This window comes from Gordionus sp. m RMFG-2023, chromosome 5, assembly GCF_954871325.1.
Source record: "Gordionus sp. m RMFG-2023 chromosome 5, tfGorSpeb1-WG-v2, whole genome shotgun sequence".
NCBI classification, from domain to species: Eukaryota; Metazoa; Nematomorpha; class Gordioida; order Chordodea; family Parachordodidae; genus Gordionus; species Gordionus sp. m RMFG-2023.
The window spans coordinates 16,494,706-16,632,455 of NC_088779.1; the positions used below are offsets into that span (position 1 = coordinate 16,494,706).

At 26.5% G+C, this 137,750-nt stretch overlaps 1 protein-coding gene across 1 annotated transcript; it reads left to right on the forward strand.

Annotated features, from left to right (window-relative positions):
• Positions 1-2,259: 2,259 nt before the first annotated feature.
• Positions 2,260-104,357, forward strand: LOC135930211 (reticulocyte-binding protein 2-like). The gene is made up of 31 exons (XM_065466992.1): positions 2,260-2,924; positions 3,312-3,527; positions 8,130-8,243; positions 8,763-8,813; positions 8,858-8,891; positions 8,943-9,022; positions 21,917-21,985; positions 22,032-22,133; positions 32,196-32,265; positions 37,404-37,507; positions 45,007-45,234; positions 45,277-45,333; positions 45,375-45,462; positions 45,631-45,728; positions 47,027-47,221; positions 47,261-47,294; positions 47,336-47,493; positions 54,742-54,834; positions 54,930-55,005; positions 55,048-55,160; positions 55,209-55,327; positions 59,417-59,547; positions 65,975-66,069; positions 74,859-75,023; positions 92,348-92,381; positions 92,422-92,501; positions 99,602-99,670; positions 99,724-99,816; positions 99,856-99,931; positions 99,969-100,081; positions 104,110-104,357. The coding sequence occupies exons 1-31, from the start codon at positions 2,262-2,264 to the stop codon at positions 104,251-104,253; spliced, it is 3,762 nt and encodes a 1,253-aa protein (XP_065323064.1). The 5' UTR covers positions 2,260-2,261; the 3' UTR covers positions 104,254-104,357.
• Positions 104,358-137,750: the final 33,393 nt, after the last annotated feature.

Genomic DNA, 137,750 nt, shown 5'->3' on the forward strand with positions numbered 1-137,750 from the left:
ATGCTCCTAATTTTTCTTGGTCAATATTAGCTCTCAGCTTATTTTAATAATTTTCAATTTACTAAATCTTTTCTCGCAATTAACCTGCGTAAATGACAAAGTTAAAATGTATTCATATGCCAATAAATTAGTGTCACTTGTATGCATATTGCATCTTTTAAAAATTTCATACACGCATCTTAAACACTCACTTATTATCACACTCTGAGTTATTATCATATTGTAATATTCCTTCATTTGACTCCTCACTTGTTCATACGATCATTGTCCGTTTCATTTAATTCTGCTACATATCTTTGAATACAGTGGCAAATGAACATTATTCGTTACGTAATTTAACACGCAATATATATATATCTTTACTATTTATTTCATCAAGATAGGAATCCTGAAATCCCTACTTCCTAACCTCATAGGATTTTCCATACACTTTAAGAAAAAATTAAAAATTATTCTATCTGCTGAATATCCTCAGCAATATAAGATTTGCAATCTAAATTTTAAATAGTTAAACATTTTAAAAGGGGATATATCATTAAATTATTTTTCTGGCATCCCCTTCCTTTAGAGCCTGGCATAATTTCCTTTTAAAAATTAAAAATACGTATTTTTAATTTTTAAGAGGAAATTAAAAATTATTCTATCTGCTGAATATCCTCAGATGTCTAGGATGCAAATATTGCACATTTAAAATAAGCTCTCAATTCGCAGAAAGCCAATCCGACAAGCTGTTCATAATTTGATCAATTATAGGACGAGATACTCCGAACCTATAAAGATCAATCTATTCTTGAGGACGTTTATCTTGGCATTTGTCACTATATATTCTCTTCACTCGTTCTATTCGATTTTTTGGAAATTCTATACCCTGATACTCTCCTGGAGCTTTATATTAAAGTGTTTCATTAAAATTAGAAGCCATTTTATTGCTTTATTTTGCGATGTAATAATCGATGATACAGAAGACTTAATATCTTCTATCATTTTCCATGCAGACAAAGTACCTAATTTTTAGTTAGAAGATATGACAATGGCCAATTATTTCAAAAATTTCCAAATATATTATAGCTGTACTTATAGTCTTAAATTTACATAAATTATCAAGTTTTTGTATCAAATGATTCATTATCTATAATAAATTGAAGTGCATTTATCTTTATTGGGAGCAAGCTCTCTTTACCATATATCCTCTAAGGGCTTTTTCACGTGCCCATACCTTATCTAACCTATTTTTTGTAGCTTTCTCAACTTATTTTGGCCAGATGAATTATTCTGCTTCACCCAAGCATCCACCTTTAATCTGATTCACCGACCTGGATTTTATTTGATTTCAATAAATTAAGAACAAGAAATGTTGGCTATATTATTTCTACAATAAATCAATGTATAAAAATGTAATATAATGAATTAATAAAACTTAGCTTTCACTCTACTCAAACGGAAGCGTTTTTACTTCATTTGAAAAAACAAAGAAAAGAACGTGGTAATGATGTGTAGCGTCAAGCGACGTTATTGATATATTATGCATTAAAATATAGTAAACGACATGACAATTGTAAAGGAATGTGATATTCAAATCATAGGGATATCATTAAAAATAAATAAATGATAAGAGAAAATAATAAATAACTTATTTGGGACGCAACCTCCGTTTCCTCCTTCCCTTCATCAATTAATTAAAACCCACTTACTAGCAGGGAAATAAAAAAATTAATAAATATTCAAAATTCATTAATTATATATTTCAGCCAATAGCCATAATAACTAACGGCAATTTTTTCCAATCTACATATTTTTTTTTAAAAATTTTATCACGGAAAATTTTTAATATAACAAACGAAAATAGCGAATCCATATTTCTTAAACAAAAATTTCAACTTTTTTAAACATATTTATACCTTTTTTAGGTACATATTCATTATTAAATTAAGCTCTTTAGAGCCTTCGATACTTATAATATATATATATATTTATTTTTATTTAATAATTTTATATATTTTTATATACTGTTTTAATATTTTAGTGTTTTATCATTTTAATATGTGTTTTATCATTTTAAAAATAAAATATTACATATTTAAACTACACTCATTATTGTATTACTTTATAATTTTAATGCAATTCGTAAACGTAGAATGAATGTAATAAACAAGTAAAAATATATCGATTTTCAGAAATCCTAAAAATTTTAAATAAAAAACTTATGACATTTTTTATAAAGATATATTTTGTGATATTTCAAAAGAAAGCAAATAAAGATAATGTATAGCGGTAAATACATATCTTACGATAATAAATGGTTAAGTCCTTTAAAATTAATTGAATCTAAACAAATATATGCAGTTTTACCTTCATCTCAATCAGCAACTTATCAGGCCCATATAAATAAACCAAAAAATGATAAAACAACAGAAGGTAAAATCACTGAATCAGATGACTTCACTACCGAGGAAGAGTTATCAAACCAAAAATCGTATCGGAAAACCAATAATATGCAGAAATTACTTAGAGAAAACGGAAAAACTTTGAATAATAATCCAATTAATGATATCGAGCTACCAATGAATTTTGAATTATCAATTAATGCATCCCATTTTAAGGAAGGTGTAAAAAGTGAGCCTAATTTAAATTCATCGAGTCATTATGATAATTCGGAGGAATCATTAAATTCATATTCAACAAGTGATAATAAATTCAATTACAAAAAAAAAAGCAAAGATACCCAAACAAGTAAGAAAGAAATTATAGGACCATCCAAGAGAAAAATACTAATATCAAATAAAACATCTGATGAGATATTTGAATTACCAGATGAATATTATGATTTTATTTACAGAGATGGGCAGTATAATGAACATATAAAAGCCCCCAAAGATAAAAGACATAAATTAAATAGAAACCTTAATGACACCAATGAAAATAAGGTTAACATTTTCCTCTTAATATTCATATAGTCTTATTTTTTGAAAGTAACTAATATTTATGTCACCCGATTTGCTTACATTATCGCACGCATAGGAAATATAAATTGTTTTATTAGAATCTGTTTAAGCTATATCAAAATTTTCTATTTATTATAAAATACGATATGAAAATAAATAATAAATAGAAAATATTTCCCACAACCTGATTTTTAAAAACTTTTCATAATTCAGGTAAAAAGGGAAATATAAAACATTAATATTTTTGAGCTATGAGACGGTCCTATATAGGAGGGTGGGACTGGTGGTCCAGACTACTACAATATAGGGTATTATATAGTAGATTTTTTTTATTTTATAAAATGTAAAAAACGAATGTTATATAATTAGGAAGATATGCTGTACAAAATCAAAAAAGATGGGAATGCGAATTTTAAAAATGAGCAGGAGAAAATATTGGTATTATTGAATAAAATGCAACTTGATTCTTTCGATAAAACAATGGCCTTAGAGATTTTGGGAGAAAGATTTTTACACACTATTGCGAAAGCACATTATAATGACAGGCAAAATATTAAGCATATTTTCATGAAAAATTTCAATATCGTAAGTAAAATTTAAATATATTATTTATTTTTAAAATTTAAATTTCTATCACATTATCAATTTTAAAAAAAAGACTATTAAAAAGTAATGTAATATAAGACAATAAAAAATTAGGTATGATGAATATAAATATATCAAAGAAACTTATACAAGACCTCTGATGAGATATATTTTCGGCTGCGGCTTGTTTGCATTTTTTTAAAGGCGGCCGGTGGCGCACCGGTGCATCGATGAATAAAACAAACTCTAATCTTTTACAAAAGTTAGGATAAAAATAATTGTCTTTCTTTTCGTTGATAAAATAAACAAAATACAAAAGGAAAAGTATAAAATTACAAAGCATGGAAATTTAAAGAAAACAATTTATAAAAAATACAATAAATAATAAATATACAAATATACAAATTGAATCATAAATTTTTATCAGAATATATATAATTGTAATAATAAAAATTTATAAAGTATCTGGAGATATTGAAGAGATTTAATTCAATATCAAACCAGCAACAGGGAAAATAGTTCTCTTGGGGCTGTAGCTGAAACTGAAAGTATTTTAATAGCATTGATAGATTGGATAATTCTAGCTCTTTGCGTTTCACGTCAGTTTAAACTTGGGCTTGCTATCTAAAACAAATGGCACGTTTGTTGTTTTTTAGAGATAATCTCATTATTTATCTTGTTTCTCAGATTCTCTTAGACACACATTATAGAAATAAGAATCTTCCTTTTTTATTTTCTTTTTATTATTATTATAAAATATAAGCTAGCCAAAAACTTGCATAACATACTTAATTCTTGCTATTTATGGTATTAATTTTAGAGCGAATTAACCTATGTTTTTATTTATTATAAATATTTTTATACAAGTTTTGTGTTCTATTTATAAATAAAAACCAAGACACCTCCTATAAAAAAATTGAGGGCCTGTTTTTTAATATTATTTTACTAAGCCAGCCTTCGATTGTGGGAGAGGATATCCCTCTTCCCACCAGTTGAGTTTGGGAAAATGTCAGGGACTGAGGCAGCTTAAATTGGGTCTTAGTGTTAAAGTATATATATGATAGGAATTAATATATATTTTCTTTGGTTTTAGAGATTTTCAAATCCCTGCCGGATCATTTAGAAATTACAGCCCGCTGGTCAAGCAAATAATTTAACGGGACGTGCCGGATCATTCTACAATTATACATAAAAATAAGCTTGGCTGGATAATCCAAAAATAAAATATTGTTCTCGCAAATTTCTTATATTTTTTAAATTTTAACGGGCTAACACGGGCAATAGATTTTTGATATATTTTTTTGAATTTCAAGCTAATACAGTGATTTTAATTAATTCTGTTCGAGAATAAATCAATATGTTTATTCCTTTATATTTTAAGAGCACTATAACTAAAATACTAAACCTATAAATTAAATAATAAATCCTTAAAAATTAAAATTTATATATCTGTACACAATACAGATATCAAAACACAATTTTTTATAAAAATGTTGTTATATAAATAGCTATTAAGTAGAAGGAGGAAGATCGGGGTACTTTGAATATAGGGAAGCAATGATTCACTTCAATTATAATTAGGCGAAAAATAAATGTAGGTGTTACTACCCGATCAACCGACATTTTATATATTATGTAATAAACATTCCTCGTCATTATCTCATTTTATATAATCACCTCTTGCAGCCTCACCACTTATATTCCCTGTAGAATTTTAGCCCTTAAATTATTTTAAATAAGGCTTACTGGAAACCTAGACTAAATGAAGTCAAACTTTCACATATTCAAAATCTTTTAGATTTCAATTTATGATATGATAAATGTAAATCTTTATTTAAAGCATTAACAAATTTTTTGCATTAAAATCTGTGAGGCGATAAAATGTTAAACCTAAACTTCATTCTCTGCAGGAAAATTTTTATTCCATCATTCATATCTCACTTTCCTGAATATTACTAATTCTTGAAATTTTGTTGATTTTATAACCATTATTAATTATGATATATTTTGCTTAGATTCACAAGAATGAATCTAACAATGATTTCTTTAGGCCATTTTATCTATGTTAAAGATTTTGAACTTAAATAATCCTGGTATGATTAGCTTGTATTTAGAAAATGTACTTAGTTATGCGGCGATCATCCTATCTAATGTCAGAGTGGAATGATTATATTGATTCTTTATCTTCTAGTATTGAATCTTTACTACCGAAATTTGCTTCCTAGAGCTTCTAATTGGTTTCAACATTTCCTTTATAGGTTTTTGTAAGTAGTAGTTTCTCAATGCATAAGCCACCTACCGGCGATTCCTTTCGAAAATTTTTAATAACATTTTATAAGACCTTTAGGTTAATTTATTTAGTCCATCAATTCCCAGACATGCTACTAAATTTGTAACTTAAAGTTAAAATCTCCCTTGAATCAATACTCAACCTCAAATTCTCGCCCAGTTGCTGGATGCAAGCCGCTCTTCCAATCAAATTTAAGGGCATAGGCTTCCGATCCCCTGCCTCACTGAGTATATCAGCTTTTCTCTCATCATACACCAAAAGTCAAACAATTACTAAATTTTTACCACCAGTACAGATCCCCAACTGGGGTTGGCACTAGACCTATGAAGTCGAACGCTCTAAATAATCCCTTTCCTTTATTCCAGACAACAAGTTTGGGACATACGAAAAACTTCGGATAGAAATAGGTCTTCGTTTAGGCTGTGATATCGTCAGACCCTCATCTTGTAAACAGCTCCCTATCGACAGCCTAGGTCATTACCCTCTTCACTACCGTTTCTCTAAAGGCCACCATCCACACCACCATAGAACTCCTAATATTCCATCATCTTTGGAACCTGTAGGTCATCTCGGGGTCAATATAGGCCTGAGGGAATGACTCTTATCCCATGGAGCAAAGGAATCCAGCTAGCCTGGGATTATACATGCGTTGATCGCTTTGCACCATCCTATTGCTCTAATTCCTTAGTTGGAATGGAAATTAGAAAGATCAATAAATACATTACCATTCCCATGATTGTTTCTTACTTTATAGGTCGCATAGTATATCAATCCATGGTGCCATAACCTAGATGCACCTCCCCTTTAGAAATTTAAGATTAATATAGATATTTACATCATCCATGATTGACTAAAAAATTTGAAAAAAATATTTTAATTTTTACAGAAGGAAATTGATTAAACATGCTAAAAGTAATAAAAATATATTTATAAAATTTATTGTTTAGATTTATTAATAAAACTTATTATTAAATAAATTTTAGAAGATTATAAACATTATTTTTATTCTGACAATTTTTCCGAATCATAAAATATAATTCTGAATGATATTTGTAAAGTTAGTGAGCTAAGTCATAGCTTGTTATAGGATGATTAGCCCCATTAATAATTGCATTTTTTTATTATGCAAATATTTTCAATGAATATTTTTCTAAAATATTAATTCTTAAGTAAAATTTAATAATATAAACTTTAAAGCATCTGGTATTAAAACCATATAAAAATAAATTTAATTGTATATTTAGACCCTTATTTAGTTGGTGTGTCACCTAATGTTATCCAAGGTGCCCAGAGTACGACAAGATTGAGCAAAATAATTTATCTAAACTATAAAATATATTAACTATTTTAAATAGCCTATACTTTGAGGATTTAAGATGTTTTATTTATTCAGACTAATTCAATATTATTAAATTATTTAGGTTTGAATTAAAAGTTTACCAACTTACTCTGATCTTCCCTATAAGATTTAATTGACTGGAAAAATTTAGTGCAGATTAGATTTAAACATTAAAAATATAATGGCTGGATTCGTATAAAAAAATCATAAAATTTTTAGGGTTTGAGTCGGGCTTGGAAATGAGTAATTATTGGAAACGGATCTTATGAACAAAAAAATATGAATAACGGACTTGGCAACTTGTGCAAAAAAAGTCATAAAGGGTTGAAATAGGCTGGACCTTGCAGATCTCTGATAAACATATTCATAATATCAAATATTGCAGAAACCATTGAAATATTAAAATAACTTTCTTTTAATTTATTCTTTTATCCAGTTAATCAGTACCATTCTGGATATTTTGGTCTATCTCTCATACTTCTATTCACAATAAAATTTTCAAAATTTGGAGTTTTGAATCTTGGAGTAACAATAATTTCTCTTGAATTTTGTCCATAATATATTCTTTAAATTTTTATTGGATTTCATTACAAATCTAATTTTAAACATATTTAAATTATTTTTTTTAAACATAATTTATAATGAATAACATATATTGTAACTTATTTATAATAATAATGATAATAAAATATATTTACTTTGTGCCAGGATTTCAGAGACAGGATGGTCACAGCCAATAGAGCTCGGCGGGTCTATTTATCTATTTTAAAAAAATTAATATTAATAATGGTAAAATTAATAATATTTATTCAAATAAAATAAGTTTATTAAAAAGAAATTCCATGAAACCCTAGTGTAATACTGTACTATATATTTTTTTAAATATACTTTTATAAAAACAAATATTGATGATATTTAGTAGTTATTTCTTAAACTATATAGTAATTTTTGTGATTATTAAAAATACTTTTAGAATATAATTTCAGAACTGAAATCAAAATTTTCCGATGATTATTCTCCAGTAATAGACATGTTACTTGAATCTCGTGAGAAATTCGTTACTGATATATTAGCAATAGCTATGAGTGTAATGACATTTAAAATAATATTTGAAAATATATATTACAAGTCCGCAAATAATAGATGGATCTCATTTTTAAGAAAAATTTTGTATTGGGCTTGGGTGAATAATATAAAAAGGGGGGGGGGGCTTAAGCAAAGGGTTGTTAACTTGGAAAATAATAGAGGCCGCCAGATTTTATTCCAATATCACACTTCTTATTTTTTACAAATCAGGAAATACTTGCTACTTAATTTAAATATAAATTGATTCCCGGTTTTAATTTAATAACTTCTAGAGTTGAATTTACATTTTTCTATATTTTATTATTCTAAACCAAGCCAAATATATATTTTTAAGTATTATTTGGACAATTCAAAAAAGGGTTATATATTTACCCGCTAATTTATTAGTAATTATTTCATTCCAAGTTCAATAAATAAGCCGGTTGGATTCAAAAAAGTCATATTACTTGCAGATTTCTAATATGTATTTACTTTTGTTAAATATTGTGAACATATGTTATATTATGCTTGATTATTTCAGAAAAACGATAGCGTCCAAATGATTGAAATTTATGCTTTTCATAATAAAGAGGTATATACATATATCAATTTTTTCCCAATAAAGTTAATAAATAGGTTTTAAAAGATGTCGAATTATTTTGGAAACAAAGTATATTTTTATTTATATAAATGATATAAAAAAAAATCTAATTTTATTTAGAATATAAATCAGATTTATTTGAAGCCATAAACAAAAAATTGCCCGATAAACTTTGCAGTTTACTCGAAATATTATATAAAGTATAAATATATGGTGAATTCCATATCAAAATCAACCAAGGATTCAACTCGACCCCCTCAGAAATTTTTTAATTTTGTATATTGGTAATATATGTCATAACTAAGAAAAAATAGAATTTTTACTTCATAACACCGCTTACTAACTAAGATATAGAGGTTGAAAAAACGGAAAAATAGAACATTTTTACAAAATGCACTTCATTAATTTTCAATATCTCAAGAATTAGAGCAATAATTAAAATTTTATTATATAGCCTAATAATGGTTCGTTAATATGACATATAAATAAATGTGATAAAAATCCGATTACTACCCAAAATCGGAAGTATAAAACCAGATTTTATCATCTTATTAAAATTTAATGAATACCTAAGTAATTTTTTTCAAAAATATTTTAAAAATATTCCGAATCCCCAAAAATAAAATAATATAATTACTTTTTCTTCTCTTTTTTTGCGCCTGGCACCATATAATTAAAAGTCCAAAATAAGGGATTTAAAATTAAAAAGTATATTTATAAAAAATCCTAATTATTGCAACAATTATTCAATGCAATATGGCATTTCGTTGAACATTTAAGCAGGGACCCGAACCGCTATTTATAACGGTTCAGTTTGGTTAAGGTTCAATATGTAAAAAATTATGGTGTTTTGGTTACGGTTCTTGAGAAAAAATGTATAAAGATTCGGTTCGGTTCAGCTAATTATAAAGGTTTATAAAGTTCATTCGGTTAGAAATTTTTTTTTTATTGAAGCAACATCATCTTCTAATTTATTTTTATTATAAGCATCTATGAATTATATATAAAAAAATATATATAAGATTCAAAATAACTCACTTTTAAATATATTATTTGAACTTATAAGTAATATATTTTCAAGTATATAAATAGATTACTTTTTGTTCGTTGTGACGATAACACAAATTTTAGCCCTGAAAAAGCCCTTCTACAGAAACTTGTGTTGCGGGAACAGCCAGTACTATAAGAGCACGTTTATATATTTCTGGTTATTCAAATTATTTCCATTTCTAAAATATAAAAACTGAACCGGTTTAAGGGTTTTTTATAAAGGTTCTTTTTACTACTTCAAAAAAAATTATATCGGTTCGGTTATGGTTATGGTTCAGATATTTATAACAAAAATAAATTTTTTTAAAAAAAAATATTTAAGGGGATTCGGAATCTTTTTTTTAAAAAACAAATTATATTTTTTTGCTGCCTGGCACCAAAAATTTTATTTTTAGAGATATTTAATATGTATTACTTTTATGCTTTGTATCATTAAATACTCGAAAAAACGGTTTTAATATAAATTAAATGTAAAAAATAAATATTATTTTTAAATTAATAATTTAGACAAATTAGAGGAAAAGAAAGTGAAAAGAGGTGCGGTCCTAATTTTTTTATTCACGGCCCGCCCGCTCACAGTGGCAATAAAAATATTCGCGCCCATTCACGCTTACCACTAAAAAATTTTCGATCCGATCCGACCCACCCGCTCAAGAAGGGCAATATTTTGATTCACGTCTGAAATTCACTGTGTTTTTAAATTTTTCAAAACTTTAATGCTATAATTTTTTACACTTTTTTGAATTTATTCTATTTATTTCTTTAATTCCATAATCCATAATAACAAAGAATAAATACATATTATAAATCCAAATTTTTCCTTAGAAAAAGAAGAGTGTTTATTTTTTTATTTCAATTGTGTACGCCTTTCCTCTAATAGGCGATTGACTACAGAAAATTACCTTTCACTAGAAGCCGAATTTGCCAGGCCTGACAAAATTTTACTCTCTAATTTTCTCAAAAATGAAAATAAATTTTCCTGCTTCCAAAACTTCAAAATATTGCCATTGTTATTTTTATTTTTTAAAATTTTATTTTGATAATATTGATAATGGTATAATTTTTTTAAAAAATCATAAAACACTAAAATAAGCAACTATATAAAAATATGTAAAAATATATAAAATTACTAAATAAAAATATATATTAATAGTATCGAAGGCTCTAAAAAGAGCTTATTTTAATAATGAAAATGGACCTAAAAAACCAGTATAATTGTGTTTAAATATTTCCAATTGAAGTTTTTGTTTAAGAAATAAGGATTCGCGATTTTCGTTTGTTATGCTAAAAAATTTTCGTGAAAGTTTTAAAAAAAATATATGTAGACTGTGAAAAATTGAAGTTAGTTGAAATGACTATTGGCGAAATATAAAGTTATTTAATTTTGAATATTTATTAATTTTTTTATTTTCCCCACAAGTAAGAGGGTTTTGTATTAATTGATGAAGGAAAGGATGATACGCAGGTTGCATCCCAAATAAGGGATTTCCTATCTGACTAGGGGGTCTGGTCGGTCCCATTTGTTTTATGGGATGAATCTTTTTAATTCACACAGCTTTCATCAGTAGATGTTGATGCTTCATCATAATCATCTAAAAATATGTTTCATTTGCTACCAATAATATTGGGAATAGTATTTCTAATATTTTAAAAAACTCCTTCTTTTATTTCTTATTTAAATGATCGTGGGCTTCAAAACATAATTTATTCTCAAATAATAGGTCAATAACTTTATATTAGGTGAACACGTATTATTACCTCTCCATAGGACATATAGAACTAATATTTGTCCTTAAAATTTAGAAGGAAAAGTATTTAAAATTGAACAAAATAAAATATGGGTAGGAACATGTGCTGGAAGAATTTCAACACCCTTTATATTGCTTCTAGTTTATAAGTTCCCAACAAAAATATATCTATCATAGGTAATTTAAGCTATTTTTATAGTAACCACATATATTCTGCTAAAATTAATTCATGTATATAAAATATATTAACTTTTTATTTCAACTGCTAAAAATATTTAGGAGCTTCACGATACGTCACAAACTATGAAAAAATCTTAAATGTTCAACAAAATGCCATATTGCATTGCATAATTGTTGATAATTTTTTTTATAAATATATATTCATATAATATAAATTTATAAAAATAAAAGTGTCTTCTTAACCTTATCCCTTTTCATTCATTAATGGAGACCTGGGTCTTGTCGAGCCCTAAAAAGCAAACCTTATTAAAATTAAAAGTACTTTATCATTTTTAATAAAGTATATCTCATTCTGTTCATCTCTATTAGTTTTATAGTAGTTTCAAATTTCAAAAATATATATCTAATACTTTTTACAAAATGTTTATTTTTCTGGAATTTTTTTTGGGAACGAGTGCACCCTACCCTGGGACCAGTGAATAAATAATGATGATTAGATAGGGCGCGGGCCGGGAAATTACACGTGACCCATCGTATAACGGTGGGTCACGGCGTGAGTGTGAATAAATTTTAAATTATTAGGCCTGATTGGGCGTGACGTGCCTTCCCTAAATTTTTCCCGGGCGTGAATCTCGGAAATTTTAATTTTTTTTATAAATATAAATTTGCAATTTATAATTAAAATACATATTTTCTAATTTAATTTAGTTCTTTTTTAAAAAAGAAAAATTTTTGAAAATAAAATATTTTCCGGCATTTTCTAAACAACATCTGGTGTCACGCTCCTAGTTCTATTTTCTTTTTATGTTTAGGTGTTTTGTTGCGAGATTTTTTACTTAAATTAAAATTTATTCTCAAGCACTTTAGGCTTAATTCTAGATCCTAATTTCAAAAGCCTTAAGTTTTTAATAGACGAAGAAATAAAAGATATTTACAAAACAATTTTAAAAATGTGAATGATAAATTAGATGATATGCATAAGTCAATGATAACTGTCATTTATAACTTTCCTAATTCATCCTACATTCATAAAAAACCATATATAATAAATGAAACATATTTTTAGATGATTCTGATGAAGCAGTGGCGTAGGCATGGGGGGGACCCCCCCCCCCCTTCCCATGAAAAATTAAAAAAAATTTTTTTTATTTTTTTAATTTATTTTTTTAATTTATTTTTTAAAATTTTTTAATTTTAATTTAAAAATTCTTAATAAACGCTTGATTATGTTTTAAATTTATTATAAATAATAATAGATATACACATTTGATTGTTTTTATATTTATTGGTTTGCAGCTATTTCACACCACCCAAAAAAAGGAAGTTATTTATTTAACGTATCATAATATTGACTTAAAAAATCAAAAAAAAACTAAAGATTTTGTCCGACCAGATTCATCGAAAGACAAGAGTTGGTGAAACTCTTTATTGAAATATTTGATGTTGTCTTTGCAGCACTAGAATTTTATTTATCAAGCAAGGAAAAAGATTCAGCAGATGCCGAAAATCTTTTGCAGGCTATTATTAAGCCACAGTTTTTAATTTCAATTCAATATGTTTATTTTTTATTTAATTATACATATGATTTTAGCAAAATGCTACAAAAAATTGATTTGGATTTAAGGGAGATTATGAATTGAGCAAAGGATATTGTTGAAATATCAACAAATATCAGAGAGAATGTGGATGAAAAATTTCATGAAATATATGAAAAAGTAAAGGAGATTGCTAATATGTTTGGAATTGAAATTTTTAAACCTAGAGTAGTCTCTAGACAATCCAATCGATCAAATATTGATGCATCTACGATTGAGGATTTTTATAAAATAAACATTTTTATTCCCCTTATCGATAAATTTTTATTTCAATTAAAAGAAAGATTTATTAGTCATAATTATATTTTAAAAAGCTTTTATTTTCTTTTTCCGGTTGAGTCTAAACTGTTGATTACACTTGAAACACGAGAGGATATTAAAAAATCTCAGAGTTTTATGCTGATGATTTATTAGGTTCATATGATAAGTTACTTTGTGATGTCAAATTTTGGTAAATCTTGACAGAATAGGGTATTCTTTGAGACCAAAAAATGCTCTGTAGGCCCTTTCCATGTGTATTTACATTTTAGATTCCCTGCCTAATATCAAAACATTATTAATTTTAGCTACCTTGCCAATTAGTACCTGCATTAAAGAAAGATCTTTTTCAACTTTAAAAAGGTTAAAAACCTATTTAAGAAACACAACCGGTGAAAAACGTTTAAATGGATTAGCCCTATTGAATATTAACAAGGAGATTATTTTAGATAAAAATTTGATTCCAGATGAATTAGCAAAATCTCTGAGAAAAGTAGATCTCTCTTTTTAAATTCAAATCAAAAAATATCAATAAGATTTTATTAGTTTTAATATATAATCAACTTTTTTTTGTAAAAAAAGTATTATTTATAAGATAATATCATCATATTTTTTTAAATACCATTATTTGCATAAGGATTACACATATTTTATATAATTGTAAAAAATCACTTTTTTTAAAATAGAGTCTTTATACATTATAATTTTTAATATTAAAATCTGTATTATATAAAATATCAACATTTTGAAAATATTTTAATTAATAAAAATATATATATGATTAAATAAAGGAATGTAAAATATATAATAAAATAGCCTAAAATTTTGTTATATGAAAATATAAAACAATTTTAACAAATCCAAAAATATAAGCAATTAAGTGTTCAAAAAAATAGGAGGTTTGGGGAGCTTCGCCCCCCCCAAAAAATTTTTAAACCCCCCCCCCCCCCATAATAAAATCCTGGCTACGCCATTGTGATGAAGCATCAACATCTAACGATGAAAGCTGTGAGAATTTAAAAGATTCATCCTATAAAACAAATGGGACCAGGGGGTGCTGGTTAAGCCATCGGGTCTGAGCCTCAGACCAAACCCGACGGCTTAATCTGCACCCGTCCAATGAGAAATCCCTTATTTGGGATGCAATCTGCGTATCATCATTTTCTTCATCAATTAATACAAACCCTCTTATTTGTGGGGAAAATAAAAAAATTAATAAATATTCAAAATTAAATAACTTTATATTTCGCCAATAGTCATTTCAACTAACGGCAATTTTTCACAGTCTACATATATTTTTTAAAAAACTTTCACGAAAAATTTTAGCATAACAAACGAAAATCGCGAATCCTTATTTCTTAAACAAAAACTTCAATGGGAAATTTTTAAACACAATTATACTTGTTTTTTAGGTACATTTTAATTATTAAATTAAGCTCTTTTTAGAGCCTTCGATACTATTAATATATATTTTTATTTAGTAATTTTATATATTTTTACATATTTTTATATAGTTGTTTATTTTAGTGTTTTATCATTTTTTTTAAAAAATTATACCAATATCAATATTATCAAAATAAAATTTTAAAAAATAAAACAAATAACAATGGCAATATTTTGAAGTTTTGGAAGCAGGAAAATTTATTTTCATTTTTGAGAAAATTAGAGAGTAAAATTTTGTCAGCCCTGGCAAATTCGGCTTCTAGTGAAAGGTTATTTTCTGTAGTCAATCGCTTATTAAAGGAAAGGCTCACACAATTGAAATAAAAAAATAGACATTCTTCTTTTTCTAAGTAAAAATTTGGATTTATAATATGTATTTATTTTTTATTATTATGGATTATGAATTAAAGAAATAAATAGAATAAATTCAAAAAAGTGTATTATAGCATTAAAGTTTTGAAAAATGTAAAAACACCATGAATTTTTGTGAATCAAAATATTGCCTTTCATGAGCGGGCGGATCGGATCGAAAATTTTTTAGTGGTAAGTGTGAATGGGCGTGAATGTTTTTATTGCCACCGTGAGCGGGCGGGCCGTGAATAAAAAATTAGACCTGCACCTCTTTTCGCTTTCTTTTCCTCTAATTTGTCTAAATTATTAATTTAAAAATAATATTTATTTTTTTACATTGAATTTATATTAAAACCATTTTTTCTAGTATTTAATGATTTAAAGCATAAAAGTAATACATATTAAATATCTCAAAATAAAATTTCTTGTGCTAGCCAGGAGGAAAAAAAAATATAATTTAATTGTTTTAAAAAAAGATTCCGAATCCCCTTTAATATTTCTTTTAAAAAATTTGACTTTTGTTATAATGAACCATAACCATAACCGAACCGATATAATTTTTTTTTGAAGGAGTAAAAAGAACCTTTATAAAAAACCCTTAAACCGGTTCAGTTTTTATATTTTAGAAATGATAATAATTTGAATATCCAGAATTATATTAACGTACTCTTATAGTAATGGCTGTTCTACACAAGTTTCTGTAGAAGGGCTTTTTCGGGGCTAAAATTTGTGTAATCGTCACAACGAACAAAAAGGAATCTATTTATATACTTGAAAATATATTACTTATAAGTTCAAATAATATATTTAAAAATGAGTTATTTTGAATCTTATATATATTTTTTTATATATAATTCATAGATGCTTATAATAAAAATAAATTAGAAGATGATGTTGCTTCAATAAAAAAAAAATTTCTAACCGTAATGAACATACACCTTTATAATTAGCTAAACCGAACCTTTATAAATTTCTTCTCAAGAACCGTAAACAAAACATAACCATTATATTTATTTACATACTGAACCGTAACCAAACTGAACCGTTATAAATAACGGTTCGGGTCCCTGCTTAAATGTTCAACGAAATGCCATATTGCATTGAATAATTGTTGCAATAATTCGGATTTTTTATAAATATAGTTTTTAATATTTTTTAAAACAAAAATGTCTTAACCTCATCCCTTTTCATTCATTATATGCCTTAATTTTATATTATTTATTTTTTTTAAATTCTCTTTTTAAATCCCTTATTTAGGTCTTTTAATTATATGGTGCCAGCTGCAAAAAAGAATAAAAAATAATTATATTATTTATTTTTTTTCCATGGGGACTCGGAATTATTTTTTCATGGGGATTCGGAATATTTTTTAAATATTTTTAAAAAAAATATTTAAAAAAAAGATCCCTAATCCACGTTGGGATTCCGAATCCCACATGATTCCACCCAATACGACATTTATATTAAATCACGCGAAGAATTTGAATAAATTAACTTCATTTTATTTTCTTATCGGGGAATAAATGAATAAAAATTTTGTGTTCTAGAAATTTGTTTTGCTTTCAAAAACCTGTTTTCTGGATAATTTGCTTACAGATGTATAATTTATCTCTCTGATATTATTTCTTGCATTGTTATATAAATCTATTGTTGTCAATTTATGATCATATAATGTTGCTAACTTACCCGACCTGCTAACCATTTAGTAACGCTCCCGAAACTGTCCTAGAGTATTTCATTGCAAATAATTGCACTTTGTCTCTATCTCAAAATCATTTTCATGATTGTAGAGGTTATAAAGCTTTTTTATTTTTATGTTGGGTAATTGCCCTATAAAAAAATAATAAATTAAGTTAAATTTTGTTTGAAATAAATAAAATGCAGATGCGTTGTGAAACAATCTGATATAACAACAAAATTTTCTTGTTTAATTAAGTCGTCTTAACAGTAATTAATTTTAATGACTTTATTATTGGTCCAATGGAATCCTTTTGCATGGCCCTGCACTAGAAGTATGCAATATGTAAGCTTTTAGCCAAAAAGCCTGACCACTTGTGGTTTTAAAATTTATTTTACCCGCCTGCCCCCCCCTCCCTTATTTATCTATAAATATAGTTTATCGCCCCCCCCCCCTGCCGCCCTCCTAATGTTTTAAAATTATCTTAATGACTGGTTAGTCTCTTTATTTATTTAATTAAATGTATTTTTAATTAAACACTTATGGGAAACTAAGGTTAGTCAAACTGACTTTTACAAATTTTGCTTTAGCTCCTGGTTTTTTTAATAATATAAAAAATAATTTATGATTAGATATCTAAAACTATACTCTATAAAAGTGCCTAAAATTTTAAGAATATAATCATTTTTAAAAAATCCTATTTTTTGCAAAAGTGGAAATTTTGTCCAACAAGCCTCAATAGCGAAGAGATTATGATTTCCTTAGCTTAAATTATAAATAACGATCATACAGTCATGAATTAAGTTTTCAAAATTTTAAATTTTTTTTCATTATTAACTATAATTGAAGTGTATGGTTTAGCAAACCCCGTTAGCTCTAAATTGACAAATCTATTTTTTTTAAAAAAATAAAATTCGTCATGTAAAAATCTTTTGATAATTTCATAAAAATTTTATTTCTTAAATAAAATTTTTAATAATTAATTATTTCAAACGATTTTTTGTCTACAGATAAATAAAAACTATATTAGAAAATTTTAAACTGTGTATTTAATTTTAAAAATTTTAGAAAACCCGAAAACTCACATCAAATTTAAGCGTGTGGACAGACGGGCGAAAAATCCGCCCAACAGACCTCTACCCTGCATTAAATAGCATGATTTTCTTAAGGCTTAATAAAAATAAGAATTCCCCAACATATAAATTGGATTTTAATGAGTTTTAAAATAAGAATTTTTGTGAACCTATAAGAATGAGAAGATAAATTATTTAATCTTTCTAAGCAATCTACAAATTACTTGGCGGATTTTGTCAGAGTTTCAAAAAATGATATATAATCTCTGAATTCTCATCAAATTACAAAATTTTATTCAAAAAAATTAATTTATTATTGAATTATGAAATTAATTTGGACACATAATGTATAAATGAGATAGAATCATTTATTTTTTTTAAAAAAAATTTTCATTTGTACCCTTAAGTCTTTCTTTTCTTTTTTATGCTAAAATAAAAAATTCAAAATTAATTTGACAAGTGATTTCAAGAGTAAGTTTAAACAAAGAGTTAAATAAAACACATTTCCTCCCCACAGCACCTCATATTTTATAAATAACAAAGTAGGCCTTTCATTTAGACATAATTTTTTTTTAATAAAAATTATTACGTAAGTATTCATTAAATTTAAATATGATTATATTTATGTTATATTTGAACAATTTAGACATATAAAGGGTCATAACTCCTAGACCCACGTTCATCCCAGTCAAGGGCTTTGGGTTTGTACAAATATATAGCAGTCTGTTAGAAATTTATTTTTTAAAAATACCTTTTTTTCATAGCCATTTTTGGTTTTATACTTCCAGTTTTAGGTATTAATCAGGTTTCTATCACATGTATTTATATGTCATATTAAAATCACAGTATTGTGATGATTTTATGAAACATGTTGAAGATTAAATTAAAACCCGTCCAGATGAAAGTATTTTGTTTGCAAAAATTAAAAAAACACATTTGCAATTTATTATAAAAAATTAAACTTATAAAAGATTTTAAACATTCTTTTTTATCTTTATTTTTTTTTGTAAACTTAAACTTATTTATGATGAGTAATTTCAAGTGTGTAATAACATTTAATATATGTTTATTATATATAATTTTTTAGATTTTTCCTCACAGGACAGCTTTATTTGACATAATAAATAATTCTTTACTCAATCAAAAAAACGGTTCTACAATAAATTATGATACCTCTTCTCAACCACAAAAGAAATATGGCAATTGGAGTCAGGAAAAAATTGCCATCGCGAGAAAATGACTCAGTAAACCTAAACATAAACAGGCGACCATAAAAACAATGGCGCAAGACCTCAATTTATCCATTTTCTCGGTATACCGATTCAAAGGTATTACCTTCCCCGAATATTACGATGACTTCTTGATCGATTACATAATCAATCAAGAGGGAGTAACAAAAAGAATGATTCCAAATTGAAATCTAACGTAATAATGGATTGACGATAAAAAATATAGTTGAAAATTTACCCACTGATCTCAAAATGAGTGATTCGGGAATATCCAAATACATTAAATCTATGGATGGCATTGGAATTGGAAGATAACCCGATGGTCGGAATTCCCCTATTGCATAAAAATGATCAACGTGCCATTTTAAAATATATTCTATTTAGATGAAACAGGCTTCAATCCCACGTCATTCCACATGGATGAGCATCTCTGGATAAGAGTGCCTCCGTCAAATCCCCCCCCCCCTCCCTCAAAGGGGAAATGCATATCGGTTTTGTGTACCATAGGAATTAATGGTCTCAAAAAATACACGATTATAAATGGGGTAATTACTAGTGATGTTAAGGTAACTAGTTACAAGTAATTTTGGCTAAAAAATAACTGTAACTAGTTATATTTTTAAAATTGTAACTAGTAACTGTAACTAGTTATAATTTTTGAAATGTAATTGCCAAAAGTAACTAGTTACTTTTAAAGATATATTCAAATAATTAATTTTATTTTTAATATGTTTTGTGATAAATTAATTTTAAATTTATTAATTTAAAAATTTTGTGAAAATGTCTGATTGTTGTAATTTCCCGTTCAAATTTACCTTAATACCTCAAAGTGAATCCCAGACGAATGAATCATGCTCAAAACCAACATCACTTGATGTAGTTGGATTTTTTGACCTAAAGCGCCAAAATATTCTGGATAATGCACTTATAGAAAACTTTATCAAATCTAATAACAACACTTTTTCTTTATATAACGATTTTCCAAAGTTAAAATTACTCTTTATTAAATATAATATTGTTTCTAACATCAAGTGCTCTCGTAGAGCGCTTGTTCAGTCTAGGGAAGCTCATTTTTGGAGATAAACGAGTACGTCTCCTAGATAATAACTTTGAAATTAATTTGTTGTTAAAAGCAAATAAACATTTATTAGATTCTAATTTTTATGAAAAATAAATGTTTTTTTTTCAATGCAAATATATATTTTTATATTCGATGTAAATATTCAATTTTGCGATATTTTTTTATATAAATAAATTGTATATTATTTTAAATAACTGTTTATACTTTGTTTATCCTAATTTTTTTTATATTAAATAAATGCATTCAATAAATAAATAATGCGCATATGAATGATGTATAAAGTAAGTAACTAATTACTTTTAAAAATAACTGTAACTAATAACTAGTTACTTTTGTAAAAATGTAACTAGTAACTGTAACTAATTATGTTTTTGCCAATGTAACTAGTAACTGTAACTAGTTATGTTTCAAAAGTAACTTTTAACATCACTAGTAATTACAGCAAAAAAATTTAAAACATAGATATATTTTTTCGTTATATTATATGCAATACAAATAGAAAAATAATTATATTTTGATCTTATATAAATAAAATAAATTATACAATAAATAAAGATTTCACAACTCATTTTTGAAACTATAATATAAGGTAAATTTAATAGAAAATAAAATAATAATTTAAAAAATTGCCAACCGAAAAAAAAATCGTGTATTTTTTAACTCATTCAAAAAGTATTCCAGTTTATTGATAAAAATTAATTTTATAAAACCTTGGTCGTAAAAACAAATTTTAAAGAAAAAAAGAGGATTAATATCAAATGTGTTTTTTAAAATTATTTTTGCAAATAAAATACTTTTATCTGGATGGGTTTTAATTTAATCGTCAACATGCTTTATAATACCATCACAATACTGTATTAAGCTATATATAATAAAATTTAAACTCTTGAGATATTTGAAAATTAATAAAGTGCATTTTGTCAAATATGTACCATTTTTCCGCAATTTAAACCCCCATATCTTAGTGAGTAAGTAGTGTAATGAGGTAAAAATTTCATATTTTTCTTAGTTATAGCATAATCAATATACAATATTAAAAAAATTCTGAGGGGGTCGGATTGAAATTGAACATTTTTTGGTTGATTTGATATAAAATTTGCAATATATATAAATCGAAAATAATTTGAATTAAAAATTACTCAATCTTTTACCACTCCTTTCACTCAACATTAGTTTCACAACAAAAACTATTCACTTATTAAATTTATTAGATTTGAATTGGTTTACAATTATATAATATATTAAAATAAGGCGCCAACCAATAATGTAAATTTAGAAAATAGAAAATATTTACTTATCAAAATAAATTAACCAAATAATTTTGATAAAATCAGAATATATTTAAGATTTAAAATAAAATAAGCGTTGAATATTTCTAATTTTTTAAACTTATTTATTTATGATCTAGAAAGATATGGTAAATGAAAAACCTTATAAAAATCTTGAACTCATACGAGAGGCGTCGAAATTTAAAGAGGTACACTTTCTATATTTATTAATTTATCAACTAAATATTTATGAAGATATTAGAAAACCAATCTGAAGATACGGAAAAATACATTTATAAAACACTCCAAAAACATTCGTTATCTTATTTGACGTTGATTTTGGGGAAAATTTATAAAGTAAAATTATAGAATTTCTTATAATAATTTTCTATATTTTTTTTAATGTTTTTAAAAATATTCTTCTTCTTCTTCTTCTTCTTCTTCTTCTTCTTCTTCTTCTTCTTTCTTTCTTTCTTTCTTTCTTTCTTTCTTTCTTTCTTTATTACATGTTATTATAAATGCAGTTTGCCCAACGCTTAAATATTGTAGCCAATAAATCAGGTAGTAAATTAAGAAAACATGGCAATATTTATTTTACGTTTTCAATTAAATTCCTCATATTGGTAATTTAATTAAAATTAAATTTAGGGAAGTCTCCTTTTATCTCTCATATTTATCTCTAATCTGAAAGTATTTTTCCTTAGGGAAATTCATTCCTAAAGACTCAAAAAAACTTCCAACTATTATATTTAAAGGAGTGTATAACTAGCACATTTTAAGCCTAGCTCTATCATAATTATTATTAATTTAGTTATAAAATTTTAAATGATCTTCAACAAATAAAAAAAACATAAGTCACATTATAATAAAATCGTACAATTTAGTCCCAATGGGGATTCGGAATATTTCTTTTTAGAAAAAAAAATATTTATTCTAAACTATTATGCTTATACCTAGTCATAGCTCAACCAAATTAATCACGAATTTTTAATCCAATTTAACTCGTTTGTCAAAACATACCAAACTGATATGTAATTTTACGTTTGATTAAATAACTGCATGTTTATATTATACAAATATATGATCAGAAAAATGTAATTTTAACTATAATTAAGAAAAAATATGCCCTTTATTGTTTAATAATTTTATCCTTTTTGTTTATCTTTACTATTTTCTTTTTTAGAATTTTTTTTAAAAATTCTTTATCCTTTTGTTCTCTATATTCTATTTTTATATTTATCGCCTTTATTAATTTTGTCTTAGAAACAAAAAAAATTATTAATAATTCAAATAAAATCCTTGTTAGTTTTAATATTTTTTAAAATATAGTTAAAATTCGAACCTTGAACATTTATAAAATATTGGATAATACTAATTCACAGCTAATTTCAATATTATAAGGAGTGTATTTTATTTATCAGTTGACTGATAAAATTCTTATACTGCAAGCGAGGGGATAGTTTTTAAAATATTCTAATTATTTTATAATTTTTTAGGGCTAGCGATTAAAAAAAATTGACAATTTACTATTAATCGAAAATGGCATCATGTGATTCTCCTTAACTTCTTTTGCAAATAAAAAGGCTAGGAAGATAAATATACTATTTTTATTCTTAATAATTTATAATTAGTTATTGATTACACGGCACTTGCACTATATTTATTTTTTATGCGTTACTCATATTTATGATTAAAATTCAAAAAATTTTGCAATATAATATTTTTATTTTTTATCAGAATGCGAAAAAACAATTAAAATTCTTGTAATTTAAAACGAAAATTATTTGCCGAATTAGTTTGGCATATTTGAACAAGTGAATTAAATTGGATAAAAATTCATAATTAATTTGAGCGGTACTAGGTATAAATATAATAGTTTAGAATAAATATATTTAAAAATATATCTCGAATCTCCATAATAGTAATTCAAACAATATGAGGTTCGAAATTTTTTTTAGAAAAAAAAAAAAATAATGGGGATAAAAATGTTATCTGTAAAATTATATGAATTTTGAAATCGTCTACTTGTATAATTTCTATATAAATATATTTTATCGTATTAAAATTACTTATCAAATTAATATGTTTGGACAAATGAATTAATTTGGATAACAATTTTGTAACTTGTTTTGAGTTAGGACTAGTTAAGATTAAACATTTTATATTATTAATAAAAATATTCCTAATTTCCATAGGTGATAATTCGGGATAAATAAAATTTATTTTTAAAAATTATTTTGTTTCCCATCACCATCAATATATAAAAAATATAAAATATAAAAAGGGTAAGAAAAAATGTTTAAAGAAATGGTTAAAAAATGCCTAATAAAAAAAATTTGATACAAAAAAATTGAGGGGAGGCTTTAAGTAATAAGCAAATAGGTAAATCCTTATATCTAGAATTCCAATAAAATTTCTAGTTCATATAATATTAGATTTTTGAAATATTTTTTAAAATAATATATATTTGGAATCCATATTAAATTACAGTCTAATCTATATCGATATATAAAATTATGTTTTCTAAATATTAATTAAATGCAAGAAATTAAATGGTTAACAATTTATTAATCTCTCAATAAGTAAAAACGTAAATATATACAATCATAATAAATATTTTATCGATTCCTCCAATATATTTTAGATATGTGTGGTGAATTAATTTGTACTACCTTTTTGTTCTTTATCCATGATAAGGCCTATATTAGACAAAATCAGTGGAAAAACTCATAATGTAGGTCAGTGGCCGGCGAAAGTTCTAAAAATCTAATAGATAAGAAATAAAAAGTGAATTAAATAAATTTAAAAAATTGATAAAATATTACTTGCAGATATCGTAACGCAAGTTTTGTTAACATTTCCTTAAGTAAAATAACTTTCGAATTATCAATTTTATTTCTTTCACATAGCTTTAATAAATCAATTTATTTAATATAATAAAAATATTTGATCATCCTTTATTGCTAGGTATATATTTTCACTTTTATATGTGCTGAATTTGTACAAAATTTAATGCTGAATTTACATTTAGTTTTCTTTTGAGGTCAATAAGGTCCATGTTGTATTTTCTTTATTTTTATCTGTAAATCAAAGTTCTACAAAATATATTCATATAAGCATATCTTTTTTATTTAAAAAAATATTATCCTTAATTATCCACAAAAATGAAAATAAAAATGTTCTTAACAAAAAATATTAATTGTGGCCGGGCTGTATTTTTTTTAAAAATTTATACAACATGAATTATTATATTCGTCGATTAGATATGGTTATAATGATTATATATAGTTATGATTAATATAATGTTTGTGAAAGTTAACACTTGCTAACACTCATAGTATCTATTACATAAAATTTTAGTTTTCCTGCCATGGAATAAATATGCAAAGGATTAAATACATTATTATATAATATATGTTATATTTTTTATTAATTAAAATATCAGTTTTATTTTTTTTATAAATACCAGAGTTGTTAAAGTATCTAGATACAAGTATCTAGATACAAGTATCTAGATACTGTATCTAGATATAAAAATGTAGTATCTGTATCTGTACCAAGATAGATTTTTTAGAAATGTATCTGTATCTGTATCTAGATATTTTTTTAGAGGTATCTGTATCTGTTTTTAGATACTTTTTAAGATACATTTTATATACCCCTTTTTTTATTATAAATAAAAATATTTGACTGTAAAATTTATTTTATTTCATATGAGCTTATGAAATAAATAAATAATATATATATATTATATATTAATATTTATTAATACTATAATAAAGAATTATATATACATAAAATATTAAAACTTATATATAAAAAATATATATAAATATTCATTAATTTAAATATTATGTCCGAGTTTATCAATAAACCATACAAATTTTAATATTACAATATGGAAATGGTAAATTTTATTTTATAACTAAATTTTTAAGTTTATATATTTGTTTAGATCTATTTCGATGAAGAAGAGGAAGCAACAAGTTCTATTGCTTTACCATGGCCAAATTGAGCATATTTTAAAATAATATCTCAAAACAAAGAAAACAATTAATTCTCTGATGGTAAAAGGTTTGCCGTGTCTACCTAAAAATACAAAAATATCCGTCAGTATGACTTCAACGTGCAATATCGTGAAGCACATAAGGGTATAGATATTATATATTTAAAATTCTAATTAAAATTTTAAGAGAAAATATCCAACCTTGTTAACAAAAATAAAATACTAAAGAAAATATTGGCAAGGCTCATCCTCCAATAATATTTTTGCTAAAAGACCTTTGACTTTAACTCAAGGCACTTTAGATGATTTAATTATTGCTTTTATTATAGATGGCATGCAGCCATTATAAAAGAAAACAATTGATACAAAGATTAGCTGGTGAATTATCAAAGTCATCAACTGACTGCAAGCAAATAACCTGCCAAAAAAAACAAATAATTTAATTTCAGATTTTTTTCAGTACCCTACAGCAGATATAATTTCTAATAATGATTTAAATTTTGATAATCAACAAATTTTAAATAACTTTTTCAAAAATAAATGTAGAGATTTTAGCATTTTTAAAGAACTGATATAAAATTGTTATTTATTAAATATAACACTACAATTCCTTCAAGCGCCCCTGTGGAAAGACTATTTAGTGTTGCTAAAAATGTCTTCACAGATAAACGAGGATGCCTAAATGATCAAAATTTTGAAAATATTTTATTACTGAAATCTAATAATTATTTAATCATATATTTTCATATATTATATTAAAATTATAATTTTAGTTATATTCTGATAAATGTTATATCGCGTCAATAAATTTTTAGTTCATTTCATGAATTTTCACAATATAATATTAATTTAGGTTTATGCAAACCTATAAGAGCATAAAAAATGTATCTGTTGATAACTTTTTAGACGCTGTATCTGTATCTGTATCTAGATAACTTTTGAGACTATGTATCTGTATCTGTATCTAGATCCATTTAAAAAGTATCTTTTAACAACTCTGATAAATACAATTAATATAGTATATCTCAAAATATTATTTAAACAAATTTTTTATAGTATCAATTTGTAATATACTAAATATCTATTTAGAATAAAAAAAATAAAATATGTTATATATAATGTTAATAAACGGCTCGTTTTGAGCCGATTTTTAAAAACGGTTAACTCAGTTTTTTATCCAGAAAAATATTATGCAAGCCTGAAAATTTTGCTCATAGAAGAAGCAAAGTACTAAACATATAGTATCGAAATTTCGAGGCTTAGTCAATATTTTTCCGGCGAAAATATTAACTTAGCTATTTTTAAAAATTGGCTCAAAAGAAGCCGTTTAACAACATTCTAATATGCTTGCTTATTAAACGATAATACTCGCCGAAAAATATGATAAAATACCAAATAGGTAAATTTTTTGCATATACCAGGTCGAATATAATTGTAAAAAATTCCGAGCTGGCTAAAAAAATTTTTAAAAAATCCAGGCCGGGCCTAAAAAAAATTTTTTTTTTAAATATCTAGGCCAAGGCGGGCCTAAAAGGACCGGGCCGGGCCGTAAAAAATTTTTGAAAAAAAAATTCGCGCCGGGCCAAAATTTTTTTAATCCGAGCCGGGACGTGTAAATGGTACCTCTGCAGGTCTCTGGAAAATATAAAACGATTATATAAATTCATTTAAGTTAAGAAACAACAAAAAATATAAATTGCAACGATAAAATAAAACGTTTATACAAACTAAAAATAAAATCTCGCCGAAAGATATTAAATAAAAATAAAATTTAAAATTTTTTTTTTTATTAATCTATTCACTTTATTAGTATCAATATATTGTTAAATTACATACAATAAAACCTAATTAAAAATATTATAATTTATAAATTTATAATTATATAATTAAAAATAAAATTCTATAATTGAGTCCCCAAAAAGGAACCATAATTGTGTCTAAAAATTTCTTTGAATTTTTTGTCGAATAAAAAGGAATTCTCTTGGTACATTTGTGAAAAGTCGTATTTTATTAGCAAGATTTTTTAAAAACAAAAATGTTGAAGGCGAAAAATGCCCGTTAGTAGAAGTCACTACTGGAGTGAATAAAAAGTTTTTAAAATTTTTGCATTTGTTTATCTTTTTAATTTCAGCCTGTGTTATTAAATTGAAATTTATGTTTGAAGGGAATGATGAAACACACGTGTAGTCCCATATGAGTGATTTGCCGAGGGCCTAAGGTATGGTTGTCATACCATCAGGTCTTAAACCATCTTCTTGAGATAAATTTGATGGTTCGAGATTGTTAGGAATGTGTGCAGCTGTTAAGCTTCTATTTATTATATGGTTTACAGCTGAGTGGCGTTGATGTCGCCCTTGACTAAAAATGCAATTTAAGCCATGTCTACCCTTTGAATCAACGGGTGATTTGCATTTGGGCATGAGGCTGTACTATATCGCAACCTAGACGTAGACCAATGGTTACTCTCAGTTGTTCATCTGATAAGAGATTACCAAGGTTGCGACTAGGGAGTGATTCTAACCATTCATGACCACCAAGTCTGTCAGATAATTGGAGGAGTTGAATGCAATCTAAAGGTGGATTGACTGATATATCTGTCTGGTATTTAGAGATTAAAGGTGTGAAAAAATTTTTGTGTGTGATGATTGATGGTAATACGGTGTTAATGGGTGTGTTTGCCTTCCATTTGTCAATAGCGTCGTCTAATAAACGATCGGTAGGGCATATGAAGCCAGAAATCATAGAATTGTTAGATAATCTAGATAATACGAATGATAATAAGGATAAAAGATTGAGCGGAAAAAAATCTAAACCGCCTAGTTTAGAAGGTAGCTTAGCAAGTGACCAATTGAATGAGTTTAAATTTATGTTTAAAATTTTTTCCAGAAATATTTTAAATTTATCCTGAATTTTAGATATGAATTCATTGTTTTTGAAAAAAGATGATGATCGGAAAATATGCATAAATTTAGGTATGTACAGGCATTTGCGAATTATAAATAAAGATTGATGAGCTGGTAGGAGACTAAAATATGCTCCATACTGTAAAAGCTTTTAAAAATCTTGTTGAGAAAATCTTTCGACTTGGTCGCATTAGCTAATGGGGACCCAAATAAGGTTAAGCTGTCAGGAGCAATGATTTTGTAGCCTTCCAACTTTTGTGGCTTATTGTTTAAGAAACATAATTCTGTTTTATTTATGTTGAGTACCAGGCCGATAGCTTGGGAATTGATTTCCAGGTGTTTTAAGGCGCTTAGTACAGCTGAAGGGCCACATATGGTCCCATCGTCTAAATACCATAGATTAAGATCTAGGTTAAAATTTTGTTTAATTTGGTAGATGAGATGATGGATTCCAAAACAAAAAAGAAGAGGTCCTTGGATGCCCTCTTGGGATAAAATCTGATAAGATCCATATGTCAAAGGCGTCTGAAAACCATATGAGGATATAAGAATTATTATTATTATTCAAATAATTAGAATTTGATTGTTCAAATTTTTAGATAATAATATCCTGCATATTTTTAATATAGAACCTTTTATATTTTTACATAAAGTCTCGTTTATAATAACTGCAAAATATCGTGATATTGTTCAAGCGATGCATAATTTACAAAATACAATGTTAAATCATATAATTTTGATATAGTTTAGCGATGAATTACACATCGCATAAGAGATATACCAGTATTTCGCACTTGTTGCAAAGAGGCCTAACTTTTTAGATTAGGCATCGTTATTGTATAAGTGCTTTCCACCAGGGACCTGGAGTGAACCGGAATAAACTGTGAAACCTTTATAATTATTTGAACCATAAACTAACAACTGATATAATTTTTTGAAGGTAAATAGAACCTTGACAAATGAGGTTAAACCGGTTTCAACCAAAATAAAATAATTAATTTTACGTTTTTTTCGTTTAATTTCTTTCCTAGTTGTGTATTACATATATTTTATTATATCCTGTCGTTTTTAGGTATCTAATCAAAATATTTTTTTAATATCTTATTAATTTTTTAACTATGATTTAAATTAATAACAATCTTATAACTCCTTTTTTAGTAATAGAGCCATATCCCTATTCTATTTTAGTATATAAAATAAAATAATCAATTTGTAGTTTTTTGATTTAGTGCATTTATTTAATTAATTTAATTATAATAACACCACCTACCCATGTGAATAGTTTAATAGAAGGTTTATATTCCCATACAGATTTCAAAATAACCAAATTTATAAGGTCTTCATTTTATATATTATTTATAAAATTATGGCATTTGAGTATATTTTAAAGCATTAATAATGTATTATCATTTATGAAAAAAATATTTTGTGTTGCCATGAAATGCAAGTATTTGCAAAGTTGTTTAAATCCGTTTTTTATATTATTTCTAGATGTGAGGGATTGTAAATCTTTAAACTAACAATATTCAGTCGAATTGATGGTTAATTTAGTTTACAATTTCATAATTTTACAATATTGGTTGCTCTGAACTCATATTTTTTATTGACCTCTTATTGATAATATATAAAAAATTTATCTTACTATTTAGAATAAATCTAAATGGTTCTTCCCAGAGTTAACTCAGTCCGTTCCTTTTTTTTACTTATAATATTCTGTATGAATCAGCCAGTAATATTGATAAGTGCCAAATCATACTCAAAGGTGACCGTGAAGCTAAACATGAATCCCTAACTATAGAAAAATTAAATTTTTCCAAATCTATTTAAATTCTACGATCAGGGTTAAAATGGATAAAAATATATTAATAAATTCTTGCACAGAGTTATAATTCTCTTATTTTTTTGAAATATTATTCTTAGACACTTATAATAAAGATAAAATAATTTTATCTATTTTATAAATAAATAATAAAAACTTAATTGTTGGCAAAAATTTTAATAAATAATATTCATAATTTCAATAAAAATTATTTTTAAATTTTTTTATAACCGAAATGAACCTTTATAACCTATATGCAATTAGTTGAACAGAACCTTTATAAAAAATTTTAAGAACCACCCAACCATAAAAATTATGAATTTTTATATATTGAAGTAACCCAACTGAAAAGTTATAAATTATTTTGGGTACCAGCTTATCACTAATTAAAGTGAATTTCACGAAATATTCTATAGCCCGAACATCGCCCTCATCACTTTACCTTCCTCTTATTAAATTATCAAGTTTATTTTTGTTTTTAAGGTATCCTTAGAAGCAGCCCACTCCTTGTGTCTAAAACCGGCACTGGTTTACCTATTTTAGGCTGATAATTAGCCGAGCAAATTTGGTTTATTAAGTTTAGTAAGTTTTTAGATTAGGCATGGTACATAATTTTGCCAAAGCCGATTTAATTTATTATAAACTTCTAATCCATATCGAAGTCGGATTAGCAAATTAAGCAAAATTAAAAAATTTATCAATGGCACCGAAGGCTTAGGAGAGAACAAAAAATAAAATTTTAAAATTCGGTAAAATGCAAGTGCATTTTTTGTCTAAAAGAATTCATAAAATTAATTAGGTTTTTAATACGCTCGTCAAAAAATAATATTTAATTATATAAAGTGATATTTAGTAAAACAATAATAAACTTTCAAGTTATGAATAATTGATATCCTAAAAATAAAATATTGTTATAGACTAGATAAATGTAACGTTAAATGTCAATTCTTACCTCATTGAATTTTGTAAAAATATTGAAATAATTTCTGTACAACATTTATATTTGTCTATGATTCAATTGCGATGGATATTTAACCTCATTAATCTAAACTATCATTATGTATTGCTGATCGAAGTTGGTTTTTGACTATTTTTAGTGCTTATTCTTCTAGTCTCATGTCATAAAAGACCTCGATTTATTATATTACCACAGCATCGTAGTTCGAGTAATGCAAGTAAACTTTATTATTGAATCTAAAAATAATTTAGAAAAATCTATAAATGAATATATAAATAATTTTTAAATTTAATTTTCAAGAAAATAGCAAAACTTTTAAATAACATAAAAATAATAAATATTATATTCTAAAGGATAAAATGCATTACTAGATCTATATCAGATATCAGGCGAAAAAAACATAAAATACTTTTCTAAAAAACTTAATATATGAATGGAAACAAAATTTAAAAAATGTTTAAATTATATATTAAGATATAGTGATAAATTTCAAAAAATGAAATTATATTGCTCAACTTTAAAGAAATTCACAAAACAAGGATTAGCTAGTTATTTTTTATATTAGCTATGTATATATATTATATTGAATTTCATTAGAAATTGATAATTATAAAAATTCCGACTATTTGCATATATTTTTTTAGAATAAATTCTTCAAAATATAAAGATTTATTATTTACAGGACTACCTTCTATATTGTAACATAATTTTAATATATTTATTATATATTTAGATGCATGGAATGTCTCTCTTTCAAAAAGTGAGGGAGGATAGATATTTAAATGATCATCTGAAAAATCTAGGTTATAAATTATTTATAATTAAATAAAAATATAATGTTTATATAAAAATTGAAAAGATAGATTAGATTCATTTAAATCCCACAATCAAGCAAAAATTAACCTATTAACAATCAATTTTGCACATCTGCAACAATGCTTTGTTAAAGGCTCGATTTAGCCAATTATAAATTAAGATTTTAAAGGTTATATCAAAGCCTCCAGATTTCGTCAATAGATGTCCAAACATTTCATCTATCAGCAAAATCTTCAGGCTTCATAATGTATTTTGGTTAAAATAATTGGTTAGCCATTTTTAAAAGTATTTTTCATATATTATTTTTTCTAGCTAAAATAATTTCAAATATAATTTTAGTAGCCCTACTCTAAATACCATTGAATTTCGCTAAATCTAGGCGTTTAAAAAACTACCTGTTTGTATATATCATTTACTATTATAAAGCATTTAATATTAAATTTATCTATACTATTAGAAAAAAAAAATTGATCATAATAACAAAAAGACAATATTGAGCATAAATATTATAACAATGTAAAATACAAAATAAATAAAAGCGAAACCAGCTCAAATTTTCAAAATCCTCTTACTCTAATCATCGGGAGAGATCAAATTGATAAAACAAACATAATTAGTCTTAAGAATAGTTAATGCGATCCTCTGCCTTAAGTAAAAGCCTTTCCGAGGTTCTCCAGAATTTTTCCTGATTAAGCAGCCAACGTCTTTAAAAAACATTTTAGCCAAATCACCATATGTTGTTAAAGTGGAGCAGATGATTGGTACGAATATGTAATTAGAAGAATCAGCGCTGTATTTAGTGATCTTAAAATTTTGAGCTCTGTCACAAGATAAATCCCATATTAGAAACTTTCCTTGTGAACATGGAATTCGTGTAACTCCATCAGGACGCCTACCATCGGAAAAGAGACCAGAAGGCTCCAATGAGGTAGGAAATATGCTTATAAATAAAAAAAATTTAAAAAAAAGTAAGAAAAAAAACCTTAAAAATAAATAAATATATAAAAATCATTGGAAAGAAGGATTCCAATGAAGCTGATCTGCTTCCACATGGCAATTAAGAGTTTTTGTCTGAGAGAATAATCTACATGAAGTTCATCTGTAAATTTAAGAATGTAAGAACCGATTTTTGAAGAAAGATAAAGTGTGGTTAAAATCGACCTTTTTTAGAGGGATTTAGATAATGCCATATGGACATTTTCCATCAGATCTGAAGAGACCGAAAGGTTCTAAGATCTATGTAATCTTCGCAGATTTAACATATAATAAAATATTAATATTTTATATATTTTTAATAATTTTAATATTGATAATTTTTTCTTTCTAAAAATTCAGTATCTCTTTCATTCCTTCTTATAAAGGTTTGAAGAATAAAAGAATAATTAGCAAAATATTAAGAATTTTTATCATATATTATAACAATTTTTAATAGTATAAGAATATTATTAAGGATAAACTATACCAATACAATACTCAATGAAACCTTATTCATACTTTTGAAGGTGCTCTATTGATAATACAATGCAGAGCTCATACTCACACCTCCCAGTAGTTATAAGAGAACTTTGATGAATATAATCCTACCGATTCACCTAATTTTTATTAGATGCTGCTAAAGAGATTGAGCTTGATATTATATTCATAGTGCTGTAAACGTTACTTCAAAAAAGAAACGCATTACCGTTATTAGTTATGTCTAAAAAAGGAGGGTGTTACCATTCTCGTTATCTTATGAAAAAAGGAACGCACGTTAGTGGCTATTTGGAAAAGTAAAGGATTACTCTAAGATATTTTTTTAATCATTTTTATTTATTTTTAACAACAATGATTTTTAAATTTTTGATCAGATAAACAAGAGCGCTTAGTGCTCAGCTACCGCTGCAAATAATAAAGAGGGTAGGTCGTATTATATTGGATAAATAAAATTTTTAATTGGAGAAATTTATTAAAAATTAAATAATAAGCATTATTTTAAAAGTTTAGCTCATCAAAGAATCTTCATTAGATTCTCATCCAATTTTTTAAAATCTTTATTAACTAATATTCTGTACATGTCTTGTTTTTTAAAGGAATCAAGTCTGCCTTTTCTTTGTCAAAATCTTTTCTCAGACAGGAAATAAATTCAAGCTTCCTTCCTTCGCTGACATCTAGTTTTATGAGGGCCAATCTGATTTAAATAGGGGGTGTATGGGTGATAATATACATTCAATTGAAATAAAATATAAGATATGAATTGTGAAGTATAATTCAACTGTATACCTTTTATATTTGTCTTGCAGAATTGCATTAATAAGTGGCATACAAAATCAAATTATTTAGAGCCATTTTTTTAAATATTATAAAAGTTATCTTGGTAGTGAGAAATGCATTTTTTTCTCCTCTCTCTAAATCGAAAGAACCGTAGGAACAGGTTCCATAACCTATAAAATCATATAGGGCCATACAATTTTCATCAATGAACGCCTTATCAATATCTAATAATCTCTGTAATTTGGATCTATCACAAGATTCCTCAAATTTATGGCCATTCTCTTTGAAAAGACTATATTAATTTCACAGAGTTATAAAGAAGGTTCCTTCTTGTTATACCTAGTTTAGTCATATATATATATCATTTTTTCTTAAAAATGGCAGCAAGTTTAGAGGAGGCCAATATTTATTACATAAATCAGGTTAAAATATTTGAGTTGTGACTACACTTAAAGAGTGTAAAATTTGTTCATTGGTGTAAATGTTTCATATTCTGGAATTTCCCAAGATTCTTGGGGTATTAATGGGTATTTTAAACATTAACTTTGTAGAAATATCTTAAATTGGCTAAAAGTTAAAAAACTTTAGCAATTTTAAGCCTAAAATGAGTCATGCTTGACTACAATACTAAATAGAATAAAAAACAAATAGAAGTTTTAAATTGCAATATATTAATTTTTAATGGATTTGCTTTTATTTAATTCTTGTAATTATAATGATCGAAATATATATGTATATATGAAATTAATTCATCGGAAAATGAGGAATTCAACGCATGCTCTTCTTTTATAATGATATCATTATCTGTTTATGACATATTTTTATTTCTACATTTTCAATATTTGAAATTGGATCACTATATGTAGTATTAATAATTTTATGTTGTAAATATAAATTGAATTTTAGAAATCAACTTTTTATAACGCGTTTGTTGTTGTCTATTATGACTTATGGAATAAGTTCTTTCAAAATGACCAAATTCTCTCTTAAGCAGCATTCATCTGAGGAATCAATAAAAATCTTATAACCATCAAACCTAAAGTTGATGGAGGCTGAATATTTTTGCATTTCTCATTATTCCCAAAATATCCCCAAAACCACCTTTCAATTCTGGATTGGCGAAATCAACGCTTTAGCGAAATGAATATTCTACATATGTAAATTTGCGATCTTGTTCAATTTAAAATATTTAGTTAATCTTTATAAAGATATCAAATAAAATCAGCAAATGGCCTTCGGCCGTTTCCTAGTTCTTCTTATTTTAAAACATTAGACTGTTTTAGCGGTCTTCATATCTTCCTTTAGACAGTCAAAAAGGAGAGGCTATTAATAATTATGTATGATCACGTAACTTTGTTTTATTTATACCTAAAAAATATATAAATAATATTTAATCAATATTCATACCCACTGTCTGTGGAAATGGAGATGAGTATAGAATAGTCTTCGAGTTGGCTCATCAATTTAAGGTATGCAACGGAGTTGCCAACTAGAAGCTTAGTCCATCTGTAGTGCCGATGAGGAAGGATCGACTAGGAGAGAGATTTTTAAAGATCAATTGAAGGGGTCAGGATGTTTTATGAGTGTGTGTATAATGGGCTCGCAAGATAGGCGAGAGTATATGCACGCATTAACGGAAAGTAGGGAGGGCGACCTTATGCCAATGCCACTGGATTTGGTTGCTAAGGTAGCCTGTAACCAAGATAGGTCTCCAAATTAAGATTAAGTACATCTTCTCTGAGGCGTTTAATCTAGACCTCATGAGAAGCAAATTAAAAGATTTGCGACGATCTAAGTGTATATAAAATTCTCGGAATTAGAAGGTAATTCTTTAATAGGAAGAAAGCTTGGTGGGCTGGGAGGCGGGATAGTGTATCGCGCATGAGGGATATCTCTCGTGAAACATCGGTAAGGAACTTGATAAAGGACCGACTTTACCTACTGGAGATCAAAGTCAAGATCATAAGGGGACAATATTCGCTCTTGTCTGGATATCATTGCCAAAATATAAAGTATTTAATATATTTGGAAAATTTAAAATATATTTTAAAGTATGCAATGCTTCTATAAATCTTTAAATTCTGAAATTAATATACCTTCTACATATATCCTTCGAATTTAGTGTTAAATGTTTAATTTTTCAATATCAAAATTTTTTATATCCTCAGATCAGAGGGAGTTATAAGATAAAGTATTTGTGAATTAAATTGAGCCATTTGATAAATCACAAACATTCATTGATTTAAGTCATAACTAAATCCAAAATAGGAATAAAAACGGTTATTTTAAAGTATTAAGTAGAGTCTACGTTAATATTGGAACTATTTGTTTGTCGGTGAAAGTGGAGGTTTGTGAATTTGAAAATCATAATATTAACTTTTACCTCAACAATCACATAAATCTCGGAAAATTCCTGGTCAATATTATCTCTTGGTTTTCTAAGTTAATAAAATAATATTCGTGATTCTCATAACTTAAGCCAAATCCTATTTTTTGAAAAATATTGCAAAAATTGTTATGAAATAAATAATTTAATACATTCCAAATAAATATTTATAAACTTAACTTTTTGCTACTATTTAGAATAGAATATAATCTATTTGAAATACTTTGCAATTTTCATAATTCATGAAACCCTTTTATAGTTTTTTAAAAATTCTTTTAGGCAAGTGTTCTTAAAGAGCGCCATGTTTAATTTAAAATAATTTTGTTTCAAATCTAGATCAAAGACATACCGTTTCGGTCTCCTATCGCTCTTAATTAATTCGTTCTCTAAATGCGTTTATTTATTTATTATTTTATATAATGTTAATTTTAATTATAATTTTCCCAAAAAGATATTTTTTGTAAAACTCTTATATTTTATATTTTTTAGTGGAACTCATATTAAATGAACACGCCTACTATGTTCGCCATTTGCAAAAAGGTATCATAAGCAGTGATAAAAATTTTCGATATTTTATGCACGAAAGAGTTGAAGTAAAATTATTATATCTTTTTCATACATTTGTATATAATATCTTGCATACAAATAGGAAAAGCATAAAATATTATTTTTAATAATTTTTTTATAAAAATCAATATTCATATGGCTAAAATTTCTTAGGTGTTCACATTATTAAGTAAGTGTAAATGACTTTGAGCCAATTATAATCATTTATGAAAAATTAGTTATATTATTATCTACATTTAGTTTAAAAAAATGTTATAATTTTTATTAAAATCAATAAGAAATACAATTTAAAAATTAATAAAAAAAATTTTTAAATTCTTATAAAATATATATTATTGAAATCAGAAATGATATTTATTTAACGCTATTTTTAAATTAATAAACACTTAAATGAAGAGTCATATTATGCTGATTTCATTTATTCATATTGTAAGCTACAAATAGGGATAACTAAAAAATCAAGGTTTTTTTATAGGATATTCACATTTACCGCCAAAATATTGGATTTTAGAGCAATTATATATTATTATTTATTTTAATAGTTCCTTTTTCTTGACCTTCTTTTAAAATATATTTTGCCTGAACTAATAAATTACTTTAAATTGGCTGGTTTATTTTGATTATATATAACTTACCCATTGAAAAAAAGGAAAGTTTTTATTAAAATAAGAAAAATCTCGGTCAGGGTTAATCAAAAAAGAAAAAAAAATAGGATTTGAAAATAATAGTGTTTGATCAAAAAAGAAAAAGTATCAATTAAAAAAGAAAAGTCCCACAAGAAAAGTCTCACAAAAAAGAAAAAAGATTTTATTAAAAAAGGGAAAATTCCTATTCAAAAAAGAAAGGTTGTTATTTTTTATATTTTTTTGTTTTTTTACTTTTAGGTTTTTCTTTTTTTCTACCCTTTTGCGTACTTTTAAATTCTAAGTTCATTTTCAACTATTTTTGTCATCTTAAAACTTAGTAGTTTTTTCCTTCTCATTTTTGGTTTTCTTTTTTTGAAAAAAAAAATTATTTACTTATTTTCCTTGTCATCTTTATTCAATATTCTATTTTACTGTTATGTTTAACCATTCTTTTTCCTTTTTTAACATTTATCTTATAATAACTGTTGATAAAGAATTCTTTAGTATTAGTCTACTTTTATAACTAATTTTTTTTTCAACTACATTATCAAACGATAAGTAAATTATTATTTAAATTTTTATAAAACGGTATGGACTAAAAATAAAAAATTACAAATACTTCGGCTCGACCAAATATATTTCTCGCAATTGTAATGAGCTAAATATAAAATTAAATATATAAATAATATATAAATGAATAATTCGATCGAATAATGCTTAAATTACATGACTAGAATTTAAAAAAAATAAACAGATAAAATTTTTAAATTTTCATCAGAGATCTACAGATGCGGCACCCCGAACGGGCCGATAAATAATGTGAATTTAAAAATTCAGATCGATAAAAATTTAAAAAGATCAAAAATCTGGGTTTAGCTTGGAATAATAAAAATAAAAATATCAAGGCCGGGATTTTTAATTTTTTCTAAAATATACATCAATTGGAAAATTGATCTTTAGAGCATTTTATTCATTTCCCTTTTATTTTTGTAAAATCATTTTAAAACAATTTGCATAATATAGCCTAAATTATTCAAAAATGCCAAATTTTAAAAATTCCAGGCTGAGCTATAAATTGATAAAAAATAAAATATGGGGGATTATTATTTACAATATTTAAAAAAATCCTAGCTAAAAAATTTGATTTCCGCAAGTATGATTAGTATTCACTCTTTTTATTGAGAGCGCGGAACTTGCATTGGTCTTGGGAAAAAATGGATAGGGGAAATTAATTTTTATTAACATTGTTTAATATGACTATTTACATTCGAGTCATAAAAATTGTAATATAAATTTTAAACCGAATTGTACTGATATAAATTAGTTAAAATAACTTAAATGAACTATTTAAACTAAAAACATAAATAAAACTGCACTATAACTAGGTTCGCTATCCTATGTAAATCAATGTTGTTCCTGATTCTTTAAAAAATAAAATTCATAAGTTCAAACTTAATGATAGGTATTACATATATACGTTCAATTTTTTAATACAGCTTAATTAATGATATAATATCAGGTGAAATTGTGTTTGGAATTAAATAAGACAGACATCATCAATGCATTCAAAAAAATCTTATTCATGATATTGAGAAAAAATGATAATGAAATCTGAAAGGGTTTAGATTACAAAATTATAGTAATGAAGAAAAATTAAAAATAGTATAAACATGAAAATTTAAATATAATATCATAATTAATTATAATTTTTATGATTTATTATTTAATTTTGAAATTGAAATATATTTTCAATTTGTAATTTATATTTTCATTTGTATTGTAAAGTAAATCACGTGTTAATAATTAAAAATGTCATCGCCTATGGATATTCAAATCGTTGAAAGTGATTCAGACAATGATATTAATGAAATGGAAGATACCAGCGAAGAAAATGTTCTTAATATCTATAATAAATTTTTTTATAATCAAAACTAACTATATTTTAATATTTATAAATGTTGATTTTTATATATTTATTATATAATAACATTATAAGCAAAAAATAAAACAAAATCGTTTTCAAATTTTTTTTATAAAAAGTAGCTAAGTGCGAAACATTTTCAGGCCTACTAAATACCTTATTAATATATAAATTTGGCTTAAAATTCAAATCTCAAAGTTTATTTATTGCTAAATTATTTGAGAAGAGAAATTACTTGCCCCGGGATAACATCATTCTCGGTGCCCCCTACTACTAATCTCAAAGCTACCATCATTTTCCAAATCAAGAATTTTTGCCAAATTCTTCAACCGAGAATTTCCGAAATATTATCTACCATAATTTCAATTTTAATATTACCCTGAACCTTATTTTCAATAATTTCTTTTATTTATTGTAACTATTTATCAGTTTTCTTTATTTCAATCTTATTATATTTAATTTTTTTCTTAAAAATATTTGAAAACATTTTTCTGATCCTATTTTTAATTTCAATTTTACCTCATAACTCTGTTAACATTTTCGTAAATCCAAAAAAGCGCCCTTTCTTAAACCTCACTTTTCTTACTCCAATTCTTAAAAATAAAAACTTTAAATTCTCACAAATCTTTTTCTTAAAATAATAATAATAAAACGATTTTTCAATTCTTTTATTTCCAATATATAAAATTTTTCTAAAATTATAAGACTGATAATTTTTATTCAGACAAATATATTATTATTTTTCTTTTATTAACTTATTTTTTTCTCCGACCAATCAACATAAACATTATTATTGATTGACAGATCCAATAAAATATTGTAAAATTAAACAAACTAGGACAAACACCACCTCTTTTATCAACATTGGTTAATTTACCCCTTCTATTACCACAATTTAAGACCCATTCAAGGTCATTTTATCTTTTATTATATAATTTGGCCACAATTTATAAAATTCCTCATAACCCCTAGCGCCGGTATCCAATAACATTAAAATTTCCGTATTTCTTACTATTGCTTTTACCCTGGGACATAATTCGTTATTATTTTCTAAAACTAAAATCAGTATTCTATTTTTTTATCCCAAATACACATTCATTTTTATATGTATAATTGTTTATATTTATGCTCTAATTCTTTATTATTTAATATATTATTTGTTTTGTGGATGGGTTCTCTGATGTAATAATCAAATATTATTTTCATACAGTCATCCACCAGCAATAAGGCCCAATATTATCACATTTGAAGCACGGTACCCCTTAGGTATTCCTTTCATATGTAATCTCCTTAGGTATTTCCCTTTCATTTTATGTGTCTGAAAACCCTTTGGTATTTAACGCTTCGTTTCTAAAACATTTATCTTGAGTATGCTCCAATTTTCTACATTTTCACAAAAAGATACTTGGATTAATCATCTACTAATTTATATGCCGGAACATAGCATTCCTCCAAACTGTGTTCTCTATTACCACGTCTTTGACACGCACTCTGTGTTGTTCTCATCTAAATTATCCTATTATTACAACCCTTGCTGATGTGCAATATTCACCACAGGTAACATGATCCAGTATGCCCCATTTTGATCCAACCCATTTTATTTTCCCCTATATACATATTCCTTCAACCATTTTCTCTTGATTTCTATTATTATTCAAGTTATACCTAAGGTTTTGGGTGTATTATACAACATTTCCCGACTATCTTTTTTTTCTAGTATATAATTTTCAATTTCCATTTATTTTTCGCCAGTATCTTTTACCTACTTCATTAATTTTAGTTAGTGTTGTTAATTTGCTTGATTGTAAAATTTAGACCCAATTATGTGCTCAGGCCTGCCGGGGTTCAGATAAACGAAAACTAAGAAAATATATTTCATTTACTAATCTTAAATTAAATCATAGCATTCTAATTATAAATGATAGCTTTGTTTATTATTTTATTATAATTAATCTCATTTTCTTACCATTTAAATATTTGCTTAAATTGGAGTGCTTTTGATTGGAATCAACTTGACCAAGCCATTTTTTCTCTTCCAGAAATTCACAATATTAGTTTATATACTATATAATTAACAACTCTCTTCAAAACTTTTGTGGGTTTTATAGGATTACAATACAACTTTAAAAATTTTTTTTAGTTATAAATAAATTAATTATTTCTTGAACAGGTCCGTGAAGTTGGCCCCATACTTTTTGATTTTCAATGGTTTAACAGTTGAACTAATTTGTACGCGATTTGAACCGTTTTCAGTTCAATTTGTACTCACCGTTTTTGAGATATTCAAAGAACAAAATGGGGGGCCAAATTCACGACAGCCCCCCAACTTCTGAATATAAAAATAAAAAGTGCAATGGTCGATATAGGATGATTTGTACCGTTTTCAGTTCGATTTGTACCATCACAGTTTACCAGCTATCGACCGTTAAAAATATGGGGCCAAAGATAAAAAACACTCAAAATTAATTTTTTTAAATTTTTTAACGTACAACGATAGAGAATTTTTTCTCTTCCTAATGATTCCTCAAATTAGCTTTATCTTTATTATTTATTTAGGAAATCATATTTTAAACCTTATATCATAGCCCCCCTCCCTTGATATTTAAAATTTGAAATATAAAATTTTAAAAAAATTAATTTTGAGTGTTTTTTATCTTTGGCGCCATATTTTTAACTGTCAATAGCTGGAAAACGGTGATGGTACAAATCGAGTTTAAAACGGTACAAATCAGGTACAAATCAATCTTGTTTTAAAAATTTGAATAACGTCAAATTTTGAATATCGGGAGGGGGGGGGGCTAACTTCACGCTATAATATAAGGTTTAAAATATGATTTCCGAAATAAAGAATGAAGATAAAGCTTAATTTGTGCCATCATTAGGAAGAGAAAAAAATTCTCTATCGTTGTACGTTAAAAAAATTTAAAAAAAAATAAATTTTGAGTGTTTTTTATCTTTGGTGCCATATTTTTAACGGTCAATAGCTGGTAAACGGTGATGGTACAAATCGAACTGAAAACTGTAAAATCATCCTCTATCGACCTATGCACTTTTTATTTTTAAATTCAAAAGTTGGGGGGCTGTCGTGAAGTTGGCCCCCCATTTTGTTCTTTAAATATCTCAAAAACGGTGATGGTACAATCGAACTGAAAACAGTACAAATCGGTACAAATCAGTCCAACTGATAAATTATTAAAAATCCAAAAGTGGGGGGCCAACTTCACGGACCTTTCTTGAACATATCATTTTTAAAAAATTTGCCATAACATAATTATCCTTAACAATCAACATGCATAGTTTTTATATTTTTGAATTATTAATTATTATTTTTAAGTGTTATGATGATTTAATAAACATGTTGATTAAATTAAAAATAAAACCCATTTAGATAAAATGTTTGTTAAATTAATTAAAATAACACATTTACTTTTAAAAACTTGAAGTTGAAAGAAAATGTTAAGAGAAACATTATTATTTTTTAAAAACTTCCTATAATTTAACTTTAACTAAAATTCAAGTTAATTCTTTTTAAATTTTAAGACATTATTTTAAATTTCTTCAAACAAAATATATTTTTAGCCGTTAAAACATCGGCTAGACAAAGTTTTAGCCGAAAACCATCACTCTTGCTTAGGAGTCTTTCGTGAGATAGTCAAATTTAGAAGAATTTAATAAAAATTAAAACGCCTTAATGTTAAAGGATTTTATTCGGCACTGAAGATAGAATCAAGCCTTTATAGCCATTATCCAATTACACAAACTATATAAAAAGTGTAAATTGATTTTATATATTTTGACTTCAGAATAGGCAAGGAAAAGGATGCTTTTTTACTATTCCCCACCCCCCCCCCCCCAAATAAAAACGAATATCTTAAAGTATTCTAAATATCCCAATCTAGCTCAATTTTGTTGAATTTAGGTTCTAATGCTATTAAATATACTTGTCCAAGATTTTCTAAAATTATTTAAAAAATTAATATTAAAAAATAGTGATGAAAATAAACAAATCCGACTAGAACGTTCGCACCTGATTTTGAACTAGGATGGGGCATAGTGATACTAATTTATTAAGCCTGGGCATGCTAAAACACGTTTTAAGAAATTTTCCATGGCCCATCAACCGGTCTGTTGTTTCGAATCCTTTTTTAATATCGGAAATTATTTTAAAACTCAAAAAAAGAAATTATTTATATTTTGATTTAAAATTTTTTAAAAAGTAATAATTTCTGATTTGAAAAAGAAAAATTTAAATTGTTACTAGATCGATAAAATACAAATGTATTTTTCATCTGGACCCACCCCGAGTCTGTGCTCGAGGTTCGTGCTCAGAGCTGGTTTAGTCAATTTTTAGACACAAACTCCGGGTCTGGCTTTTACACAACCAAACAATTAACCACACTAATTTTAGTTTTCTTTTTATTTTCTACTTCATTTATATTATTCTACAATTCATTTTCATTTTATCCTATTAGTTTAACCATTAAACAGATCCTTAAAAGCATAATTTTTCCAAATAAAAAATGTACCTCAAATTTTATTTTAATTACAGAAAATTAATTAAAATTTTTATTAGAAAAATTTTGAAAGTTTTGATTGATTTTGAAATTAATAAAATCGAATACAGCATTTATCAACTATCCAAAATATATTTTTACCTCCTTCGATTTATAATAAAGAACGTGTAATAACCTAAAAATTCTTTCACAACTTCAATTATTTTATAAAAATAAACAAAATAAAAATTTAAAAAACATAATAATATATTACAAATACATGCCAGAAACATATTAACGACATCAAATTGGATATTTGTATTTGAAAAAATATAAATTCATATATGTTAAATCTTTAAAGAATCGAATCGATTCGCTTTCGAATCGGCTTATGGATATGTTTAAATATTATTTTTGATAATATATTTATATAGCCTTATAGATATATTTTATCAATAATATTGTATTTATATACAATAATCTAGGATAATATGAAAATAATTTTACAAGAATATAAAAAGATTTATAAAAAAGATCTTAAACAAGACATTAAGGAATATACCAGTGAAAACATATCAAAAATTCTCGCATTCTTTATTAATAAAGGACAGTATAAAAACGAGAATGTTAAAGATTTTGTTATAGATTATGACAATTATTTTGATAATGATAAAAATGATACCATGGATAAGAAATCTTTAAATTTTGAAGAAGTTAAATCATAAATATACGATTCTATATTTATTTAATTTCAGTTGGATATCGAACATTTATTAATTGACGAAAAAAATCAATCTGTGCTTATTCATACTGTATGACATATAATAACTAAAAAATAATGATATATTATTAGGTTAGTCAATATGGGACAATATATCCAGCTAAAAATTTTAAACCTGAATTAGATGCACGAATAATAGAACATACCTTAGATAGTAAAAGTATGTTTTCCGCGAATTATCTTAATTTAATCATTTATAAAATATATTTTAATTTAAATGAATATTTAGATTTATTTATCATTATAAACCTCAATAATATTTTTTTAATAATTTTAATTACATTATTTTTAATAAAATCGTTATTATTGCATAACATATAATATATAGTCAAAAATAAAGGAAAAATCTTGGTGAACATAATTTGTAAAAGGTCAAACTTGCAAAGGATCAAAATAAGAAGAGAATATAGGAGAATCTACTTAAAAGTAATCTGAACTAATTAACCACGATATGATACTATCATAAGTATATGTAATATGTTATATTAGGCTATGGAATATATTGAGATTCAAAATCTTGCAATTTTAAATCATTTACTGAGGGCGATTTTTAAATTTAAGAACAATATCTTAGCCCCTGTTCAATACAATTTTTAGCATGAATTTTTGTTTTTTAATTTCTATAAAATATTTATATGAAAAATAATACAAATTAAAAGCAGTTCAAAGATTCATTAAGAAATTCTAAAATCTACAGTATAGATAGGAGAGACTTGGGATAAGTGGTCTTTGAGGTTACCCCTCTAATTTCTTAACTATCTTTATTTGTTTAAAAATTTTACCAAATATGTTTAGTAATACTAGGTACTGCCTCATACATTCGATTTTAATAACCTGTTGAACCAAAATCGCGTTATATATTTTCTGCCTAGCGAAGAATAAACGCCCTAAAATTTATAATATTTATTTAAGATAGAATTCTTACACTTTAAGTTATATTCACAAATATTTATCAATTAAATATTTCATCTATCATTATAAAAAAGTTCATGTAATTTTAATAAATAGATAGGGTATTCTAAATCTTGGGTTAAGTTGTGCATTAATAAAAATGTAAAATTTTATTTATTTAAGATATAAAATAAATAGTATTCAATTTAATATATATTATAATATATGTGAAATATTTGTGTAATTTTAGATATTTAATATTTACAAGCAACACATGTATTGTATTATTAATAAGCCAAGACCTTAACCAAAAATATCTTGGGTATTCAGGTTTCAGTTCAGATAAAAAAAAAGTATGTTTCAATAATGGCCTGTTAACCAGTCAAATTAATGACTTTCATTCATAATGATATAGTTAAATAAAATATTCAGGATATAGCTTTAATTGTAACTTTTTTTTATTGTTTGGACTACACACTCAAATTAAATTTATTGTAAATATGATTAAAGGTAATCCAATTGCCAAATATCCCAGGTCCACCTTACTCTAACATGATGGAATACATTTATCTATGTTTTTTGAATATATTAGTCCTGACACCATTTTGTTTTTTCAAATTCAATTTTTGAATATGTTAATATTATTAAGACAATGTTTAACTTACTCTTGTTAGAGTCTAAAAAATAGTATCATGATTACAGATATTTTAAAAAATAACAGATTTTGACTTTAGAAAACCTAATTATAACTTATGATTAGGCCCAAAATTTTTCCCAATAATTTATATTAATGCAACTTAGTAACAAGTATATTTATTTTTCATATCCAATAGTTCCATTTTAATTTGTATAAGGATTTAAATAGAGACATAAAAGCGGAAATATCTGGAAATGTTGAAGAATTGATTACCTCATTGATTCTATCTCCTGGAATGCAAGACTCTCATTATATTAGAAATTCTTTCAATGATGAAATTGGAATTAATTTTGATTTGCTAAATTGTATTATTTGTTCGCGCACATTTCAGGTTTTAAATTATAAAATATTGAATTATTTATTTAATAAGGAAATGGAAGATCTAAAGAATTGCTATCACAAATGTTTTTAAAATTTTATATATATGAAAATTTATTTATTAAAGTGGAAGATATCCCTCTAATAGATATGGTTAGTCGCAAATGTTCCAAAAGTTATAAAACCTTAATAACTAAGCTAATTCAAAATAACAGAAGAATGGAAGAGAACAATGATTTAAAAAATCATGAAAGTGTTGTTAATGATGTGCAATTATTAATAAAGGTTTATATTTTTTAAATATCAATATTTCTACAAAATTAGGAGTTAAGTCTTCACCCATTTGTTTAATTCCACCAGTACATTCATTTCTTAGTATTGTCGTGTGACTATTAGATCATTATTTGGTATTTTATATTTGCATTGACTGTCTCGCCCCTTCTAACATAATATGATGTTTTACGCAACGAACAATATATTTATAACATATTTAATCTTGGTCATCAATTACTGTGATAAATGCTATATGATTTGTTATATTTCACAAATTTTATATTACAGCTTATTTGGATTATATTATCTTGATTATCGTATATATGTTTGACATTTATAATGTGATTCTATATAATACAATAAATAAAGTGACTGTGTTTTAGACTACTTCAATGGCTACGAAGGACTTTTATTATGAATAGAAGAAAAACCAACCACTGTAAATGGTAAAAGTGATGAATCAAACATTCTAATTAATAAGAGTGGTGAAATTAATATTTTAAGTTAAACGAACATTGGTAATCAAGAAAAGAAAAATTGAAGCACATGGGAATTAGTAAGTTGGCAGAGATAAGGTCATTTATATATCCAATAATTTTGAAGGAACTAAATTATGATGAAATAGTCGAAATAGGTAAGTCAGTTTTTAGACCCAGTGAAACTTTATTTAGTTCTAAAATTAAGTTCATTCGAATAGAAAAGAAGGGAATGCGAAACAATTGCTTCGTTTTTAGGGCAGCTTAAAAATTGGCACAAGTTTATTCCACGTCATTACAATATGTAGTATAACAAGTAAAGATATTATAACAATGATAAAAAAATTGCTGCCATGACTATAGAATTTGTCAGTGATTTTTATGATAAGCCAGGAATAGTTAATGATTTTGAAATAACAGCAATGCAGCAAGGTCGAAATCATGCCCAGCAAGTAGAGTACCTTTTCCATTAGGAAAGCCAATCGAAATATAACTCAATAGATAAATGAAATCGGGAATATTGAAGAAGGTTGACCCAAAAAAATGCGCATGACGTGGGCTACTCCAGTGATAAAGGTGTGCCAAACAAATGGAGAAATCAGGATTTGTGCTGATTTTCACATTAAACCCATATATCTTATATGATTACCATATAATATTAACTGTGGATCATCTAATATTGGCCAAATTACAAGGGGGTGTGAAACTTACTATAATAGATTTAGAGGCTTATTTGCAGCTAACATTAAAAAAGAGCTCAAAGGAATACCTAACTATATCAACCCATATTGGGTATATTCGTTATCTATGTGTTCCTTTCGGCCTCTCTAGCGGACTATTTTCCAACTATACATGGATAATCTTACAGGACTGCAAAATGACAGGAGTGGAAAAGATGATGTATAACATTTGAACAATGTGACGAAAGTATTAATAAAATTAAGACGGGGTTGAAGGCAAAATGGGCTAGCGAAAAAATATTCTTTAAAAGAATCCGTTACTTTTCTGGGATTCGCAATAGATAAAAATAGCATGCACCCAGCGAAGGAAAAAATAGATGATATTCAAAGAATACCATCTCCTAAGAATATATACTAAATGATCTTTTTTAGGACTTGTGAATTATCACGAGAGATTTTTTTTACCACATACATGGTATAGCAGCTCCGTGCATAAATTAACCAATGTTCATGGGATCGGTCAGACGGATCAAGATGTATATAATAAAATAAAGCAGATTTTATCAACAGATAAATCTTTAATTACTTATTCGCCAGACTTGCCAATCATATTGGAATGTGACATCTCCAACACTGGTTTTGAAGCTGTGATACTTCACGTAGTCAAAAAGAATTTTAGCAGATCTATCACATTTATTTCGTTAACATTATTTAAGTCAGAGAAAAATTATGCGCCAATAGTAAAAGAGCCACGAATACTCTTGTTTGGCATGGAAAATTTCATACTTTTATTTTTGGAAGAAAATTTATATTGCCAAACGATCACAAACCTTTGGAAAAATTATTTGGTGATAAAGGGGAACTACCAAAAATATCCACTAGTCTATTAATGCACTGGGTATGGAAAATGTCCGCATATGATTTTGAAATTGAATATCGTCCAGGAAGAAAATAAATGGCTGATACATTATCTAGACTTTCAGTAGCAAGCATGGAGTCGAATAACGACCAATATGCATTAAATATTAGAGTTATAAATTTGCTGGATATATATTTGGTCAAGTTGAACTCCAGAAAGAAACAAGGAAAGAAAGATTGCTAAATAAAGTAATCAAAAAATTGGATTAGATTGGATTAGATTGGTACATCCAAATGTTAAAGATGAGATGGAACGATCTAATATGCGACAAATGGCAGATCATGATAAACACATTCAAGTTAGGGAATTCGAGATTTCACAACTGTATGGTTGCATAATAAAATTGATTCATGGTGGAGAGTAGAAATTATAAAATCCAGAACTGGTAGATATTCCTATTCGGTAGATAGTAAAAATAGAACGATACGAATACCTGCAAAAACGGAATGTAGCGAAAAAAATAAAGTCAGGGAGAGAAAAAAAAATAAAGAGTCGGAAATAATTACCAATTTACAAAATGTAGAAGGACCACCTATAGCAGAAAATGAAATTATCATCTTTAGCTTTCAACAGCTAATTATCATTAATAAAAAATGTGAAATTTATTAAAGAACAAAATATTTATATATAATTTGGGGCTTCGCCCCATACGTCTCTTTTATAGGTCTTCATGCAGATTTATATCTCCTACTATAATTAATTTTAATATAGAAATAAGATATAACATAATATGGAATCTAACGCAAATTTTAATATTTGATTTTTAACAAAAAGGATATAAAAATATTTTTACCATTCTTCTTTGATTTTGCAATTTTTTTAGAGTAAAAGGGGACTGATTTAAAATAAAAATTTTATTAATTGACAATGATATACTTAGTAGAGATCAGCAAATCAAGGCCTGGCGCATACCCAGGCCAGGTCTATTTTGTCAAATTAAATTCTGTTTGCGGTGGATCGGGCCCAATATTATCTAAAAAATTTCGAACCGGGCTGGGTCGGGTTAAAATTTTTAAATATGATTTTGTTAAATAAATTAATAATTTTAAAAATCTTTCAAGAAACAAGGAGTTTATATTTTTTATTAGTAGAATATTTTTTTTACAATAAAAAAAAGAATTTTTCTATATTTAAATTTCAGGCCAGACCGGAAGAACAAATAATTTTTATCTCGGGTGGGCGTTTCATTAAAAAATTGTTGTTCAGGATCGAGCCGGGCAGAATAAATTTCTTTAAAAAAAATCCAGGCCTGGTCAGGCTTGAAAAATTAGGCCCGATGCAGATCACTAGTGTATAGTACTAGATATTAATCAAAAGTCTAAATATAGGAGGCAGATGTAACGCCATATTCTGGTTTGCATGTCTACTAATTATATTATAACAAATCCATATTAATATCAATTAACTGATGTACAAACCAAAAAATGGCATTCCACAGGGATGTGTGCTAATTTTAAAAAATTATAATGTTAATCTATTTTTCAAAATTGGTATGGTTTAGCACCCAAAGCTGCTGGCTAACGATGCCTCTGCCTCCAAGTATAATATTATTTGTAGCTTAGAGTTTTCCATGCCTTTTGAATTTGCGTCGTCGAGTTTTCTGTGATTTTATATGTATTCGTAATTCTTCTACGTACTTTTTGCGTAGCATAGATTTTTTGTTTTTTTCACGTCATTTTAAGCAATTCCGATATAAATATTAAAATGTTTATATTTAAAAACTGAAAAAAAAATATTAAATTAAAAATGCTTCTAAATTATATAGCTTGGGTAATTTACATTAAGTAGGAGAAATGTGTCATAAATGGCCATGTGTGTAGACTGGCCACCACCCTTTAACTTTTTATCTTATGGACCAATTTCTCTCAAAATTGGTCAAAATGTGTATATTTATGATATGTACCTTGCCTAAGTTCATTTATTGAATAGAGCAATTCAATAAAAAAATATTTCTAATAAACTGTTTTTACTACCTCTTTCTGGAAAAATCACGTTATACATTTTTTTGTTTGGTGAAAATATTACTAATTTAGATTACTGATACTTTATATAAATATTATCCTTAGGCATTTAGCATTATTCACACAAAAAATTAGACTTTAAAAGCTTTATTTAATAGACATATAAAAGCGCTTAATAATAATAGAGAGGTTAGTATTGACTGTCCATGTATTGATTAGCCACAATTCGCACATTCACATATTCATATTAAAATGAAAAGCCCTTGTAAATCAACATTTGGTGTAATAAAATGATGAACAAGCTTAAGAATGTTTAGTAAAATAATAATTAAGATATTAATTTATAATATTACCATTATAGATGTGGTAATAAATTAGATTTTAATACTAATTAAATTAGTGTATAATTAATTTTTATATAACTAAAAAATGTAGTAACATTAACATAGGTCTCTTTTACAAGTATTTCTTTCATTTCATATTGTATTATTCCATACTGTATTATTTCATATTGTATTATTCCATACTGTATTATTTCATATTTATAATAAAATTTTTAAATAATATATTATGACCAGTTAACACATAGTATATGGCCAGTCAATACATAGTAATTGCCCGAAAAACAACTTTCACATAATCTCATTGATTCAAATTTTATTTTAAAGATTAATATTTAGGCTACACATTGATATAAAATTTGTTTGGTTAAACATAAATTTTAATACCTTTTTTCAAAAAAGCAAAAACATGGCCATTCATGGCACATTTCCCCTACTAGTTGCAATCTCTGACTTTTGTGAAAATTGAATTAATTTTGTATAATTTTTTTTATATACATTTCTATTGCGATAGATATTTGAAACGTTTATTGAAGCTAACCTTCAGCATTGTTGACCTAAATTCATTTGACTTTTCATATAAAACTTCTTTCTACTGTGAATTTATTAAAAGTGCCAGTTATTTTTTTAAAATATGTTCTAAAGTAACTATTAAATATTAATTTCATTCTTAATTCATGCCACTTCTTTTATCTCTCTTTCCACATTTCCTACCAAATATTTGCTTATTCCTTGGAATTGCTTATATTATATAGCAAATAATTTTGCTAATTTTACCATATTCATTCCATGATATCTTTAATTACGGGGTTTTAATTTAAATAATAAAAATTCTATTTCTTTTCATTTGCTAAGAATCGTATAATACGAATGATTGCCAATATCGGAAAAATCTTTAAAGTATAATAAATTATATATAAATTAGATATGAGTTTTTCCTGGGTTCGCTGACTCCTATAAATTTCTACCAAATAAAAATACCTAACTTATTTTAATTTAATAACGATCTTGGGTCTTACTAAAGAGCATGATATAAGTGCCTGCGATGGACTATTAACTAATAATTACCTATAAGAATAAACTCATATGGTATAGGAATTGTACTAGTTAAAAATCAGCATTTATTAAAAAAAAATACCATTTTAAATTTTCTAAATCTAAAATGTAATATATAAAATATTCACAAAGACTTAGATATTTTCGAAATTCAATATAAAAGGTAATAAATAAAAAATAAAAATCAGGGCTGTCATATTTCTCCGGTATTTTATTCGAGATTGTCACTATTTTTTTTGAAAAAATACAAAATTGTTAATAATATTATATAAGTATGATCTTAATAGCCTATAAAAATCAATAAATGTATCTTTTTCAGAAATTTTGATGAATTTGGCATTATTTTTAAACTATTTTTATTAATTTCGTAGTAAGCAAATTTTTTGCATTATTTTTATATTACTAGTAAAATAAATTTGTCTCTAATTAATTATATCCAAATTTTAAGATTTTAGATATAAATTATAATTACATTAAATGTCTAATTATTCAAAATTTATCTAAAAATTATTAACTTTTGTTATAATTTTATATTTATAATATTAGATAATAGTAAACCAACTTGTGGATTAGCCACTAATCTTTATGACATTTATATAGTATCATTATTAAATTTAAGTTACAACAGTTTAGTAAACTATCTCTCTAGTCTTTTAAGTTTACCTGCCATAAACCATTTTGAGACGATTTTTTAAAACGGCTAACTCAATATTTTAGCTAGAAAAATATTACCTAAGCCTCGATATTTCGATACTATATGTATAGACCTTAGTTCCTTCTATGAGCAAAATCTTCAGGCTTGGGTAATATTTTTCTGGATGAAATATTGAGTTAGCCGTTTTTAAATTGGCTCAAAACGAGCCGTTTAACAACACTAGCCATGAGAAACAAAAAAAAATCATTGCTTTTAGGATCCTTAATCAACTATATCACAAGCCAATTTCCATATGAATTATGGCGGGCTGAAAATTTTCCCATTGCAGACGTTTAGGTGGGACATCATTTTTTGGTAAAATAATATGTATTTCACATTTTATATAATTACAACCTTCATGTTGATTAGATGAGGGCCAGCTTGGACCAAATGGTTTTGGTTTAATTGAGGCATTCCAATCGTAGATTACTCAATAATGAATCAATATTTAGATAACTCGAATCTAAAAACGATAATCTTTTAAAAAAATTTGTCAAAAAATTAGAAAAATTTTAGTTTTCATTTTTTCAGAATTAAAAAAGGAATGATTCAATAATGAACATTAAATAAATTGGATTGCTCAAATCTTTTTTATACTCAAAAATAAATGTAAATTAAATTCAAACAACCTTGACGCATTTGGTTTTGTTTCTTTTTTATTATTGTGTGTAGATCATCTAATAAAATAAAAATTAAATATATAAATATATTATGCCTTTTTTTCATATAATATACTATATTTTGTTGTCCATTTTGTTTTTGCTTATAGATAAAGGAAGGAAATTATAAAAATAATGTTTATGCTTTAAGGAAAATAATGTACATTTAAAATAAGCCATAAAATATCGTATGAAAGCTATTTAAAAAAATATTATTGTATTTGTTTAAATGGTAAATAGAATGCTTATCCATTTTTTAAAATTGAGGCTAAAGGCATCTTGGCAGTTTAAATATCCACATTTACAAACTCCCTAGGTGCTAGAATTAAAAAAATTACATTTCAGCTAAACCTGAAAATTAAAACACTAATCTATCTATGAAATAAGGCAACAATTAATTTTTTTTAAATCTCAAATGTCCTACATATATAAACTTAAAAAATTATTAATAATAAAACATCTATATAAAAACAGATTTCCAAAACTAGCAACGATGAATTCTTAATCAATTTTTTTTGTCATAAAAGTATTCAGCAAATCTTAGCAGTCATTGAAGAATTTAAAAAGGTAATTTAAATAATAAAATATATAAGAATGAGAGAAAATAAGGAGATAATAGATAAAAAAAATAGTATATTGAATTTTTATTATGAATAATATAGGTAACAAATTATGACCTGTCAGAAATGATTGATCAGAATGTAACTGGGCAGTTTAAATATGCCTTATTAACATTAGGTAATCCAGATATATTTTAAAAATGTGCTATGTCTTTTACAGGTTGGTTTATCGTAGATCCAATAGAATATTTTTGTGATCAACTTTATAGAGCCATTCAAAATATTGGAAATTATTATCACCTAATTAATTGGATATTATTAAGCAGATCTGAAGTGACATTATATTTAAAAAATATATTTATAATTTAATTATGTTTGAAGATCGATCTTGAAAAAATAAAATTAAGGTATAAAGATTTATATGGCCCTTTAGTGGATCCTTTTAGCAGTGATGCAAACAATGAAGATCATTATATTATATCGCAAATCATACGAGGAAAGTAAAATTCGATCTTATTTTCTCATTATTTAAATAGTATAATTTTAAAATTTTAAGTTCATTCTTAAAAAAGCTTAGAAAAACTTCATGTTTGACTTAACATGACTCTCACTAGGTCTGACCGATTTGTAATTTTTTTACCGATCCGGTATTTTAGTTAAAAAAATTGCCTATTATTTTAATTTTAAGCTAATGGATTATTTAAAAAATTTAATTTAATATTTTTTTACTATCTTTTCTTATAAAATAAACATTCCAAAACGCTTTTCTATTATAAATCTAAAATATTGTATTTCTTAAATGGTCAAGATTTTTGTTTGTGTTAGAAGAATAATTTATAATTCATTTCAGATAAAATTTCTCAATTTGCAAACAATATGTTAACAAATAATTATGTTTATGTTACATAAATATTTTATTTATATTATATTATATAAAATTTAATTCAAAATATCTATTCTAAATCTCATCTTATAATAAAAAATGTGTTTAAAATAAACAAAAAAATTTATATTCTTTTTAATAAGAATGAATGTGCCATGGATTAAAATATAGTTTATTGCGTGGTTATTTTATTAAAAAAGATCAGATAAGTTTTTAAATTTTATCGGCATTTAATTTTTCTAGAAATGATGATAATATTGTTCCAATCCTATTCCGATATATCGGCATTGCGACTCTAAAATCTAATTATTTCAATTTTTTTATTTTATTGAATTTGGTTAATATCATTTCATGTTATCCTTTTTAATTGCTGAGAAATGGTATTCGATGAAATTTAGGTCATTTCCAAATAGAACGTTTTTTGAAAGTGGATTTTGAGGCATGTTTTGCTGTAATTTTTTTATTTCCAAACAAAAGATATTAATTTGTAAAACAAAATTTTATTTATATAATATATTATTTTAAAAAAACAATTCGGTTCCACATTCCAGAAGCCATTTAATCGTTAAAATCCCCTATAGGTACAATTTCAAAAAAAAATACCAAAGCAAAACAAACAAAAGTGCACATGGAAAAACAAATAATATTATAAAAGTGTCGATATACCATAATGAAATAATGTAAAATGTTCATTACTTAAATATTTTTTATTCATTCCCAAATTTTTACATCCCTTAAGGTAAGTTGAGAAGCTCCTGAAAATATTCTTTCCATCTATTCATTATTTCTTTTTCCTTTATTATCAATTTCCCATCTTTATTTTTGATTACTTTCGGAGCTCCGTTTATATCCCTAGAGTTCTTTTCTCGCTGTTTGGCTAATCTGTATATTTTATTTTGCCCTTCTTTGGTATGTAGATCTTCGTACATGTCATCGTATGCCATAGATTTGGCCCTAGCCACCGCCTTTGTAGCTAATCTCTTGGATTTTTTGTATCTTGACTTGTCATCTGCATTTTTGGATTTGTACCATATTTTATAAAGGGCTTTTTTCTCCTGTATAGTGGTTTGTACCTCTTGATTCCACCACCATAGTTCTTTGTTGCCTCCTCTTGTCAAGCCTAGCGTCGATTTTGCAGTGTCTATTAATCTGGATGAAAGGTCTGTCCAGATTTTTTCACTGACTTGTGAGCAATTTATTGTTTCAATGTTTGCATTGATTGCAAAGGCATCTGTCATTGTTTTTAATTTGCCCCATTTGATGCATGGTTCCAGTTTTATCTTATTTTGAGTGGATTTATTTGAGATTTGTAAATCCATGATTAGTAGCTTGTGTTGTGCGGCGATATCTTCTCCTGGGATGACTTTGCAGTCTATTACATCTTTTAATCTTCTGCGAGAGATTAGCATGTAATCTATCTGTGTTTTCCTAGTACCACTTTCATATGTTATTAAATGACTGTCTTTTTTCCTATAGTAGGTGTTGGTTAAGGCAAGGTCGAAGGCTTGCGCAAATTTCAGTACGTGCTCTCCTTCATCATTTCTTTCTTCGTATCCAAAACCACCATGATGCCTTTTGTAGCTATCTCTTGCTTTCCCCACATGCGCATTTAAGTCACCACCAATTATGACTAGGTCATCCTTAGGGATTTCCATTACAGCTTCATCAAGGATAGCTCTAAAGTCATCTTTCTCTTCTTCCTTGCAACCCGTTTGAGGAGCATATACTGATAGGATGTGTAGTATTGATTGACCAATGCAGAGTTTTATCTTCATTAGTCTATCAGAGATCTTGTTGACTTCTACTACTGATGGGTTAGGTCTTGGCTGAGGATGATGCCGACATCTTTCCTATTGCTAACAAGTCCATTATAGTACAATTTATACCCATCTCCAATCATCAAAGTTTTCTGTCCTTTCCATTTCGTCTCTTGTATACACCCTATATCAACTTTTCTCTTGTTCAACATTGATGCCAATTCTCTCGTCTTACCTTTAAGCGTCCCAATATTCAAACTTGCCAGTCTTGTCTTCTTTGCTTTGACCTTTACTTTATTTTTCACAGGATGGAGGTCTACACCCTGCGCGTCGCATGGAGGGAACGCCCTAGCTTTCATATTCATTTTTTCATTTGTGTCCTTCATTTGTTTATTGGACAGGTATCCTTAGCACCCGGCTGTCCAGGCCTGTCGGTGACCGGGGTGTCATCTCTAAGCTCCGAAATTCATCATACCATATGTCTTTACACATCAGTCATCGAAGAAAAACTTGAAAGTTTTTATGGTTCTTACCAGGATTGAACCCGCGTCCTTGTTCATACTCGTGTTTCCAAGCCTACATCTTACCCATTAGGCCACCCCGGCGATATCATTATAAATTCTCTTTAATCTATTTTAAATATCAAATTCTCATCACTCTTCTGGATGAAGGTTGCTCTTCCACCAAAGTTTGGTGGTTGGGTCTCCATTTCCCCATATCCTTAAGCTTTTCAGTTTTTTTAATCCCTTAAATTTTATTATACATTTAGAGACCTGATACCGCAACTTTAGACCTTTAGAGCAAAAATAACTCATATTAAAATATAACAAGTCAAAGATACTGTAATTTATTATATGCAAGTCAATGGTATTGGAATTTACCATCCATGCAGACACGCTAAAACTGTTCAAAGAAAATCTTCGTCGCTCTTCTGAGTAAATAGATTAACAACAATACAACCCATGCCAGATCAAATAATCCCAGCCTCAGCCATAAGCCACCAGCCACCTAGGTTATGAATATTTAAAACAATACCTAGTTCTAATTTAAGTTTCTACTCACCAAGGAAGAACTTAGAATTCCTATAGGTCAATCATAAAATATAATTATGTGCGCGCTGTAACACCCATATCGATAGCCTAGACCGACAATAACTATGCCACTTTTCTAAAGGCAGACTACATAGATGCTATACCAAGCATCAATAGTATGTTGAGATCCACAAACATTACATCCACGCTAAACCCTCTGTCTCAATCCTGAAAATCAAACAGACCTGATAAGGTGACTCTAGTCTCTTAGATCCAAGGTATACCCCTCTCTTACTCCTAGCTTAATGATTATACTTGTGTAGATCTTTTGATAGATTCAGATTCTTTTCTGTCAAATCCATTATAAAACAGAAAATAAAAAGACCAATAAACATCGCTTCTTAAATAGTCTACTTATAGTTCTAGTAGTTTCCGACTTCTGAGAATTATTAGACCTAAGGCCTTAAAATTATTTTAAATAATAGAGCAAATGTTATGTTTAATCACTTGTGATCAAAGAGGGACTTCTTTGCGACAAAGAATATCGATCCAAATTTATGAATCTAATTGTATATCCTCAAATTATTAAGCCCTACCGACTAAATACATATTTTTTTTATATATATTTTCTTTTTATATATTGTTTTCTATTGTAATTTTTTAATATTTAATTTGAAAATATAGATTTTAAAAATAAGTTAATTCATATATTTTTAAATTAAATACAATAAAAATAACCAAAAATAGTAAAAGCAGAACTAAATTCAAAACTAGTAATTATAGGCCCTAATTTTTTCGATTTTTTTCCGGGTTCTATATTTTTATTTCGGTTAGACTTTATTAAGTTTCAAATGTTATCAAATGGTTTAATAAATTTCTTCTACTTATTATATTTTTTAAACATATTATAATAAAAAGCAAAAGCTTTAATGTATACAAACCAATTCTCAGGATGAAGAATTACACAAAAAATAGGAAACTATCATTGATTACCAACGACGATACTAAAATGTCAAAATTTGCCGAAGATATTATTCTAGCTATCCAATGTAATAGTAAATAAATATTTCTTAATTTAAAAAAACTGCATAAAATAGAATATAGGTTTACAATGACTGGGGTATATCCTATAATCCAGCCCGTCCATTGTTTTAAATATTTTTATCCCCAACCCGCCCATGGTTTTGAAAAAATATAAACTCGCCCGTCATTGCCCACACCTTTAAACCCATCCCATTCTTTTTTTAGCAAATAATAAGAAAATTATTGAGATATACCTTCAAAAATATTATAAAAATAATATCCAATAAAAATTACGAATGTAATAAATTTATTTGGACAAATAAATTGTAAAATAAAATAATTGAGATATTTATTTTAATATTATTTATAATTATAAAGTAAGAATAACTCCATATTTTCTGTTCAGACATGTTCTTCTACTCTAAATACTAGGAATGCTAAATCTTCGTTCAGAAAAATGCTCTATTTTCTGGAATTGTAATATATATCTAGCTAAACTTGATAGCTTTTACAAATTAATTTCTTATTCATTCCATCAAAGTAGGATATCCGTTTGAAGTCTCCACTTTAGATGAGATTTTTAAATAAAATATAAAACCAATTAATAAATAGGTAATTCTAAATTTATTAAGTAAGAAAACTTTAAAAAATTAGATTTCTCTTATTTTATTTTAAATTAGTTTTTTATGTCCCTTTTGCTTAGGTTTAAATAGGAATGTAAATCCTGGAAACATATTTCGGGAAAATTTCGTGAGAAATTTGGGGAAAATAGGGCAACAGGAAAAAAACTGGAACTTTTTATATTTTCAGGTCAATATTAATTTTTTTTCATGTTTTATTGAAAATATATAGATTATAAACATTATAATTAAACAAATATGATTTAATTTCAACAAATTTGTTTTCTTTACATGTTTTATTTGAAATATATAGACTATATACAATTTATAAATTAATTTTGAGTAATTTGTTAGTTATCTTCGTTTAATGAAGAAAATAATTCCAGATAAGAAGTTGAAATTTTAGAATCCAGCAATTTGTCATTTGCGAAATTTTTTTCCCATAAATGGAGATTATCTCTTATAAAAACTAATTTCAGACCTTATCACCATATCTTTTCGGAAGCTGCACTTGTTGGTGGCACTGATAAAATTCGTATGGCTAGGGTCAATATGTATTGATTGCAACATAACTTAATAAAATATTAAATGACACAAATTTATGATTAGAAAAAAAGTTAGGTTATTTTACTAAAATATAAAAGTATTTAACCTTTCCACAAAGTCACTAAATCTTTAAAAAATGCGCCTTGCCATATTTAAAAAATCTCCCCTTACAAGATATTTGGATAGGTTTTCTATAATTCTCACAATATCTTAATCTAGATATCCAGAAAATCGATTAATGACAATCCTTTTACAACTTCATTATCTCTTAAATTATATCCATAAAACTCTAGTCAAATATACGCGCAGCATAATGTATGTCCCGGCGACATTTTCCGGCTTTTAATAAACTGCTCAACTTCTGAAATCTCGCTCTGCAACAATAGATTTGATATTGTTTTATAATCGTTAAATGTCTCCCTGATATGAATAAATGCTTGAGGGAAAACAATAAATTGGCTTTATCCCCTTCCACTATCTCTATTTATGTAAATATGACTTTTATAAAATTGTATAATTGCATTAAATCATTAAAAAACCCATCGTTATTGAGAAGAGTAAGTCTCTTATCTCATATTTCCTGTAGAATATCCTTATTTTATAACAAGCTATTTATCATCAAAACTATACCTGCCCAACGAGTTGGGCTGGGCAACTTTAGGGAAACAATTTTATTATTATTTCTTAGGAGTTGTTTTTCTTTTAAGGTTGATAAAAGAATATTGTTAGATTTTTTTATGATAATTTTAGCTAGAGATCTGCCGGGTCGGGCCGGGCCTAATATTTTAAGAAAATTTGGGCCGGGCCTTAAAATTTTTTTAAAATATATCTGAATTTATTAATTTTTGTTGAATTTTTTATGTAAAATAAAAATATGTGATTTTATTTTAGAAAATAAACGCCATATAACATATCGTTTATTTTGAGTAATTATAAGAATTAATTTCTATATTTAAATAAATTCGGGCCGGGCCGGCAAAATTTTTTAAAAAAAATTTTGGGTTCGGGCCGGGCAAAACTTTATAAAAAAAAATTTCGGGCCAGGCCGGGCTTGAAAAATTAGGCCCGATGCAGATCACTAATTTTAGCTTTTGTGACTAAAATTTGAATCGATAATATCTTATTCTATATCCTTTAATCCAAGAGCGACACCTCCATTGCATTCAATAGTTGGATATTTCATTTTTAAAAGGGGCGATGCTTTTTAAATAGTGCGTGAATTGTCAATTATTATAGTATTGATTTTTGATATTGCCATCTCTTCAATTACTTTGATAAATTCATTTGATATGTATTCCCCTGTATGCATGTTCCTGTGTCAATCGATTTTTAGAAAATGGGACAAAGGGTTGCCAGGATAAATATATTTGTCCACCTATAACTAATGAGAGTCAAATTTTTGCTTTTGTTTAATTTTTCATTGACTATATGTTCGATCCTTTTAAATTTACTGTCTAATAAGTTTTTACTTGGTAAATATCTGGAAGGCATTTTAAAAGCAGGTCTTAAGGATTGAAATGGTTTCTTCCTATATAACAATGGGTATTGAAAATGCTCAATTTGACATAAAGATGGCTGCAAATTCAATATTCAGTTTACTTTCTTCTTCAGTTGTTATATTATCAATGTATTTCATTAAATTATTCTGTTTGAAAAGTATTGATTTTTTTGAAAATTTATTTTTGTTTATATTATCTATTAGAATTAACATTGGAAGATGTAGATGCTATCATTGAAACCAGCAACATTATTATTTGGTGGGGTTATTATTTGAACTTCTACTGGATCTACATTATTTTTAATTATATTAATACTTAATGTTCTCAGATATCTATTGCATTTAAAAATATCTATTGTACTCTTTGTTGGGAAGCTGTATTTTAAATTGCAGTATTTGCACATTGAAAGCACTTCTTATTCTGAGCTTTGTGTTTATAAAAATATGACCAAGCATCTGAATTCTTTCTAGCCATCTATGAGAAGAAACATGAGCAATTTAAAAACCTTAACATAGTATGCATGTTGTATATATTGATTTGATGACTGTAAATACATTAATTAAAACTAAATATCAACTAAAAACTGAATACATTGATTTAAAAATTATGAAATTGATTACTATAAATATTCTCTACTAAAAATAACATTTAAAATTTCTTATATAATTTATAAATTTTAGACTAGCTATTAATTTTAACACATAATTCTAGAATTTTGCAAATGGAGATTAGAAAATTAACATATATTTAAAAAGAAAACAACCACGAGGAAAAAATGTTTTTATAATAAAAATCGTATTTATTTTATCAGAAGACCATTTTTAAAATTGGGAAAATGTTAATATTATAAAAATTATGTTGATTTAAGCAAAAAACATATTATAAAAATTGGCGTACACTATTTCCCGGGAAATTTCTCCTGTCTTACATCCCTAGGTTTAAATGCATTAAAATAAAAATGTTTTTTTAATCTCTTTTTTTAGGTTAAAATACATGAAAATTAAAATATATTGCTTTTTGTTTTCTTTTAATTGTGAGTTTTTCATACTTTTGAATTCTTTAAGGTATTAATTAGAAACTAGATAATTAGAGATCGATCTAAATCCCGGGGTATAATTAGGGTTCCGAGAAGTTTTTAAAATATTCCTTAAAATTTTCTTGTTATTCCTAAACCTTAAACCAATTCTTAATAAATTATCATCTTAAAGGCTTATTTTTTAAACAAAAATATTTTCTACATCTATAAACTTATTCATGCTTTTCGTTCTTTCTCTATTTTCTCTAATTCAAACACCAACTTATGAAAACCAAACTAAATAATACATTCTGAAGATCCTTAACTTTTATTATTTTTATAAAGTGGGGGTCACGATATTCGATCTTTTAATGGCCGCATTTTTCCTCAAGACTATCGACAGATTCCTTAACTTCTTATTATGCATTCTTCCAGATGAGCACCTAGGCTTTGACCTTAAGCTCAGGGATACCAATAAACAATAAGATTGGAATTTTCTTTTGGTTGGTTTAGTAATTCTACTAACCTATAACCAGAAGGGTTAACTAACTTTAGGATATGCCATTGACCATGACTATGAAGAAAGGATTAAACTTCAGCCAAAATCTCAGTCTTTATCTATCTTCAAACAATTATGAATATCATTGGCCATTATGCCAATTCTCTAAAGGCCACTATCCTAGATATAGTATAGTTAACAATATAATATTCAAAGCTCTGATAAGTGCCAAAATACCCTGCACCCTTAAGCCCTTATGTCTCAATACCTCAGATGGTTAGAGGTTAGATAATTTAACTTTAATTCCATGGGAAAGATATAAATATTACCAGGGTTTACATTTGTGTAGCGAATTACCTATTACCCACAAAATTATCTTTCGGTGGCCGAAAAAAAACAAATATTCCGAGTAAAGAAATATTTAATTCGAAAACGCCCCGAGGCACTTTCCTTCCTAAAGAAAATACGAATATTGCCCATCTCACGAGCTATCCGAAAGTATTCTTTCAAACAAATTTCAAAAGACAAGCATTTATTAAATAATATAATTTTTTACATTTTTATTATTTTTTAAAATGCCATTTTAATTTTTTTTAAATGTTAATTTAATATAGATTTATACATATAATAATCTTATTTTAAATTTAAATAATGATAAATAATATAGGAAGAAAAAAAAAGCTGAATATCTATAAAATTATCTTAAAGATTTAAAATAATTATATTGATTATAATATTCAGATATCCTTATTTTTTACGAGAATTGGAATCTTAATCAGGCCGTTTTTAAAAATCTATCCCAAATCAAGATTTATAACGATACCACTTAGAATGTTTCTAAAATAAAATATTTTTAATGAAGGAGGTTTAAGAGAATAACATTTAGTAATTTTACTTTCTAAAAAGAGCATCATTGTGTAATCTTGAAAATACATAGAAAATTTGTTCATTGATATAAAAAAATATTAATTTAAAATTATAAATAGTATTTAGTTTTTTATCAGATCCTGTCAAACAATATACCAAGTGATATCAAAGTTTTTGAAGTTCAAGAGGGTATTCATATCAAAAGATTTACCTGTTGGTCTTGATAATATTAAAGCAATTTTCCTTCAAGACAGTATTAATTATAAATCCCCCAATAGCAATTTATTATTAAGCTGCATCGCGCAATTTTCAAATCTGTTGCTAAAAGGTACAATCCCTAAACCCATCATTCCTTTAATCTTGGGCTCGGTTAATTCCTATAAACAGGAAAGATTGTGGGGTTCGACTCATTGCTGCTGGATCAATTCGTTGTATTGTATCTAAAATCATAGTTGGACGTTTAAAATTAGCAATATCATCAGCTCTTTCCAATCGAATGGGGGGCATCAAAGAAGGAGCAGAGCGCGCTGGCGATTCGAATTTCACTAGCTAATGCAGATCCAAATTTAATTTCCCATAAAATTGATCTTAACAATGCCCCTTTAGCTCAATTTAAAAAATTTATTTTATTCCCATATTCTGCAATAACTGTCTACAATTTTATTTTTCGTAGCTACTCCGAGCCTACTTATTTAAAATAATATGACAAAATTATTCTTTCTTATGAAGGTATATAAAAATGGCCTATTGAGTCCACCGTTATTTTGCCTAGGTGATCAAACATTAATGGATTAAATCTTTTTAAAATATCAGCGCATACACCAAAAAGGAAATGACATTTAAATTTGTATCTCATTTCCGTAACCTAAGGTATATTTATTCACACCGCATGCATTTGGAAATGGCAAAGTCAGCCTTGCATAAAGATTACTAATTTACAGGATTGTAAATCAATTTATTATTTTTATGCAGTAAAAAATTTAGCGAAAAAAAAATTCATACGTGCATTATTAGTTTGTGGGATCTTTTTGCCTAATTTGATTTTTCCGGGTCAAAATCCAAAAAGTCATTCACATGAAATCAATAAAATTATTAGGACAAGTGCAGAGCTTAATCGGCGAAGCTATAGTTCAGTTTGGAATCATAATAAAAATGTTAGTCCTGTTTAATCAAAATCTATAATTTGATTTAATTTTAAAAATGAACTTTTTGTCAAATGATGTCATATTGCAATCACATAGTGTCCTTTTGCAATATCAAAGTGATTGAACTAAATTAAAATGTCACTATGTGTTTTTAAAAAAGGGTTATGGGTCTGAAAATGGAGACTAAGTGACTAAAAAAGTTATATATTTAATACAATTATTTCATATTATTTAAACCAAATTATATTGCTATTTTATTTAGATGAAGATGATATCTCAATTATAGAAATATTAACTGGCCTCAATATATCCGAACGCCAATATTTAATGTATAAATATCAAATAAAACAAAAACAGGTTCATTTTTTTATGGCAACTAGATAATATCTGGGTACACACGTGATTGTTAGAAATGCCAAATTTTTTAAGACTCAAATTTTAGTGGGGAATCGGCTCTTTGTTGGCAGAGCTTAGGGATTTAAATGACAATATAAAATTAATTTTTAAATATTATTCATATCCTATTTTATCTTTGTTTTGCCCATTTTTTTTCTCTTTCTTCATAATAAATTTAAATTATAAGAAAAATTTCAAAAAATGGTGTTTATTTTTAATTTATCAATATATATATTTCCCGTCGATATAATAGAATATCTAAAAAAGTGCAAAATTAATTATTTAATTGAAAAAGGTGCTGTAAAATAGAAAAACAATATTATATTTGTGGCTTTACTATAATATTATAACTAGTGAAGGTCAAGGGTTGAGTTTGGTCTGGTCATTGATCTCATTTAGTTTTTCCAACCCTGTTAGCATAAATCTTAAAAATATTTTATGTGTCTATCATTTTTAACAATTACTTTATTAAAGACTGCGTCTAAAACCAAAAAAAATATTAAAAAAGATTATTGGAAAATTTTATAAAAACTTGTCTAAAACTTAAATATTATCAATAAATATATAATATTCACATCTCCCGTATTCCTTCCTTCATTTGTACACGTTATAATGAAAAATTATCAAAGAACGAATTCGATAAATTTAAATATATAATTAAATAAATTTATTACTTGTATTATTTTTTATTAAATATTAATTAATATACATGTTACTTAATTAAATCTATATTTATTAAAATCTCAAAATATAAAAGAAATATCAAGTTAATAAAATTCGTGCTAGATGGAGCGTCATTTTATGAGTTGATTTTTCAGAATTGATGAATCTATTTATTAAGAATGTTTATCAACGGTGAAAAACTGATATAGTTAGCTCGGTTTATATTAATTGAGATACTTTGTCAAAGTTAAAAATGTTTGTTTGGATTTTAGATCTTAGAAATATAATGCAATGCCCTATATAAGTAGAACCGTAGATAAGGCTAGGGCGTGAGTGCTGATGGGATTGGTTTTGTTCTGCTTCTACGAGAGCATTATGGATTAGGTTGAAAGGTGCTAGCAAATTAATAAATGAAAAAATAAAAATTAAATTATATATTGTAATTAAATAAAGAAAGAATTAATAAATGTTAAATTGAAAATTAAATTATGCATTCATATGAAATTCATTATTGACTGTAAGTTTTAGATTATTTTAATAACCAGAAAATTCACCAAAAATATATACATCATTGGTAAGTATTATAATACATTTAAGATATGCCTAGACTATAATATAAAAAAGATATATTTAATATATTAAGCTAACTGATTCTCTTTATTCTTTAAAATATTAATAGGATATTTCTCAGATTTAATTAGTTTAAATTTAATGCTAAAATATAAGATTTTAAAATTGATAATACCTTTGTAACTAAATTATCTGCTATTTTTAGTAATTGAATAAATATTGTATTTAAATAATTGACGTAATTAGTTACAAAAAATTTCTAAAGTTAAAATGATTAATTTGTTGCCACGAGATATAAAAAATGGCTTCCCTTTATATCAAATCAAATAAAGAATAGTTTGAATAATAGCATAATTCTATTAAAATTATACTGATTATTTCTTTAAAAAAAGGAAAAAAAATATGATTAAGTGAATAAACAATATTTGAGGCTGCATTCAAAGTGGAGACGGATCCGTTTTTTACATCCGTTCCATTAAAAATAAAAATCAATATAATATCATTTTTAATGAGATTGACTTTTGACGAAACGGATGTAAAAAACGGATCCGTCTCCACTTTGAATGCAGCCTGACTGACCAAATATGGTAATATTCAACTAAATGTTTCTATAAAATATTCATAAATAATGTATAAAAAATAAAAAACATTGTAAATAAAAATTGAACACAAAATTTTATCATGAAGGTTAAGATAGGCTCTCTTAACATAATAAATAAAAGGAGAAAGGGAAAGGGAAAGGGAAAGGAATAAAAACAAACTAAAAAATATTATATTTAAAAATAGCTAAAATTCTCAAAATATATATTAATAGGTAAAAACCACTTAAAATAACATTATTTTCACTCTACTAATATCATATTCTTATAAATCAATTCAAATCCTTTCAATCAAATAAATTTGAGATCCAAAATTACACAATCACCTAAATTGATCACAAACTTGAATGTTAAATAAGGACCTTTGCCCTCCTTGAGACACATTATACTACTATTGCATCTAGGTGTTCATGCATACACACTATGGTTCAACTCTCCATCAGTATTCCTCCCTCACCATCACAAATCCCACAAATGTTGTTATCAATTACCCCATTATGACCATTTTTCTTTGCAATTAAAGTTTTTATATCATGATCTCATAGTTTAAAAATAGAAAATCAAAATTTTAGAATTATTCCATATAGAAAGTTTTAAATTTATTAGTAAATGGAATATATAATTGATGGTAACTTTCAACATAAATTTATATGAATTTTAATTTACACAACAATACATAAATTTAGCCATAAAGACAATTGTGAATTTTAACAATAATGATATTCTCCTTCACCATCAATCTAGTAAAATTTCTAATGAGCCTACTAGACCTCAGCACAGAACCTATCAAATATAACTGCCCATTGTGTAATAAACCAAATTTAGGTTATGGCCATCTCATCGAAAAAAATAAAGTGTCCTCAATCTGTTACCCATCTTATCACCAGCTATTCTTAGAACCCTTAATGCCTTTCTGCCCTTGCCCTCACAACAACACCCATAGTCACTATTCCCACATCATTGGCTGACGTGCTTACTTTTCTAATTAAGATTACAATTAAACTATATATGACTTTATTAACTCGTTATATATAAAATATCAATCATCATAATTTATTGCATGGCATTTATAACATTAATAGTATATTATATCGCATTTATAACACTTACTAGCCCAATAATCCCTACCTCCACTGTCGCAAATGTTTCCACGTTTAATCCAACCGACTCCACAGTTGTAGAAATATTTTTAAAGAAACCAAAACCAATTGTAATTTTAAGAATACCTATGGGAGCAAGGCTTCAAGTTGCGAGACAACTCTCGAAAAACTTGACTTCCTTAATTAATATTCATTCTTCTGTAAAAAAAACCCTGTCAATTGCTTTTATTACCCTACAAGTTCCTGATCCTGTCAGCAAAAAATCTTTGACATAGCAAATTAAGGATACAACTATCTACCCCTTACCCATCAATTACATTTCTACTAAGGGTGATGACACAAATAAATGACCTGCTTATAGGCCAGGCTAATAAATAAAAACTGGATAACCTGAATGTTAAATCTGGCATTTATCTGGCAACCTCTAACAATAAGCTGGCTCCCTACGATAGCAACTTATCCCAAAAAGACCACTCATACGATCTTAAGGACGAAATACCGTTTTCCCCTTAAGCTCCTTTAATTGCGGCCACTTACCCCACACGCGGCGTTAGACCACTCTCTCCTTCAAACGCGATTCCTCACCTGGTTTGATGGGTTTCGCCCAATATTTATACAGGATCTAACTGCACCTTACATCACACAACAATGCGATGTGGAAAAAATTACCCAACTTATCACCCGTATACTTACTGGAGGCATAATAACCGCCATTATTCCACTCCTATATGGAGACAAATTCATCGCTCTCCATAAGCCAAGCCTAATAAAGATATTCGCCCTATCTCTATTGGAACCACAAGCTAGTAGTAAGCAGAATATTGTTCACAATATCCAATCTCCCTTCACATGATCCAGATGTATTTACAAGCAGACCCCAGCCACGATATCCTAGTTAAAATAGACTTTTCGAACGCCTTTAACTCTCTAAGGCTTAGAGCGTTTCTAAATATTATCCTCACCCTCTACCCAGAATACTCTCATTATCTTCGATTGCTATGCTAATCCCTCACATCTTCAATTTGAAGATAGATTGATTCCTTCTAGCGATGGAATAGAACAAGGTAAACCTCTAGGTTCCTTTTTGTTCTGTCTGGACATTAATAGCCCAATGACCAATGCAAAATTGGTATATCGACGATGGTATACTAGGCGGCCCACCGGATGAAGTTATGAAGGCAATCAAAATAATAAAATCGAATGAGAGCAGTTTGGGACTGCCAATTAATCAAGACAAGAGCTAATCTCTTGGGATCATTGACCTTAACCACGATCCTATGTTCAATCGTACACCATTGAACGCTTTAGCACATCTCAGATGAGTCCTTTATAAAGTTCTTCGCCGATATTTTACAAGAGATATCCCTCATGTGCGATACACTATCCCGCCTCCACTTCCTATTGGAGTCTTCTAATCCCAAATATTTAATATATACTCCGATCATCGCGAATCTTTCAATACGATGTCAACCTGGCTGGCATGAGCTCTAGATTTAACTCCTCACAGAAGATATACTCTATCTTAAATTTGGAGATCTATCTTGGTTACAAGCTACCTTTTCAATCAAATCCGGTGACATTGGCATAAGGTCGCCTTCCCTACTTTCTGTTAGTGCGTTCATATTCTCTCGCCTGTCTTGCGAGACCCATTGCTTCTGCAACAATTCATCTATGAAAGTATCTGTCATTAGTCGATCCTTTCTCATCGGCACTACAGAAGAACTGGGACAAGTCTCTAATTGACAACACCGTTGTATACCTTAAATTGAGGAGCCAACCCGAAGACCATTCTCTACTTTTTCCATTTCCGCAGACAGTGGATAAGAATTTCCAGGCTTTCCATCGCGAAATCTTGAGCAGCTTCTAAGCAATGATGAGCTACGTCATGCCATCGGTCTTAAACTTAATTGCGATATGGTAATACCCTATCACTGTGTCCTTTGTCAAACAGGCCGTCACTCTTAGAGGGTGATTTATTAGGCATTCAATATGCAATGATACTATTGTCAGGGCCCTAAAATCTGCCGGCATCCCATCAACCCTCGAACCTATTGGCCTTTACAATTCCGATGGTAAGCGGCCTGATTGTTCTACCATGATCTCTTGGAAGAGGGGGGTGAGATTTCTCATAAATCGATCCTCTTGCCTTTTCCAATATAAACAGATATGCTCTACTAGACGCCGAAATGAATAAACCGATAAATACTCGCCATCGCTTCCTGACAACTATACATTCCTACCACTGATCGCCACGACTCTAACATGGTTCGGCTCTCATGCTCTGGCCTTCCTTAACTGGGAAACCGAATCTTTTCTACGAGGATCCCAACGAGGGTTTCTACTTGCGTCAAAGGTTAGCCCTAAACATAATAGAATGCAAATATCTCAGCTTTATACTCCTAATGACCGAAACCCCCTAATTGAACATCCTATGTACTTAGGCTATTTTGCTTCCAATTAAAACGTTGAAGCTAAAAGGGAATATGGATCTCAATTAATAAAAAACATATAATTGTGATTTACTAATATTATATATTTTTTTTCCAATAATTGTGAAAATTATAACTTATTTTATAATTTTATAATCATTTTTGACTTTATGCTAATCTTTTCTATTAATATTTAATATAATATATTTTCTTGTTAAATTATATTTATAAAAATTTTATATGTGATCTGATATAAAAAGTTATACTTATAAATATCATATTCTATCAAGTTAAGTAGGGGAGACCGGGGTAAAACGATAGTCATTTTGCATATTTATCATAAAAATTTTAAACAAAAGTCAAACACAACAAATTATAGTTCAATGTATAGCCCCATATCTACTAGATAAAAAAAGTGTAGCCCTCTACCTATAATATTTTAGGAGTTATGATTAGTTATGTCAAACTACTCATTTTCGCCATTTTACCCTGGGTATGGATAAGCATTGAGGTAAAGTGGTTAAAATAATATTTGACATATATTTATCGTTTTATTTAACAAATATTACAAATTTAAGATATATTTATGATTTTTATTTACAAACTAATCAATACAATATGGACATGTAAAGTAGTTATCATAGCACATTTAGAATGCACCCATTCAAGGCACATTGTGCATTTTAACCATTCATCTATTTTTATAGATTTTATTGCAAATAACACATAAACAATTCTTTTTTGATATCTTTTTTCTTCTCTGAATAAATAATTTCAATATTAATTTGGTAGCTTTATTAGTAATGCTCAATTGAAATATATAATATATTTATTAATTAATACTCAATTCAAATACGATCATAATAATTTAATTATGTCTAGGCGTTAATCCCATAAATGACCAATCTAGATTCTTCTTCATTTGTAAATATTTGTTTATGATCTGAACTTTAAATACCATTTTTATATCTTCTTCTCAATGTTGTATCAGGTATTTTATATTTTAGCAGACAAATTCAATGAAGTGTAATTGTTATTTTATATTTTATGGCTTCATCTATTATACTTACATCTCTGAATATTGTTTTTCTTTTATAATTTCTCATTATTTGATTGATACAATAAAAATTATAATAAATAAATGTAAGAAAAATTTAATGTGAATAATTATATATTTTAACCGTTTTACCCACAACAGCTCTACCCCAAGGTGACATATATTATAAATATCGTTATTGCGTGACTTCTAATATAGCTATAGATGTCAGATAAATTTTATTTTATAGCTAATACATTAATGAACATGTGTGCCAAATTTTGAATCCTGAGGATGTATATTTTACTAAAAGCAAATTATACTAGAGAATGATTTTTATATTTTTTGTGTAAAAAACAATTTTTTGACAAAATATATAAAACCAGGTAAGTTTTTTAAAAGATGAACATAGGTAAGAAATTAGATATAAAAATACATCTTCACACCAAATTTAAAATCATTGTGCTCAAGGGGTTAAAAAGTTATTCGCGTTAACATTGTTACCCCGTCAATCGCTTTACCCCGGTCTCCTCTAAATATATATTATATTCCACATTTCGCCAATATAAAATTTAGAATATTTGTAATAACCAGGGGCCCGGAACATGGACATTTTTGCATTACTATTTTGTTCCGGTTTAAAATAATTATTCGTTCCGTTCCAGATTTTGGAACGTTCCTTTCCATGTCCCTGATTATAACAGCTATGAAATATTTTCCTTTGATAATTTTTGTTTTATCTAATATATATTCAAATATACTCAGATTTTTATTTATTGGAAATATTAGAAAATAGAAATTGAATGAAGTATGGAAGAAATTTTTACTTATATTAAATCCATAGGATATGATATTCCAAATTATTTTAGTCAGACTCAAGTCGGGAAGAATTTACAGAGGTCCAAAACCAAAATAACATGGCAGATCACATGTACTTAAACTGGACCATTTAAGAGTCGATTCCTGTGGCTATTAAGAATGTCGATAGCTAGTGGCCAGAAATAATTCCGATTAACAGTGGCATAGGAAGTGAGATTCTATTTAGATTTGGAAAAATAAAAGTAATTGTTTCCGATGACAAGCCACAATTTAATAGCTTGAAATTCAATATTTTTCCTCCAAAAAATGAGATTAAACTAGTAAAAGGCAGTCTTTTATCAATAATAAACGAATGGAATGGGGAAGAAATTGGTAAGATTATTTAAAAACAATATATATTAAATATAAGTAGAAGATTTATTAAGTAGTTTGTGTATTTTTTTTATATATTCAGAAATACTGGGGAGAGGGCAGATAATGATCAGAATCCTACTGAAATACTCCTAAAAATTAAACCCATAGGTTCATTATATCAAATGTTTTAGAAAATGCAAGAAAAAATTGAGTATTGTAAAAAATATTATGTTAGAGCAAAAATATGGTCAAGGACTTATAATTCCAAAGAAATTAAATGGGAAAAAGAGTGGATTTATACTAGAATCTTTGCGTGAGTAGAAACAAGAAGAAAAACAGTGGTTTGTGATGGAATTTTTTTCCGAATTTTTTTTGGTGATTTTATTTCTATGGATATTTATTATTGAGATACTTTATCAGTGGGGATTTATATTATTTTTTGTGTATTTATAAAATTGTTTAAAATTATAATCGATAAGACAATATGAGTATGGCTAACTACCTTTTAAATTTTCATTGTTATACTGTGTTTATTGATGAGTTTTGTAAAAAAATCTCTTACATACATTATTAATATATGCAGCAAATTTTAGATAAAAATGTTATTAATATGTCAACACAAGTAATAAAATAATTAAAAACTAAAAATAAATATGAATGATTTCTACTTTTTTTTACTCCTTTATCTTGTAGTTGTACGTTTCGAATAATCATAAAAATATATTAATTTGACAAATAATAAGACTTGACAAATATAAATTTATTAATAATCTTCTAAAATGATAAAAATATATTAAGACAAATATTAATGACTTTACATTAAATAAAATAATAAATAAAAGAATGACTACGCACAATAAAATAAAAAAACATATTTGTTACCTAAGAAAATTAATGATCTCAAAAAATAAGGAATTTATATCAAGTTTCATATAAAATACCAATATCATACCCTATTTTAATTATAACTTAATCCTAATGAACCTATAGGAATTATTTATTCTCTCGCACTTTTTATATTTACATCGATAGTAAGACAATCATTCAAAAACAATTTAATTTTCATGTTAAAATTTAAAAAAATATTGGAAATGAATTAATTAAATAGCAAACACGTGTGTACGCATTTTATCTTGTTATCTTTTTTAATATATCGAATTAATCCAAAATTTTTTATTAGAATTTAAGAGATGTGATTAACTCTTCAAAAAGCCCTCTAAAGGATGTATATATTCAATTATTATTAACACAGTCACAATTGGATTCTTACATTTTACATCAAAAATTAACACATGATAGTAATGTTGAAATAATTTGTGAAATCCTCTATATGAAAACTGCAAGGGTATACGTAAACATACTATATAGAATAAAATGTAGAGTCTTTGAATTACATGCCTTATTCCCCTTCATTTATTATGGTCTTTATATTATTAGACCATATTTAAGCATCTAAGATTATTTAAAAATCTAGAAATTTCCTAGAGTATGATAGACTTTTTAATATGCCCACCCACATTTAAAAATATAACTAGATCAAATAACTAGCTAATTTTTATTTTCCTATAATTTCTTTGTTAAACTAAATTTTCTAATAGCATATCTACTAATCAAAAAACTCAGTTAGAAACTTTATAAACTAAATATATTAAATCTTGTGTAAGGATTTTAAAATAAAATTTAAGTATAATTAACAATTTTTAAATGTCTTGAAGAGGATTAAAATATGTATGAACAATTATGCAAAATGCCAACAAAATAGCACCATAAAATTTCTTGGAAAATTAGAAGAACAGTTCTGTCAACATATTTCATTTAAAAATAAATGATATTCAAAAATTAAAATGGTTATAATAGCATTCTGTGAATATTTTATGCGAAAAATAATATATTATCAATATAAATAACAATGATTGAGCTCAAAATAAAATCAACCATAGTCTAAAAAATTTAATTGGGAAAGTTTCATAATTCATGCTTAAATATATTTCAAGAAGTTAGTGCTAATTAGAGGTCCGCATGACTGCATTGGTTGAGTAAATGATTTTCTAGCAGGAAGTGGGAGGATAATATGCCATGAAGTATTTTATGGTCATAAGTTTGGGAAATTATATTATGATAATTCAAATCAGATTCTAAAAAAGAATATTTAACAAAATACATATTAATAAAATGAGAATATCTATATATAAAATACTTGTTATAATTCGATAATTGTCTATTAAATTAGAATAGTTAAGTATGGATTAACATTTTATTTAGTTTATTTTTAAGATATAACATAAGTAGATATATAGTTAATGATATAATAAATTTATATGAAATTTTTATACATGTTAGCGTGTTATTTTAGAGAATGTGTACTTGTGCACTTTACCTGATTTTTTCGGCAAAGTATTATAGTGATAGGTAGGGTGTTGGTTATTTCGGCATTGTGTTATTTTTATAATATTATATTATTAATAATTTTTTTAAATCTATAATATATATAAAAGCCTTGTCATAAAAATAGCGTTACGCTCTCATGTCCCACTTTTCATGTCCCACTTTTCATGTCCCACTTTATAATATATATTCAAAAAATCGTTAATTTTGAAAAGTGCATATGGCCCAATCGGGCAAGAACTACGCTTACAAATCTAGATTGATTGTTGGACTTGGGTTCGAATCCCGGCAAAAGTTTCCTTTTCTTAATCTGGTAATATATTTTTTTTCCTAAATCTGACAAAATTATTCAAATAGATACGATTGAAAGTTTGTGGCTACTTTAAAATTCAAACTATTTTCCTGCACAAGATAATTAAATACATTGAATACACACCTAATATTATACCTATTCCTGAATATTTAGGGATCATTAGAACATTATATGCATCAATTACCAATTCAAGTACGAGATTTATTTAAATCAGGGATCCAAACCGAACCTGAACCGAACCGTTAAAATGCCTCTGAACGGGTTCGAGTCTCATAATTTTATGCTTAAAAAATAATGTGTAAGTTATTACTAGTAGTATATTGCAAATATTTTAATTATATTCAAATTGTTTTAAAAATTATTATCAATCACATTTGATTGATAAAAGTCAGTCATAATTTTTATAAACTTTAGTGTATTGCCATTTTGCAATATTTTTTAAATATTTTAAGCTTATAAATTATAATGAAAAAAATTAAATCTAATATATAAATTATTTACATATAGTATTATAAATGACACATCAAATCTGATATCATACTGGCAATGCCAGCTACCCAAGTTAGTGTGGAAGGATGTTTTTCAACAATTAAATTTATTATCTCCTTATAGATGTAATTTGAGTGAGACGAATTTTGAAAATATATTAATTGTGCAGCTTAATAAAAAAAACTTAAGTAATTGTTCATATTTAAATTCATCATTGATATATTTATTTGTTATATTTATAAATTAAATATTATTTTATAATGTGCAATTAATAAAAATGATGGTTTTTATTTTAATTATGAAATAAAAAAAATTTTTCCTGATACATAATCCTAATTTAGGTTAGAATACAAATGTGTTCAAACCGGTTTTTAGAGGTTCGAACCGAACCAATATTTTTATTTTTTACGAACCGAACCTGTACCTTAAACCATTATTTTTATCCGAACCCCCACCGAACGGATATTCATTTCGGGGATCCCTGATTTAAATACTTTTTTAATTCTTGAAATTATGTATAATTTAAAATTTAAACCATTATATGGGGAATCAGAATTTTCTCTTAATTTTCCTATCTTATGAGGTGTTATTTAAAAATTTATATTTATTTAGGGTTATTCTAAAATTTTCCATTATTTTTATAAAATATGTTAATAAAGTATATATTTAGTAATTTTAATTTATGTGTACAATTAAAAAGTCTTTTAAATTAAATTTTTATTCATTTGTATTTTATAATCTAAAAATTTATTCTTACTAGATAAGAGTTTTATGTTAAAACCCTTAAGAAGGATTCACCCATTGAATTTTATACAACTTTATATCTCTTAACTAGGTAATTTTTATGCATAAGTAAATATTTGCATCTCTCTTATCTTTTCTGAAATTGGCCTTTCTACATGCATTCCATAGTTTTGTATATTTTCTCATAACTTCATAATTTAATTGTAGAATGAATAACTTTTTTGTTTAACTTATATATAATTTGACTTGTTAATTTAGAATATCTTTTTATTTTTTCTATTGTAATTTAATAACAATGTCTTAAATTTAAATTTATATTTTGTAACTAATTAATAAATCATTTGGAAGAGTAATGGTTTGTTTAAAATTTAAATTAGGATGAACATATTTTTAGCATGGTACTTTAATATGTATTCATGATTTTCATATAAATACCAGGAGCTAACCAGTAGAATGATAGGAAAATCAGATATTTCCCCTTCATTTTATCCTAATTTTGAAAAATTTTCCGAATAATATAAATGGCAAAAAAAATATATACATATTAAACAGATTAAATTCTTATAAACCCCTATATCACACCTATTTTTCTGGATCCAAGGAAAAAATAATTTATTCTGGGTTTTCCTAGTTTGGGAAATATTTTTCACAATTAATATGAACTTGAAAGTAGCTTAGGAAACATTTTTTAAAATTAATATAGTCTTAGTTTCCTGAAAATTTTTTAATTTTAAATATGGGTTAGAAATTGCCTTAAAATTTTCTTTTGGAGACATGGCCATGCCTGATTAAAAACCCAGGCCCATGCAACTGTCATATTCTGATTGTATTTTTAAATGCATTGTGTGTAACTTTTTATATATTTTATTTCAGTTCTCAACTATCAAAATTATTATGGTCTTTTTGAGAAAATTTTTCTAAGTGCGTGGACCTGGCCTGTGAATTTTTTTAATATTAGGCATAGGTGTAATATTTAACACAGAATATTTATATGGCCCTCAGGTAAAAGCTAATTTAAATATATTTTTATTCAAAAATAGTATTCATTCTCAGTCTTATTGGGTTGGCCTTTGTCTGAAATAGGGGTGAGCTGGGTTAAAATAGAATAAAAAATAGATATGGTTTTAGAGATTTACCTATCTCCTGGGTTGGGAAAAAATTTTGAAAATTACTATGGGTTGGCCAGGCTTGGGAAAATTTTTTTTATAAAATTTTTCTAGGTTGGGCTGGGTTTCAAAAATATTTTTATAAATTATATTAGGCTGGGCTTGGAGAAAATTTTTCAAAAATATTATGAGCTAGAATGGTTAATCTGATTTTGATTGTATTTTTAACATTATGATTATTTAAATATTTTATTTAAGTTCTCAACTACCAAAATTATTATATTCATTGGGCTTGGAAGAATTTTTCAAAATTATTATGGCTTTGTACTTTGCCTGGGAATTTTTTTAATATTAGATATTAGGTATAAATGATCAGTAATATTTAACAAATAATATTGCTATTATCAAGTAAAAGCTTTAAATTTAATTTTACCAAACCATAGTATTTACACTTAATTTTAATGGATTAAACCTAGCCTGAAGGGGGGGGGGGATTAAAAGAATAATAATTGGATATTATTTTCAAATAAGAGGTAACAACTATCATAAAAGTAAGAAGAAGATTCTCATTCCCCGTCATTTTTGACGGGCTATCTTCTAGTTATTAAAAATTTTCTAAGAATAATATTTTACTTTATTAATTTATACAGGGTAAGTTATTATGATAAAAACAAAAAATTAAAAGAAGAAACAATATGTATCTTTATTTTTTCATAATACTTAAAAAATAAATGCCGATCCATTAATATATAACAAAACAAACACTATAAAAATACATATGATATAAATTTAATGTAATTTTTTTGCATTTAAAATTTTTATATTATTTAAATTTTTTTTTATAAAATATTAATATTTTTTTTAATGTTTAATGTAAACGAAAAATTTTATCTAGTAACACAAATGATAAAAATTGATTTACATAAAATTCTGATCATGTTTTATCTAATTCAATACCTAATATATCTGCTACAAATAATTTCCATATTATCAATTCTCCTTCTTTATGTGGTGATTCTATATCCAATTCAAAAAATTTAATCTCGTTATTTCCAAGAAGGAAATATAAAACTGGAATAATGAACAAATAGATATAGCAAAATAATTATTATATGTACGAGAGAGAGCGAATGAAAATGAAAGATATCGTGAAGTATTTAGATATGTCTTTATCGTCTATTAATAAATTAAGACGTAAAACATTTCCCGAAATCATTGGGAACCCTTTGAAAGATTATGTAATTGGATAGAGAGGCAGAAAAAAAAGACAATAATTTTTAACAATATATTTAAAGATATTATAGAAAATTTACCTCCGGGATTTCCTAAAAATGAAGGAACTATAAGAAAATATATTTGAAAAATAGGATGGTCCAAAAAACCTGCACGAAAGAAGCCTGATAGGAGGAACACGGCACAATCAATATACGCCAAATTTATTTTATAAAAATATTGAATATAGCCAAAGAAAAAATATTTTTCTTAGACGGGACAGACATAAATTTACATGTTGTACCTGTTTACGCCTGGGCATACAACGTTACGCCAACTGTTAAAGTCCCACTATCTAAGGGTAAAAATTTAAGTATATCATGTGCTATCGAAGGTGTGATTCTTTATCGCATCGTCGAGGGACCTCTTTTGATTAAATTTCATCTAAAAATTCTGAATCATTTTTTGTAAAAAGTTTTTATAATATTAGAAAATATTTTAGAATTTCTTAAATATAATCAATGTTGTAATTTTATATCCATTTATTTAGATAAAAATATTATAATACTATAAATTTTTAAAATAACTTTGATAAAATAATTAATACATAAAACATATAATTGTAATTTATAAAAATATTCCATTATTCCACGAATTTGATGATGGTACCTTTTTAGAAATTAAAAGAGTTAATATTATAATTGTTAATACAAATCAATTAAAAGGATTACCTAATTAATCAGTTGCCCGTGATAACCCAACTCCAATTAGCTTTGCATGTGATTGTAAACGTTAGTAAAATCATAAGGAATAAATCCGTGTAAGAGCTGAATAATATTCCCAATAATTTCATCTCTTGAATTAGCGCGAGGATTTATTGCTCGATATTTATTTTTCAAGACTCCAAAAAAAATTTCGATGGGTTTTAGCTGAGGTGAATATATTGGTATATTCAATCCTATCTTTATAAGCATCGATAAGATGGCTTCTATGGATAGATGCATTATCCATTACAATAATTGCATCTGGTGTTAAGACAATGATAAGCTCTGTCATCACTGAATAATAACCCATTATTAGCTATTTCGAATATTTTATAATGGATTAGCCCTCCAATTCCAATTGTATAAAGTATGCTTACATTTCTACCCTTAGAAGATGGGTATTGGACGAACATTGTATGACCAGGGTTGCCAGGTCAAAATTTTCAAATTGTGGGAGAAATTCGGTATTTTGTGGGAGTAATATAAAAATTGTGGGAGAAATATGAAAATTGCTAAAAAAAAAAAATTTGCGGGCCGAAAGAGAATTGACTTAGTTATCCGCTTATTATTTTTTATAAATATAAAATCGAATCTATTCCAAAATAAAATAGGTAATTATTTTTTAAAATAAAATAGCCAACTAATTTTCAAAATAAAATAGCCAACTATTTTTCAAAATAAAATAGCCAACTATTTAAAATAAAATAGCCAACTATTTTTCAAAATAAAATAGCCAACTATTTTTCAAAATAAAATAGCCAACTATTTTTCAAAATAAAATAGCCAACTATTTTTCAAAATAAAATAGCCAACTATTTTTCAAAATAAAATATCCAACTCTTTTTCAAAATAAAATAGTTAACTATTTTCCAAAATAAAATACGCAACTATTTTTCAAAATAGGTAATTATAGTACGACACAAAATTTCTTAAATACTATCTTTATTATTAAAATAACATATTGATTTATTATAATATATTAATTTTGTTTAAAAATAATAACCAACAATCTTTTTTAAATACAAAAGAATGTAAACAAGATAAAATTTTATCAAAAATTGTTATTTTACAATGTAAAAAAAATATATTTTATGCTAATGTATAAATAAGATTTTATAAAAAAACAAACAATTTTAAATTTACAATGTAAAAAATAATTATAATCAGTGCGGGGAAGTTGTTCTACAGTATTTAGTTAATACAATGGGGGAAGGGAATATGATATTTTGAGGCATCAAAAATCTTCAAAGCATAAATCAGTACAGGGCAGTCTATCAACATCTATTGCAAAACAAAAATATTCTTCAAAAATAAGAAATAATACAGATGCAACTACAGTTGCGGAAATGGTAAATACCTATCATGCAGTACAGCATTCAGAGAGCTACTTAACATCACAATGTTCGTAGAATCTTTCCCCATAATATTTAACGACTAATATAAACGAAAAGTATACTTTGTAGAACACAAATGAGCAAGGCTATCATCAATGTTTTAGGATATAAATCCAGAAGGTCAATTCTTGACGTTTTGAAAGATGTGCAAACATATGCAATTCTAACAGATGCATCTAATAAGAGATATTAAAACATTTCCCTTGATCCTCCCCTATTTCAACAAAATTAATGTCATTTCAATAAAACTATTAAAAAAAATTTCTCCAGATATGAAATATCCAAAGACATAGTTAACCATATATAATGGTAAATATGGCAGATTTGGCATTACCAATGAATTGCATGGCATCTTTCTGATCTGATAATTCCTCAGTGAATTTGGTAAAAACCAGAGTATATTTACAGAATTGATTCAGCATAATGTTGGTTGACAGGTTCCTCCTAATACGCGCCATCGTAGAATTTAAAATTTTACAAACCTTTAAAAAATAAATAGATTATAAAAGCTGTCATAATATTTTGAAAAAAATTTTCAAAAATAAATGGCACAAGTATATTTAGGAATTTTACATATAGGAAATCTACTATATGCTGTTAATATGCAGTTGCAATCAGATGAATATAATTTAATAAAGGTTCACTAAATTATGCTGCTGAAATACCAAAGTAAGAATATTATTACTATTATCGGATAATTATTAATAAGATTTAATGTGATGTCATGTTTGAGGAGATTGTAATGCTTCTTTATTTTTATGATTTGCTAAAATATTCAAAATATTAATTTTACAATGTAAAAAATAAATTTATTTGATTTTATGCAAATGTATAAATAAGATTTTATAAAATACAGAAAGTCAAATAGTTATAGTTAATTATATTTTATTTGAGATTTAAATAATGGAACTAAACGTTTACCGTCGTTATTAAGATATTTATAAAATTCCTGGCATGACATTTTATAATTTTGTTTAACCATTAACTCGGCCTCTAATGTTGTTAAAGCAATTCGATTTCTCTCCTTTCTCCAGGCAGTCCTCATCAGGCTAAAAATGGGCTCCGATGAGGCATTAGAATGAGGTAAGGAGAAAACATACTCGCAAATTTTTTCCAAGCATGGGGATTTATCGTTATTACGAAAAAATTCCACCCATTTCTCCTCTGCTTTTAGACCATCTACTTTAAGTATTCTGGCAAATCATAAAAAATTACAATCTCTTCAAACAATGCTTCAATGTCTATCGGTAATTTTAATATATTTATTATATCACAAAAACCATCAAATGATGGTTTCTGTTCCAAGGTCATAATATTTATACACTTGTAAATAGAGTTATTAAATTCAAATCTTGATTGTAAATATTCCAAAATTGTCTTAATAAAAATATTTGCTTCATTTAAAAATACGTTAATTATAGTAATATTTGAACATTTTAATATGATATTTTTCGCAATAGCGCCATAAAATTTATTATCTATTTTTAACTGTAGAGATGAACATAGCTGTAGCATGATTTTGTGAATCTTTATCAATAAAGAATCTTCTGATTGCAACTGAATATTAACTACATGAAGTAGATTTCCTACATGTGAAACTAATCCCAAATATGCTTCTGACATTTCATCCTCGAAAAAATTTTTCAAAATTTTAGGACAGCTTTTAAAATCTTTATTTAAGAAGTATTTCTTTAAGGGTTCGTAAAATTTTAAAATTCTCTCGATGGCAGGTATTAATGATAACCACCTGATAGGTACATATCGCAACAACTCACACCATTCCAAATCAGACCACTCCACCAATTCTTTTAATTCAGTGACTCTTTTAGTTGATGAAATAAATTCGTTAAAACATTTCATCACAATTACTTCGACATCTACAGATAGTACATTCATTGCCTTCTTGCAAGAATTATGCAGTATATGGCATATACAGCCAATTGGTATTAATTCATTATTGTGCTGCCTCAATTCGGTAAATACACTTTGATTTTTGCCAAAACTAACAGAGGCATTATCAGCGCAGAAAGCTGACATGCAACTCATTGATAACCCTGAATCAGCTAAATTTACCATTATGTGGTTAGCTATATCGTTGGATTTTTCACTATCGGATGAAAAAAATTTCAATAGTTTTATAGAAATGCCTTTATTCTTGTTGAAATAGCTAAGGATCAGGGGAAATGTTTTAATATTTTTCTTATTTGATGCATCTGTTAAAATAGCATATGGATGTCCTTCTTTCAAATCGTCTAGAATTGACCTCTTGGATTCAGGTCCTGACACATTTGTGATAGCCTTGCTCATTTTTGTCCTACCTCAAGTAAAGTTAGCACTTATTTTGGAGTCGTTAAATATTAGGGGAAAAGATTCGGCCCACATTGTGATGACAGATAGCTGTTAATGTTGAACTACATGATAATTTTGAAAATGTCGAGTGGAGAATTGGAGAATTTTATAAAATATATATTTAAGAGCGGAAAAATAAAATTAAAGAACTAGACATATTTTTCGAATAAATATTTAAAATTTATTTTAAAAATATAAAAATAATCAAATACTGTCTCTCAAAATTATTATTTATATATTAAAAACATTAAAATGTTAAAAAAAAAATTGTGGGAGAAATTAAAAAATTGTGGGAGCTTTTTGTGGGAGATTTCTAATTGTGGGAGTAAGATGTATGTGGGTAAACTAAAAAATTGTGGGAGACTCCCACTGATGAGGGCAGACATGGCAACCCTGTGTATGACGCCCAGGCGTAGATTGGTACAACATGCAAGTTTATTCCAGTTTCATCTAAGAAATATAATTTTTTTCTTGAAATATTTAAAATATTTACACAATAGATTTGACGAATATTAATTGCCCCGGGTGTATTTTTTTTATCAGGATCCTTGCCAGCTCTTTTTTTCGACCAACCTATATTTTTGATATATTTACTAATTGGTGTTGTTTTCGTTTTTGAACTACCAGGGGGTAAATTTTCTTTTATCTCCTGGATAGTAAGAGTGTTATTTTCCAATAATAAGCTTATGATGATGATTCAATTATGGAAATATATTTTTTCTTACTTCCACTTTTTAAATACTGTATTCTTTTAAAGAATCTTCATTTATATCTGGGAATGTGTCCCGTCTAAATATAAGGACCTATGCTATAGACATTTCGACGTATTTTGCAATTTCTTTAATTTTTTTGTTATTTTCCGGCGTTTATAACATTTTAGTAACCATATCTATTTTTTCTTTATTCCAATATTTGTGTTTGGTTTTTGAATTCTCGGAAGATTGGGTATTTAAATTGGAAAAATTAGTAAACATTTTTTTTATTAATTTAAGAAAAATTAAAAAAAATTAATAAATATTTTACTATAACACATTTTTTATTTTAATTTAAATTTCCTACATATTTCTTTTTAACGAGTAATCTTGTTTATTAATTGCTTGTCCATATTTAATTTCAATATGTATTAAATTAAAATAAATTTTATTATGTTTTACCGCCTTTTAAAATTGATTATTAACACTCCTTTCACTGTAAGTTATTTTAAATTTGTTATTTTTTGTTGTGTTATTTTTAGTTATGTTACTTTTTTATATTATTATAAAAATATTCATTTAAAACAAAGAGGAAATAATATATAAATGGAAAGAATCATAATATATATACATAATCTAATAATAATCAGAACAGAACTAAGAATAATTGGAACTAAGTATTAAAAAAAAATTTTTTAATTTGTAAGGCAAAATTTTCCTACCTAACCCCTCCCCCTCCCCCCCCCCCACCCTCACCTTTCCTATATATAAACTATGTATTCGAAAAAAATTGGTTATATATCATAAATGATTTTATTTTGAAATAAACTTGTTTGATGCACCTGTCACTGTTATTTCAATTGATATATTTTATTTTCAATTTTAGTCTTATTTTTTATTGTTAATTTTTAATAATTTTTTTATTTTAAATCAAACTTGATATATTTATAAATTTCGTTATTATTAAAATATCATAAATGTTTTAGTCATCATGAAAGAATGTGGCAAAATTTATTAAACATTCAAAAATATTATTTTTATATTTTATGATAAAAATTATAATTATTTAAATATTGAAAGACGCAATCTAGTGGATAGAATATTATTTTTTTTATTTTTATAAATAAAAAAAGGTTATGAGCTGATTTAATTTTATAAAAGTATTGAAGCTAAAATATCTAATATCTCAATTAATATTAGGAAAGTGAAAGCCCACTGGAATTTGATTTTAAATATAATACATAAATAAAGGAGTACTTATAGCCGAGCAATATTTAGTAATTAATAATTTATTTTGCAATTACAGTCAAGCGTTATTTAAATAATAAATAATTTATTACTTGGTTAGAGATATTTTCTTGCCGAGCGAATAGACCCACCGAAAATTATATAAAAAAACAACATACATTATTAAAAAAATAATAAGCCATCGAGAAAAGGCAGCAACCAAAAAATTAATATAATCATTAAATTAAATTATCTCAAAAAAATAATATAACACATCAAAATTAATCTCAGAAAAATATTTTTAAAAAATAATCTAAGTTCAATAAACTTTAACCTTCCAAAAAATTTATTTAAAAATTACTATAAGATCTCAAAATACACTAAAAATATTATTTAAAAAATAATATATCTAACAAAATCTATAAATTATAAAAAATAAATTTATAAATAATAAATTCCTCATAAATAAAATAAATTTATTAATTTGTAAAATAGAATACACTGCTTAATTTAACCAGATAATGTGTACATTGTCGAAATAACAAATCCCTGCCTACCACTATAACACATTGCCGAAAAAAATTAGATAATGTACACATTGCTGAAAATAACACATTGACGCTAACATATATATAAATATTAAAGCTCCTTTTAAAATAAAAATGAATATTTACAATAATTGATTATATATTTGAAATTACCATATGATGAAGCAGATTACATAATCAAACATTTCAATATTAATTTCAGTCCAATCATATGATTAGAAAGGCATTTTTTAGTAAATAATTAAAATAGAAGTAATCTATAAAGGAAATTATTTCTAAGTATTCAATTATTAAAATAATTTAGCCAAACCAAATCTGAATAACTAACTTCTCACCTGAGAATGTATTGCACTATTATTTTCAAAGAAATCTTTAATAGAAGGATAACTATTAAATGTCTTTAACGTATTTCTACTATATTTAAGATAATTTAAAACCCCCAGCTTAGTACTATTTGTATCATGAAACTTAAAAATGTCGATTTCATATTATGCAACTTTTAATAGGTAGTCAATATTACAAAAATGACGATGATATATCTGGTTGAATCAATTTTTTTGTGGTGGTGAAAAAAGTTAGTTTTACTCTATGCTGTTCTAGATATAATTCATATTCATTGAAAAGACCAAAATGATATCTCCAATTTATAATAATATGTTTCAAACAATATAATCTTAATCAAGCTTGTGCAAAGATATAATTCTTCCTAAACTTTATTTGTGTATTGTTTACATTAATAACCTAATCCTTTAATACCTTGAATGAAAAAAATGATAAGCAGGATGAAAAATCCTACGAGGTTGGGAAACAGGAATTTCTTTCTTTCTTTCTTTAGTTATATTAATTCAGATAAATGCAAATAAGATTGTTGTATATTACTATCAAGGGGATGTTGAACGAATCGGTATTTTTTTTTTCTGATTACACTTGACATAGGGCTGGGAACCAATCAGGGCTAATTAAATCATTCAAATTGTGCTTAAATATATGATATATTAAAATATATATAATAATGTATAGTAATTGGTTACTTTATAAATTTAAATCAGTTTTATTTTATAATGCAATTTAGGAAAAAAATTATTAAACATTTTAGATTATTGTCACGGAAGATAATGTCGGTAAATAGAACTTATTAAAATAATAATTAAAATTGGTTAAATTAAAATAAATCTTTGTAAAGTCCAATGTGATGTAGTAGAATGGGGTTGGTATATATTTAATATAGACGATGGCCTGATTTTAGCTAGGGTTTTTAGTAAGCATGATTGAGGTAACAATTGGAGACTAGATTGAAATAAAAAGAACTGAAAATAATAATCAGAATATATATAAACATTTAAATTAAATAATTTTATTATCATATTACATGTTCCAACATAATTATAAAATAATAAGACATATTAAAAGACAAAGGGTTAAAGCTAAATAAAAATTAAGAAAGAATACTTTCCCAAAAATTGGAAAGTGGTATAATATTCACAAAATCTTAATTATATATCATTTCCTTAATAATCATTAACATAGTCTGTAATCTTAAATAATATATTAATAATTCTTTTAATTTGAACAATATATTTTTCGTTTTCATCTAAATATTACAACAGGGTTTTGCTTCGTAAGACTAAATTTTACAATTGTTCAAATTTTTTTAAAGAAAAATATTATTTACTTATCAATTTATAATATATATATGGAATTAGCTTAAAAATAAGTTAAATAGTATATATATTGGGTTTAAAATATCTTAGCATGTGACTATTTACAGATATCTTGCACAATACCAAAATTTTACATATTTAAATGTCATATTTTATGATTTTTATATTAATTATCTATAAATGGTATATTAAATCAGCAAATTATTTTCCATGAAAATAACGGAATAATATTTATTATCCTAGAGAAATCGGTTTCTAAATTATAAATTATAACACAAAATATTTTGGTTATCAAACAAATCTTATAATAATTGTTGCTCTTTATTAACAATATAAAACCATGTGATTTTGTAAATTAAAAATCATGTACAGATCTGATAATATAAAATTATGCCAAGAAAAATTGGAATGCATCAAGTTTGATTTCTGAATTCCCTAAGAAAAAGTGGAATATTCGTTCAGTTCAAAGAGCTTTAAAGAGACTTGTGAGTTTGCTTTAATGAATTTTCGATATTGTTATATCCGCGGTAATGCATTCGCTAAAATATCTTAGAGGTAATCAACACTCGCGATAATGCATTGGTGATAATATTTTTCGCGGAAAAATTTTCGCGATATTGACGAGATACGGATGCTTATTCAAATTTGGTCTCGCGCAATCAGCCAATTTTCCTATCATTTGAAGGCTATTAACCACCAATAGTCATATCTAATAATAAATATTAGGTAAGAGTATGGAGGAAGGGTTTCGTTTGCCCGGGTATTTCTACAAATACATTTTAGCTATATTTAAAATAATTCAATGGAATTTTAGAGAGTCAATCTTTCCTATAAAAGTTTAATTATTCAAAAATGTCAAGTTGGATGAATTTTAGGTAAGATTATAATTTGTAAGCCAATTAACATTGTCTATTTTTTATTTTTTTATCTACCATATGATTGGTTGAATTTTTATTTATTTATTTTTTAAATATTTTTTTGTTCAATGATATTTTTATTATTTAAAACAATCGGTTGTTAATTTTTACACATATTTTTTTTAAATAAATTTTTTATAATTTTTAAATTTTAATATGTGATAATAAATGTTTAAAATATTTATTTGAAGATTATTTTTTTGTGGAACGGGGTTGATAGAGAAGCATATATACCCATTGAGCGTATTTGGCGTGACCTCAAAACAAGATGTTAAATCTGGGAGTCCTAGTTTATAAAAAGCAACATTAATTTATTTAAAGAAGAAAAAAAATATAAATCTCTTGAATATCTTTAAAAATATTCTAGAAAATATTATTCAAGTATTTCTTTTTATAAATATATAGAATATATATTTTGTTATACCTTTTTATAAATATATAGAAATATATTTTGTTATACCTTATTATATTTTAATTTGAAAAGTAAATTTTTTAATAAATCAAGTATTTAATCCTTTATTTTCAATTTTCAATTTTCAAATAATAAATAATATAAAGTATTAAAAAAACCGAAAATAAAATATTTTATGTTTTAATATATTTAAAAATGTTTAAAAAATATAAAATAATACTATAAAAAAAAAGAACGGAGATGGTGTGACGCAGGGAAACAAAAATGAAAAAAGGACGGATAGCTCTTTGGCTAGAAGACTACCATTGAAACTGATATAATTAGCTTTGAGAATCGCTATGGATAATCGTTGACGAAGAAAAAACCCTCTCGAGGTTCTTCTGAGAGTTTGCTGATTTGTGATCCTAAGTTTTTGAAAAATGCTAAGGCGAGTTTGCCGAAGGTGCCAAGAGTGGTTGATATGATTGGGTAGAAGCAATGATCGTTCATTATTTCTGTGTATTTAGAAGTTTTAAGTTGTTCCTTCTTGTCAAGGATGTTGATGGCGTGGTTGGATGGGGCCAAGGGGGTCAATACAGGAATAGTCCGATGCCAAAAGTTGGCCTCTCCTCCATGGGATTTGAGAGATCCCGTCAGGACGTTTACCGTCAGATCTAAAAAGACCCTGTGGTTCTAGAGTGGAAGGAATTTGGGCGGATTTCAGTGCATGTTGGATGATTGTATTACATTGCTTGTGTCTGATGAATCGTCCATTGCAGGAGCGACAATGTAAACTATGTCTACCCTTCGAGTCAACTGGCGAGTTGCACCCTGAGCAGATGTGAGGGTGAGTGATGGAACAATTTAGACGAATGCCGATGGCGTGGGTAAATTCATTGTTGGATAGTTGAAGCTGAAGATTGGTAGATGGGATGGCCTCAAGAAACTCATGTCCCGTACCATTGAGCAGGGAAGAGAATAGGGTGCGGTCGGTAGATTGCATGCTAGATAAGAGAGTTTCAACGCAGCAAGCAACCACTGGTGCATCCCAGTCTTTCTGTCTATGGGTTGTGGGGGGATGAGAATCAGCATTGATCCTTGTTTTCCAAATATCCATAGCCACGATTAAGGAAAGGTCTTTTTTAGAATTATGGGCGGTGGTTATTGACTTTGTCAAGAGACTACTCGATATGAAAGTAGTTATTGCTAAGTCATGTGGAGATCTGATGCCGAGACCACCAAATTTGGTTGGAAGAGTTGCTTGGGCCCAAGTGGTTTCATTGAATCTGATATTTACTATTTTTTCGGTTAAGTCCTTTATTCCTTTTTCGTAAGTTTGGAGAGGAATAGGATATTTAAAAATTGGTGTTAACCGAAGTGTGTAAAGAATCCTTTGTATAAAAATGAAAATTGTATGCTTAGATAATATGTAATTAGTAATTTATAAGTTAATAAATGAACATTGAGAAAGAATCGAAGCTATCTAAATTACAAATCTGCACGGCATCTTTATCCTTAAAGATTCTTTTTCCCATTTACCCTTCCCTTTAAATTTTATCATGTCCAACTCATTTTTATTTAGCTTTTTACAAAAAATGGCTGAATAATTTTCTATAATAAAAATATCATTCAACAAAAATATTTAAAAAAAATATATGGGTAAAAATTAACAATCAATGGTTTTCGATAATAAAAAAAAATATCATTCAACAAATATATATTTAATTAATAAATATATAAAATTCAACCAATTATATGACAGATAAATAAATAAAATATATTCAATTATAATTATGGCTTACAAACCATAATTAGAATTTTTAAAAATTAGTAATAGAGAAGAACCATCAAAAAGGTCTATCACGCCTCCTTATCGGGTTCATAGAGTTGGATATCGTTATAGCGAATTGCATGATAGATTAGATAAATATAAATTAAATTTGCAACTTTATAGTATATTAAAGTTATAGTAAGCCGAGCGATATTTAGTAATAAATGATTAATTACATCATTAGCCAGCTCAGCGATTTCCGCGTGATATTTTATAACTTATAATTTAAAATTAGGTTAGATAGTCCCAGGGGACCGACTTTTTGAACTGCTAAGATTCACATATCTCTTAATAAATGTTTGTAAAAGTAGAGTTGCAATGAGATTTACCTTCATTAAAAAAATCTTATATACGTTTCATTTTTTTGAAAAAAGCACAGTGAATTAATATATCCCCCCATACTTCATTCTTTATTTTTTAAAAATGTTCTAAAGAAAATGGTATTTCATATCTAAATGTCTATGAACAATAACTAATTTATTTATCAGAATTATTTTCTTATATTACCACTACCAGCATAATACCCAAAAATATAAAAAAAAGTATAAACCTCAATCAATGAATTAATGGATTATTGTTGTAATATTAATTATCTTGCCATATATTTTATCCTACATTATATATACTAAATAAACACAATTTTAAGGAATATGAAAACATGAAGGATTCTTTTAAATATGGTAAAAGAACTATTATTATTACATTAAAAATTTAATATAGAATATGATCAAAATATGCATGAATTTATTAGTACGGAATCTCCAAAAGATTTATTATATTTTTATCAAGCCATTTGCAAAGTAATAATCCAAAATCATATATTATATGTTAAAAAAAGTGATTTTCAAACCAAATTGAATTAGCGACAGAAAATTTAACAACGAGAATTTAAAATAAAAATGAAGGAAGTGGTTGATATGTGAATTAAAACTCGTCTTAAATTACTTATATTAAGAATTAAAAAATAAATAAAAGTAATTTTATAATACAATAAAATATGTTTATCTTTTTGTTGATATTTTTTAAGTAAAATATATTTATTACAGTTTTATAGCTTACATTCATGATGCTATATTTCTGATACTATCCATTTTTAGCATGTCAATTATTAGAACTTTCGCATCATAGCATTATTAGGGAGTGGGGAGGGGCATGGCCTTGAATCCCATAAAAAAATTGAAGAGTAACCTTTAAACTTTGAAATTTCTAAAATAGGTCATTTTGAAAATTTTAGCAAGGAGTATTTTGAAAATTTTTTAAAAAAGATTTTGAGCCTCCTGAGATTGTAAAGGCTAATAACGTTACTGTGTTGCACTATCAATATTTTTTCTTTATTACTTCCATCCTCGTAATTTTAAAACAAAAAAACTAATTTCATAACAATGTATCAATCAAATTGAATGAATAACAAAAAAGGCTTAAATTTTTTATATTACAATATTTTCCTCAAAATATAAAAAAAATAATTTAATTGCTCGGGAGTCAGAAGTATAGAGTGCTTGTGATATAAATATTTAATTTCCAAAGATAAATTATTGTATTTTACTAATTTACATATCGATTAATATTTCAAATTTTGAGCATTTGTAATGAAATAGTTTGATATATAAAAAAATATTGATATCTCGTTCTTAAAGAGAAATCATAGTGGATAGAGTGACGTTGCCAGGATTTTCAAAGGAGGGGGGGGGGAGTGGGGGAAGGTTTAAAATTTTATTTGGGCCGCGTTTTATTATTGGTATTTCGGTGGTCTTTATATAATCTCCCTTAAAATTCCCTGAACAAACCCTTATTTTAAAATTTGGCAATGCTTTATGCTCTATTAGTGTCTGACTTTAACCAGTATAGTAACCATTATAAAGGAAAAAATTACTAATAACAAGATTTTGACTAACTTAAGGATTAAAAAGTGACAATATCATTAATTCAGCAAATTATATCAATATTGTATTTAATTTATCCATTTGGTAGACAGTAGAAAAAAGAAAATTGCCTAAATAGTTATCGTGCTTAAATGTAAAATAAAAAAAACTATTTATCTGGCGTGTGCTAATATTTGATGCTGACTAGTACTTTCAATTCCTCACTCAAATATGAGAACCACAAAAATAAACGAAAGTTATAAACAATAAAACTACGACGTCACGCTCTAAGCGTGAAGTAAGCTTTTGGAAACATTAATTCTGAAACATCAAGAAGTACTTTATTAGTATATTTTATTGCTTAATTCTCTTTGGTAATTGGTAAGAGGAAAAGAATTTTAAAAAAAATCAAATTTAGAAGTTATAACTATCTGGCTTGCGTTTATTTAGTGCCTTATTAATTTTTTAATAAATTTCGCCAACTATTAAAAAAGTAACTGAATAATGAACCAAAAACTAACAATGATATAATGTCTTAAGAGTAAAGATAGCCAAACATCTGGTAGCATTATCTCGGAAATTTATGTCAATAATAAGTGCGTATTTAATACATCTTTACTGTTTCAACATGTTTAGTAGATAGATCTTTGGCAAAATAAAAAAAAATAGCCAACATTGATATCATGCCAGTAGGAAAATTATTGAAGCAATACAATATGTAAAGCATGATTAGTACTTACTAGTTCATTGATCAGTTTTTTTTCAGCTAATAAATAAAAACCAGTTATAAGCGAAATAAAAATTACAGCGAATCTTAGGTTGAATCTTAAATATCGAATTTTAAATTATCAAAAATCTTATTTCCCGATTCAAGATATCTTTAAATCTTATGATACTATGATCTTTATGGATGTTATTTTTTCTGCTCAATTTGTTTAATGAAATAATTAAAATCTCATTATTTAAATCGAGTTATATTTTAAAAATTTGATAAATCAGATATTAAGATACAGTTCTAACATAAAGTTTGCCAAACTTTTGACTAATCCTAAAGCTTAGGCGAATATGTAATGCTTAAAGAATACATTTTATTTGAATCTCCAATTCTGTAAACATTATAAAAATATAAAAGTTATTAACCAAATATGAAAATTACAAAAATTACATTTTAAAAAAAAATTTTCATGGGAGGGGGGGAGATATTAAAAAAAAACAATTATAGTGAATACTATAGAAAATTTCATTTATTGAGAATTATTTTGTAGAGAATCTCGTTTATAGAGAATAATTTTTTTATAATCTAATTTATAGAGACAATTATAGAGAATATCGTTTATAGAGAATCTTGTTTATAGAGAATTATTTTATGGGAAAAGATATATAGAGAATAATTTTATGGTATGATTTTATAGAGAATGATTTAATAGAATATGATTTATTTAAAAAATAAATTATCTGAAATAATTTTATTCTCAAATATTACCATTTACCGTCTAATTCAATATTTGAGATTCAGAACTCTCCAATTGTTATGGAATAAGCAAAATCTTACTCATAAACAGTTGGCGTATCCATAATTTTATTTTTGGACCTGTTTAAAAACTTGTTGTACTTAATAAACTTAATCAAATAAAATATAATAAAAAGAAATTAAAAATATATTAAAAAATTTGTAAAAGAGTATTATAAATTTTTTAAAACTAAAAATTCTCATTTGAATTTTACCCTTTAATCCGCTATGTCTCCTGTATTATAACTAATTTCCTTAAATCTAGAGAAGCCACTACTAGAATATGTATATGCATTACATTTTTGTGTAGATTTGTAGCGAAATATTCAATAAATCATTTAAATAAATTCTTAAAAAATTGAATAAAAACAATACAATATAAAAAATTTTTCTTAAGTTATTATTAATGCCCCGCATAGTCTTTGGAGATTTAAATACTATAGTAATAAATTAAAGCAATAATTAATTATCATTATTCATTATATTTTATTTCAATATTTTATTTATTTATTCTCTTATCAAATTTTGTTTGCCAACACATTTACAGTTAGGGTTACCGTTATTTAAAGAAAATTGTAACGGTTAGGTTACCATTACCCGGAGAAAAATAAGATAACAGTTACTTAAAAAATATAAGGGAAGTAATTTGTTACATAATTAAAATTGCAATAAAATTGGAAAAAGGAAACATGGAGAGGATCGGCACCCCTGTTTAAACTATAGAGAGAAAATGTATTTATAAAAAAATTCCTTTATTTCCTTTAAATTGATTGATATTTGTTCGAAAATATTGACACTATTTTTAATCTATGGGAAATTTTATGTTAGAATTTTAACTATTAGATTTAAAAATAAATTAAATATATAAAGTAACAAAAACAAATGTTATATAAGGTTATTCTTAAATTGTAATTTTTTTAATTTTCTCGGAAATATACAAATAATCTTGTTGGCCGATATAAACAACAGAATAATAGTATTGTATCTCATCCCGTAGATATAAATTTGTTAAAAGAATGAAGGGCATGTTTGAAGCTGCCAAATATAATCATTTACCACACGTTGATAGGAGCTTTATATTTCTTATGGTCGAAAAAATTAATCATAGATGATCATTGTGACCGCAATCGTATAATAAGAATTGTTCTCCATATTATTTATTTAATATTTAATAACAATTATTCGGTCAATTAAATTAACAGCGGACACCCTTCCTACTTGGCGTCTCTTTCTTTAATTTATTATTTTGATTAAGAAAGAATTCAGCATTATTCCCATATATCTGGTACAGGGACATAATCAAAGGGGGGCAGGAGGATTCCCCTCTTGCAATTTTGCCTGTTTTCGAATAAAAATTTCCTCCCTATAAACCTCTCAATTCCTCCTCTCAATAAAAAATTTATATAATGTATTATTGTACGGAAGAATTTGTAGAAAAATTAGTAAAAGTATATAAATTTTAAAAATAATGACTATGATTTCTTTAGAAATAAAGTACTCTCATATAAAAAGTCCTAAAATTATTTTTATTAATCTAATACAGCCTAAGATCTACAATAGGTATATCTAAAGACCTCCAATAAAATTGATGGTGGAAAACCCCATAATTGTGCCCCCCCCCCAACCCTTAGCAAAAGCGAATAAACCGTCTGGTACATCTGTATTATTAAAAAAATGCAACTCCGTTTTTTGTTTTTGCTCCTTCATTGCACTCCTAGTGAAGACATCTCCAATATATTATTTTGTTAGTTTTTTTTTACCTTTTGAAAAATAAATGAATCTAAAATTAATAATTGTTTGTTTTGATTGCCTTAAATAAATTCAGCCATTTAAATATTTTTAAAAATTTAGATTTCAAAATTAAATAATAAAATTTCTTATATTTATATATTTTTCCGACTATTTATATAAAATAAATGGTAAGATCTATTTTTAAATTTTTTAACTTTTTGATCCATTCCATGAAAAAAACTTTGAAAGGAAAAAGTAATTGTTAATTTAAATTTAAAAAAAATTTAGTTCAAAATTCAATAATAATTTTTCTTATATTTTATTGGAATATGTTAACGTCAATATGTTTTTTCCGGTAAACTGTTATTTTTTCAACTTCAAATCATGCTATATTTTTATAAAATAATTATTTTCACTTTATATATAAAAAATGTTTTTTTTAAAAAATTATGAATTATATTTGTTATTATGAAAATTTATTAACTTTTACTTATTTTTCTTTCAAATTATCTAATGATATATTGTATGAATTGGTGATGGAGATGAATTCCTCCTTTCCAACTCCTCGCCTGCGCTTATGAAAGACAAAGGTAAAAGTATATATATTTATATTTTAGATAAGAATCACCCAATTGCAAATTAATATATAACCCAGTTCAGAATTATATAATATAATTGAGCTGAGTATTATTTTTTTGTCATTAATCAACTCTATTAATTTACTACTAAATTGTAAATGTCTTCCAAAAAGAAATTCAAATATCAAAGCTGCATGCATAAATTTCGGTTAAAACGAACCCTCTCTATGCTAAATTAGGTAGTTGGCAGTATAAATGTAATATAAAACAAAAATAAAAATAGATACTGATATCTATCAATCCAAACTGATCGTGTAAATTATAAGAGCTAGGATATCAAAAGATTAAAATATATTTTTGAAAGTTCGGTTCAGATTCGGTTTACAAATTTTTTAAATGTTTAAGTTCCTTTTAAATTCTCTTAATAATATTATTTAATACGAATAAATAATTTGTATCAAGTTTAGTTGGCTAATAGCAATAGAAGTTGAGTTAATAGTTAATTATCTAACATATGCGTAGCTGGATTCTCTGAGGGGCAGGGGGGGGGTAGTAAATTTCTCTTCTGTCCGCTTTTTCACGGGCTTCGGCCAGGTTTCTTTAGCCTGAATATAGCTGGAAAATATTTTTATAGGATAGGACATTTATTTTAATAAAAACAACTTATTATCATTATTTAAAATGTACGAAATTGAATTCCAAAAGATGGCATCAAAAACTAATTCATGTCTGGAACAAATATGAAATATATTTATTAGTTTGTATAAAATATAATAAAATCCATATATAAAATTTTTTCTATGAACGATATTCTCTATAAAAGAATTCGTTTTAAAATTATTCTCCATAAACCGCATTCTCTATAAAACCATTCTCTTTAAAATTATCCTCTATGAAAGACATTTTGTAAAATATTTTTCTCTATAAACGACATTCTCTATAAAATCATTCTCTATAAATGTCATTCTCTATATAAAATCTTCTCCGTAAACTATATTCTCTATAAAATGATTTCTATAAATCATTCTCTATAATTGTTTTCTCTATAAATTTAACGAAAAGTGCCATTCTAAAAAGGAAAAAGTTCGATCAAATATGAAAAGTGTCAATCAAAAAAGGAAAAATCCCATTCAAAATAGAAAAATCGTCTTTTTTTTAAAAATTAATTTTTATGATCAAGAAATATAATTTTTCTAAAATTTTTGGTTATCTTTAAGTCATTTTTTTCTCATCTTTTGTCAATTTTCCTAATTTTTTTCTTCTCATTTTTAATTTTTTTTGTCTTTTTAAAAGATAATTTCTTTTTTTCCTATCAATTTTCTTTAATTCTTTATTTTATGTCATTTTATTCTTTTTCTCTAATTTCATCTTCTAATTATTTAATTTTTTATGATATTTTTCTTAACTATATTTAAATTTCACTTAATTTTTATTCTTTTTGGCAATAAAATTTTTAAAAATTTATATTTTTGATTCCACGTCTTTATAGAGAAACCATAATAGAGAATTTTTATCTGGCCTTTTCCTTATTTGATTGACACTTTTCCTTTTTGATTAATCCTTGTTGTTAAGAACTTTTTCTAAGCATTTGGTACATTACCTCTTTTTTGATCTCTTTTAATGATAGCCACTTTTTCTTCTATTAAAATTTTTTTTTGGAGAGAAACCCTTCATTATCCATATTTATATTATTCATTTTATAAAAAAAATAGCTTATAAATTTCTTGCTGGTTTCTCTAACTTATGGTCATAAGTGCAAAGGAAATATTTCGAGTTTAATTTTAACCCCGATTAATTTAATCTCTCTTCATAAAAATGCGCTTTATACAATTAAAAATAAATTTGCTATCACGTAAATATAAATTAGTCATTCTAAATTTACATAAATATAATATGCTAAATATATAAAGGCATATTAATTCGATTAGATTTAAAATTGAAAGACCCCGAATTTTTTTTTTCACACTTGCTCAAGAATTAAAAAATAAAGGCTTGATATTATTACTGATTTTTCAGATTTTTTTATAAAAATCTAAGATGAAGTTACTTAGCAAAAAAAAATTTATTTTCTCAGAATTTTTTTTTTAATTTCTCATAAGAAAATCTAAATTACCAGAAACTTTTGATATTTAAAAAATTTTTTACAAAAATAATATTGTTCTTTCCTTATTGATAATTAGTAATCTCGGTTAAATACATTTTTGCTATAAATTTATAAGTATTCAAGAAATCTTAAAGATAAGCCGAATATAACGAAAGCGACAGAAATTGCCACACATTTAACTCAAGTATAAAATATTTTATGAAAATATGAACTATTTACTTTGTAACAACAAACTAGGCAAATAAATTTGAAAGTGAACTCATGCATTTATTAACTGATAGCAAAGGTGGAAAAAACCAAATTATCGCAACTTTTCAGATTATTGAAAAGGTACTTAAACTGGATTATAAAATTAAATTTAAATCGTAGTTGATGCTTGAAGATGCCTATATTTATATCAGTAAAAGAACTAAGGGAAAAATTAGAAAATCTTTAACAAATATGGGTAAATAATATATCACCTAGTATAATATTTATTTTAGTTAAATGGACTCTGAATCCAATGGAATATTTTCTTGAAAAATTACGAAAAGATTTATATTTTTCTCAAAATGGGGAAAATGAGCTTGTTAGGACATTGATAACCCGGCGGGAGGTTTATATAATATATCTGTCGTAATTTTGAAAGGGATCAGAACTATCCAGGATCATCACGGGTTTTAAAGGGATAAATAAAAAATTAGGGTTTTAAGTTAAGGAATGATAATATGGTATTATCACGTTTTAATCGTGATAAAGAGTAATCTTATTTTAAAAAGCGTTTTACGCGCGTTTCGCTTCTTTTCTTTTCATTTCTTTTTAATTTTATTGTTATTTATTAATTTTCAATGTTGTTTTTTTTTGGCCTTATGAAATAAGATATGTCTAATATATATATCAATCGATAGCTAATCAAAAGATCTATTCAACTGGAGGTCAATCTCTCCCCCTTAATGGGTGAGTCTAGTCTGGAGGATCAGGAATATTTTTATCAAAATAAAATATCGATATGGGTATCAAATAATAGCTAATTGTAATATCTTTTGACGAAAAGTCTCCAATCTTGGTCTTGGTGGGTATGACTTGGTCTGGGAGGGGGGGGGGTGTAAAAATTTTGATATGGGTATAAAATAAAAGGTAATTAAAATATTTTTTTATTGTAATAAAAATAGTCACTCATAGAGAGCGTGTCTAGGTCTTGGGGGGTGGGGTCAGGAATATTTTTATTAACACAAAATATCAATATGGATATCAAATAAAAGCTAATTTAAATATCTTAAGATTGAAAGTATTGATTTTTTGTCTTGATGAGTATAACTTAGCCTGGGAGGGGGGAGATGGAGGGGGGGGGGTGTAAAAAATAATTTTTTGAGATGGGCATCAAATATAAGGTAATTAAAATATTTTTTTATTGTAATAATAATAATCACTCATAGAGGGCGGGTGTCTTGGGGGGTCAGGAATATTTTTATCAACACAAAATATCGATATGGGTATCAAATAAAAGCTAATTTAAATATCTTTAGATTAAAAATATTCATTTTTTGACTTGATGGGTATGACTTGGTAGGGGGGGGGGGTAAATGGAAGGGGTGGGTGTAAAAAATAATTTATTTTGATATGGGTATCAAATAAAAGGTAATTTAACTGGCCATCTATACAAAATTTTAGCCCGAGTTTGGTTCGGGCTCTAAACTAGACATAAATTTGGTGTAGAAAATAAATTTTTATTATATATAGGCAAAATATAGATAAAAATACAAAGCAGTTATGTATCAATTTAAAAAAATTTTATTTCGACATATTTCTTTAAATTAACAATATCCAATATAATAATTTTTACGTTGACTTGTTCACTTTTATTTTCATCTAATTAATAATCTTTGAGAATAAGAAAGATTAAAAATAAATGGCGTAAATGAATTTATTGTTTAAACTTTATTAACACTCCAATAGGAATCTTCGAGAATAAATTAAAAAATTTTAAAAAGGCGTAAATGAATTAAGTTGTTTAAAATTTATTAACACTTCACTTAATTAGAAATTTGAAAATATTATAAAATCTCAATTAAATTATTAATATTTGTATTTACAATTATACAGATATCTTAATATATGATTTTAAATATTACACTTTTGAAAATTTTATAACGGGTTCGGTTCGGGTTCAGATTTTTTTTCAAAAACCCGGGTTTTCTTCTCCGCGTTCTGGATTGGTTCGAATCCTGTGTATATCAACATTATTAGAAATAAAGAATCGAATGTCCTAAAATAAATGAGTATTAAAAATAAAAAGAATATACTTTTAAATAATACAATTATAATATTATCAATTCTCCTTAGTCAAATTATATCAAAGAAAAAAAAAGAAATTATGATAATTGATCACGAGATCAAAAATTATACTATTCGATGAAAATTAAAAAATCTTAATTTATAATATATAAATTCATATAAAATTATAATTTCAAACCTTCGTCTCCTGATAGAAGTTTAAGGCTTCTTTTCTCCTATCTTAGGTTTAAGGAGTAAAATATGGTGGCACATTGATTCAGTAGATTATTTTTTAGAGAGAACCTAAGAATTAGAGAGTCAGCTATTTGTGGGATTCCTCAATATTTTTTAAGGCTTGGGCACTAGCCCTTTAAGTAAATCATGAAATTTTATAAGGCAGCAGTTAAATTGAAATTAGTTTTCGACTTCATAAGGTTTAAAGAGAGATCAAAGTCGGGATATATTGTAATGATAAGGTCGACATCTGTGGAGACTAAAGAATCGATACAGATTGTGATATTAAGTGCCCTTGATATATTTATCTTTTTAAGCAGGGCGTTAACTGAAAGGAAGGGCTATAATTGATTATTACTTGTTATTTGTTATTGGTGATATTGAATAGTAATAATACTGACCAATTGGATAAAGTGTCTTAGCTTAGCGTCGATGTTATTCTAAAAAATAACAAAAAGATAGCCATCGGATAAATTTCGAGGTATTGTAATATTTCTTGGCTAAAATACTGATTAAGCGTTTTTTTCAAATCGGAGAAATTAAGGTTTTTAATAAAAATAGTAATATAATTTATATACAATAATAATTAGGTCATATTTCTAATATAATCAAATAACACCATGAGGACTTTAGTAAATAATGTAAAACAACCAGAAATATGTGATGTTTTGTTAAGGTAAAATATTTCAAATATATTTTTAAAAAAGGTAGCAATAGTGTCTAAAGAAATAAGAGTACAATTCTAGCCTTTGAAAAAGGCTATATCTACATATTTGTTGATATTTGAATTTATAAATTTTTATTATTTTTTTTTGTTTTTCGGGAAGCTTTATTTATTTCAATCTTTTACTTAAAGATTTAACCTAAATATATTTTAAAAAACCTCAAAAATTAAAAATTTCCGTAACTTTATAAAATTATAAAACATGATCAAAATTTCCTTTAAAATTTTAATTAAGTTTTATATTTGAAATTTATAATTCTTACCAAAATATCCCTTTAATTTGCGAGGCCGTAAGAAAATGCCGAATCTTCGTAACTTTTTATCGATTCGGAAAATTTTAAATACTTCCCATTGATTAATATAACTGTAAATTTCTTAAAAATATAAATTAATAGTAGTTACTCGTAAATTTACATATTTATTAATTTTAAGCTAAAATTTATTAAAAATATAAATTACTAGTAGTTACTAGTAAAAAAAATTTACATATTTATTAATTATAAGCTAAAATTTATTAAATTTATTAATTTCTAGAATTTTACAAAATTAATAATTTCGTAATTTCAAAGAAAAATGAACTAGACCAATATTTAATTTTTACATTAAAAATAGATTTTTAGTTAAAATTAATAAATTATATTTTTAATATTTAGGCCACATCTTAAAGTGATATTTTATTTTGAAAGTCAAAATTTTATTTTTCAAAATTAATATTATTGAAATTTACGAAATCGAGTTTAAACGCATAATATAAATGTGAAAATCACTTTTTTTAATTTTTGACTTTGAACCCATCCTTTTTAAATATTTAGATATTAAAATTAACTTTTATTTTTTAATTGATCAATTTAAAACCAAACATATGCAATTGAAAATGCTTTTAAACTGTGAAATCAATTCTTATTTCTTATAATTAAGCAAATACGCACTTCAATTCTGGACAAATGAATCAATGAAAATTTATTTTTTTAATTTTTTGAGTCCCATGTTTTATATATGGTGATAAATCTTTATAGAATAACAAATAATCCAGATCCTCCTAATATCAATCATTTTTACATTGACGGTGATTTTTAAATGTAAAAATTTGATTTCAATATTAAATTTTGGCATGTAATGCCTACTGCCTCTCCTATTTATTTCAGACAGTTTCACCATATATTTATCAATTTCTTTAATTTAATATGGAAAATCTTAATAGAAAACTATTATAAATTAAAATGGTTAAAAATCATTACAAAATTTTCTGAATCGAAGTCATATACCCCATAGAGTCATTTTTACTTAGCTTTTTAGACCTTAGTCACTAGTCTTTGAATATTTATAAAAATTTATTTCATTGGTTATTAATTAGTGATTTTTCTTTGCTCCATTTTATTTATAAAATTTGATTTTCATTAATAAAAATATAGCTTGATGATTTTTCATACCTGAAGGCCAGCTACGAAACAACATTCAAAATATCGTTGGAAGATGATATAAATCAACAAATTAAAAATATTTTATGGAAGAAATTACTAATATCATTATCTAAATTGAAGCCTAATTTGCTTTAAACGTCATTTAATGTTAATCAACGTATCCTTCTATTCAATAAATTATATTTATTATTATATATAATATGTATATCTATAATTTATATTAACTCGCTCCATATATATTAGGCCATAACAATTTTTTATTTCATACATTTTAAAATTTCAATAAAAAAAATGATACTACAATTTATAAACTAAATGTGTTAAATTTATTTGAAATTTTATCATTCATTCATCTAGTGTTGTTAAACGGCTCGATTTTGATCGACTTCTAAAAATGGGCCGATAAAGATTTTAGACAAAATATTATGTAAGCGTAGAGATTTTGGTCATAGATAACATAATGGTTTGGACCTCTATTTGCCAAATCTCGATAATACTGTTATTTTACTAAAATCTTAATCCTATTTAAAAAATCGACCCAAATCTGGCCAATAGTCCTTTTAAATTTTATATTTAATTACAAATATTATTTTTATGGTTTATTCATAAATATTCATTTTTCTTACATTAATTGCTACTGTTTTAATATTATAAAAACATTTCTTTAAAATAAAATTACCAAGTTAGCGATGACAGGAGTTTTTTTGCACTCAATTTTATATTGACCGCTATATAAATAATAATAATATTTTAGATTATGTCACAATTACAACTTAATTGTAATAACTGACATACATTATAAGATTACTCCATAGGTATCCAGGATTTTCCTATGGGGGGGGGGGGGTGGCACTAGTCTTTAGATCTACATATTCTTAGAAAATTTATTTGGGGTTTTCAATTCCCTTTTTTTAAAAAATTCTTTTTTCCTAAGAATTAAATAATAGTCGTTTCTTTAAAAAATTATGAACTATTCTACTTATTATTCTTTCAATTAATAACTGCTTATAGGGATATATTGTATATATTTGAGGTGAGGGGGGGGGGCGTGGAAGGAGGAAATTTTTTATCAGCACATTATAAAAAAAGGTATATTTGGAGGGGGGGGGGTATTTTTCTTTGTTACACCTATGGATTATTAAACAATAACTAAATTTTAGTAAAATTGAAATTAAATATTTTTAGTAACACGTTTCTGAATGTTTCAAAACGTGCAAAACGAGATCGAAACATACCTTTTTGACCAGAAATGAACATCAACGCAAAAATGCTTCTGTTTCATTACATGGTTAAACTACTTTTGCTTTAACAATAAATTTAATGCTTGATAAAATAAACTTGTAGAAAATTTAATAAACACACTTAATAGATTATTCGAATTTATGGATTGTTTCTCATATTGCTAAAATATATATGTAATTAATAGGATATTCACTGGAGGTAAACCTCCTTCAAAAACCTATTTTTGCAATATTGAATGAAGAGGGGTATTATAAGAAAAAGATAGAAGTTCTATTGATACTGATATAACTTAAGAACTTAAACTATATTAAATGGCATTCCACATAAGTGCAATAAATTATTTATTTTATGTTTGGAAGGATACATCTATTAACCTGTATTTATTTTTTCTCCATTTAAGAAAATATTGGAAATGACATAAGAATAATTTTTGTGAAATAAGATGTTCTTTACTAGATAAAATAACCTTTAGATATATTTTCAACTTCTTTTATTATTAAAGAGTATAAAGAAATAGGAATTAATATAAAATATTTAGAATTAGATCGAGTTGTGTTTTACACAAAATTAAAATAAAAATGCGAAAATTTTGCAAAATATAATTTATGACCCTACAGTTTTTTTTCTATAAATAAGTAGACATCGTGCTCTATGACCGAATTCTCGTTCTTTCAAAATTTTTCTACCATAAATGATAACATATAATATTTAGGATTTCAAACAAATCTGATTTTAAAAGGCATATAATTAACAAAAAATTTAGAGTATACCTTACACTAATGACAGGCGCTTAACCAATCTGGGGGAAAGAGGGAAATCCCCTCCCCCCCCATCGCAAATTTGATTGTTTTCATAAATATCATTTTAAGCTAAAAATTTTACTCCCTCCCCCCCCCCCCCCAAATCAAAATTTTACAAATATTTGAATATCAATTTTCCAACATAAAACTTATTTTTTATAAAAAAAATTTTCTCAAATTTCCTTTCCTTGTGAGTAAATTAACATTATTCAAAAATATTAATAAAAAATGGAGAAATTTTAGTCAAAGACAAAGATATTGAAATCAAACGGGATATAATTTATTATTAAATATATTTATTATATGAAATTCAAAATTATTAGTTAGTGAGTTAGAATTAATAAGTATTTTTAATAATATTTTAATTATTAATTAATATCTAATTTTATATTTTTCATTTTTCTTTATAACAGAAGATACACAAAATTTAAATATGTCTGAGCATGTTGGCTCAATTTCCCGATATTTTGAAGTTATTTTATATTCTTGCATGTTTGCCTATTACAACATGTACGAATGAAAGGACATTTTCAAACTTGAGAAGGCAGAAGACATTTTTACCAAGTACTACTTCAGAATCTCGGCTAAATGGATTAGCAATGTTAAATATTCAGAGATTTAGTTCCAACGACGAACGAAATTCTAGATGAATTGGCAACATCCACATGAAAATTAAAAATTACATTATAGTTTTAGTGTTTAATAAACTTTTTGATAATATTGTATTTGATAGAAGTTATAAAAACTTGCTTTTTAAATTATTTCTATCAATATTTTATACACTGTGCACAATAAAAAAAATTTATTCTACTTATATTGTATGAGAATTTAAGCTGAGGCTAGTTTTTAAAGCAAATTTTAAAATAAAATGACATTAAACTTTATTTCAACTTTACATTTAAAAAAACTTTATTAAATATAACATACCTAACTTAAAATAATTAAAAAAATAGACTTGTAATATCGATTGAACAAATTAGTATATAAAAGTTAAAAATAGATATATAATTATTATTAAATTATGAATAATTTAATAGAATAGCTAAAACATACAAAAAATTCACCCCCCCCCCCCCTAAAAGAAAATCCTGAATACGCCACTGACTAATGAAAATATACTTTTAATCCACAAAAAATGATAAAATCTTATGTTATTTTTAATCATCTATAGAATCTGTTGCACAGTGCTAAATTCTTATTTTCTGATTAAATATAATTTTTATTCAAGTCAATGATTCCTCTCATATCGAATCATCAATAAGTAAATTTGATCTGCTATTGATATGCACAATCTACTCTGTGGCCTTTTAACTCTCTTATTTTAAATTTAATTTATAAGGTTTAAAAGCTAGTTTATAGATGGGTTACCATTATTTTGATCATCACACGAATTTGAAAGAAAAAATTGTGAATCGAGAGAAAATATTAAGTGTTTTCGATCAGTGGAAAAAGAGATTGTTAGCTCATGGATTATTTTTCATATCAAATTTTGTCATTTTCGATCTAAATTTTATAAAAAAACGAAATTGAATATTTTCAATTTTATATATTCTTTAATAAATATGAAATCTCATTTAAAAAGCGAGTGATGTTTTAGAGTTATAAAGATTTCAAAAAGCAACGTTTTTTGGGTTACTTACCCGGTATTTATAATGTTTTATTATAAAAGTATTTTTTTTAGTCTGGAACTGATATTTATATTTTAAATTTGAATAAATCATTTACGATTATTAAAAGAAATCATAATTGCGGCTGCAATATTTTATTTATATTAAATAAAAATTTGGCATATTTTTTAAGTAGCTACTTAAGATGCGATGCTATATTTATATCATATAACCCGTTTATTTGAGAAAATAGCTATTCGGTAGGCATTCTACTTTATTTGGGAAAGTAGTAGTATCAATAGCGCGTTATTTTTTTTCAAATTAATGTCAGCTTTGAAAAGAAGCAACGGTTATACTTTTTATTCAATTTTAATATATCTTTTAATATATATTAATATTATAAAGTTTTGTTGTTTTAAATTATATCTGTTTTATTGATTTTGTTTGATAAGAAGCAACGGTTGTACTTTATATTCAATTTTAATATATCTTTTAATATATATTAATATTATAAAGTTTTGTTGTTTTAAATTATATCTATTTTATTGATTTTGCTTATAAATACTTCAAAGAATTTTAACTCTTCTTATTTTGTCGACGCTTTATTTTATTTAAAAAAAAATTAAGGAGATATATAAATTGTCTTAATTTTTAATTAAGCTATCGCCATTATTGGTGATAAACATATAAATAAAATTTAGTAATGTAAATTATAAATTAATTATTAAAATAATTTTAACGCAATCATAAATCTCCAATAATCTTAAGTAAATTATAAAAAAAACGTTTAAAATTATAAAATTAAATTAGTTGATTTGAAATAACGCTTTACAGGTAAATAACTATAAGATTTGCTAAAAGTAATTGTTGAAAATTTACATAAATTAACTCGTTAAAAGGCCAAAATCCCATCTTATTTTTTTAGAAAATGATTTTATAAATCTTTATTCTTCATAATATATGTTTGAACATTTACCTAATAGTTTTATACATTATTTATAATTATAATTATTTCACTAATATTTTAAGACTTACATACAATCAATAACATATTTTATATTATGAAATAAAGTGCATTCATTTCTAACATTCTAAAAAAAATCATTATTAAATAAGAACATTTTTTTTTTTATAAATAATTTTTTTAACATTGGAATTTAATTTCTCTTTCAATTCTTCTTTTCCTAAAATAAAGAGAATAAAGAATATTATTATTTACATGGATTTGATCATGATATTTAATATACATAATAAATATATTGGTTTATAATTTTCTAAAAGCAGAAATTTCCTGTAAATAATTATTGATATTAAATCTATTCAAAAAATTATGAATTGTGTAGTGCTCTCAAATCGAAAAATAAATCATTCGTATTCGATTGGAATTACTCAAATAATCGTTTTTGTAATATTATAAAATAATTGATAAGAAAAAATATTGATAAAAAATATTTTAATTATTATGATTAGTTAGAATATCTTGTCAAAAAAATGTTGCTAGCTCTATAAAGGAAACCTGAGTTGACTGATCCAGACATAAAAGGAAATTTATTAATTATTTTTGGATACTTTTGAAGAATCGCCTAATATTCTACGCCAAACATTTAGGTGAGTATCATAGTATAAGTTACTAGTTATGAATTTACGCTTTATAAATAATTTCTCTAAAAATAATCCAAACTGAACTAAAACAATGTATCAACTGTGGGAGAGGGAAGGGGATTTAAAATCAATAAATGCAAATAATGAAACAATCTATTCTTCGCAAATAAATGGGAAAATGTGGACAAATCTCTCAAATTAAGAATAATCAATATTGCTACACTTCTCAGTTTGAAAAATAGAAGACTAAGGCACATAAAAAATTTGAAACACAGAAGACAAACAAAATATAAAAGTCTAGAATGGCTATATAAATAGTAAATATGGCAAAGTCTGGCATATGACAAAACATATGTGAAAGGACAAATAGTGGTGATATACCTTTAAATCTAAAGATACAATTTACAAGTTTATTTTGATAAAATTTGAAATAAAAATTTAAATCTAAGGATAATGGAATTGTAAACAATCAATAAACTGAGACATAATACTCCTCTTCTCCTTTTGGAGACAAATCCTCCTATAAACATATACCTACATTGTTAAAAAAAGATAATGGCCTAAATATCAAGCTTCTACTAAAAATGATTAGAAAAATACTACATTTTAATATCTACATTTATAAAAATTAATATAATTATAATATATATTAATTAATGGTCTTATGTTTTTTGGAAATATTATTATATAAATTTTATTTTAAAAAATTAATTTATGTTTGGAGGAAATTTTTATTTTAAATAAATTTGATTGTAGCAATATATATAGTTTTCTCGTTTAGTAATTAATTTATAACCCCCTAATAAATTAAACTCATTCGTTTGATGACTAATAGATATCCCTTGCCTATCCCCTACTCCCTTTGAAAAATATGAAAGCAAACTGCACCTATCCCTCTCATTGCATTTAGACTTATTATATTGATTACATTTCATAAACCTATCAAAACTTAATTATACATATTAATACATTGAACTAATTTAAATAATTTATAATAAAATTTATCCCACTATATAACCATTAAAAAACGTAACGACTTTTTATTCTGATTTAACTTAATGTGTTGCTTCCATGACTAAACTCTAAAACCAAATATCAATCCCCAGTCTTACATTCTTAAATATTCAGAGTCATATGATGAACTATTCAAAAACCTATTGATCTGAATTTATAAATGTAAGTATAACTATAATCTACAATTTTCATAAATATTATATCTAATTTAAAAAGCTCCCAAAATTAAAATTATATTCAATTATACATAAACCGAAAAAAATAAAGGTTTTATATTCAACTTAATTCGATGTTCCAAGAATAACTTTATAATTGATTAATAATGCTATTTTTTCATTCATATTTAAAGTGCCTGTTATATATTGATCATATTTATTCAAAAATTTATTTATGATAATTTATATTTTTAGATATCTACATCTCAGTGGTCAACACTTTATAACACTCTACCATTTAACCAATTGCAGCTTTTCATATATAATAAAATACATCCCACTACATAAGAACAAAAGAAGTAAAGGTATTCCATTCTTTGACTTAATTGGATTCTGCTCCAATACTCAGCTTTAAAAATTAATTCCTAGTTTTCTCTCAAATTCATATACTGATTACAAATATTGAGATATATATTGATTTGAACTATTGAACCCAAAGATATTTCCATTGTATAAAACCATTTAAAAATAAAAAATTTAATATCACCTAATCTAATACGCATCATTCGATATAATTGCACATATTAAAATAATAAAAGCTGCCTGCCATCCCAGCGTACAGGAGGAATTAAATGGACCCAATCCAGAAAGCCTGTATTAATCCTAGCCATACTTAGTTCTTACAAAGCTATCAATCCACGCATGAAAAAGCCATTACTTCACAGCCTTCATCTGCACCTTAATCCCCCTTGCAAATATCCTACCTGATACCACAAACATTTCCTGAATACCATGCTATAAAGTCATTTCTATTTCCCTCCAAACCAAATCTTATTTCGCATATCCAAAAAGCAGGGTTGCCATGTCTCCCCCCATCAGTGGGAGTCTCCCACAATTTTTTAGTTTACCCACATACATCTCACTCCCACAATTAGAAATCTCCCACAAAAAGCTCCCACAATTTTTTAATTTCTCCCACAATTTTTTTTTAGCATTTTAATGTTTTTAATATATAAATAATAATTTTGAGAGACAGTATTTGATTATTTTTATATTTTTAAAATAAATTTTAAATATTTATTCGAAAAATATGTCTAGTTCTTTTATTTTATTTTTCCGCTCTAAAATATATTTTTTATAAAATTCTCCAATTCTCCACTCGACATTTTCAAAATTTTTGTGTTAGATAGAATAGAAGTTAGAACAGTATGTATAATTATTATAAATATATTTTAAATTACTTAATATATTTTATATCGTTATCTAGAATTGCAGTGCTCCACTCGACATTTTCAAAATTTTTGTGTTAGAAGAATAGAACTTTTAGAAGTGGATATTATTCTAATCTCTAATTCTTTTAAATAAAGTTAGTGGATGATTAATATTGATTAAATAATATTTTTCACTACTTACTTTTATACTATTCCATAAAGTATATTTCAAGCAAAAGATTATAAATATAATTGATATATTATTCAACAATAGCTAAAAATCAAAGTGTATTTATCGAATTGAGGCAGCACAATAATGAATTAATACCAATTGGCTGTATATTCCATATACTGCATAATTATTGCAAGAAGGCAATGAATGTACTATCTGTAGATGTCGAAGTAATTGTGATGAAATGTTTTAACGAATTTAGTTCATCAACTAAAAGAGTCACTGAATTAAAAGAATTGGTGGAGTGGTCTGATTTGGAATGGTGTGAGTTGTTGCGATATGTACCTATCAGGTGGTTATCATTAATACCTGCCATCGAGAGAATTTTAAAATTTTACGAACCCTTAAAGAAATACTTCTTAAATAAAGATTTTAAAAGCTGTCCTAAAATTTTGAAAAATTTTTTCGAGGATGAAATGTCAGAAGCATATTTGGGATTAGTTTCACATGTAGGAAATCTACTTCCTGTAGTTAATATTCACTTGCAATCAGAAGATTCTTTATTGATAAAGATTCACAAAATCATGCTACAGCTCTGTTCATCTCTACAGTTAAAAATAGATAATAAATTTTATGGCGCTATTGCGAAAAATATCATATTAAAATGTTCAAATATTACTATAATTAACGTATTTTTAAATGAAGCAAATATTTTTATTAAGACAATTTTGGAATATTTATAATCAAGATTTGAATTTAATAACTCTATTTACAAGTGTATAAATATTATGACCTTGGAACAGAAACCATCATTTGATGGTTTTTGTGATATAATAAATATATTAAAATTACCGATAGACATTGAAGCATTGTTTGAAGAGATTGTAATTTTTTATGATTTGCCAGAATACTTAAAGTAGATGGTCTAAAAGCAGAGGAGAAATGGGTGGAATTTTTTCGTAATAACTATAAATCCCCATGCTTGGAAAAAATTTGCGAGTATGTTTTCTCCTTACCTCATTCTAATGCCTCATCGGAGCGCATTTTTAGCCTGATGAGGACTGCCTGGGGAAAGGAGAGAAATCGAATTGCTTTAACAACATTAGAGGCCGAGTTAATGGTTAAATAAAATTATAAAATGTCATGCCAGGAATTTTATAAATATCTTAATAACGACGGTAAACGTTTAGTTCCATTATTTAAATCTCAAATAAAATATAATTAACTATAACTACTTGACTTTCTATATTTTATAAAATCTTATTTATACATTTGTATAAAATCAAATAAATTTATTTTTTACATTGTAAAATTTATATTTTGAATATTTTGGCAAATCATAAGAATAAAGAAGCATTACAATCTCCTCAAACATGACATCATATTAAATCTTATTAATAATTATCCGATAATAGTAATAATATTCTTACTTTGGTATTTATGCAGCATAATTTAGTGAACCTTTATTAAATTATATTCTTCTGATTGCCAGTGACCCCTACACTTTTTGAGGGATAGAAGCAGAATACCCCCCTAAAGTACCCCCCCCCCCCCATTGTAAATTATTTTTTGACACCAATAAATTTTAAAAATAATTTTTATTGCATCAATATTTATTATAATATAAATATAATGTAAAAAATATATGCTTTAAAAATATTATTTTTAAATTAATAATTTAGATAAATTAGGGGAAGAGAAAGCAAAAGAATTTATAATTTTATCAATATTTAATTGTTTAAATAAATTATTTTCTATTGATAAAATGGTTAAATTATTAAGAAATGGATCTTTCATGACACTACGAAGTCTTGTTTTAATTAGTTTAATTTTACTCATGACCCTTTCGGCAGTACATGATGTAGTAGGAATAGTTAATAAATATTTATATAATATTGTTAAATTTGGGAAAGCAGAAAAATTTATAAGCAGATGATAAGGTAAAATAAATGAATAGTTTCTCCAGTCTGAATCATTCATCTCAGAATTATTATCATCATCAGAAGAATCTAAATAATGTATTAGTAAAAATATTTTAATTAAATAAATTTACAATTCTCAGAATCTGACAAATCTTCTTTAACCTCTAGGTCACGAGTAATAATTACGTCCCCCGTTTTAGCCATTTTATAAATATTTCTAAACATCAACATTTCCTCAAAAACTTGATTTGTATTTAATTGATAAAATTCACAGATATCCTTGATATCATCTTTAACAATTGCCTTTTCCGCCATTCCCTTTGGGGTAAAAAATGATGTTTGACTCAAAAATTTTATCGATTCATCGTTAAATCTTTCACTAAACTGCATAATAATTAAAACAAGTGCAGCATAAAACACACTGATTTTAAAGCTAAAATAAAATATTATATTTAATGATGAAAGTATATATATATCTCTCCTTTTTGGATTGTAATGTTTGAAGTCTTGAACTTTCAAAATCAAAAGATAAATTTCTCTTCTTCATAAAATCTTGGGCCTTTGAAAAGACATCCAAAAATTCAGTGTTATTATCTATTTTAGGATTATAAAATAATAAAAGATAATAATTTAAATTATACTTCTCATATTAATCAGGCAATCTTTTACCAATTGAATTTGATTTATTGCAAACCCTATATCCTTCGAAATGGTTTGCAATTTTGTACAAGCCAAACTTGTTATCAACAATATTTTATCCAAAACACATAGTGATAAAATAAAATAAAATTTTTCTATTCTATAGACTATAGCACTAGCCATAGTGGAAGTGGCAGGATCTTCAGAATCCTTTAAATTTGCCAAAGCTGCCCTCAAAGCATCATAAAGTAGGAAAAAAATTACAATCGCATTATATGATGTTAGCCAGCTTCTATAAATATAAAATAAACATTATATATCGAAACAATTAAGATAATATTACTGAGTGGTGATGCGTAAAAATCTATGTGATTTTGTCAGTAAATCACTCTGACATGTTTTGAGTACTTCATATCTTTTAACACCATTAAAATATACGTAAATTTCGTCTAATATTCCCATGACATTTCGCAGCTCTTTTACTGATTGGCATAATTGAACAACTATCATATTTAATCGATGACAATAGCACCAAATAAAAGCTGCCTTTGGCGCCTCCGCTCTAATCAAAGCCTGCACTCCATTAATTCTTCCACTCATGTTTGAGGCGCCATCATAGCTTTGCCCCACTAGGAATTTGAGGGGTAGATTCATGGAGCCAAGCTTGGATATTATATTCTTTTTAATATCGAGGCCCGTTGTATTTCCCGTACAATAAATGTCTGTCAGCCTTTCAACGGGCTTAGGTGTCTCGCTATTTTCAACATATCTCACTATCAAAGCTATTGCTTCTGATTTCGATACATCATATGTGCCATCAACTATAATTGAATAGCACCTGTTAAATTCAATCTCCTTTTGAATTTTTTTTATAACCATATTTTTCATGGTTTCAATAAGAATATTTATGTTATTATATGATAACAGATTTGAATATAATTTAGATTTTAACCCCTTAATTTTTTTCTCACTTCTTCTTTCTTCATTATCTTGTATATACATTTTAAGAACAGGCTCAGAATCTGCAATAAGTTTAATAAGGCTCATCATATTGCCATCTTGTTGCCTGTTCCACCAGAAGGCTTGATTGCGGGATAAGCATTTATATTTTTTTTTGGTTAATATTTTTGTGCATATTTTGACAATGATCTAAAAAATTTAAATGATTATATATAAGATTTAATATTTAAATTTTTACTATTCCCTTTGATAAAATTATAATTTTGTGCCAAATCTTGAAAGTGGAAAAATAATTTTATGATAAGAAATATCGGATAACAAACTAATTTGCTAAACATCGACCATAAAAATTTTTAAAATAATAAAATAAAAAAATTTTTTTAAAAAAATTTTAAAATAAAAAATTAAAAAAAAAAAAGTACCCCCATAGCAATTTATAGAAGCAGTTGCTTCGGACCCCCCCCCCGTTGTAGGGGTCACTGCTGATTGCAACTGCATATTAACAGCATATAGTAGATTTCCTATATGTAAAATTTCTAAATATACTTCTGCCATTTATTTTTGAAAATTTTTTTCAAAATATTAGGACAGCTTTTATAATCTATTTATTTTTTAAAGGTTTGTATTTTAAAATTCTACGATGGCGCGTATTAGGAGGAACCTGTCAACCAACATTATGCTAACTCAATTCTGTAAATACACTCTGGTTTTTGCCAAATTCACTGAGGAATTATAATATCAGAAAGCTGCCATGCAATTCATTGGTAATGCCAAATCTGCTATATTTACCATTATATATGGTTAGCTATGTCTTTGGATATTTCATATCTGGAGAAACTTTTTAAATAGTTTTATTGAAATGACATTAATTTTGTTGAAATAAGGGAGGATCAAGGGAAATGTTTTGATATCTCCTTATTAGATGCATCTGTTAGAATTGCACATCTTTCAAATCGTCAAGAATTGACCTTCTGGATTTATATCCTAAAACAATGATGATAGCTTGCTCATTTGTGTTCTACAAAGTATACTTTTCATTTATATTAGTCGTTAAATATTATGGGGAAAGATTCTACCAACATTGTGATGTTAAGTAGCTCTCTGAATGTTGTACTGCATGATAGGTATTTACCATTTCCACAACTGTAGTTGCATCTGTATTATTTCTTATTTTTGAAAAATATTTTTGTTTTGCAATAGATGTTGATAGACTGCCCTGTACTGATTTATGCTTTGAAGATTTTTGATGCCTCAAAATATCATATTCCCTTCCCCCATTGTATTAACTAAATAGTGTAGAACAACTTCCCCGCACTGATTAGAATGATTTTTTACATTGTAAATTTAAAATTGTTTGTTTTTTTTTTATAAAATCTTATTTTTACATTAGCATAAAATATATTTTTTTACATTGTAAAATTACAATTTTTTTATAAAATTTTATCTTGTTTACATTCTTTTGTATTTAAAAAAGATCGTTGGTTATTATTTTTAAACAAAATTAATATATTATAATAAATCAATGTTATTTTAATAATAAAGATAGTATTTAAGAAATTTTGGGTCGTACTATAAATACCTATTTTGAAAAAGAGTTTCGTATTTTATTTTGGAAAATAGTTACCTATTTTATTTTGAAAAAGAGTTGGATATTGTATTTTGAAAAATAGTTGGCTATTTTATTTTGAAAAATAGTTGGCTATTTTATTTTGAAAAATAATTACCTATTTTATTTTGGAAAATAGATTAGATTTTATATTTATAAAAAATAATAAGCGGATCCCGCAATAATTTTTTTTTTAGCAATTTTCATATTTCTCCCACAATTTTTATATTATTCCCACTAAATACCGAATTTCTCACACAATTTGATAATTTTGACCTGGTAACCCTGCCAAAAAGGCAAGGCTTGGAAAAGCAAAATTTTAATCAAAAAATTTAACATCTTTTCTTAATAACATTTGATAAACCATGTGTTTGACATTATTTAGTACTCTTTTCAAACAAAATCACTTATTTAACAGATAGATACATCCAAACACCCTCTCTATTTAGATCGATGACCAATATTCTTCAAGAATGGCATAAATACAACAAAAAGGAGATATATTTTGCCCTTATAACAAGAATTACATTAATATCAAGCAAATTAAATAATTTGAACATAGATTCCATACGTTTTGCCACATTCAAAGAAAATCTGGCTACTTATGACAATGATACTTACCTGGTCCTGTTTCAGAAATGCATAAGGAATTACATCCTTCCCTGAACATAGAACACAAACAACTTCACCACTGTAGATTTTAATATAATCCTATCTTTTGGACCTTATTTTTCGGGAATGCTTGAAACCATTCTATATTTTTTCAGGGCCTGACTCTACACCTCTATCACTCAACCTGATATCCTCTCTAAAATAGCCCAGCTTATCAACCATATTCTCTCAGCATATGTACCTTCATATAAAATTTTAATGGTGACTGTAAATATTTCAAAAATTTGATAAATATTATAGGTCAATATTACGTTTGTTGTAGAATATTTTAATTTGGGCACAGGCCACACTTCCACATAAGGTAAGCATCTATGGCTTTTAGGAAAAATTCCCTCAGCTATCTTCAAAATATTTATGAAACAAAATAGTCGTAAACCTAACAAAGACATTAGACCAATATCAATTGGCATCACATGACATCGATTAATGGCTAAATTAAGAATGAGTTGAATGAAGTTTACAATACCCAATATAAGCTCCAATCAATTAGAAAATAGCTTTAAAGGTGGGGGCTAACCTTCTTTTCATATGCCCTCCCCCTTTAAACAAATACAATACACCTTCATATATTTTTTAAAGAGTTTTCATGCAAGGTTTCAAGGCTTATTTTAAATAAATTTTACTTTTCTTATAGCATTATGTCATATGGATATTATTTCCTTCCTTTCACCTTATAAACAAACAAAAATGAAAAATCAAAAGATATTATATTATATAGAAAAACGGGTATACAATCTGTTTATTAATAATTAAATATTTTATGATGATCCTAGACATAAAAATGAAACAAAACCTATATAAATATTCAAAATAGTTCCTCGATTATTATCCTAATAAGTAATTAAACTAAAACAAATAACAATTTAAGTATTCATAGTGTTTCTCAATTATTATCCTAATAAATAATATACTTTATAAGTTTATTATTTTATTTTTCATTTAATAGATGCCCCCATTGGCGTACGCAGCGGAGGGGGACAGGGTGCAAATCCCCCTCCCCCAAAGCCAAAAAATGCAGATGCCGGATTATATTTTTAAAAAATATTATTGTTAATATTAATTTATATTTGTTAATATTTATTCCTATCTCATATATATATATATATAATTACATTTATTTATCACATTCATCTACTAAGTTATTTTATCAATTAATTTCGATTTCAAGTTTTCCTTGGCGTAATTTACCTATTATTTAAAAATTTTAGTGGCGTAATATTTATCTAAATTTCTAGTCAAATAATAATTATCTCTGAAACTCCTTGTCCAAAAGGGAGAAAGAAATTTCAAGCTTGTCCAACGAGATCGAGTCTCCGCCATCAAGCAGTAACAGCTTTTATGGAGTTAAAATAGCCGATTATTAATGCTATTACTGAAACATCACAATGGCTTGAAAGAAATATTTCCTCAGAAGCAAGAAAATTATTGGATTCAATACTAATTCCAAATTTTTTTTCTCATTAGAATGTTTTATTTAATTATAAACATAACATTGACTTGATTAAGAAGATGAGAATAGCGGAGAGCATTTTATTAGAACGCAAGGAAATTAGAGCTAATGTTGATGAAGAATTTCATATTTTATATGTTATTGTTGAGTCAAAAGTAGAGCTATACGTGTTTAATAAGCTCATAACATTAATATAGGATTAGTAGAAGAGTATTATAAAACAAATGTCCCCTCTCCCAACCTTTTTCATATGGTGATAGAAAAAAAAATATAACTATTTGTTAGATTTTTATCATGAAGATGTAAAATATATTGTGATGCCTTATTAGCTGAATAACTATGATTAAAAGATTAACTATGGTTGATACAGTCCCAAAAAATGCTATGGATGCTTTGCATTATTTCAAACACATTTTAGATTATACTCCCAATGTATTAAAATGGTTATATATATATTAGCAGATCTTTAGTAAATGAGAGAACATTCTCTTTTTTAAGAAAAATAACAGAGCCTTGCAGAGGTACCATTTGCAGAACACGGCCCAGATTTTTTTTAAAAATTTTTTCCGGCCCTGGTTTTTTTTAAATAAATTATATTTATTTTTGATTTTTATAGATAATAATGGCGGATTTCAAATATTTGGTTTTAAAATACAGCTCGGCCCGGATATTTTTTCTAAAAAAATTACGTCCAACATTTAAATTTTTTATACTTTATATATTTTAAAAGCTCAAAAAATTCAAATTTCAATTTTGGGTCATTTAAGTGATTCATATCGTGGGTTATATTCACTTTATATTTTATAATTCACTTTTATTTTATAGTTTTTCAATGCCGGTTTATATATATAATTTTTTTTAATTCACATTAGTTTAAAATTGTGTATTAGAAAAGTTATTAATCCTAATAAATTTATGCTTAGTATTTTTGATTAACAATAATATTTCTTAAAAAATTTTATTATCCCCCCCTCCAGACCAAATTCCTGCGTACGCGCCTGGGTGCCTCAACCTTAAATTTTATTTAAAAGATAAATCTTAATCTATATCAATTTGCAATTCATTACTAAAATCATTTTTGTAAATTATATTTTATTCGATTATTGTATTTATCAAAATTCAACTAAACCAAATATAAGTAATAGTTTCAAAATACAAAATAGTTTGATAAATCTGCTATCCAACCAAGAGTTACAAATCTTGATATAGTGTTATTAAACGGCTCGATTTTTAAAAATGGCTAACCTAACATTTTAGCCCAAAAATGTTATACAAGCTTCATGATTTGGTCACTAGATCTCCAAACCTTTTGTTAACTACACCCGGACGAAAAAGTCCCCTTCCTTAGTCTGACCTTCTTCAATCATTGCAGAGAGACTGAGATTTAATCTTGGTTGGCAACTCCGTCGCGTTTCTTAGATCGAGTACCTTATGGAACATTCTATTCTCTTTTCAACCTCTTTAGTAAATAGTTATCAATTCCTTAAGGCCATCCATCAAATAATTTTGACTTATTACTTATCTTATAATTTATTCTAATTTTATTATTCGTTTTAATATGATTTGATATTTTTTTATATAACCTTAATGCTTATGTAAAATTATATTTTCGTTGTTTCTTTATTATTTTTATTGAATTTAAATGATGTAGAATGAGTTACTAACCTAAGACTTTTCCATGCCCTTCCAACCTAAGCCATGATGCTATCGCCGACTATTTACAAATTTGCCAAACAATAAAAGAAAAAAAAATAAAGTATATGGAGATTCTTAATTTTAGTTTTCACACTACATTTAGATAAACACCCATCATCCCTATATATAATCCAAGAGAGTTGTAGATATGTGACCTTAACCTTAAACGGATGAAAAAGGATATGGCATGGGATCCTGCCTTTCGTTAGTAATATTAAGGTATTGAAAGATAAAAATACTATACAACAAAATATTAGAAAGTAAAGAGATATCTGAAAAATAGAGGTAGGGCTATTTAGTTTCTATTTCGAAAATAAGTATATTTCGCATAATGATTAAATATACTGAGGAATGAAACTAATTACACATTCTCTAATAGTATACGAAAGGCTAAGACTAGTCAAAATAAGTGAAAATCAGTTTGGCTTTCAATCTGGAAGATTAATGACTAACAATTAGACAAATTAATAAAAAATACAGGAAGTAAAAAGCTACATGTAAATTTCTCTTGGCTACTACAGCCAATTAAGTGTTGTAAACATCTGGGTTCTGCTCAACAAAGCAATGACACAATCAAAAATGAAATGAATAAGATCAAATTGGGATAGATAAATTTATCTGGAGTGTTTAATGAGTAAAGAATTTCTTATAAATAAAATTTTTTAAAAAGATCGAAATTAGTAGAAATAAAATAAGAAGGAAAAATAATAAATAAAAATTTAAGAAAAATTGACAAGAAAATTATTAAATATTTTAAAAACAACTATTTTCCTTTTTAGATTGGACCTTTTCCCTTTTTGGGATCTTTTATTTGACACTTTTCCTTTTTTAATCGGACTTTTTCTTAAGCCTTTGGTACTTTTTTTGCAACACTTTTCCTTTTTTAATTGGGGAATTTCCGTTTTTGGAAGGGAAACTCTGAATATAAATAAATTTATAACTTTTTTATCTCTTATAAAATAACTCTTTCTTTCTTTCTTTACATATTAGTTTCCTATAATATTAGAGGGAAATGCTTTATAAATATAAATATGTAAAATAATATAATATGCATTAACTTGGGCAATTTTCACATCCATTGGAATACACTCTATGTCCTATAAATTAGAAAATAAAAATCTTATACATAAATTTATTTTCATCGAAATTTTATTCTTAAGTGCTATTCTTTTTGAATAGATAATTATAGCGTTATCATTTAAAAGTAGGGGAGACTAGGGTGAAACAGGGGAATGGCATGTTAGAACACTTTATTTTATTTTATTTTATTTGAAAAACATTAAATTAGAGATAAAATTTTACAAAAATATTTTATATATAGATGATATTATAGCAATATATGTTTTAAATCTTTTAAAGTAATTAGAAATATTCGGGATCATCACGGGATTAAGAAATCCCTTATAAGAATTAAATTTTTAAAAGATAAGGAGTAATACATTAACGCGTTTTGACCTTATAATATGGAATCTTATTTTAAAACGTTACTTTATTTTTAATTTTATTTTTATGAAAGTAGATATCTCTAATAATAAATATCCAACGACAGATAATAGTTTAACTACATCTTAATAAGCGAGCCTAGGCTTTGGGGATCAGGAATATATTAACGCATAATATCAATATGGGTATTAAGTAAAAACTAATTGAAATATCTTTTGACTAAAATAATATAATTTATTTATCTTGTTCTTATTCTAAATTGGTCAGACCTGGTAGAGGTGGGGATTAAAAAAATTAAAATTCGATAATGTTATCAAATCAAATAAAAGGTAATTAAAATATATTTTAAATGTAATAAAAAAAATTATCCCTCTAAGTGGACGGGTCTAGGTTATGAGGAACGGGGATAAGGAATTTTAGACATTTTTAAAAACATAAATATTTAATATATCAAATGAAAAGTTTAAAACATATTCCGAAAAAATGCTAAGAGAATCATGGTCTTGTTGTATATGGATTCTAAAAATTTTTATGAAAATTGAATATGGATCAATTGAAAACTAATTGAAATATGTTTTAGTTGAAATAATAGTATTAATTTTAGTTTGATTAGAACTTGACGAAAGTGGGGGTTATATCGATGTTTAAATATGTTTTATTAGATTTCATCTCATGTCTTTATAAAATTATTATGAATCCAAAAGATTAATATTAACCTTGAGCTACCTATAAGGTGATTATCAAAATTTATTTAATCGGTTTTTATTTGATGCCCTTATTTTATTTTTATGTTATAAAAAATTTGACCCCTTACTCAAAACTAAGACCCATCCTACTAGTTTGATAATTAACAATGATCAAAAGGATTTTATTCAATATACATATCAAATTTATATGTTTAACCCCCTCCCCCCAACACTCAATACAGACCAAGGCTTACTATTTAAAATCACTAGTGATTACTATCATTTGAGTCAAAAAATATTTAAATTAACTTTCTTGATACTTATGTTCAATTTTTATATTAAAATATTTTAAAAAATTCTGACCTCCAAGACTATGCACTCTTAAAGTGATGCTTATTATGAAGTTAAAAGATATTATAATTGCATTTTATTTGATACTTTTCATAAACGGAAAGATATTATAATTGCCTTTTATTTGATACTTTTCATAAATGTGTTAAAAATTTAATTTAAAAAAAATAGATATATTTAATTTAGAATCTAAATTATTTCGAATATCTTTTTTATATCAGGTCAATTTATAATTGCGAATAATATAATATTTAATAAAATTTTCAGTATTAAACTATTCCAAAAAAATAAAACTCTCCATTTGTTTTATTAATCTAATAATTAATAAAATATTAAAAATACAATAAATGGCAGGTACATCTTATAAATGAGTAAAGATTTGCAAAAACCCAACACGCCCTCCATTACTAAACCCGATTATTAGAGGTGATTGTTAACACTAATAATATACGAAATATAAATTCACATATGACGTTTTTTACTTACTCCAAACTATATATTTATACATTCCGCACATCTTATTGTTTTCGCCGAAAATACATTACCTCGAACAACTTTATAATAAGCATTAAGAAATGCGACTTTTATTCTCTGCTAAATAATAGGAAATGTAGCTTTTTTGTACATAAGAGGACAACGTTTGATTTTTCTCACTAATAATAAAGAATGATATATAATTTCCTCCGGTTATTGCAATTTCTTTGTAATACCGTAAATTTTATATTTACTCAAAAATATATTATTTTAATATGATATCATAATTTTCTAAATGAATTATATTTCTCCACATAGAATACAGAATAGAATATAAACATTTATACAAAAATTATCAACCTCCCCCATTATTATCAATAAATCATCTATTATGATTCCCAGATTCTACATGAGCGGGAGGGGTAGGAACAGTTTGCATCCTATTTTTTTGAGGAGAGTAGGGGGTAGGCGGCTTTAATGGGGGTAAGATAAATTTTTTGGGGGGTTATCTATTAAATTTGAGATGAAATAGGAAATTAATACTTTTATTATAGAACTATTATAATACAATTCATCGACCAAATGTATATATTGCAATTACATTGTTTTCCAAATTCTACTATCCTTTTAAATTGATATTTTAGCAAGCTCATAATGCTATAATAATGAATTCATTGTAAATAATCGAGGTTTTAATTGAATTTATCTAAAAAATAAATCCTTTATATTTACAAAATAAATCCTTTGTATTTACAAAATAAATCCTTTGTATTTACAAAATAAATCCTTTGTATTTACAAAATAAATCCTTGTATTTACAAAATAAATCCTCTGTATTACAAAATAAATCCTTTATATTTACAAAATATTGATATTTGGCAGGTGGTAAATTTTTTAGGGGGGTAGGCAAAGGTTTTTGAAGGGGGTTTGCATCCAGTGAAAATTCTGTCATGTAGACGCTGATGATTCCAGACTTTTGAATATGATCTCCTAAAAATGATTTGGTTATCCTTGAATAATTCACTCAAAGATAAAATTTCCTCAAAGAATATCAGTGATAAAATAACTATTGAATAATTTTATAAAAATGATAATATAGAGGCCTCTTCACCATTTTGATTATAAAGAAAATATAATATTGATAGGAAATTAATTTCTTTCCAATAATAGTTCTTCCAAACATTATCGGCTTCTTCTACATTATTTTGGTCATAAATGGTAGTATGCTGCATCGTAAACCTGAACGTGATAATCTCGTAGCAGTGATAATATAGGGGTGATAATTGCGATATTTTCATAACATCCCATAAAATTCGATCCTTTAGTGGTGACATTTTCACGTGTTTTAAATTTAATTTAAAAAATATATAAGTATAATACCGTTAGATACATTTAATTTAGAATCTAAACTATTTCGAGTTTCTCCTTTTATTTCATGTCAATTTATAATCATGAATAAATATAATATTAAATGCAATTTTCAATATATAATTATATTCCTAAAAATAAAACTCATACTTTATTTTTTTTAATCAAATAATTAATTAAATACAATATATATAAATATAAAATGACAACTTCATTTTATAAATGAGTATAGATTTGTAAAAAACAATACCCATATCGATTTTAGGTTTATTGAGCATATATTTACAAAATAAATCCTTTGTATTTACAAAATAAATCCTTTGTATTTACAAAATAAATCCTTTGTATTTACAAAATAAATCCTTTGTATTTACAAAATAAATCCTTGTATTTACAAAATAAATCCTTTGTATTACAAAATAAATCCTTTATATTTACAAAATAAATCCTTTATATTTACAAAATATTGATATTTGGCAGGTGGTAAATTTTTTAGGGGGGTAGGCAAAGGTTTTTGAAGGGGGTTTGCATCCAGTGAAAATTCTGTCATGTAGACGCTGATGATTCCAGACTTTTGAATATGATCTCCTAAAAATGATTTGGTTATCCTTGAATAATTCACTCAAAGATAAAATTTCCTCAAAGAATATCAGTGATAAAATAACTATTGAATAATTTTATAAAAATGATAATATAGAGGCCTCTTCACCATTTTGATCATAAAGAAAATATAATATTGATAGGAAATTAATTTCTTTCCAATAATAGTTCTTCGAAACATTATCGGCTTCTTCTACATTATTTTGGTCATAAATGGTAGTATGCTGCATCGTAAACCTGAACGTGATAATCTCGTAGCAGTGATAATATAGGGGTGATAATTGCGATTTCATAACATCCCATAAAATTCGATCCTTTATTTGTGGTGACATTTTCATAAACGTGTTTTAAATTTAATTTAAAAAATATATAAGTATAATACCGTTAGATACATTTAATTTAGAATCTAAACTATTTCGAGTTTCTCCTTTTATTTCATGTCAATTTATAATCATGAATAAATATAATATTAAATGCAATTTTCAATATATAATTATATTCCTAAAAATAAAACTCACCCTTTATTTTTTTTAATCAAATAATTAATTAAATACAATAAATATAAAATGACAACTTCATTTTATAAATGAGTATAGATTTGTAAAAACATAAAAATACCCATATCGATTTTAGGTTTATTGAGCATATAGACCTTAAATTTGGTGATGACATATTTTTATATCTAATTTCTTCATCTTTTGAAAGACTTTCCTGGTTTGAGTATTTTGCCAAAATATAGTTTTTTAACCAAAAATATAAAAAATCACTCTCTGGTGAACACTTAATAATGACTAAGTACTTTGAAAAAGTTTATCGTTTTTGAAAAATTTTTAAATCTATTTCGATTGTTTTTTACAATCATAACTCCTAAAGTGACCGCTTAATAAAGTAAGTTACCATTTTGAACTATATATTTTTGAAAATTTTTAAAATATTTTAGGCTATATTTTGTAATGTTTTTAAGTGACCTCTAAAAAATAATATTTAGGCTTTTTTGTGAAATGATATACTTCACCGTTATAAAAAGTAAGTGACCATTAAAAAATATTTTTTGTCGAAAAATTTTTAAATGATATTCTCGGATGTTCTATAATTATATCTACTAAAGTTACTTGTTAAAAAAGTGACCAATATAAAAAGATTTTTATTTTATTAGTCAAATTCATAAAATAGAGAAATAATATAATTCAGAAGCTGATAAATTTTAATCAAAAACTTTTCCGTTTTTTTTAAATGAGAATTAATATTCAAATGCTTTGGTAGGAAAAATAATTTATTATCACTTGCCGTTTTTTCAAACAAATTCTCATTTAAAACGAGCATTTAAAAATAATAAAAAATGTCATTACCACTATTTTTACAGTTCTTTAGAACATATTTTATTAAAACTAGCATTTATTAAAAAAAATAAGTCAGATTATCTATAAATAATTTTAAATTTTTTTAATTTATTTGCTTATGTGCATCAATCGTATCGCATGTTGGTGGTCGAAAAATAACCTAAAGATTTTTTAGCCCAACAAATGACAAGTGTTGCTAGCGAAAGGGTTTCGGTGGAATTCCTAACAAAAAGTAGATCTGTCGGAATAAAGCAGAAAGGCGTAAATAATCTTTATATTTTTTTTATTAATAGATTTTAAATGATATTCCTTTATAGTCTAATTTATGTGTTGATTTTTTTATCGTCGTTTTAAGTAAATATTTAATTCATTCTTACCTGATAAACCCAATATTTTAAAATATTCTTATTTCAAAAATAAATTTTTAAATGAAAATTATCAGCTACTGAATTACATTATTAATTAATTTATTAAACCATTTAATGAATCCATTTTAATAAATATACAGAGAGTTTTTAAATTACAAATCACTATTTTTAATTACATTTATAATTGAGATTAAAACGAAAGTTTTTAAATATTAATTTTTATTAATGAAAACACTGGAAAAGTTTTCAAATGAAATTAATCAGCTTAATTATATTTGCTTACTTTAAAAGAAGATAAACCTAAAAGATCATTAAAAAAAAATTTTTTTCTAAATGGCCACTCTTTAAGTGATCACTTTATAAAACATAAAATTTTTCAATAAAAAAATATTCTTCAAAATGGTATTTTACTTTTTTAAACGGTCACTTAAAAATATTACAAAAAACAGCCTAAAAGATAATTTTAAATATTTTCCAAATAAATAATTTCAAAATCACTTTCTTTTTAAAGCTGCCACTTTAGTGGTTATTATTATATAAAAAACAACCAATAAATAGAATTTAAAATTTTTTCAAAAAAGTTTATTAAAACCGTTTCAAAGTGGTAATTCTTATTAAAGGGTTAAGCAGATACTGTGTTTACAAAAGATAGGTTAAAGAATTATTAGTGAATTTTTTGTTAAAAAGAATAATAATCTTTTAGTTCACTCCAAGAGATCACTAAATATACTCGACTTAGCGGACTAAAGAGGAAGTAGGTTTAATTGACTAAATGGGCCGATCTGAGCAGGAAATTCCTTCAAATACTTTTTGGCTCCGATAATGTTTTTCTTTTAAAATTTTAATTAAACCCAAGTCATCTTTACTAAAGCCCATTTTTTAAAATTATTACCGGTTTGTTTAATAAAAAAAATGAAATTACAAAGTAGAAAGTTTGAATTTTATTTGTCCAACTTTATATGTCTATAACTTAAAACACAGCTGATAGAATTTTATAAAATTTACAGATAACATTGATAATTTATCCCTCTCTCAAGCTATAAAATTTATTTAATTTTATATAGAATTGGCTAAATTATTGCTAAAACAATGGGTATAAGTTCAATTGGAACACGGTATATTTTAAAATTAGCCGAGCCTATATTTTAACTATAACTATAGCCAAGGTTTATCTGATTTTTATTGAAAGACCTAATTAGGTTTAACCGATTTAGTTAGCCACACTATTTGTAGAATATTTGATAAGAGATTATTAAACGGAAAAAATTTGATATATATTTTTTATATTGTTTAGCGTCATTAACTTGGGCAATTTCCACTAGAACAACCATTATTAGATTCTGCAAAAGATTGGCCTTTAATAAATTTATAAAATAAAAATATTTTACACAAATATTTACTTTCTTCATAATTTAGTCTGAGATCCATATTTAATTTTAAAAAAATGCTTCCTGAGGCAGATATTTTAAAAAATTATTGAGTAGGCCTCGTTTATAGTAATGGCGAAAATAGCGCGATATCATCTCTTACAAAATATATATTAAGGGAGACTGGGGATTTAATGAATCCAGGGTTATAGCGAGACGTGGCTTTATTTTCTATAGCATTAAACTCTAAGGGATAATTTTTTTACTAAAACTATATTATATAATGCATATACGGCTATAATTTTTATTTTTAGACAGCTTGAAGAAATTTAATAATGCATTATATGATTCTTACCTGCAAAAGTAACTTTTTAAGCCTTTAATATTTTTCAAAAATAAAGATTAGTATATATTTTTACCACCCTAAAATCAACTTATATAAAAGAAAAAATTTTATTTTATAGAATATTAATTTATCCGAGCAAAATTGATATTATAAATACTTCAAAATATGATCTTAATCAAAATGGTAGGCATTGGGTTTTTATGAGGTTAAAATTTTTTTAATTTTAATATGGAAAAAAAGATTTAAATTAGTTCAGTTAGCTATTATTTTTGATAATTTTGAAACTAAATTTTGTATTATTGTATAGTAAAAAAATAAAATATATATAAAGGATCAGCAGCTAAATCCATATAATTACCTTCAAAATCATGAAGATGCACAAATAATAAATGTTCGAATTTCATTTTTAAACGGAATTTTTTAAAAGCCTCAACCCCTTCGTAACTGTCAACGCTCAACTTTTAGAAAACTTTTGATCTGCCAAAATTTCACAGAAATGGAGTTTTTATGAGCCTGAGATTCCTGCAAGTCCTGGGTTTCATCAAGACAATCAAACCTACCTACAAATTCAAATAAAGCAATCAATTTAAAAAGGCCTACCACTTAGACTCTCATTTTAATATACACAATTTAGAATTATTTTTGCCAAAACAATTTTTAATCCAAATATTCTTCAACCACAAAACCAATAAATTAATATTAATATAATCACAACAAAGCCATTTTATACGCAATCAAACCTACCTACAAATTCAAATATAGTAATCAGTTCAAAAAGGCCTACCACCCAGACTCTCTCATTTTAATCCACACAATTTAGAATCAAGGATTGCCATCTTTTTTCTTTTTTTTTCATTTACACCAGAAGTTAACTAATACACATAAATATATTTTATTTTCTTTAGTTCTTTTAATTAAAACTTATTTAATAACAAATAACCAACCTCTATCAAACACCAACCAACCCCAACAACCTTTATGCCCATTCTTTCCTCTCATATTTAATAACCTTATCTTTACAACATCATTATTCTCTGCAGATTATTTCTTCCTAGTCTATGTCACATCCCCATTCTCAACACAATTATTCACAACCTTTCTTTATCCACACAATGGAACGCTGCCCCACGTGTTCCAAAAACATAAAAATCACCAAATCCGGCCTTTTCACCAAGCACAAATCCAAAGGCAGTGCTTGTCCTGAGTCTGGAAAGCGTCCTTCCCCTCTCTTCCAAAATCCCCTCTCCATTTTTTCTACTCACAGATATACTTCCACCTCATCCAATAACGCCCACATACCAACCACATCAGACACATTCATTTCCCTCCACCTACCACTCACGTCGACATCATTAACTTTCTAAAATCCGACAAACCTCCCATTATTTCTAGAATTCCCAAAGGCTCTAGAATACAAGTAGCCAAAGCTCTCTCTACCTGTCTTCATTCACTATTAAATAACTTTTCCTCTCTAGATCATGGCTCAAACTTTTTTCATTTTCTTTCACGACTCTCCAACCTCCCAATCCTGAGATTCACAAATCTTTAACCCAACAAATTAAAGACGCAACCATACACCCCCTCACCCTCACATCCACTTTTTCTCCTCATAATTCTAAAAAACTTTCCAGCCTCCAATTAAAGGCTAAGATAATTTCTAACAAAATAAACAATCTAAACATCAAATCTGCTCTCCGCTTACTAGCATCTGACGACTCAATTGCAACCAGTAATGAGGAGAGCTACAACAAACTTAAGCACCCTCCTGGAGGTGACCTTATACCTCCTCCTCCGCCCAACATATTTCCCACTAATTTCACCCCCGTCGAGGTGCGCAAAAGTATCCTATCCTTTCATCACGACTCCTCGCCCGGGTATGATGGGCTTCGCCCCATCTTCCTCCAGGACCTTACATCCCCCCTCATAGTCAGCCAGGTCCCTATTTTACAGAATCTAACAACATTCTGCAACAAAATTGCACATGGACCTGTTCCCGAATCCATCAGGCCACTCCTGTTCGGCGCTAAATTAATCGCACTCGAAAAGCCGAACAAGGACATCCGGCCGATAGCAATCGGGACCGTATTCCGTCGCCTCGTTGCTAAACTCATAGCTTCCAAAATTAAGGACAACGCAGCCTTAATTTTAGCACCCCATCAACTCGGTATTGGCATCCAAGGAGGTTGCGAAATAGCCACACACGCTACTCGCATCCATCTCCAAACCAACCCTAGTGACGAAATCCTCGTCAAAATTGATTTTTCTAACGCCTTCAACTCCATTCGCCGTTCCCACTTTCTTCCACAAATATACCACTCATTTCCCACCTTCTCCCAATTTTTCCACTCCTGCTATTCCAAGCCATCTCATCTCCAATTCAACCTACTTACTTTCATCATCTGAAGGGATCCAGCAAGGCGATCCTCTATGCTCGATACTTTTCTGCATTGGAATCAACGAAATGGTCAAAAACATTTCTACCAACTGCAATCTTCCACTCCACACTTGGTACATCGACGACGGAATGTTCTGCGGCTCCCCTCACGAGGTCGCCAAGGCCCTCGCCATCATTAATACACATTCCGCCGCAATTGGACTTTCACTTAACGAACAAAAAACCGAGATCTGTCCACTTCATTGTTTCATCCCATTCACCCATAACTTCTTACAACCGAGCTATCATCCCTCACTCATCTCGGCTCACCTGTCGGTGGCTTGCAATCCATTAATCACTTCTTCTCTAACGCATCATCTAGCTTACTTCATTTCAAAAACATCTCTAAATTTCTCCCTCGCCATCAAGCTTTTTTTCTCCTCAAAAACTTTTACTACATTCCTAAAATTCTTTACGCTCTTCGATCCACCTCAATCTTTAAATTTCCCGACTCACTAAAATCATTTGAAACTTCCGTCAAATCTCTTGCCGAAGAGATCCTTAATCTTCGCTTCAACCATAATTCATGGCTACAAGCATCACTTCCATGCAAGCTCGGGGGCATCGGCTTACGCTCACCTTTAACTCTTTCCATCAGTGGATTCATCGCCTCCCGCCTCTCATCTGACTCACACATTAGCCAGCTTTCTCACTTTCCTGACCCATTATTAGCTGAAGCCCAGACCATTTGGGACAATTCCGTTGTCCCAAACACTCCTCGACCCTCCTCCTGTTTACAGAGAGACTGGGATACTCCACTCAACGAAGGCTCCGTCGCTTACCTAAAATCGAGCCTTCATGACGACGATCTCACAGTCTTTCACCAATTAAACCAAGGATCGGGTTACGAGTTTCTGGAAACTATACCCTCCAACAACCTCGACTTATTGCTGACAGCTGACGAGCTAAGATTTGCCATTGGATTACGGCTCAATTGTTCTACCATATTAATGCAAACACTGCGAAACCAGCGTCGATCGCAAGGGCAGACATTGCCTCCATTGCCGCTTTTGCCGAGGCCGTTTTCCACGGCACACCAATTGCAATGACATCATATTGCGCGCTCTCAAATCCGCAGGCATTCCATCAAGACTTGAACCGACCGGCATTTTTAGATCCGACGGAAAACGTCCTGATGGAATGTCCTTGATTCCTTGGTCAAGGGGCCAGCTACTAGTCTGGGACTTCACCTGCATAGACCCAAATGCACCATCCAACCACAACGTCGATGCCCTCGCTCTAGCAGAAACTCGTAAAACTATCAAATATAGTTACATAGACCCCTCTTTCTTATTCATACCTATCGCCTGCTCTACTCTTACCACCTTCGGTAGCAAAGCTCTAAGTTTTTTTAAAGAATTAGGCAAACGGATTCGGGAAAAAACCGATCAGCCTAAAGAGTCCCTTTTCTTACGACAAAGACTTGCTACCGCCATCATTCGCTCTAACTACCTAAGTTTCATCTCTTCCATTGAATAATCTCCTATGTCTATGCTCTCTCTCTCCCTTCTCTTTCCTAGTTTCCATTCTTTTATCCCTTACCCTCTTTCGCAAATTATATTTTTATATTTTTTTTACCTTTATTAATTTTACCATATAAAAAAATTTATTATTTACTATAAACTTTTGATAACATATTATATCAGCAACTATTGAAATAAAGAGAGAATTTATATAAAAAAAAAATAACACATTCATATCCAATAAAATTCACATATAGATATTTTAATACTATTTAACCTTTCAACTAATTTAATACTTTATTATATATTTCAGACTGCAGGTACCATTTGCACGGCCCGGCCCGGATTAAAAAAAATTTCGGCCCAGATATTTAAAAAAAAATTTTGAGGCCCGGCCCAGATTTAATTTTTTAGGTCCGGCTCGGAATTTTTTAAAAATTTTCGACCTGGTATATATAAAAATTCACCTATTTGGTATTTTTTCATATTTTTCGGCGAGTATTATCATTTAATAAGCAAGCATATTAGGCTAATGTTGTTAAAAGACTAGTTATGAGCCGATTTATAAAAACGGCTAATTCAATATTATCGCTAGAAAAATATTGACTAAGCCTCGAAATTTCAATACTATATGTCCAGACCTTTGCTCCTTCTATGATCAAAATTTTCAGGCTTGCATAATATTTTTCTGAATAAAAAACTGAGTTAGCCGTTTTTAAAAATCGGCTCAAAACGAGCCGTTTAACAACACTAAAACATATTTTATTTATTTTTATTCTAAACAGATATTTAGTAAATTACAAATTGATACTATAAAAAATTTTTGTTAATATTTTTTTAGAATATACTATATTAATGGTTATAAAAAAATAAAACTGATATTTTAATTAATAAAAAATATAACATATATTATATAATAATGTATTTCTTTGCGTATTTATTCCATGGCAGGAAAACTATAATTATATTATGTAATAGATACTATGAGTGTTAGCTAGTGTTAACTATCACCAAACATTATATTAATCATAACTATATAATCATTATAACCATATCTAATTGACGAATATAATAATTCGTGTTGTATAAATTTTTAAAAAAATAAGGCCCGACCCGGCCCGGGTATTTAAAAAAAAATTTTTTAGACCCGACCCGGTCTGGGTTTTTTAAAAAAAAAATTTTCCTGCAGGTCTCTGAATATATTTATATATTTTTTCTATAATCATAAATTTTCTTTTTACATGCTTTTATTTTTTGAACACATTTAACACTCACATTCATTTGAACAATAAGTTAATTTTTTTTTATACCCAAAGACTCAAATTTTTTTACATATCTTTGAATCTCTCCATATTTTTACTTTTATCAAAAAAAAAATATTATTTTATTTTTATATTTCACTAAGTTCCCATCCAAAGTTATATCATGGTAAACGCTTGTTGCCATGTGTACTTGAGAATAATCTCACTTCATTTGAATGGCACTTTTAGGAAACATGATTCACACCTTTGCCTTAATTCTGGAAAATTCCCCCTCCCTTCCCTCCTAGATCCTTCTATTAGGTCTCCTTACTCGTGTGACCCCAGTCCTGATTGTCGTTCCTCAAACTCTGTTGATTTATTTCTTATTTCACATAAGCTCACAGTCTTATCTAGGATCCTTAGCAGCCCAAGAATCGATTTCAAAAGTCTCTTATAAATAATTTGAATTCTGATTTCTTCTCAACATCCTTATGGTTAGACCTGATTAGTTAAACCCAAAAATAGAATAAATAATTTATCTCTCAATTAAGGAGAAAGTGTCCAATTTTGGAAATACCATTATTGATTATTTTACTTCATCTAACTCTTTAAATCCTACTTCCGCTGTAAATTGATATCTGAAAAATTAGATCTTGGTGATATTAGCGGTGCTGCACGTATTTTGACTTCTGATAATACTATTTCCCCCATCAACGATTCTACTTTTCAACAGCTTCTCAAAAAATATCCACCTGCTATCCCTTTTAACATTCACCCATAAGGCCCTTCTTTTACTCCCTTTACCTATGATAAAGTTCTTAAGTGTTTGAAGTCCTTTAAAAAAGGGACGAAAGGCGGTTTAGATCAGACCAGTTTTTTTGTTGATTTAATCCAATGCTCTGATAGTGGTTTTATTGACCCTTCACTAAAATCATTAACCGAACTGTGTAATAATATCCTTATATGCGAAGTTCCTCTTTGTATACGCCCTATTCTTTTTGGTGCAGGTATATAATCCCTGAAGCCGAATTCGGGTCATGAGCCATTTTTAGTTACGACATAAATATTCTTATTATAATTTTGTTCACATTAACCCAAAATTTAGCAATTTAACAGATTTTATAAAAAAAATTGAGCAAACCCAGCGAGTCGACTTACACGAGCCTACTTCATGAGTCGACTAAGCAGCCGACTAAGCGGGCCGACTGAGTCGGCTCATGCGGCTCCTTGATCGGCTTGAGTCGGAGACGTTTTTTACGACTATGACTCGATTCGCAAGTCGTAAGAACTCGACTTATTAACAACACTACCCTCAACAATAAGGATTTTATCCCTCCCCCAGATTTTAAAATTATTCTCCACGAGGAACCCTGTCTATTAGGCTCTCCTATCGGCTTCTCAACTTCCTTTTGTCAAAACCTTTTTGATAATTTGATTCAATCTCTTAGTCGCTTAAGAATCTTTCTAATCTTCCTAAACATGAGTTTTTTTCCTAACCAAAAAATGTTTGTTTTACCTAAATTCTTGCACGTCTTTAAATCTTCTCCGGCTATCCAATATGATTCCCTTCTGAAGTCCTTCGAATTAAAATTTCAACACTTTATCGAATCCCTTTTAGTCCTAAAGTTTTCCCATTTTAATTGGTTCTTTGCCTCAATGCCTGCTTTCTGGGGAGGACTTGGATTTTCATCCCCCTAATTATTGGCAATTGCCTCTTTTCTTTCGTCACGGATATCCTTTAATGACTCGATCTTCTCGCTTATTGAGTTGAACGATCCCCTCTTAACTTCAGCCAAAAAATCTTGGTTTACTCTAGTTCTCCAAGGATCCGAGCAGCAGTTTCCAGTCATCTAAAGAGCTTTCGGGGCCCCATGCTTCAATGTGCATGTGAAAAACTTTGTTTTTGTCCCCATCTAACTAACCTTCTGCTACTCAGAAACGCAAAAATAAATTCTAACGGCCATGAATGGCTAGACGCGATTCCGATTGGAAAAAAGGAAACGTTACTCACAAATGATTAGCTTCAAATTGCCATTGGCCATTTGCTTGGTTTCCTTATCCCTTCTGTTGACACCTGTGCTACCTGTAATAAGCAGGTGGATCCATTCTCTAGACATTGTTTTCCTTGTCTTAAAGTCAGTGGCCGTTTTTTGAGACAAGATAACAAATAGGTTAATCGGCAAATTGATTTCGGCCGGTTTCCCCAATAGCTTGGAGCCGTTAGATCTTCAAAATGATGGTAATCATCACGATGGCATGTCTTTGACATCTTGGCACTGCGGCAAAAGACTTGTCTGGGATGTCTTATGCGTTGCCTCATTTCCAGCTAACAGAAACACTGACCCCTTGGAACTCCAAGAAATCAATAAATGCAATAAATATAGTCTTCTTAATTCTTTTACTTTTATTCCTCTAATTTTTAGCGTTTTGGAAAACCCCGGTCCCCAATCCCTAAAATTTTAAAATCAATTGGGTAGAAAAATTTCAATAAGGACTGGGGTTGAAAACGAGATATTATTCCTCTAACAAAAAATTCAATTCGAAATCTTAAAAGGGAACTACAAGTGTTTCTTCGAAATCCTCCCTTATCCCTCCTATTTCTTCCTTATTTTTTTTATATTATTATTATTATATACATATATATATATTTATTTATTTTTTTTAATGAAGAAATAAATATTTGCTCAGAGAGCAGATAAAAGAAAAAAATCAAAAAATGTTATTAATAAGAAAAATAATTGTTTAATGTGCAAAAAAAATTATTACAAGCATCATAACAATCAAGACTGGTTTCAATATCGCAAATGTAGTTATTGGTCACATGGAAGATGTTTCAATTTTAATTCTTTTTTTATTTGCAAATATTGTGAATATGTTCCCATTTTTTTATTTATAAATGATTTTACATATTTTTATGCTTTAAATCATTAAATATGTTCTAATAAAAAAATATATAACTTTTATGTGGAAAATTAAGCAGTGCTTATAATAGCCCGAGCAAAGGCTCGTTCCTTATCGGAGGGTTCACTATTTCCAAAAAAAAATTCCAGAAAAAATAAAATTTGAAAAAAGTATTAGGTATGTATTTTTGAAAACCTACCATAAAACTAATAGAGCTGAATAATGATATATTTTTAGTTAAAAATGATAAAGTACTTTTAATTTTATTAAAGTTTGCCTTTTAGGGTTCGCCATAACCCTGGTCCCCTATACATATATTTTTAGACAATTAGGAGCGCTTAACCCTCATAAAGGTTACTATAAACAATATTTTAAAATAAATTGCGCCAATATTACTTCATTATATTGCTAAATTCTTTATTTCAAAAATTATTAATTAAATATGTACAAAAAAATATATTAGTTAATTAAACTTACCACCGACATCTAATGATAGTTGATTC

Bases quoted from the DNA above. Each gene is read 5' to 3' on its own strand.
- LOC135930211 (XM_065466992.1), top strand. From the start codon at position 2,262: ATGTATAGCGGTAAATACATATCTTACGATAATAAATGGTTAAGTCCT. The intron at 47,222-47,260 runs GTTTTAAATTAT...TTATTTAATAAG, and splicing joins TTTGTTCGCGCACATTTCAG to GAAATGGAAGATCTAAAGAA. The intron at 47,494-54,741 runs GTTTATATTTTT...ATATAAAAACAG, and splicing joins ATGTGCAATTATTAATAAAG to ATTTCCAAAACTAGCAACGA.